The sequence below is a fragment of the Neoarius graeffei genome, chromosome 22 (genome assembly GCF_027579695.1).
Source record: "Neoarius graeffei isolate fNeoGra1 chromosome 22, fNeoGra1.pri, whole genome shotgun sequence".
Lineage (NCBI taxonomy): Eukaryota > Metazoa > Chordata > Actinopteri > Siluriformes > Ariidae > Neoarius > Neoarius graeffei.
Genome location: NC_083590.1, coordinates 43951879 through 44094608, shown reverse-complemented (window position 1 = coordinate 44094608; position 142730 = coordinate 43951879). Strand labels below are relative to the sequence as shown.

General features: G+C 43.1%; 1 protein-coding gene across 2 annotated transcripts; it reads left to right on the top strand.

Annotated features, from left to right (window-relative positions):
- The first annotated feature begins 93595 nt into the window (after nucleotides 1-93595).
- On the top strand, nucleotides 93596-142512 carry ing4 (inhibitor of growth family, member 4). Of its 2 annotated transcripts, none has more exons than XM_060904844.1 (8): nucleotides 93596-93853; nucleotides 127822-127893; nucleotides 128068-128234; nucleotides 138309-138423; nucleotides 138505-138619; nucleotides 139251-139395; nucleotides 140818-140879; nucleotides 140999-142512. In XM_060904844.1, the coding sequence occupies exons 1-8, from the start codon at nucleotides 93817-93819 to the stop codon at nucleotides 141036-141038; spliced, it is 753 nt and encodes a 250-aa protein (XP_060760827.1). In that variant the 5' UTR covers nucleotides 93596-93816; the 3' UTR covers nucleotides 141039-142512. The 2 variants fall into 2 exon arrangements, with proteins under 2 accessions (XP_060760827.1, XP_060760828.1); XM_060904845.1 differs by having other exon boundaries at nucleotides 93597-93853; nucleotides 138309-138408.
- Nucleotides 142513-142730: the final 218 nt, after the last annotated feature.

The following is a 142730-nucleotide window of genomic DNA, read 5'->3' as shown; positions in this document are numbered from 1 at the left end:
CTGAACTTCCTCAGACCCCAGGTCCACCATGCTGAGGACCCACTGCGGTTCATGTACCGGGAGAAGGTGGGAGTGGATGATGCCATCCTCTACCTTCTGCACAGGACTCACTCTCATCTGGACAAGAGGAGCGGCGCAGTGAGGATCATGTTTTTTGACTTCTCCAGCACCTTTAACACCATCCAGCCCCTTCTACTTAAAGATAAGCTGCAGGAGATGGAGATGGACACACATCTAGTCTCCTGGATCACAGACTACCTCACCGGGAGACCACAACACATCAGGCTCAGGGACGGCATTTCTGACATGGTGATCAGCAGCACAGAAGCACCACAGGGGACTGTGCCCTCTCCAGTTCTGTTCACTCTCTACACATCAGACTTCAAATACAACTCGGAGTCTTGCCACATGCAGAAGTTTTCAGACAATACTGTGATTGTGGGATGTGTTCATGATGGACAGGAGGAGGAGTACAGGAGCCTGATACAGGATTTTGTGTTGTGGTGTAAATCCAACCACCTGCAGCTGAACATTGGCAAAACAAAAGAAATGCTTGTGGACTTTAGAAGGTCCAGGCCGACTCTGCAGCTGATCTCTATCGAGGGGGTCAATGTGGAGATGGTCAGGATCTACAAATACCTGGGTGTACATCTGGACGACAAGCTGGACTGGACAGCGAACGCTGACACCCTCTACAGGAAGGGTCAGAGCAGACTCTACCTCCTGAGGAGGTTCGGGTCCTTCAGGATCTGCCAAAAACTGCTGCTGATGTTCTACCAGTCTGTGGTAGCCAGTGTCCTCTTATGTGCTGTAGTGTGTTGGGGAGGCAGCATTAAGAAGAGAGATGCTGGACGGCTCGACAGGCTGGTGAGGAAAGCTGGCTCTGTGCTGGGAACTGAGCTAGAGTCCCTTACATCAGTGGCAGAGTGAAGGGCCCTGAGCAAACTGCTCTTAATCATGGACAACGTTCACCACCCTCTGCATGGTGCCATCATCAGGAGCTCGTTCAGTGGCAGACTGTTGTCCCTGTCCTGCACCACAGACAGATTCAGGAAGTCTTTTGTCCCTTAGGCCATTAGACTGTTCAACTCCTCCCGGCTCAGCAAAAATAAGACTCTGTGACTCTGCTGTACTCAGGACTAGTTACACTGCTCTTTTCATGTGCATTGCTGATGCTTACATAGATGTACATTATATGCATAGATGGGTATATACAGATATTTGTAGATAAATTGGTATGTTGTACTTTACCTTATTATATACTTTATTATTATATACTGTTATAATGTACCTACTTACTTATACATACTGCTATATATACTAACTTAATATTTATATACTAACTTAATATTATATATTGTATACTATCACACTATTACATATACTATATATACTGATATATACTTTATCTATGCCTATCATGTAATATACTATGCTTTTTATCTACCATATACCACTAAACACACTGCACATGTATGCAACTGTCCACAAAGTATTTGCACTGCTCATTACACTCTTATTTGCACTGTGACTGGTTACTGCCAACTGCACTACCTCACTACCTCCCACACTGAAAGCTGTATATTCTATTACTTGCTCTTACTGGTAATGTTTTATTTCTTTTGGTATTTTGTATTTTAGTTTTTTATAGGTATAATGCTATTTAGTTTTTGTATTGATCTTGTGCAATGCGGAAATGTTACTGGATACCTTCCCTCTGGGATTAATAAAGTATCTATCTATCTATCTATCTATCTATCTATCTATCTATCTATCTATCTATTTGACCATAACCATTTAGACCTCAGTAGTCAGTGCAGGGCTGAAGACTACAGTGGGGAAAATAAGTATTTGATACACTGCCAATTTTGCAAGCTTTCCCACTTGCAAAGAATGGAGAGGTCTGTAATTTTTATCGTAGGTACACTTCAACTGTGAGACAGAATCTAAAAAAAAAAAATCAGAAAATCACATTGTATGATTTTTAAATAATTAATTTGCATGTTATTGCATGAAATAAGTATTTGATACAATAGAAAACATAACTTAATATTTGGTACAGAAACAATTACAGAGGTCAGATGTTTCCTGTAGTTCTTGACCAGGTTTGCCCACACTGCAGCAGGGATTTTGGCCCACTCCTCCATACAGATCTTCTCCAGATCTTTCAGGTTTCGGGGCTGTCACTGGGCAACATGGAGTTTCAGCTACCTCCAAAGATTTTCTATTGGGTTCAGGTCTGGAGACTGGCTAGGCCACTCCAGGACCTTGAAATGCTTCTTACCGAGCCACTCCTTAGTTGCCCTGGCTGTGTGTTTCGGGTCATTGTCATGCTGGAAGACCCAGCCACGACCCATCTTCAATGCTCTTACTGAGGGAAGGAGGTTATTGCCCAAAATCTCGCAATACATGGCTCCATCCAGCCTCCCCTCAATACAGTGCAGTTGTTCTGACCCCTTTGCAGAAAAGCACCCCCAAAGTATGATGTTTCCACCCCCATGCTTCATGGTTGGGATGGTGTTTTTGGGGTTGTACTCATCCTTCTTCTTCCTCCAAACACGGCGAGTGGAGTTTATACCAAAAAGCTCTATTTTGGTCTCATATGACCACATGACGTTCTCTCATGCCTCCTCTGGATCATCCAGATGGTCATTAGCAAACTTCAGACGGGCCTGGACATGTGTTGGCTTGAGCAGGGGGACCTTGCACGCGCTGCAGGATTTTAATCCATGACAGCGTAGTGTTTTACTAATGGTAATCTTTGAGACTATGGTCACAGCTCTCTTCAGGTCATCCTCCCATGTAGTTCTGGGCTGATCCCTCACCTTTCTCATGATCACTGATACCCCACAAGGCGAGATCTTGCATGGAGCCCCAGACCGAGGGAGATTGACCGTCATCTTGAGTTTCTTCCATTTTCTAATAATTGCGCCAACAGTTGTTGCCTTCTCACCCAGCTGCTTGCCTATTGTCCTGAAGCCCATCCCAGCCTTGTGCAGGTCTACAGTTTTGTCCCTGGTGTCCTTTTGACAGCTCTTTGGTCTTGCCCATGGTGGAGAGGTTGGAGTCTGATTGAGTGTAGACAGGTGTCTTTATGCAGGTAACGAGTTCAAACTGGTGCAATTAATACAGGTAATGAGTGGAGAATAGGAGGACTTCTTTAAGAAAAACTAACAGGTCTGTGAGCCAGAATTCTTGCTGGTTGGTAGGTGATCAAGTACTTATTTCATGCAATAAAATGCAAATTAATTATTTAAAAATCATACAATGTGATTTTCTGGATTTTTTTTAGATTCTGTCTCTCACAGTTGAAGTGTACCGATGATAAAAGTTACAGACCCCTCCATTCTTTGTAAGTGGGAAAACTTGCAAAATCGGCAAATACTTATTTTCCCCACTGTACATCATTTCTTCAATATACAACCCCAGTTCCAAAAAAGTTGGGACGCTGTATAAAACATAAATAAAAACAGAATGTGATAATTTGTAAATCATATAAAACATATATTTCATTGAAAATAATACAAAGACAACATACCAAACTCATCAAAATGAGAATATATTTTTCAAAAAATAATAAAAATTTCTTGGTTTCAACATTTGATATGTTGTCTTTGTATTATTTTCAGTGAAATATAGGTTTTCTATATTTTATATTTTTTTTATATATTCTCATTTTGATGAGAATATATTTTTCAAAAAACAATAACATTTATTGGTTTCGACTCTAAATTGACCGTAGGTGTGAATGTGAGTGTGAATGGTTGTCTGTGTCTATGTGTCAGCCCTGTGATGACCTGGCGACTTGTCCAGGGTGTACCCCGCCTTTCGCCCGTAGTCAGCTGGGATAGGCTCCAGCTTGCCTGCGACCCTGTAGAAGGATAAAGCGGCTAGAGATAATGAGATGAGATGAGATATATTTTTCAAAAAACAATAACATTTATTGGTTTCGACTCTAAATTGACCGTAGGTGTGAATGTGAGTGTGAATGGTTGTCTGTGTCTATGTGTCAGCCCTGTGATGACCTGGCGACTTGTCCAGGGTGTACCCCGCCTTTCGCCCGTAGTCAGCTGGGATAGGCTCCAGCTTGCCTGCGACCCTGTAGAAGGATAAAGCGGCTAGAGATAATGAGATGAGATGAGATATATTTTTCAAAAAACAATAACATTTATTGGTTTCGACTCTAAATTGACCGTAGGTGTGAATGTGAGTGTGAATGGTTGTCTGTGTCTATGTGTCAGCCCTGTGATGACCTGGCGACTTGTCCAGGGTGTACCCCGCCTTTCGCCCGTAGTCAGCTGGGATAGGCTCCAGCTTGCCTGCGACCCTGTAGAAGGATAAAGCGGCTAGAGATAATGAGATGAGATGAGATTTATTGGTTTCAACATTTGATATGTTGTATATGTTTCAACACATTTCAAAAAAGTTGGTAGAGGGGCATGTTTACTACTGTGTTGCATCACCTCTTCTTTTAACAACACTTGATAAACATTTGGGAATTGAGGAGACCAATTGCTGTAGTTTTGAAAATTCAATGTTGTCCCATTTTTGTCTGATATGCAATTTCTGTTGCCCAATAGTTTGGGGTCTTCTTTGTTTTTCCTTTGTGTCCTTTATTATGTGTTTCATAATCTGCCAAATGTTTTCAGTGGGAGACAGGTCTGGACTGCAGGCAGGCCAGTTTAGCACCCAGACTCTTTTACTTTGGAGCCATACAGTTGTAATATGTACAGAATGTGTTTTAACATTGTCTTGATGAAATAAGCAAGCCCTTCCCTGAAAAAGATGTCATCTGGATGGCAACATGTTGCTCCAAAACCTGTATTTATCATTCAACATTTATGGGACCTTCCCAGATGGGCAAGCTACCCATGCCATGTGCACTAATGCTCCATACCATCATAGATGATGGTTTTTGAACTGTGTGCTGATAATAAGCCGGATGGTCACTCTTCTCTTTAGGATGTGGTGTCCATGATTTTAAAAAAAGAATTTCAAATTTTTATTTGTCAGACCACAGGACAGTTTCCATTTCACCATATATATATATATATATATATATATATATATATATATATATATATACAGTGGTGCTTGAAAATTTGTGAACCCTTTAGAATTTTCTATATTTCTGCATAAATATGACCTAAAACATCATCAGATTTTCACACAAGTCCCAAAAGTAGATAAAGAGAACCCAGTTAAACAAATGAGACAAAAATATTATACTTGGTCATTTATTTATTGAGGAAAATGATCCAATATTATAGATCTGTGAGTGGCAAAAGTATGTGAACCTCTATGATTAGCAGTTAATTTGAAGGTGAAATTAGAGTCAGGTGTTTTCAATCAATAGGATGACAATCAGGTGTGAGTGGGCACCCTGTTTTATTTAAAGAACAGGGATCTATCAAAGTCTGATCTTCACAACACATGTTTGTGGAAGTGTATCATGGCACGAACAAAGGAGCTTTCTGAGGACCTCAGAAAAAGTGCTGTTGATGCTCATCAGGCTGGAAAAGGTTACAAAACCATCTCTAAAGAGTTTGGACTCCACCAATCCACAGTCAGACAGATTGTGTACAAATGGAGGAAATTCCAGATCATTGTTACCCTCCCCAGGAGTGGTCAACCAACAAAGATCACTCCAAGAACAAGGCGCGTAATAGTCGGCAAGGTCACAAAGGACCCCAGGGTAACTTCGAAGCAACTGAAGGCCTCTCTCACATTGGCTAATGTTCATGAGTCCACCATCAGGAAAACACTGAACAACAATGGTGTGCATGGCAGGGTTGCAAAGAGAAAGACACTGCTCTCCAAAAAGAACATTGCTACGCGTCTGCAGTTTGCCAAAGATCACATGGACAAGCCAGAAGGCTATTGGAAAAATGTTTTGTGTATGGATGAGACCAAAATAGAACTTTTTGGCTTAAATGAGAAGCATGATGTTTGGAGAAAGGAAAACACTGCATTCCAGCATAAGAACCTTATCCCATCTGTGAAACATGGTGGTGGTAGGATCATGGTTTGGGCCTGTTTTGCTGCATCTGGGCCAGGACAGCTTGCCATCATTGATGGAACAATGAATTCTGAATTATACCAGCGAATTCTAAAGGAAAATATCAGGACATCTGTCCATGAACTGAATCTCAAGAGAAGGTGGGTCATGCAGCAAGACAACGACCCTAAGCACACAACTTGGTCTACCAAAGAATGGTTAAAGAAGAATAAAGTTAATGTATTGGAATGGCCAAGTCAAAGTCCTGACCTTAATCCAATCAAGATGTTGTGGAAGGACCTGAAGTGAGCAGTTCATGTGAGGAAACCCACCAACATCCCAGAGTTGAAGCTGTTCTGTATGGAGGAATGGGCTAAAATTCCTCCAAGCCGGTGTGCAGGACTGATCAACAGTTACCGCAAACATTTAGTTGCAGTTATTGCTGCACAAGGGGGTCACACCAGATACTGAAAGCAAAGGTTCACATACTTTTGCCACTCACAGATATGTAATATTGGCTCATTTTCCTCAATAAATAAATGACCAAATATAATATTTTTGTCTCATTTGTTTAACTGGGTTCTCTTTATCTACTTTTAGGACTTGTGTGAAAATCTGATGATGTTTTAGGTCATATTTATTCAGAAATATAGAAAATTCTAAAGGGTTCACAAACTTTCAAGCACCACTGTGTATATATATATATATATATATATATATATATATATATATATATATATATATAATGACACTCATGACCCTGTCGCCAGTTCACCAGTTGTCTGTCCTTGGACCACTTTTGGTAGCACCCCACAAGATATGTCATTTTGGAGATGCTCAGACCCAGTCATGTAACCATCACAATTTGGCCCTTGGCAAAGTTGCTCAAATCCTTACGCTTGCCCAATCTTCTTGTTTCCAAAACATCAACTTCAAGAACTGACTGTTCTCTTGCTGCCAAATATATCCCACCCGTTGACAGTTTCTATTGTAATGAGATAATCAATGTTATTTACTACACCTGTCAGTGGTTTTAATGTTTTGGCTGATCAGTGTATATCCAGCTCTGGAAAAAATCAAGAGACCACTCAGTTTTTCTTAAATCAACATTTCTGTGTATGCCATTTCATTCCAGTATCTGTGTTGGAATTCCAATACAAGAACACCTCATTTTACTTAATACTGATTAGGTCCTGATTAGGTGATCATCTGAACCAAATCTTTTTTAATGAGGAAAAGTATTTTAAAAAACACTGCTGTGGTCATCACTATCCTCTTACAATAGGACCAGTTTGGATGGCAAAAACAGTGCTAGTTGTACCTTAAATTTAATTGGAATACAAAAATATCTATTCCTCATGCCAAAAGAGTTAAAAAGAAAAGTTTTGAGTGAGAAAAAGAATGGGTCAATTCTGGATTTACTGACAGAGGGATATAGTGAGCATCAGGTTGCTTTCATCCTCAAAATTTCAAAGTTGGCAGCTCATAAGAACAAGGTCAAGCAGCAGACATTGGGGACAATTTGGCAGAGGGCAAAAATGACCCTTCACTGACCAGGATGATCATTCAACAACAGTAGAATGACATCAAGTGAGCTACAAAAAGAATGGCAAATGGCAGCTTGGGTTAAGTGCATGATAAGGACGGTTTGAAACAGGCTCCTCCAGGGGAGGTGAAGTCATGCAAAGCTAGAAAAAGCCCTTCATCAATGAGAAGCAAAGAAAAAACAGTTTGAGGTTTGCTGAAGACCATAAGGATTGGACCGTAGATAACTGGAGTAAGGTCATCTTCTCTATTGAGTCCAATTTTCAGCTTTTCCTATCACCTGGTGTCTAATGGTTAGACGGAGACCTGGAGAGGCCTACAAGCTACAGTGTCTTGCACCCATTGTGAAATTTAGTGGAGGATTGGTGATTACCTGGGGGTGTTTCAGCAAGGCTGGAATGGGGCAGATTTTTGTTTGTGAAGGACACATGTCCACAGTTATCCTGGAAAAAACTTGTTTCCTTCTGCTCTGACAATGTTCCCTAATTCTGAGGATTGGGTTTTCCAAGCAGGGCAATGCTCTATTGGCGTCTGATCAGGGCGGTGTCTCGCTGCTTGTGTTGCTTGACCTTAGTGCAGCATTTGATACCATTGATCGTTCCATTCTTCTGGATAGACTAGAAAATGTTGTGGGAGTTAAGGGAATGGCCCTCTCCTGGCTCAGGTCTTATTTAACTGATCGCTATCAGCATGTTGATATAAATGGTGATGTTTCTAGACGTACTGAGGTAAAGTTTGGTGTTCCACAAGGTTCTGTCTTGGGTCCACTGCTTTTTTCTTTTTGCTTTATATATGTTACCTCTGGGTGATATTATTCGTAAACATTGTATTAGTTTCCACTGTTATGCTGATGGCATACAGTTGTATGTTTCTGTGAAACCTGATGAGAGACACCAGCTTAATAGAATTGAGGAATGTGTAAAGGACGTTAGACACTGGATGCTTATTAACTTCTTTCTGCTTAACTCTGACAAGACTGAAGTACTTGTACTAGGACCACATGCAGCTAGGAGTAAGTTTTCTGATTACACAGTAACTCTGGATGGCCTTTCTGTTTCTTCACATGCAGCAGTAAAAGACCTCGGAGTGATTATTGACCCCAGTCTTTCATTCAAAACTCACATTGATAACATTACCCGGATAGCTTTCTTTCATCTCAGAAATATTGCTAAGATAAGAAATTTAATGTTACTACATGATGTGGAAAAACTAGTTCATGCTTTCATTACCTCCAGGTTGGATTATTGTAATGCCTTACTGTCTGGATGTTCCAATAAGTGCATAAACAAGCTCCAGTTAGTTCAAAATGCAGCAGCAAGAGTCCTTACTAGAACTAGAAAATATGACCACATCACCCCTGTCTTATCCACACTGCTTTGGCTCCTAATCAAATTTCGTATTGATTATAAAGTACTACTATTGACCTTTAAAGCACTGAATGGTCTCACACCACAGTACCTGAGCGAACTTCTGCTCCTCTATGACCCGCCACGTCTACTTAGATCAAAAGGTGCAGGCTATCTGCTGGTACCTCATATAGTGAAGGCTACATCAGGGGGCAGAGCCTTTTCTTACAAAGCCCCATCATTTCTTCTCTGTGCTTCCACGGAAGGCGGTCACATTTCTCTGCCTCTCCCTCCCCTTGTCTTTCCTGCTTCTGCTTCTGCTCTCTCATCTGTCTATTGTCTATGCTTTTGAGAGACTCTCTCCGCATTGCTCTCCAAACTAAAAAAATCATGGAATTGATAAACTGGTCTCTTCACGCAATTGACACAATCTTCTCGACGAGAAGCCTGGGTTCGGGGGAACCAGCCTGTCCTGCCGGAACGTTCACAGCTGGCTATACGATGGACGCGTGGGAGAAGTGGCGGGTCGTGTGCCTGGCGGTTCTTTCTGTGGAGGACATTGAAGACATCTACCTATTCAGAGCCATGATTACAGGACTTTTGCTGATTGGATTAGGCATTGCCCTGGTTTATCAAGGAAATCAGAAAACGGTGACAGCTGTCCAAAGCCCCATAAAGCTGCGCGACATGATTGAAGCGGTGGGCAGAGCCGTCGGCACTTAGACTGTGGCTATTCAGAACTTGAACCACAACGTGGATTCCATCTTGGAGAAGCTGTTGGCTTTGCAAAGGGAAATTGGATTGATTCGGAGACCAGAATGGACAAGCAGGGTAATCGGAAAAAGAACACGTCTACTCGTCCCAAGACTAAGCAAATTCCAATCTTATCTTCGGCTCCCTCAGTCAGCAATGCCTTGGCCAAGGTCATTGCTGGGACAACAACTCCCCCTGAAGATCACTGCAGTCAGACTCTCTCTGTATTCCTCCCCCCACTTCCCACGGTCGCCATGTTTTACCTCCAGTGTGTCAAGTCGGTAAGCGCCGTCTGGCTGCAGGACTGGACTGCTTGTTTGCGCTGGGTTACCTATACTTCTGTCTCCCCCCTTACCCCCCTTCCATGATTGCCCCCTCCCTCACTCCCTTCCCCCTCAAGTCCTGAGTTTTCATGTTGTTAAGTGTACTGTGGTTTTTGTTTTTGTGCTTATGTGCTGAGGTGTTTTTTTTAATGTTCCCACACTGTGCTTCCCACAGAAGCATAGTGTGGGGATCGTTTTTTTCTCCTCCTCTCCCCTCATGTTATTCTGTATTTTTCATCCCTGTCTTCCTGTCCTGTCTACCCCTGTGTCAATTGTTTGTATGGATATGTACGGACAGGTTGACGGCTAATTTCACTGGTACTTGTGACTAGTGACAATAAAGGGTTCATTCATTCATTCATTCATTCATTCATTCAGTTATGGAACAGCCTTCCAAGTAGTGTTCAGGAATCAGACACAGTCTCAGTGTTTAAGTCTAGGCTGAAAACATATCTGTTTAGTCAAGCCTTTTGTTCACAGTGTTTATGAGGTAAAGGTGTAGATCTGGAGGGTACTCAGACATAGAGTGTTTTGGTAAACTGGGATGTATGGATGCTGTCAGTCCCCCACTCACTTGCTCACTCGAGTTTGTTGATGGTGTAGTGGCTGGCTGCTTTATGTCCCGGGGCTCCCTCATGCCTGTGTTACTTTCTGGCTCTCCCCTTTTAGTTATGCTGTCATAGTTAGTTGCCAGAGTCCCTGCTTGGACTCAGAGCAATATGTATACTGTTCCTACTTATTCAGGTGACATTGGGCATACCTAACAACCTGTGTTTTCTCTCTCTTCCCCCCCCCCAAATCTGTCCCTCTGAGTTACATGTTGGTCCTGGAATCGAGATGCTGACCTCTTCTGCTCCTGGGACCTGCCTGATCCATCCTGGTGCCCTGTGTCTGGTTGGAGTCTCATTGCATCGCTCCTGTGGAGGGCAGCCCCATGTGGACAGTTGGGGGTCGTGCCTGGAGGACGCTCTGTACTCTTGCAGTGGTGCTTTTGTGGCTGGGGACTGCAGTTGACTTGCTGACTTTAGGACTGCAGTTGACTTGCTGACTTTGGGACTATGTTTGTCATGAATGGTTTTACACTCAGGTTTCCATCGGTGGGGGGTTTATAGCATCAACGAAGCTGACTTTGTTAGGACTGTTAATGTTATAGTTATGTTGTCGGTTGTTGCCCGGATGGGGATGAGTTCCCTTTTGAGTCTGGTTCCTCTCGAGGTTTCTTCCTCATGTCATCTGAGGGAGTTTTTCCTTGCCACCATCGCCACAGGCGTGCTCATTGGGGATAGATTAGGGATAAAATTAGCCCATATTTTAAGTCGTTCAAATTCTGTAAAGCTGCTTTGCGACAATGTTTATTGTTAAAAGTGCTATACAAATAAACTTGACTTGACTTGACTCCATGCCACACAGCCAGGTCAATCAAGGTGTAGATGGAAGACCACAAGATCAAGACCCTGTCATGGCCAGCCCAATTTCCAGACCTGAACTCCATTGAAAACCCCTGGAATGTGATCAAGAGGGAGCTGGATGGTCATAAGCCATCAAAGCTGAGCTGATTGAATTTTTGCACCAGCAGTGTCATGCAAGAGCAACATGAAAGAGTGGTGGAGAGCATGCCAAGACACATGCCCTTACCTACACATCTATTCAAACAGATAATGCCTGGAGTAATTGAACCGCTTCTAAAAATAATAAATTCTTCTCTTATGATTGGCTATGTACCCAAATCCTTTAAACTAGCAGTTATCAAACCCCTGATTAAAAAACCTGATCTTGATCCCTGTCAGCTGTCCAATTATCGGCCAATATCAAACTTCCCCTTTATCTCCAAGATCCTTGAAAAAGCTGTGGCACAGCAGTTATGCTCATATTTACATAGGAATAACATCCATGAAATGTATCAGTCAGGATTTAGACCTCATCATAGCACAGAGACAGCACTGGTTAAAGTAGTAAACGACCTACTGTTGGCGTCTGATCAGGGCTGTGTCTCGCTACTTGTGTTGCTTGACCTTAGTGCTGCATTTGATACCATTGATCATTCCATTCTTCTGGATAGACTAGAAAATGTTGTGGGAGTTAAGGGACTGGCCCTCTCCTGGCTCAGGTCTTATCTAACTGATCGTTATCAGTATGTTGATATAAATGGTGATATTTCTAGACGTACCGAGGTAAAGTTTGGTGTTCCACAAGGTTCTGTCTTGGGTCCACTGCTTTTTTCTCTATATATGTTACCTCTAGGCGATATTATTCATAAACATTGTATTAGTTTCCACTGTTATTCTGATGACACACAGTTGTATGTCTCTGCAAAACCTGATGAGAGACACCAGCTTAATAGAATTGAGGAATGTGTTAAGGACATTAGACACTGGATGCTTATTAATTTCCTTCTGCTTAACTCTGACAAGACTGAAGTACTTGTGTTAGGACCACATATAGCTAGAAGTAAGTTTTCTGATTACACAGTGACTCTGGATGGCCTTTCTGTTTCTTCACGTGCAGCAGTAAAAGACCTCGGAGTGATTATTGACCCCAGTCTTTCATTTGAAACTCACATTGATAACATCACCCAGATAGCTTTCTTTCATCTCAGAAATATTGCAAAGATAAGAAATTTAATGTCATTGCATGACGCAGAAAAACTAGTCCATGCTTTCGTTACCTCCAGGTTGGATAATTGTAATGTCTGTCTGGATGTTCCAATAAGTGCATAAATAAGCTCCAGTTAGTTCAAAATGCAGCAGCAAGAGTCCTTACTAGAACTAGAAAATATGACCACATCACGCCTGTCTTATCCACACTGCATTGGCTCCCAATCAAATGTCGTATTGATTATAAAGTACTACTATTGACCTTTAAAGCACTAAATGGTCTCGCACCACAGTACCTGAGTGAACTTCTGAGTGAAGTTCCATAACTGTGGGGCTTTGTAAGAAAAGGCTCTGCCCCCTGATGTAGCCTTCACTATACAAGGTACCAGCAGATAGCCTGCACCTTTTGATCTAAGTAGGCGTGGCGGGTCATAGAGGACTATGACCCGCCACGCCTACTTAGATCAAAAGGTGCAGGCTATCTGCTGGTACCTTGTATAGTGAAGGCTACATCAGGGGGCAGAGCCTTTTCTTACAAAGCCCCACAGTTATGGAACAGCCTTCCAAGTAATGTTCGGGAATCAGACACAGTCTCAGCATTTAAGTCTAGGCTGAAAACATATCTGTTTAGTCAAGCCTTTTATTAATGGTGTTTATGAGGTAAAGGTGTAGATCTAGAGGGTCCTCAGACATAGAGTGTTTTGGTAAACTGGGATGTATGGATGCTGTCAGTCCCCACTCGCTTGCTCACTCGAGTTTGTTGACGGTGTAATGGCTGGCTGCTTTATGTCCCGAGGCTCCCTCATGCCTGTGTTACCTTCTGGCTCTCTCCTTTTAGTTATGCTGTCTTAGTTAGTTGCCGGAGTCCCTGCTTGTACTCGGTGCAATATGTATACTGCTCCTACTTATTCAGGTGACATTGGGCATACCTAACAACCTGGGTTTTCTTTCCCTCCCCCCTCCCCCACCCCAAATCTGTCCCTCTGAGTTACATGGAGTCAACAGGAAATCTTTTGGTGGAGAGGGTGGAGACCTCGACTGGCTATCGTAGCCTGCAGGGAATCGGCCGTCAGACTTCTGTCGCATGTCCCAGACCCGGTAAAATGTAACTGAATTGTCTTGGCCAGCCCTAAGGGTCCCATCTGCATCTCATCATTGCTGAGGAGTGTGCTCCCATCACCCAATCAAGCATCCAGCCAGAGCAGGTCATGATATATTTTTACCATATTAACATGCCATTGTTGTGTGTTTTGCCTGATGTCAAGACTCTTGTCTCTGCGAGCCTACCAAACATATTTAATACTTGTCATTTTTAGGGCATACCTAACATGTTTTCTTTCTCTCTCTCTTCCCCCCCAATCTGTCCCTCTGAGTTACATGTTGGTCCTGGGATTGAGATGCTGGCCTCTTCTGCCCCTCGGACCTGCTTGATCCATCATGGTGTCCTGTGTCTGGTCGGAGTTTTATCGCATCGCTCCTGTGAAGGACGGCCCCATGAGGATAGTTGAGGGTTATACCTGGAGGATGCTCTTGACTCTTACAGTAATGCTTTTATGGCTGAGGACTACAGTTGTCTTGCTAACTTTAGGACTGCAGTTATCATGAATCAGTTTTGCACTCAAGTTTCCATCAATGAAGAGTTATAACATCAACGAAACTGTCCTCATGTTAAAACTGTTAATTTTATAGTCAGGCTGTCTGTTGTTGCCCAAATGAGGATGGGTTCCCTTTTGAGTCTGGTTCCTCTCGAGGTTTCTTCCTCATGTCGTCTGAGGGAGTTTTTCCTTGCCACCGTTGCCACAGGCTTGCTCATTGGGGATAGATCAAGGATAAAATTAGCTCATGTTTTAAGTTGTTCAAATTCTGTAAAGCTGCTTTGCGACAATGTTTATTGTTAAAAGCGCTATACAAATAAACTTGACTTGACTTGACTTGACATGAAAGCTGATTAAATGTCAGTTATTCCACCAAATATTGATTTCTGAACTCAACCCAAGTTCAGACATTAGTATTGTGTTGTTTAAAATTGAATATGATATTGATTTCAATGCATTATTTCAGGTCTGAAAACATGTTATCTTTTTTGTTTTTTTGACCAGTTGTCATTTTCTGCAATTAAATGCTCTAAGTCAGTGGTTCTCGGCGAGTGGGATGTGTAGTTACAGACTGCTCAGTTGCAAATGCAAGGGGCTGGTTTACAGTTGCACCAACAAATAATGAACATCTTCGTCTTCAGTCCAGCCAATGAAAACAGAGAGTTATTATTTGAAATCTCAGCAAGGAACTTTTATAGACACACCTCAAGTACATAAGAGATCACAGACATTGGAAACACACCACTGTGCAATCGAGTTGAGCTCGTACCATTGCAGCTTTCATATAGCCTACTATTAACTTTTCAATTACCTTTTACCAACAGCCTTTTTAAAGGTTATATCCTTGCATATATACAGTGGTGCTTGAAAGTTTGTGAATCCTTTAGAATTTTCTATATTTCTGCATAAATATGACCTAAAACATCATCAGGTTTTCACACAAGTCCTAAAAGTATGTAGTGGATGTTCATTATGTCTAACTATTACAGATATTTTAAGTTCGTTTCTTAGACAAGGATTTTTTTTTAAGCTTGTTACCTTGTTAACAGTTTCGGTGAGAATCTCCCGCCTTCTTCAGAAACAGTCACCAGATGTCGAGTGGTGACGTGCCTTATCAGCTGATGTTGCGTTACGGAGGTGTGAACGTCCCACCCAATTTGACAAGTAGTTCATGCCTCCTGCTGTCAGGTCGCTCCTCCAGGACGGTGCTCCAGGTGTGCGACAGCGCGTACGCTCCCTCATCCCGGTTCATCGTCCTCTGTGCCCGCTTACGTATCTCCACTGCCTCTAAAATCCAACGCTGGAATCTATTTTCTTCAGCGCGAATGACTCTGGCCTCTTCCCAAATCACATAATGAATTGGGAAGAGGCCAGAGTCATTCGCGCTGAAGAAAATAGATTCCAGCGTTGGATTTTAGAGGCAGTGGAGATACGTAAGCGGGCGCAGAGGACGATGAACCGGGATGAGGGAGCGTACGCGCTGTCGCACACCTGGAGCGCCGTCCTGGAGGAGCGATCTGACAGCAGGAGGCGTGAACTACCTGTCAAATTGGGCGGGACGTTCACGCCTCCGTAACGCAACATCAGCTGATAAGGCACGTCACCACTCGACATCTGGTGACTGTTTCTGAAGAAGGCGGGAGATTCTCGCCGAAACTGTTAACGAGGTAACAAGCTTAAAAAAAAAATCCTTGTCTAAGAAACTAACTTAAAATATCTATATAGTCCTAAAAGTAGATAAAGAGAACCCAGTTAAACAAATGAGACAAAAATATTATACATGGTCATTTATTTATCCAGGAAAATGATCCAATATTACATACTTGTGAGTGGCAAAAGTATGTGAACCTTTGCTTTCAGTATCTGGTGTGACCCCCTTGTGCAGAAATAACTGCAACTAAATGTTTCCGGTAACTGTTGATCAGTCCTGCACACCGGCTTGGAGGAATTTTAGCCCGTTCCTCCATACAGAACAGCTTCAACTCTGGGATGTTGGTGGGTTTCCTCACATGAACTGCTCGCTTCAGGTCCTTCCACAACATTTCGATTGGATTAAGGTCAGGACTTTAACTTGGTCATTCCAAAACATGAACTTTATTCTTCTTTAACCATTCTTTGGTAGAACGACTTGTGTGCTTAGGGTCTTTGTCTTGCTGCATGACCCACCTTCTCTTGAAATTCAGTTCATGGACAGATATCCTGACATTTTCCTTTAGAATTTTCTGGTAAAATTCAGAATTCATTGTTCCATCAATGATGGCAAACCGTCCTGGCCCAGATGCAGCAAAACAGGCCCAAACCATGATACTACCACCACCATGTTTCACAGATGAGATAAGGTTCTTATGCTGGAATGCAGTGTTTTCCTTTCTCCAAACATAGCGCTTCTCATTTAAACCAAAAAGTTCTATTTTGGTCTCATCCGTCCACAAAACATTTTTCCAATAGTCTTTCTGGCTTGTCGTGATCTTTAGCAAACTGCAGACGAGCAGCAATGTTCTTTTTGGAGAGCAGTGGCTTTCTCCTTGCAACCCTGCCATGCACACCATTGTTGTTCAGTGTTCTCCTGATGGTGGACTCATGAACATTAACATTAGCCAATGTGAGAGAGGCCTTCAGTTGCTTAGAAGTTACCCTGGGGTCCTTTGTGACCTCGTTGACTATTACACGCCTTGCTCTTGGAGTGATCTTTGTTGGTCGACCACTCCTGGGGAGGGTAACAATGGTCTTGAATTTCCTCCATTTGTACACAATCTGTCTGACTGTGGATTGGTGGAGTCCAAACTCTTTAGAGATGGTTTTGTAACCTTATCCAGCCTGATGAGCATCAACAATGCTTTTTCTGAGGTCCTCAGAAATCTCCTTTGTTCGTGCCATGATACACTTCCACAAACATGTGTTGTGAAGATCAGACTTTGATAGATCCCTGTTCTTTAAATAAAACAGGGTGCCCACTCACACCTGATTGTTATCCCATTGATTGAAAACACCTGACTCTAATTTCACCTTCAAATTAACTGCTAATCCTAGGAGTTCACATACTTTTGCCACTCACAGATATGTAATATTGGATCATTTTCCTCAATAAATAAATGACCAAGTATAATATTTTTGTCTCATTTGTTTAACTGGGTTCTCTTTATCTACTTTTAGGACTTGTGTGAAAATCTGATGATGTTTTTGGTCATATTTATGCAGAAATATAGAAAATTCTAAAGGGTTCACAAACTTTCAAGCACCACTGTAGCTAGCCTTCCAGTACTGCTATTGCAGTAATAATTTAAAGTCTTTTTAAAGACTATTTCAGCCCTCTTTTCTCACTTTAAAACTCCATTTAAATCCAATTTTACATCTCTCCTTCCTACTTGTCAACTTACTTTCTCCTTTGTCTCCTTTGCCTACTTTTCAACCTACTCTTTCTTCTTTCTTTAATCTTTCTCCTACTTTTTTCTCTCTTTCCTCCACCATTTTTCTTCGATTAAAAATTGTAAGGTCCAACACCGTATCACAATTAATTATATTTTAACTTAATTACATTAAGCATGGTTTGTAGATTGCTCATTTTAGCAGCGCTAAGTCTGGTGCGTGGTGGTAAGGTGCTAGCATTCTTAGCTGAGCAAGTCCCTTTGTTACATTCACACTTACATCAAAACGATCTTTTATTGGGTTAATAAACAATATGGACAAATTTCTAATTCGTAAAAAAAGAGCTGGTCCCACTGATGCACCAGTTCCCAAAAACCCAAAACTCCGCAAATATGATGAAAGTTATTTACAATATGGCTTTTCTGCTACTGGCACACTGGAACCACGTCTGCAATGTGTCATTTGTGTGGAGGTGCTTGCCAATGACAGCATGAAACTGTGCAAATTAAAGAAACATTTGGACACCAAGCACCCTGACATGAAAAACAAACCGGTGGATTATTTCAAAAGAAAGCATGATGCCCTTCATCTACAAAAGTCCACCATCACCAAACATACCACCTTGTCTAGTCAGTATCTTGAAGCTTTGTAGTCAAGTCAAGTCAACTTTATTGTCAAATATGCTATACATGCTTGACATACAGCACAGATGAAATATCAGTCCTCTCTGACCCACGGTGCAAACAGGCAATGCAATAAATAAAAATAGAATAAAAATAGAATAATTGAAAAAAACAAACAATATAAACAGTTTAAACACTCTAGGTAGGAACTAGACATAGACTAAACACTCAGACAATATAAACACTAGATAAGAACTACACACAGACTAAACACTCAAACCGACAATATAAACAGTATAAACACTCTAGATATGAACTAGACGTAGACTAAACACTCATATATATATATATACATACACACACACACACACACACACACACACACACATAAATTGGTTCAAATAACCAAACAGTCAAGGGCACTTGAGGTATAGCAGGTAAACATGAAATAAGCAGTATAAACAAACTAGCAGCTGTTAAGATGAGGTAGTGCGGAATAGTGCAAATGAGCGAGGTAAAGTGAGATGTGCGGTCCCTGAGTTCAGTGCATTAATGAACGATGAGATGTATGTGTGTGTGTGTGTGTGTGTGTGTGATGGGGGGGAAACTGTGAGGATGACATGTCAGATGCTGAAGGGGGGTGTGCGAGCAGAATCTGTGGCAGGGGGCAGAGGGGGGAGGAGGGGCAGAACAGGGAGGGAGTTGAGCCTCCTGACTGCCTGGTGAAAGAAACTGTTCTTGAGCCTGCTGGTTTTGGCCCGGAGACTCCGCAGTACATGGTCTCCCAAAGAATAGCTAAACTTGGGAAGCCACATACTATAGCTGAGACACTGATTTTGCCTGCAGCACAGGATATTTGCAGAATAATGCTGGGGGAAAGCGCCACTGCTAAACTTAGTGACATTCCACTATCCAATGGCACTGTAGCTCACAGGATCTCTGATTTGGCCACTGATGTTAAGGAGCAATTGCTACAACTAGTTAGACGGAGTCCTTACTATGCATTGCAGTTAGATGAGTCGACTGATATTGCTGGGCAGGCTCAGGTGCTTACCTACGTAAGGTTTGTGAAAGACCAGGGGATTGAAGAGGATGTTCTGTTTTGTCTTCCTCTTCAAACCCATACAACTGGGGAAGCAATCTTTCATCTTACTGACTCATTTGTCAAAAATGCAGAGTTGGTCTGGGAGAATTGTGTTAGTATTTGTACTGATGGGGCACAATCAATGACAGGACATGAGAGTGGCCTAGTGACATGCCTTCAACAGGTAGCTCCTTTAGCAAGATGGACTCATTGCATGATCCATCGCAAGGCACTTGCAGCTAAAAAAATGCAGACACTCTTCCTGTCTGTGCTTCAGCAGGCAGTTCAGATGATAAATTACATTAAGTCACATCCATTGAACTCACGGTTATTGGGTTCCTCTGTCAGGAAATGGGTTCTGGGCATGAACAGCTGCTCTTGCACACAAAGGTTCACTGGCTTTCCAGAGGGAGAGTGTTACAGCACTTGTATGAATTGCAAGAAGAGGTGAAGTTGTTTTTGACCAAAAGCAATTTGGAACTGGCCAAGAACCTCCATGATTCCCTGTTGCTAACTTCCTTGTCGTATTTGGTCAACGTATTTGACAGACTGAATAGTTTGAATCTGTTTTTGCATGGCCGAGATTCCAATGTGTTGGTCCTTGCTGACAGAGTGGATGCTTTCATCCAATAACTTGTCCTCTGACATGACCGCATAATTGTTGGAAATTGTGACATGTTCCCCAGCCTCGCAGACTTCATCACTGAGGCATGCGGCAGTGTTTTCTCCTCTATTTTTCAATCAGCTGCAGATCACCTGTCTGGGCTTAAGCAGCAGTTAGTTTCTTATTTCAAGGAGGACTACTGGTCATTTTCATGGGTTCGGGACCCATTTGTTTGCACCGCAAATTATTTGTCACTGCAAATGCAAGAGCAGCTTATTGATCTGAAGAGTGACAGCAGGCTGAAGCACCTTTTTAGCACCTCTTACATCCTTGCCCAATGAAGAACTTAAATTTTGGAGGTGATCTGGAACTGTGTCTGGATCCAGAAATTTTTTAAAGGATATAGGGCAAAATTTAACATTTTCAGTCTCAGACTGTGTTGTCTAACATTGTAATAATACACAACAATAAAAAACAGCCCAATAATAATAATAATAATAATAATAATAGCTTATCTATCTTTTTTTTTTTGGGGGGGGGGGCATCAAAGTACACTTGCTACAGTCAGGGGGGGCCCAGATTGCAAATGTTTGAGAACCCCTGCTCTAAGTGCCAATATTTTTATGTGGAATTTGGGGGAAATGTTGTCAATCGTTTATGGAATAAAATAAAAATGTTTATGTTCCTCAAATGCATACCTATAAATACTAAAACCAGAGAAACTGCTCATTTTGCAGTGGTCTCTTAATTTTTTCCAGAACTGCCACTCAGTAGTAGGGGCTATATGCCACAATCCCATGGGTGGTGCAAGGACAAATAAGGTGCCTTACATTTGCTAAAGATAGCAGCCAGGACATGGTGAACAGGGGAGAAGTGAACCTGCAACCTGTTGTACCAGTAAAAAATAAGTTCTAATAGCCTACTCTGAATATACTATATGGCCACTATGTTCATGTTTACATCTGAGTCTTCAGATGACTTCATCTTAAGTTACAACATAAAATTTACACCTTACCCCTGCAATGTTTGCCATAACTAAAACAACTTAATGACTATGTGCTTAGTGCACAATGTTTCCGTGCACAGAGTAAAAAGAGCATTTACCCCTAAATGCAGTCTGTTTTCTTTGTATTTTGTTAAAAGGATTTCTTTATGTGAACAGTTATGGTCTATGATTACTGGACATGGACACCTTGCAGAAATACAGTTTCTGTAATGGATGGCATAAATGGCAGGGATTATAAGACTCCATATGAATCAGTTAATGCTCTTTCCTGGTTAATAAAAAAAATATCATCACATAGAGATATTGGGGAGGTATTATACACCACAAAATACTTTTAAAAAATTTACCATAAATACAAGACATTGTTGTTTGGCATATTCAAATATGGATTCATTTTGCAAGCATTAGTTATTTTTCATTGCTATGGTTCATTACTAAAATGTTATTCCATTTGTTGCACCACAATTTAAGCAGCAGAACAAAGCATGTGCATACCAGTACAAAGCACAGATACAAACAAGAGTTAAAATGAGTCACCACTTTATTGTAAAGCACAATCCTTCTGGTTCTGTTAATTTTTTCAGGGTTTAAATGTACCTAATTACCTGAAGTAAATGTATTACATGGTAAAAAATTGACCACTTCCCTGTGTCTCAAGATATCACAATCATGGATGTAATGCTTCTTGTTGATCTCAGATTGTGTTTATGATTAGCTGGTGATGGGGAAATATGTCTCTCTGGGTGACAAAATTTTGATCACTGATCACCATATATGCAGAGCCATGGCCTCACTTTCGTTTATAAATGCCTTGAGACCTCAAGAATGGCACAGGAATAGTTTTAAGCATTAACAATAAATCTAATATTGTAATTTTTATGATTAAAGTGATTTATATAGGTAGCGGTCTGAGTGAATGACTTTGACGTCCGTAACGTCACAGCAGGAAGTCTATCAGTCTCATCGCTATTTCCGCTATACTAAAACACAGAGCTGACTGCAACTCCAATCCTCCATTTTGAGCTAATTTATCGCCATGGATAATGCCAGTAGATGTGTTTTTGGCCGGTGCAGCAACACGACAGAAGGTGGATTTACGTTGCATTCATGGGCCAAGAATGTTCAAACTGCAAAGATTTGGACGTGTTTTGCGAGAAGTTCACAAGCACATTGGGCGGCTATGAAGTGGTCTCTCCTCTGCTCTGCACATTTTACTGAAGACTCATACGAGACCTCTGATCTGTTGAGCTATAAGCCTGTATTAAAAGAGGATGTAGTACCAATAATTAAAAAAAAGAAAACTACAAGAAAAGGAAAGTATTTATTTATTTTATTTATTTTTTTAAAAGGAAAGTGAGTTCAGTTGCACCAGTCCTCCGGAGTCAGCCGAGAGTTGTTGCTAAAACCTGGGACGGAACGGGACGGGACATATCACTCGGGCAGTGACCTCCCTGCAGTTGTTGTTAAAACCGGTGACATCCCGCTCTGTCCCGGGTTTTAGTAATTGCCTGAGCCCAGCAGTAATGGTGAAATACACAGTATGAAGAAAAGTGAATGAGTGGAGCAGCCGTCTTATTTCTAAACTGGATATTGCTGCGGGCGGCATGGTGGTGTAGTGGTTAGCACTGTCACCTCACAGCAAGAAGGTCCGGGTTCGAGCCCCATGGCCAGCGAGGGCCTTTCTGTGTGGAGTTTGCATGTTCTCCCTGTGTCCACGTGGGTTTCCTCTGGGTGCTCCGGTTTCCCCCACAGTCCAAAGACATGCAGGTTAGGTTAACTGGTGACTCTAAATTGACTGTAGGTTGTCTGTGTCTATGTGTCAGCCTTGTGATGACCTGGCAACTTGTCCAGGGTGTACCCCGCCTTTCGCCCGCAGTCAGCTGGGATAGGCTGTAGAACAGGATAAAGCGGCTAGAGATAATGAGATAAGATGAGATGAGATATTGCTGCCATCTGTCCCTTACATGGAAGAAGCGAATGAATGGAGAACTGAACAAACAACTGAAAGTCAGATTGTTTCAAAAACAATCAGCCTTCAAGAAGCAAGACCACAGACGGGTAAGCTCCAACTCTCATTTGGATTTTAAAAAAAACACATTGTTTACCTGCATTTAGATTAATACATGTAACTTGTATTGTGTGTTTAAGTTACCGGTATAAGATTATTTAATTTGCTTCAGAATGTGATTGTCTCAGTTCATCTGATTATTTAATTAGCCTTTTATGTTTTATCAATGAAAATGCATGCATGTACATGTATGCTGCATAAGTTATAACACCTATCCTGTTTTAATGAGAGTCAACCCACAATCACTGAAGTCAAATCAGTCTTAGTTGAGCAAGTCGGTAACGGTATTTCTTACTTTCACCATCAATTTTTATTTATATAACTTTGGTCTATAGCTGTACAAGGCCTTGGCCTTAAAACCAGTTACCGCTGTGACGTCACTCACTCAGGGCTGGCTGGCTCAGCGGGGCAGCTCAAATGCCAAATTTGCGGTCGATTTTAACTCTCAAAAATATATTTTTTTTATTCCCATTTCTGCAGCATAGAAGAGTCAAGCATGGAGATACTAGCCACTCAGAAATTTATTTAAAAATAAAGGCTCTGTGTATCTCCTTTAATGATACCTGAAGGTGTCTATGGTGAAAAAAAGTACCTTAAGTGTCTATGGTGCAATCAAATTCTGCACCACTCTATTTTTTAACTAATTACTTTCAGTGTATGGTTTAGAATTGATTTCACACACTCTGCATGGCAGGGACATGCCATGAGGGCAGCAACACAGGTTCCAGAAAGTCCACTCTCAGCTTCTGCAGAAGAATACAGGGTCATACTGTGCTATCCATGGTAGCTCTAAACAGTGTGCTCAGGGGATTTTGTGACCATTAAGACAATGATGGAGACATGATGGAGTATGTCTATATGATGGAGTATGCCTATATGCATGTTCAGTGGGTAGTGTACCTGCTAATGCAGCCAATTCCTAAGGAGCTTCAATCAAGAAGCTTAGCGAACAAAGGGAGAACACAGGACACCAACAGGAGATTTAGTTGATTGACAACAGATTGACCACAAATGGCAAATTTTGAGCTTCAGGTGAAAGGCATAAGGACTTTTTACGCATTTTCTTTCAGGGGGTAGTACAAATGCGTAACTGCAGGGTTGTATTGTTTTGTAGGGGTGACTTATGGTACAATCTGCAGAAAAGTGGTTAGCAGGACAGCAGATAGCATTGCCACCTCACAGCACCTGGATCCCTGGTTCAATATTCTCCTGGCGTTACTGGGTTTCATATGTTCACCCCTTTATCCATGTGGGTTTCCTCTGAGTTCCCCAGTTTCCTTCCACCTCCCAAAAACCTGCTGTTAGGTGAATTGACCATAGGTGTGAATGAGTGTATGAATCTGTGTGTATATCATGCCCTGCAATGGACTGGTGCCCTGGTGTATATCTGCCCAGGATAGGCTCCAGATTCACTGTGACTCTGACCAGGATAAAGTGGACACTAAAGATGAATGAATGAACAAATGTGTGAATGAACCACAGTAAAGCATAGTTTTGCATTGACTTTCACTGGCTTACTCCTCTGGTACTAAATATGAGAACAGAAAGGAATTTTGGCATTGGACTTGGGGAAGAAGAACATGACGAAGGTTGTCAGTGCGCATTGAGAGCTTAAGTTGCAGAAAGTGAGGGCATAATTTAATGTCAGGCCCATTCTCTATTGAAGTATAAACAACTGCTCTCCTGCATTGAAATTAAGTGTTTGAAAAACAAACAAAAAATTCAGTCAAACTGTGGTTAGGGCTTTTGTTCATTAAAAGTAGCCATGAGCCCAGTAAAAGTGATCAGAGAATATATTGCTTCCACTTTGGGTATAAATGGTGGGGGAGCAAAGATAACTTTCCATTGCATGAAAAAGCACTCACAATCTCCAGGAGATCCATCATACATAGGGTTTTAAAGAGGATAGCTTCCAAGGAAGTGGACTGAATAGATCTTGTGATTGAGGGTTAGGTGTGGGATTGAGCTGAAGGTTGGTGGCATGGAAAGCTTGAGGCTGAGGAGATGTGTTATAGTAGTGTGGCATGAGCTTCAATAAATTTTCCTTGCTCTGACACTGATCTTCTCAAATCCTTTACTTCTGCCTAATTCAAGTTGTAAGGCAAAGTCGGGACTGCTTATCTCAATGTGCATATGTTTTGCTAATTTCTATGCACTATGTAAGTTGGATGGAAACCAAAGTAATGTGGAAGAAAAAACTACATTACATTTCAGTATTTTAAGTATTCTGCAACAAACTTCTCATCTCTTCTGTACATTTTATACTGGTTCAATCTTATATTCCACTTTCCTCTTCCACATTGCTGAGTCCTTCCCTCCCACCTTCCTCTCCTCTGACTCATTCTTTGCAGTCTCCTTTACTCTGTCTGTCAGGCTCTCTTTCTTTCCCTCCCTCTGAACTATCTTATCTTTCTTCATATCAGCTCATCCACACGGCAGAAGCATGGTTATCAATCATAGTATTGACTAGTCACTTGAGACCATGTTAGTTACAGTGTCGACTGGATGATGAAATCAAAACTTCATTTACACAACTGTGAGTGTGAATGGTTGTCTGTGTCTATGTGTCAGCCCTGTGATGACCTGGCGACTTGTCCAGGGTGTACCCCGCCTTTCGCCCGTAGTCAGCTGGGATAGGCTCCAGCTTGCCTGTGACCCTGTAGAAAGATAAAGCGGCTAGAGATAATGAGATGAGATGAGATTTTAATGTAGAAGGTAACTGCATGTGTGCATAACAGAAATTTTCTGTAATGTGTCAGAAGGTTGGGGACACTTGTAGAGGGATCTTGATCCACTTCTAGGGTTAACCCTACAGTAGGTTTGTGCATATGGGCTTCCATTTTCAATTTAGAGCACTGATTTCAACAATTTCTATGTTGAGTTGGAAGTATGTTTGGCTCATCATTTTGTTGAAAGCGCTGTCTATGGCCAAGCCTGAACCTCATGGCAGAGACACCCAGGTTTTGAGCTGAATTTGGTTTTGGGTAAGCCATGGCCTAATGGTTAGAGAAGCAGCTTTGGGACCAAATGGTTGCTGGTTTGATTCCCTGGACCAGCAGGAATGGCTGAAATGTCCCTTGAGCAAGGCACCTAACCCCCAACTGCTCCCCAGGCTACTCTGGGTATGTTGTATGTCCGGTTTGGATAAGAGTGCCTGTAATGTAATGAAATTTCTTAGTGCTTAGCAGAATTCATGATGCCATTAGCCTGAACCACTAGCCACAAAACAGCCCCAAAGCATCAGTGACCCACCACCATAATTTACAATGTGTACCAGGTACTTTTACAGCAGAGACAGACAGTCATCCGTACTCACATTCACACCTATGAGCAATTTAGGCTACATCCACACGACAACGGCAACGAGATTTTAAAAAAAAATATCTCGTCCACATGGGCAACGGATCAGTAAAATATCAGGTACATATGGCAACGCAACGCTTGCTGAAAATGATGCAATACCCATGCCACACCTCTAGGTGCACTGTAAGACGGTCCCATCGGAGACACCAGAATAATAGAAGTAAGGACGCATGCGCATAAACTATTATGCGCGAGACTTCATATTAGCCACAGTCAGAAAAATCTGTTCGTAAAATTACGTTATAATGACCAAATACAATGAAAAGTATTTTTTCCAGTCTCACCTGTGAAAGGTAATCCCATGTGATTTCGTTTGGACGGCAAACCTGTTGGTACAGTTAAACGCAGCACATGAATGAGGCATCTTTATTCTCCACTTTGCCCCATCCAATATGGCGGCGAGGGTGACGTATGATTCTACGTGGAAGGCAGCGTCTTTAATGGTCCGGAATAAATTGAATGCTACACGTTGATGGATTAATTTGTTCTTCTACGCCCTTTTTGAGGAATGTATTGTAGGACTTAAACCAACATCTGAAGAGGTGAGATCGCTCCTTTTTTTTCCCTATTTTTGCTGGCAGGATTGACTCTGCCCTAACTCTCTCTCTCACTTTACACCATTACACAATAAATATTCACAGTGAAAATATTTTGTAAGCGCGTTTCATGAACCAAGTTATAGGATTTGTTGACAACTCGCATCGAGTTCGTTACACTTCTACCCGGCGTGAAGCACATGTGGTTGTGACGTCATCGTAAACAAATCCGTTCTACTCATCCAGATGACTTCGCAATGGCGCCGTTGCCAGATCTTTCCACTCTGGAACCCGTTCTCAAAAGATTTCGTTTTGGGGCACCCAAAACGCCGGTGCCATGTGGACGCCAGGCCGAAACGATAAACAATTTTATCAGATTCACCTGAATCTGTTGCTGTGTGGACAGGGCCTTAGAGTAGCCAGTTGACCTAATCTGCATGTCTTTGGAAGAAATCTGGAGCGCCCAGTTGTTAGTGTGAATGGTTGTTCATCTCTGTGTTAGCCCTGTGATAGACTTCCCAGTGTGTACCCTGCCTATTGCCTGAAGTCAGCTGGGATTGTCTCCAGCTTCCCTCATGACCCTGATAGATAAGTGGTATAGATGATGGATGGATCAATGGAAGATATTCCATCTTGTAATTTTAGCCACATGGATTTAAATCAATCCAATACCTTCAAATAGAGACTCTCACATAGGGCAATATGTAATAAATCAATGCAATAGCAGCCATACAAGAACTTCCCAACAAATATACTGTATATTATAGTCTTAAACAGTTTAAGATAGTAACCTGGGCAAGTACAGTATTAACATTTATAACACGTACATTTTACTGAAAATATTCTTGCTGGCCAAACTGACAAGATCGCAGCTTCTCTACAGGCTCTAATTCAAGTGTTTGTAAATGTGTTTTGCAAGACTGAACATTATAACTATGCTGAGGTTAATATGTGACAGATTTGTAATTATCTGATACCTCTAGAAAGCCATTAGTCTACAAAAGGAATTATGAACAGTTCAAGCAAAATACAGTATTAGCAACATAAATTTGGTTATAATGCAGTCCCTATGGCAAATGGAATCTCTTGTATATATTTGGAGAAGATGATTTCTTGCAACAGAGCGAACAGTGGACTATTGTATGTGAAGCACTTGACCCATATTCTACACATCAAATCTCTTCTCTTCTCCTTCTCTCACTATAAACCAGATATTAATTATAGCTCATCATGCTAAATATGAGAGCCATGCTTCTCCTTGCAAAGAGTGAACCCATTTACTGAAGTCCAGAGCTGAATGGGAAACTACACATTCACGCAGTAGCAACTAAACAGTCCATTCATGATAGCTTTCAATAAGGGGAAAAAAATCCCCCAAAACTGATGCACTTTGGCTGAAAGGGACAATAAAGGGAAAGGGAACCAGTCCAATTTTCTGTTCTACTTTGCTACTTCTTCGCAGTAGGGTGTCAAGTATACACTGTTTCTTTTTTTCTGAGACAAAAACAGCACTTTGTCTGCAAGCTCCCCCTTTAATGCTGACTCAATGACAATCAAAGGTCAAATATGGCGCCAATTGTTTCATTCCAGCTCAGGCAGTGGCCCAGGTTTGATGTAATAGGTTTGACTCTGGATGGGAGCTGTGAATGTCCCCAAAGAAAGAGCAGCACTAAATAGTAATGATTTATGCTGAGAACTGCCATCAAATCTTGTCCTCAAATTAGCTCTACTCATTGCAAGTGCTATTGGATAAAATGCAGACTAAGTGACATTTTTACACACACAGAGAGAGAGAGAGAGAGAGAGAGAGAGAGACACTCAACTGCACACAATGCAGATCTCAAAATAAACTTGGTAACATTTGGTGAGCCTTCAAATTCACACATGCACACGTTTGTCTCCTCTACTCTCCCACTTGGGATCCCTTGTATGTCTTCTGTTTCTCCTTTTATTCATCCTTATCTTTCATTGCCCATTCACCCTGATTTTCCACACCACAATACTCCAAAAGGATTATTTTTCTTCTATTCTCTTGTCTTCCTTCATGCTTCCATCACTGTCTCTATAACACCAGCCCACCCCCATCTCCATCCCCGTCCCTGATTCCGATTCATGTGTGATGGTTAACCCCTCGTCTGGAAGCTGCCTCCATCACCTTTCAGTTCATCCATTTTCTCATGGCAACCTTTCAAGAACATTAGAAATCATAGTCGATCCTTGAAGACAAACAGCTTTTAACAAGAGGGTTTCCATAGAAACACTCACACTTTCCCTGGTTGGGTGTGTGTGTGTGCGTGCGCGCATGTGTGGGTTAGCATCGTCCACTCCACCACCCAAGTCCCTTTCTTAGTCTAATAAAAATGCAATGAAAACAGCAGAAGATCTTACTGATAGTGCGGGAGCCAATACAGCCCATGTTGTCTTAGAGAGGGCTGGCAAGTGACTGAGAAAGAGGTGCCTTTTCAGCAGACATCGCTCTCTTTCTTCTCCTGGTGTCTCTGTTGTCCTCTCTCTCTCTCTCTCTCTGTCTCTGCAAGGCTGCGTGCAAGTGGGTGACTCTCTCACTCTCCCCGTCATCCATGTCTCCTCCTTCCCAGCACACCCACCCCATCTCACCCCCCTTTTCCCACACACACTCACACAGCACACATGTTCAGTGGTATGCTGTCAGATTTGAGTCAATAAAGCAGTAAAGTACATTTTTGCTGCTATATAATGTAGTAAGATTATATATTTTTGGATAATTGATTAATTCTACCTATTCCATCCTTATTACACTCTTTACTGTCTTATAGCCTACTATAAAGCTGAACTCACAGAGAATGCACTTAAAATCACTGAATATTTAGTGTGATTCTTCTTAACTAAAGCGTTCATGTAAACGATTTAAAGAAAAAGAAAATTATAACCCAATATAGTATTTAAAGCTTGGTTATTTTATGTACCTGTGAAACATGTCACCTTTGTGGACTGAGCAAAGGGCATTTGTAGTCATGGCGTAAGGGAACTTGGTTGATAATGCAGACAATTTCTGTCTGACAATGCAGTACATAATTGTCAACACCCATCCATTTAGCTTCTCCCACTTTCAATTTTTATTTTACATCACCACATTCTGCAAACTATGGACAACTGTCACTCTTCCTGTGTTATGATCTCACACAGTAGGGTAGGCTCTGTAACCTTGAACGCACCCAGTCGTGTGCACACAGCATACGGTACAGATCTCACTTCAGTATGTGCCTACACTGTTTTATTGGTCTCAAGAAAACAGAGGTCAGGGTGGGTACTGAAATGAAGGACAGAGAAAGAGAGAGAGAGAGGCAGGGGAGAAAAGAAGAATTAACAAGAAGAGAAAACACATTCTATTCTACTATGGTATAATTTTAATACGCATGCTAACATTGATTTCAGCTATGCAGTAGTAGCAAAAACTTCATTGTCTAATGGTTCCCAAATTACATATTTTTACTTATTTAAATAATTGTTAGGGTTTTGCTGGGATTCAAACCCAGTTCACTGGTATGATAATCCAGGAAACCCCCACTAGGCCACCAGGGGGATGACTGAAGTACAGAGGTGTGAGGCGAAAGTAGAGTATCAAAAACAGTTTATTTACAATATATACAATCCAAGGGAAAAACAAAAAGAATAATCCAAAAGCTCAGAAAATATACAATAATAAAAATATCCCAAGGTTCAATGTCCAAAATTCAACTCAGAAAAGAAGAGGCAAAAACTCAAACACTCAGAAGATCCAAAGGTCAAAACAAAAATCCACAAAGTCCAAAAGAAAGCAACAAAAACCAAGAAAGCTAAAACACAGGCAAGGTACATGGGACAGAGGGAACTAGCACTAACAACATAGCATAAAGACTCCGTGACTAGGGACCAAACAGAGGGAGTATAAATGCAAAAAATAAATTGAACACAGGTGACGATAATGAAGACAAATAGGCAATCAACACAAACACAAAACACAGGAACAGTGGTGGCCTCTAGAAGCCAAAAACAAACATGACAAGAAAAGGAAATAACAGCGGCCTCTAGAGGCCAAAACAGTCCCAGTCCTAACAGGACCCCCCCCCCCCCCCCCAGGAGCGTCTCCTGATGTTCCCAGGGCGATCCAGATGGGCCGAATGGAAGTCCCGACAAAGTTCTTTATCTAATATGTCCCGAGCTGGGACCCAGCAGCACTCCTCAGGGCCATAGCCCTCCCAGCCCACTAAATATTGGAGCCCACCGCGGACCCAGCGGGAGTCAAGCAGGCGATGCACAGTGAACGCAGTCTGACCCTGGAAGATGCGGGGGGGCGGGGATTCCTAGGGGCAGGGGCATACATGGACGACAATACGGGCTGCAACAGGGAAACATGGAATGTGGGGTTGATTCTTAGCATTCGTGGTAACTGGAGCTGGTAGGAGACAGGGTTCACCCTGTGCACAACTTTGAAGGGGCCAATGTAGCGAGGAGCAAGCTTGCGGTTCTCCATCCATAGTGGAAGGTCCTTGGTGGACAGCCAAACCCGCTGCCCAGGGCAGAAAACGTGGGCAGGCCTTCTATGGTGGTTGGCCTGAGTCTGGTTGGTTCTGGAGGTCCGGATGAGGGTCCTCCTGACCTTGCTCCAGGTCTTGCGACACCGTCTCACATAGTGGTTGACCGAGGGCACCCCAGCATCGTCCTCCTGGTCCGGAAACAGAGGTGGCTGGAACCCGAATCGGCACTCGAACGGCGACAGCTTGGTGGCCGATGACTGCAGGGTGTTGTGGGCATACTCTGCCCATGGCAGCCAGGTGCTCCACGATGTCGGGTTATCCATAGCCAGGCCTCGCAGGGTGGTTTCCAGGTCCTGGTTGAGCCTCTCCGTCTGGCCATTGGACTGGGGGTGGAACCCAGAGGAGAGGCTGGCAGTGGCCCCGATGAGCTTGCAAAACCCTTGCCACACTCGGGAGGAGAACTGGGGCCCCTGGTATGAGACGATGTCCTGTGGGAGACCAAAGACTCGGAAGACATGATTAAATATTAATTTAGCTGTGTCAAGGCAGAAGGGAGCTTGCACAGTGATACGAAGCGGCAGGCCTTAGAGAATCTGTCGACTATTACCAAGATGACAGTGTTACCTTGTGAGTCTGGCAGGCCTGTAATGAAGTCGACCGCCACATGGGACCAGGGACGCTGGGGAATAGGCAGAGGATGCAGGAGACCCTGAGAACGCTGTTGTGGGTTCTTGGTTCTGGTGCAGATATCACAGGACAGGATGAATGACCTCACTTCCTTCTCCATGTTAGGCCACCAGAAGCGTCTCTTCAAGAAGTCCAGGGTCCTCCGAGCTCCCGGGTGGGCGGTGAGAGGGGAAGAGTGACCCCACTGGAGAACCTTGGCCCGGGCTTGACGAGGGACGTACAGGAGGTCCAGTGGCCCCGTCCCAGGACCAGGGTCCTGGTGTTGAGCTTGTCGAATGGTCTCCTCAATACCCCAGCAGACAGGGGCCACAATCCGGGACACAGGGATAATAGGCCCAACCTCACTCTCCCTGTTGTTGGGCGAGAATAGCCTGGAGAGTGCGTCTGATTTGGTGTTCTTAGAGCCCGGGCGGTATGATAGGGTGAAATTGAACCAGCTGAAAAACAAAGCCCACCTAGCCTGTCGTGGGTTCAGCCTCTTGGCTTGTTGGAGGTACTCCAGGTTCTTGTGGTCCGTCCAAACCAGGAATGGATGTTGCGCTCCTTCCAGCCAGTGCCTCCACTCCTCAAGGGCCAGTTTCACCGCAAGCAGTTCCCAATCCCCCACATCATACCGGGACTCCGCAGGGCTCAGGCAGTAGGAGAAGTATGCGCAGGGGTGCAGCTTACCCTCCGAGCGTTGGGATAGAACTGCGCCGACACCGCTGTCCGAGGCGTCCACCTCGACGATGAATGGTTGAGAATTGTCCGGGAGGACCAGGATGGGTGCCGTGCAGAAGCGGCGCTTGAGGTCTTTAAACGCCTTTTCTGCCTGAGGAGACCAGGCATAAGATCCACCAGTCCTTTTGGTGAGATCTGACATGGGTGCTGCTACGGAACTGAAGTTCCTGACGAACTTGCGGTAAAAGTTAGCGAAACCTAAGAACCACTGTACCTCCTTGACGGACTTGGGAGTGGGCCAGTCCCGGACAGCCAGGGTCTTGGCTGGGTCCATTTGGAGTTGTCCCGTTCGTACGATAAATCCCAAGAAGGAGACCTCGGGGACATGAAACTCGCACTTCCGGGCCTTCGCAAACAGATTGTTCCGTAGCAACCTCTGGAGAACCTGGTGGACATGGTGGCAGTGTTCCTGCAAGGTCTTAGAGAATATTAAGATGTCATCAAGGTAGACGAAAACATGTTGATTGATCATGTCCCTCAAGACGTCATTGATAAGGGCCTGAAAAACAGCTGGTGCATTGGTGAGTCCGAAGGGCATCACCTGGTACTCGTAGTGCCCTGACGGGGTGTTAAAGGCAGTCTTCCACTCGTCTCCCTGTCGGATACAGATAAGGTGGTATGCGTTCCGTAAGTCCAACTTGGTGAAGACGGTGGCGCCTTGGAGCAGGTCGAAAGCTGTGGACATCAGCGGAAGGGGATAGCGGTTGCGCACAGTGATCTTGTTCAGGCCCCTGTAGTCAATACATGGTCGGAGCCCCCCATCGTTCTTGCCGACAAAGAAGAAGCCGGCACCAGCAGGTGAGGTGGAGGGTCGAATGAACCCAGAGACCAGGGAGTCCTTGAGGTATTCCTCCATGGCCTTGCATTCTGGCTGAGAGAGGGAGAACAGTCTGCCCCGAGGAGGGGTAGTCCCAGGGAGCAAGTTGATGGCACAGTTGTAGGCCCGGTGCGGAGGAAGAACAGCGGCCCTGCTTTTGCTAAATACCTCCTTCAAATCCCAGTACTCTGTGGAAACTTGAGATAGCTCGGTGAGATCAGGGGGCTCGGCAGGAGACACAGGAGAGCTAGAGAGCAGACAAGAGGCATGGCACGCAGGGCCCCATTCCACAACCTGGCTTGTTACCCAGTCTATGCGAGGGTTGTGGTGGGTAACCCAAAGAAGGCCTAGAATCACTGGGAACTCTGGTGAATGAATAAGATGCAGGGATATCTCTTCCTTGTGACCTTGAGACTGGAGAAAGACTGGAGAAGTAACTTGGGTGACTCTTCCATCACCTAACTCTTGGCCATCCAGGGCAGACACAGACAGTGGGACTTCAAGAGGCGCAGTCAGGACATTGATACTTTGGGCGAAGTGGACATCCATAAAGTTTCCAGCCGCCCCGGAGTCTAACAAGGCCTGGCAAGAGTGGACGGACTCACCCCAGGAGATGGAGACCGGGATGTAGACTCCTTGACCAGGGAGTTCAGGAGAGAGAGTAAGCCCCGTCACAACCCTCCCTCAGCTGGACGGGGCGGTCCTTTTCCCGAGAGCTTGGGACATGATGCTAGGAAGTGGCCAGGCTTGCCACAGTAGATGCAGCACTTGTCCCTCCTTCTGCGCTCCCTCTCAGATGCGGAGAGATGGGTACGGCCCACTTGCATGGGCTCCGGACAGTCACTGGAGGAGGTAGACAGGTTGAGGCAGTGAGGCCAGGGAAGCTCAGGACTCGGTGGCGCTCTCTAATCCTGTTGTCAAGACGAATAGCATGTGAGATCATAGTTTCGAGGTCACTTGGGCATCCGATAGAGCCCAGGCCGTCTTTGATGGGGTCAGATAAACCATGGTGGAAGGCTGAAACCAGGGCAGCCTCATTCCATCCACTGACTGCTGCGAGCGTCCGGAACGAGATGGCGTAGTCTGCAACGCTTCCTCCTTGCCGGATGGACATGAGCTTTCTGGCTGTGTCTGTGCTGATGTCCGCCTGATTGAAGACCCGAAGCATCTCCTCAGTAAACAGTTCGAAATCAGAGCACTCGGGTCCCTGTCTCTGCCAGATAGCTGTTGCCCATGCCTTACCAGCTAGCAAGGTTATCACAAAGGCAATCTTGCGGCGATCCGTAGTGTAGGTGGTAGGCTGGAGCCCAAAGGTGAGCTGGCACTGGGTAAGGAACTCCCGGCACTCACCGTGCTTGCCGTCATACCTCTGTGGTGCAGGAAGGCTGGGTTTGCGAGGTGAAGGTGACAGCGTGGCGGGAGGCACTGGAACGGGAGCTGGATGAGGCGATGCGGGCAGAGGAGTCAGCTGTGCCAGGGTTTTCCCAATTTGCTGAAGCAGTATCTCGTGGCGAGCAAGGGCCTCACGTTGGCTTGCAAGCGTTCGTCCATGGTCGCTCTGAAGCGTGTCCGAGCTGCCATAATTCCCTGAAAGTTGAAGCAGCCTCTGCTGAGTCAGTCATGATGGAGTCTTTCTGTTAGGGTTTTGTTGGGATTCAAACCTGGTTTGCTGGTGTGATAATCCAGCAAACCCCCACTAGGCCACCAGGGGGATGACTCAAGTGCAGAGGCATGAGGTGAAAGTAGAGTATCAAAAACAGTTTATTTACAATATATACAATCCAAGGGAAAAACAAAAAGAATAATCCAAAAGCTCAGAAGATATACAATAATAAAAATATTCCAAGGTTCAATGTCCAAAATCCAACTCAGAAAAGAAGAGGCAAAAACTCAAACGCTCAGAAGATCCAAAGGTCAAAACAAAAATCCACAAAGTCCAAAAGAAAGCAACAAAAACCAAGAAAGCTAAGACACAGGCAAGGTACATGGGACAGAGGGAACTAGCACTAACAGTATAGCATAAAGACTCCGTGACTAGGGACCAAACAGAGGGAGTACAAATACAAAAAATAAATTGAACACAGGTGACGATAATGAAGACAAACAGGCAATCAACACAAACACAAAACACAGGAACAGTGGCAGCCTCTCGAGGCCAAAACAAACATGACAAGAAAAGGAAATAACAGCGGCCTCTAGAGGCCAAAACAGTCCCAGTCCTAACAATAATAAGATCAAGACAAGACCAAAATTTTGAAGGGTTGAGATCAAGTCAAGACCAAGGCAGGGCGAGACTGAGTCAAGATCAGGACCAGCCCAACGTGTGTGTGAAGGAGGGGTGACAGCCGTTAACAGAAAGAAATTTCAATTTAGCAGTGAGTCATGTTACTGGTCACATTTGAAGCAGGAATTTTTTCAATCATAGTAACAATGTTAACAAATAAATCAGACCATGCATAGCCAATTTATTGAAATCCCTGTGGTTGTGGTTTTGAAATAAAATCCCATGTCCTTTATATCTGAGACAAGGCCAAGTAAAAAAAAAAATGCAGTTGATTCCCAAATGAGACCGAGACCTTCAAAAAGTGGTCTTGAGACTGGTCTTGGTCTCTAGAGCAATCTCAAGTACTACAATACTAGTGTATAATTAAAACAACTGTTGCTAGGCCAACACTACTGATATAATTTAGGTTTTGATATTTAGAAACTTTTCATGGAATCTGAGGCTTGAAGGAGCAGTGACGTGATTTATTCATTTCTCAAAAATGTTATTAATAAATAATAACAGCTCTGAACGTATCATTCCTTTACAGAATTTAGAAGGTGTGGCTATTAAGTGTCAGTAAAGCAGGCAACAGCTGGATGTCAAAACAGAAGAGTTTAATGAGGCAAACTGGCAGACAAATCCAAAATGTTAGGCAAAAGGCAGAGTCAAAAACAGGCAATGGTCAGGCGAGGCACAAACAGAATAATCAAAAGGCAGAGGCAAGAAAGTGCAAAATCCAAAAACTCAAAGTCAAAACCAGAATAACAGAGCAGGATTTCAAAAGCTTGTTAATGTCAGACCAACGGTAACTGAACATTTACTTCACAATGGACTGAGAAAACTGAAGTCCTTAAGTAGTGAGCTGTGAGACTGAAGTGATTGAACAGGTGAGTGCAATTAGTAATCAGGGGACTGAGTGCTGAAGTGAAAGATGGGTGCTGTGGTCAAAGGTGGCCATATTTGAAGGCTGCTGTGAATGCTGGGAAGTGGAGTCTTGAGTGCAAGCAGGTGCAAATGTTACAGAACCACCCCCAAAGAGCTCACTCTGGGAGCAGTAGTTTTTCATGGGGTGGCCCCAGGGGCAAAGGCCTGGTTTATTGGGATGCCTGGTGTGGAATTCTTGACAGAGCAGGGAGTGCAGGATGTCCTGTGTTGGGACCCAGCACTGCTTCTCAGGGCTGTAACCTTCCCACTTCACCAAGTACTCCAGTCTGCCATCTCTTCTGCGGAAGTCTAGGAGATATTTGACAGTGTAGGCAGGCTGGCTGTCAATGTCAAGGGGAGCAGGAGGTGTCAAAGAGGGGACTTTGGTGGCTAGGGGACCTGGAATGGTGGGCTTGAGGCAGGAGACATGAAACAGGGGCAAGAGTCTACCATGTCTGGGCAGGTCAAGCTTGCATGTGATGTCTTTGATACATTGGATGATTTTGAATGTGCTAATGTACTTGGCATGGAGTTTCTTGCAGGTCTGTGGGTTCTTTATGTCCTTGATGGACAGCCATACTCTGTCACTGGGGTTAAATTGAAGGGTTTCCCCTCTATGATAGTCAGCGAAAGATTTATACCTTTACGCCACTTGTTCTAAGCACTGGTGGACACTCTCCCACACATGTTCACTGCACTTGAACCAGTCAGTCATCGACTGTGTTCACACTGGGGGGTGGGGGGGTGTCATTCTATGGGAAGAGGGGAGGCTCATAGCCGAGTGCACATTGGAAGGGCACAAGTTGGGTGGCAGAGTGATGCAGGGAGTTTGGGGTATATTCAGCCCATGGCAAGAATTGCACCCAGTCTGTCTGGTGGGATGGTGAGTTCTGGATCCTGAACTGGAGCTGTGGATGAATAGATACAGGACAGAAAGTCAGCCTTGGTGTTCTTAGAGCCAGGCCTGTAGGCTATGGTGAACTGGAAATGTGTGAAGAGAGTCCAGCAGCCTTGACAAGGATTGAGTCTCTTTGCATACTTGAGGTACTTCAGATTGTTATAGTCGATGAAAATGATAAGAGGATAGGCTGCCCCTTTCAGCCAGTGTCACCACTCCTCCAGTGTCCGCATAAGAGCCAAAAGCTCTGGGTTACTAAGGTCAGTTTTGTTCTGGGGGGGGTGTCTTGGAAAAGAAATCTACAGGGTGCAACTTGGGCTTGTCGCTGAAACACTGAGATAGCACGGCTCCAACACTGGACACAGATGCATCAACCTCAATGATAAAAAGCTTAGTGGGATCAGGGTGCTTAAGGACGGGAACAGATGTGAAGGCTATCTTGAGTTGAGCAAAGACTCTTTTGGCCTCTGGGTTCCAGTGGAGGCACTTGGAACCCTTTTTGAGCAGGGCAGTGAGTGGGGTGGTGATGGAACTGAATCCTCTGATGAATTTGGTAATGGAGGCATCAAGTCCATCCAGACATTGCTGCTGTTCTCCAAGGAAACAATCCTGTGCAGATAGGGTAGCATGCCTGCTGTCTTTGACTACATCCATGATGCTGGCAAAGTAATCTGTCAGAAAGGCAGGTGACAGACGGATGTCAAAGCAGAAAAGAGTTTAATCAGAAAAACTAGCAAATGAATCCAAAACATTAAGCAAAAGGCAGAGTCAAAAAACAGGCAATGGTCAGGCAAGGCACAAACAGTATATCAAAAGCAGAGGCAAAAGAGAACAATCCAAAACTCAAACAAAGTCAAAATCAGAATAGCACAGGCTATCAAAGCCTTCATAAAGTCAGACCAACAGTAACTGACCATGTAGTTCACAATGAACTGAGAAAACTGAAGTCCTTAAATAGTGAGCTGTGAGACAGTGAAGTAATTGTAAACAGGTGAGTGCAATTAGTAATTAGGGAACTGCAGGATGTGCAGGATGGGTGCTGTAGTTCATGTTGGCCATATTTGAAGGCTGCTAATTCAGCCACTGAGGTACACAAGCCAGTGCATTCTTAGTGCCAGTCCCAAGCCTGGATAAATGGGGAGGGTTGCATCAGGAAGGGCATCTGATGTAAAACTCATGCCAAATCAACGATCTGGATGAAGAGGACTTTCATACCAGATGAATGTCTGGGTTAACAAGGGCCACCACTGGAACTGTACCAGTGGCAACTATGCTACTGGTGGGAAAAGGAAGAGAAAGGTGAGGTGGAAGGCAAATTCAAGGTGGAAGGTGAATTCTGAAGGAACATGAGTAGAAAAGGCAGGAGAGAGGAATTGAAAGCTGGAACTTTAAATGTTGGCACTATGACTGGTAAAGGAAGAGAACTAGCTGATATGATGGAGAGTAGAAAGATTGATAACCTGTGTGTATAAGAAACAAAGTGGGAGGTAAGTAAGGCCAGGATGCTTTTCTATCATGGTGTGGATGGGAGGAGAAATGGTGTAGGGGTAATCCTGATTGAAGAGTATGTTAAGAGTGTGTTGGAGTTAAAGAGAGTGACAGGATTGATGAGTATGAAGCTGGAAATCGAAGGGGTGATGTCATTGTCAGCGCATATGCCCCTCAAGTGGGGTGCAAGATGGAGGAGAAATAAGAATTCTGGAATGAGTTGGATGAAGTGGTTGAAAATATACCAAAAAAGGAAAGAGTGGTGATTGGAGCAGACTTAAATGAGCATGTTGGAGGAGGGAATGGGGTGATGAGGAGGTGATGGGTAAGTATGGAGTGAAGCAGAGAAATGTGGAAGGGCAGATGGTGGTGGATTTTGCAAAGAGGATGGAAATGGCTGTGGTGAATATATACTTTAAGAAGAAAAAGAGCAGAGAGTAACATATAAGAGTGGAGAAAGGTGTTCTCAGATGGACTATATTTTATGTTGGAGATGCAATCTGAAGGAAATTGGAGACTGCAAAGTGATAGCAGGGGAAAGTGTAGATAGAAGTGCAGCATTAGATAGTGTTTGGGAGGATGAACTTAGAGGTAAAAAAGAGAAATAAAGAAAAAACTAAACCAAAAATAAGATAGTGGAAGTTGAAGGAGGAATATTGTCAGAGTTTAGTGAGACAGACATTGGGTGAAGAGGTATTAGATGATTGGACAACTATGGCAGAAGTGGTGAGGGAGACAGCTAGAAAGGTGCTGGGAGTGACATCAGGACAAAGAATGGAAGACAAGGAGACTTGGTGGTGGAATGAGGAAGTCCAGGAGAGTATAAGGAGGAAGAAGTTGGCAAAGCAAAACTGGGATAAAAAGAGAGATCAAGAGAGCAGACAAGAATACAAGGAGATGTGAAAAAAAGCAAAAAAGAGCAGTGGCAAAGGAAAAGGTCTATGATGAACTATATCAAAGGTTAGACACTAAAGATGGGGAAAAGGACCCGTACCGATTAACAAGACAAAATCAAGCTGGGAAGGATGTGCAGCAGGTTAGGCTAATAAAGGATGCAGATGGAAATGTTCTGACAAGTGGAGTATGTGTTGAGAAGGTGGATGGAGTACTTTGTGAAGCTGATGAATGAAGAAAATGAAAGAGAGAGAAGGTTGGCCGAGGTGGAGGTAGTGAATCAGGAAGTTAGCTGACTTTCTGTCAGCAGGTTAGTAAGGAAGAAGTAAAGAGAGCTATGAAGAGAATGAAAAGTGGTAAGGCAGTTGGCCCAGATAATATACCAGTGGAGGCATGGAGATGCTTAGGAGAGATGGCAATTGACGAGATTGTTTAACAAGATCTTGGAAAGTGAGAGGATGCCTGAGGAGTGAAGAAGAAGTATACTGATACCAATATTCAAGAACAAGGGCAATGTTCAAAAGATTTATTCAGACTTAAATGATCCATGATTTAGCTCATACAAAAGATTAGTTCAAAATGAATGACTTGTTCATGAACCAGACATCACTAATCTGCATCCCATCAGAACTTCACAAGAAGAAAGTATGGCAAAAGGGGAAGGTCAGTTCACTCTTTTTCCCGACAAAATAATAAAATATCTGATTAGAATATGACATTAAATGTGAAATGTGAACAAGAAGCTTGTGCTTTGACCTCAGATTAATAATGAATATCTAATCTACAAAATTGACATGAAATGTTCACCACACATAGGTTTATTTGCAGTGGGCTGCCAATTCTCCAGTCTGATCACCACAATCCGTTTACTGCACCTTTCTGGAAATCTGCTGGAAATCTATGAAATGTTAAACCATGTTTATCACCTCTCCGATTGGTACATCCAACTGCACAGCATGTCTAAGGCTTTATCTGAAATCTGCTCAAAAAATAAAGATGTTGCTTTTGGAAAGACCGTGAGTTTGTTTGATCGGCAATATAGTGGTGTAAACAAAAATCACATGACCTGTGATGTCAGCTCAAAAACTGGAACATACTTTGTAGAAACTTTTAAAGTGAGCTGACTAATTTTTTAAACTTGCTTGTGGAGTACTCCGGATAAGGAAATTTGGTTTGTCTTGGCTGGCTAATACGATCTATCCATTTTTGCCATTTGTCTATACAACACAAGGTTCCTCATCATGGATGTTTTTTATAAAACTTTAGCTACATGTGTATAAATGAAAGATGCTAAATATTTTAACTGATGAGTAGTCAGTATAATATATAACTTGCAGCATGATTTTACCCAAAAATAAAACATACCTGACACAAAATGGCGATCTATCTTTCAGTGCAGGATTCCAGTTGTTTCTGCAAATTGCAGCCATCCATTTGATTCTCTTTTCTGTAGCTTCCTGCGGTTGATAGAAATATATGTTTGGCATGCTTGAACTGGTACAGGATGGTCTGATTGCTACTTATTGTTGAAACTGGTGCAGGCTGCTCTGATTGCTACTTGTTTTGGTTAGTTAAATCATTGAGATTTATCTTCCCTCGCACATTCTGCTCTCTGCTTAATGAAGGTTATGTTGATCAGTAATGTCTTTCTTCTTTTCATAAGATTATGATGATGTGATGTACAGGTGTACAGGTGATGTACAGGTGATGTAATTGTACATAATATCTCTCTTCATTCATACAGTAGTGTAGTCTAAACCAGTGATGTAATGCTTCATTGCCCATTTACGTTATACATAGATAACTTAGCTTCATCAATTAAATCATCACCATTCAATCCCATCGCTACAATACACTCTTGAATGTGAATATATACTCATGTTTGTCCTACAATAAACTGAGAAACATCTCTGAGCAGCTGTGTCTGTGTCAGTGACTTTTTACTCCTGGATCGATCCATGAGGCAGAATCTCTTCGGTGGCAGAGGGCTACGTTCCTAGATCATAGTCAATTCAACCTCCTTCAGTACAGACAGATCAAAACTGAACAGTGGTGACAAAAAGACAGCTTCGATTTCCTTTTGAATATCTTTGTACAATCACACAGCAGCTTTTTCCCCATTTTAGATGTGTTTTTGCCGTATTAGAGTTGAACACTAATGCTACCAATAGTCTTTTTGCCACTCAGTGGGCAAAACCGTTGTGACTTATGTACAAAGTGATGTCATGTCTGGAATGTTGGAACACTCCCACAATGAACCCCGACAAGCCAACCCCCCAGGTAGTTAATGTAGTGATTAATGATATATTCATTACTATGTAGACATCTTTTGTGGCCTGGACAGTTGTTTTGAGGAATTTTATTTTTTAATCTACCATCATGGAGAAGTTCCATCATTATTAGATTAGATTAGATGAAATTAGATTCAACTTTATTGTCATTGGGCACAGGTACAAAGCCAATGAAATGCAGTTAGCATCTGACCCCGACAAGCCAACACCCCAACAGTATTACAGGTATTTACAGATAAGGGCCAGAAGTAAGTACTGGAAGTAAATAAGTAAGTACACAGATGGACAGTGACAATCTGCAGATATGTTTGTAATATTTAAATGCATATTTACAGAAGGGGAAGTGGACAGGATTACAGAGTATGGAAGGTTGTATGTGCAGTTAGCAATAATTAAGCCATATGTACAGATGTTTACATGCACAATAAAGTGGCAGTGTATGCAGCAGCAGTATAAACATGTACAGTTGTTTATATGTACAGTAATATTGCATAAGTTGCATAGTTTGTGCAACAATTTAAATGGTCCATTTTGTGCAAGTGATTAATAGTGCGAATGGCATGTTAAAGTACTGAACAGTGCAGGATGAGTGCAGTGATGTTAGCAGAATGGTGGTGTGGAGTTCGGCATGGTCACCGCCTCAGGGAAGAAGCTCCTCCTGAGTCTGTTGGTGCAGGAGCGGAGGCTTCAGTAACATCTGCCAGGTGGGAGGAGAAAGAAAAGTGCATGGATAGGATGAGTGGCATCCTTGATGATGTTACTCGCCCTGCACAAGCATCGCTAAGCATCACTTGTGATAAAGAATTATCCACTGCATCACACTTTCCATCCACTTTTCTCTTTCAGTGCTTGATCAACATTATGTGAAGTTTCCTCTCATGCAACAGGCAGTGCCACACCTTACCAAGCACTGCTGCCTCACAGGGCAAGTTCATGATTTGGCAAGTTATGACACTCCATTGGACCATGGGGCTTTTTTTTTATGAAATAGGTATTTAAAATACCTATATCAAATACAAAATAGGATTTTGTTATTTGTATTTGATAAGATTGACGAAAATGGCTTTTTATTTTAGATCAAAATACTTTAGTGTTTCGTATTAATATCTCAGCACAAAATGGTAACAGAAGTCTTTGGTCTAAGTTGCAAAATTGGCTTTAAATCCTAAAAATATTACCACAATAAAATACTTTGTCTTGTGTATATCAATATTTTCTCTTTTATGCATATTGTATTGATCTTATTCCATGTTGATCATTTGTTTAAGCGTGTGTGTGTGTGTGTGTGTGTGTTGTATTATGTCTATTACATCAGCAATTTACCTCACCAAACACCCTGTAATGTGCATACACTACCGTTCAAAAGTTTGGGGTCACCCAGACAATTTTGTGTTTTCCATGAAAAGTCACACTTTTATTTACCACCATAAGTTGTAAAATGAATAGAAAATATAGTCAAGACATTTTTCTGGCCATTTTGAGCATTTAATCGACCCCACAAATGTGATGCTCCAGAAACTCAATCTGCTCAAAGGAAGGTCAGTTTTATAGCTTCTCTAAAGAGCTAAACTGTTTTCAGCTGTGCTAACAAGGTACAAGGGTTTTCTAATCATCCATTAGCCTTCTGAGGCAATGAGCAAACACGTTGTACCATTAGAACACTGGAGTGATAGTTGCTGGAAATGGGCCTCTATACACCTATGGAGATATTGCACCAAAAACCAGACATTTAGTAGAATTTAGCTAGAATAGTCATTTACCACATTAGCAATGTATAGAGTGTATTTCTGATTAGTTTAAAGTGATCTTCATTGAAAAGAACTGCTTTTCTTTCAAAAATAAGGAAATTTCAAAGTGACCCCAAACTTTTGAATGGTAGTGTATGTCTCAACAAACTATTTAAATGATCAATAAACTTAACTTGAAATAATGAAAATATCTGGAAATTCCATGATTTTTACATATTTTCCCCTATAAATATGTAGCATGTCTCAAACTGTTCGGCATAAAGTATTTATAGTAATGAAGATCCCTCCAAATTCTCCAAAGAGACATTCTTCAAGATCAATTCTATGCTAATTGGAAAAGTGCAGCTTTCTCGTTTTTATCTCCCATGTCTGTAATATGAGTAATACCGACAGACCACAAGGTGGCAGAAAAACATCAAGATTCACCAAGGAACAAACTAGAAAAGCCAAACTTGACATTAAAATTTCCATTTCTGTTGTCATATTCCCATGATTTTCAATAAATTCTGAATATCAATCCATTTCTTCATTTGTACGTAAAAACTAAGTTACTAGTAATATATCTTCTTCCACCCCTTGGTTAACTTATAAACTTTTTTTAATATTTAATATCTTCCAAATGAATCTTTGGGTTAAATTAAATTAATCAAATGAGGCTTTACATCTGAATACTTTATAGATTTCTTTTTTCTCATTCCATTCGGTGTTTTAAAAGAAAGATGCATTTCTATACATATTTCGTGAATCACTGGAGTTTTCTTTGTCAATTTGCATATTTGTATAAACTTCTTATTATCGCTATCATTTCCACACTAATAAAATGTAATATCCTTTTTCCTTAGCCAGATTCTCACTGAAAGAAATTATTAAAAAATTAATATCCAGTCTGAAGATTTTGACATACTGTATATAGTCATATAAAAGGTCAGAAACAGATTCAAAGCTGAATTTATAAAATGTACAGTTTGTTGTTATATTTATATTTTTGAAGATTGTTGTGGTTTGTATTTATTTCTGTGCAAAGGGTTTTATTGTGTTCTTATAAGTCTGTAATGCTTTGTCTGTAATTAAAAGTCAAAAATTGGTGTTACTCAAAATAATGATATTCCTTAGACATGTGCTGGGATACAAAGCAACAAACAGTAAAAGTTAAAAAAAAAAGCAAACAAAAAAAACAGTAAAAGAGGGTCCTCAGGCAAAGAGTGTTTTGATAAACTGGGATGTGTGGATGCTGTCGCCCCCTCTCACATTCACTTGGGTTTGTTGACGGTGTTGTGGCTGGCTGCTTTATGTCCCAGGGCGCCCACATGTCTGTGTTACCTTCTGGCTCTCCCTTTTAGTTATGCTCTCATAGTTCGTCTTTCTGGAGCCCCCACTTGTACTCAGTGCAAAATGTACACTGTTCTTAACCATTAGGTGACACCAGGCATACCTAACAACTTGTGTTTCTTTCTTTCTCTCTCTCTCTCTCTCTCTCTCTCAGGTTACACATCAATCCTGCAATACCAGTGACGTTGGCCTCTCCTGCTCTTCAGACCTACCTGATCCATCCTGATGCCCTACTTCTAGCTGGAGTCTCATCACATTGCTCCTGTAGAGGATAACCCCATATGGACAGTCGAAAGATACACTTAGAAGATGGCTCTGGACACTTACAGTTTTGCTATGATGGTTTAGGGCTACTATCATCATGATAACTTTAGGACTGCAGTTGTCATGAACAGTTTTGCACTCAAGTCTCCATCAATAAACTGTTAATAACTTTAACAAAATAGACTTCATGTTAAAACTATAATGAATTTCCTAGTTATACAATTGTAGTTTGTGACTATATAGGACACCGTTATAGAGCAAGCAAGTTATTTATAATCATGCAATGTGTTATCACCCAAAGGAGGATGTTTTTGACCCTTTTGAGTCTGGTTCCTCTTAAGGTTTATTCCTCATGCCATCTGAGGGAGTTTTTCCTCACTGCCCTTGCCTCAGGCTTGCTCATTAGGGATAAATATATTTATTAGGGATAAAATTAGTCCATATGTTTAAAGTCTATTTTTCTGTAAAGGTGCTTTGCGACAATTTCTGTTGTTAAAGGCGCAATGCAAATAAACTGACGACTTAAATGATAAAGCAGTGGCACTGGTCGCCTTTGAAATAGGGGAAGCTCCATTTTAGGTCTACGTAATAAAAAATTTCAATTATTTGTGATTTGTCATGAGTCAATTATTTGTCAATTTGTTATTATTTATATGTGAATTCTGCTATGTTCTCCTCTGACTCTGCCAAGTAAACTTAAGAGTAGACATGAACTTAAGCATTCCTTGCTTTTATCATGCCTTTTGTATGCACTGTCAAAATTGGCCAAATCTCCAAAACCCAATTTTGACCAAATAATCCATCCCTGGGATGGTCTCATTAAGAGACAAGGCCAACAGTACAGTCTCTTCGTCAAAGCACTCCCAGTTAACCAGTTTACTTTGTCATACAAAGACAGCTAAAATGAGTGATTGTGTCTTCCTGACTTTTGAATTAAATTGGTCTTGGACATTGAGCTACCCTGTTGTTTAATTTTGAGCCTCTCCTCATAAGAAAGAGCATCAAATGTCTTCACCAAAATCAGGTTGACAACATTAGCAATGTTTCTCATTTCACACAGCTAACAGCTAACTGGCTAGATTTCCCCTCCATTGACTGGCTTAAAATAAACACCTTTACTGAAAAGAAACAAAAGCAAGTAACAAACTCACAAACCCTATATGTACAATTTTTTATTTACAGTATATACAAATGGAAATAGGAACTGTATATTGGTAGGAGAGGAATGAGAATAAGCAGCAGCTACTCTCACAACTTCCCTTGCCAACATACCGCATGGACTGAGCTCGAATCCCTCCGATGTAACATATAATTTTAAAACGCTGTCAGTCATATGACATTCAAAAGAGATTTGAGAGTTCCTCCAATCATCATACAGAAGCTCAACGTCTAGTCCCGCCTTACTGTCAGCAACTCTCCCTATGGAGAAGTGAAGCTGGGCGTCCAGAAATTATGTTTTAAAAGCACATTGTCCAATAAATATCTAGCTTTGCTGCAAAAAAAATCATCTCGGCTTGTCTCGTCTTCTTCCGCTTTATCCGGGACTGGGTCGCGGAGGCAGCAGTCTAAGCATGGAAGCCCAAACTTCCCTTTCCCCAGACACCTCGGCCAGCTCCTCGGGAAGAACACCGAGGCATTCCCAGGCCAGCTGAGAGACATAGTCCCTCCAGTGTGTCCTGGGTCTTCCCCGGGGCCTCCTCCCAGGGGGACATGCCTGGAACACCTCCCCAGGGAGGCGTCCAGGAGGCATCCGAAAGAGATGCCTGAGCCACCTCAGCTGATTCCTCTCAATGTGGAGGAGCAGCGGCTCTACTCTGAGCTCCTCCTGAGTTACTGTGCTTCTCACCCTATCTCTAAGGGAGCGCCCAGCCACCCTGCGAAGGAAACTCATTTTGGCCGCTTGTATCCGCAATCTTGTTCTTTCGGTCATGACCCAAAGCTCATGACCATAGGTGAGAGTTGGAAAGTAGATCGACCGGTAAATTGAGAGCTTCGCCTTTTGGCTTAGCTCCTTCTTCACCACGACGGACCGGTAAAGCGACCGCATCACTGCGGAGGCTGCACCGATCCGCCTGTCGATCTCATGCTCCATCCTTCCCTCACTCGTGAACAAGATCCTGAGATACTTAAACTCCTCCACTTGAGGCAGGACTTCTCCACCAACCTGGAGAGGGCAAGCCACCCTTTTCCGGTCGAGAACCATGGCCTCGGACTTGGAGGTGCTGATTCTCATCCCAGCCACTTCACACTCGACTGCAAACCGCCCCAGTGCATGCTGAAGGTCCTGGTTTGAAGAAGCCAACAGGACAACATCATCCGCAAAAAGCAGAGATGAAATCCTGCGGTTCCCAAACAGGATTCCTTCCAGCCCCTGGCTGCGCCTAGAAATTCTGTCCATAAAAATTATGAACAGAACTGGTGACAAAGGGCAGCCCTGCCGGAGTCCAACATGCACTGGGAACAGGTCTGACTTACTGCCGGCAACGCGAACCAGACTCCTGCTCCGTTCGTACAGGGACCGGACAGCCCTTAGCAAAGAGCCCCGAACCCCATGCTCCAGAAGCACCCCCCACAGAATACCACGAGGGACACGGTCAAATGCCTTCTCCAGATCCACAAAGCACATGTGGACTGGTTGGGCAAACTCCCATGAACCCTTGAGCACCCTATGAAGGGTATAGAGCTGGTCCAGTGTTCCGCGACCAGGACGAAAACTGCATTGTTCCTCCTGGATCCGAGGTTCAACTATTGGTCGAATTCTCCTCTCCAGTACCCTGGAGTAAACCTTCCCTGGGAGGCTGAGAAGTGTGATTCCCCTGTAATTGGAGCACACTCTCCGGTCCCCTTTCTTAAAAAGAGGGACCACCACCCCAGTCTGCCACTCCAAAGGCACTGTCCCCGACCGCCACACGATGTTGCAGAGGCATGTCAACCAAGACAGCCCCACAACATCCAGAGACTTGAGATACTCAGGGCAGATCTCATCCACCCCCAGTGCCTTGCCACCGAGGAGCTTGTAAACCACCTCAGTGACTTCAGCTTGGGTAATGGACTAGTCCACCTCTGAGTCATCAGCCTCAGTCTCCTCAATGGAAGACATGATGGTGGGATTGAGGAGATCCTCAAAGTATTCCTTCCACCGCCCGACAATGTCCCCAGTCGAGGTCAACAGCTCCCCACCCGCACTGTAAACAGTGTTGGCAGAGTACTGCTTACCCCTCCTGAGGAGCCGGACGGTTTGCCAGAATTTCTTCGAGGCCAACTGATAGTCCTTCTCCATGGCCTCCCCGAACTCCTCCCAGTTCCGAGTTTTTGCCTCCGCAACTGCCCGAGCTGCAGCATGCCTGGCCTGCCGATACCCGTCAGCTGCCTCAGGAGTCCCGGAGGTCAACATGGCCCGATAGGACTCCTTCTTCAGCTTGACGGCATCCCTTACTTCTGGTGTCCACCACCGGGTTCGGGGATTGCCGCCATGACAGGCACCGGAGACCTTGCGGCCACAGCTCTGAACAGCTGCGTCCACAATGGAGGTAAAGAACATGGTCCACTCAGACTCAATGTCCCCCGCCTCCCTCATAAGCTGGGAAAAGCTCTCCTGGAGGTGGGAGTTAAAGACCTCCCCAACAGAGTGCTCGGCCAGACGTTCCCAGCAGACCCTAACCATATGTTTGGGCCTGCCAGGTCTGTCCAGCTTCCTCCTCCACCAGCCGGATCCAACTCACCACCAGGTGGTGATCAGTTGACAGCTCAGCCCCTCTCTTCACCCGAGTGTCCAAGACATAGGGCCGGAGCTCAAATGAAACGACAACAAAGTCTATCATCGACCTCCGACCTAAGGTGTCCTGGTGCCACGTGCACTTATGGACACTCCTATGCTCGAACATGGTGTTTGTTATGGACAAACCATGACTAGCACAGAAGTCCAATAACAAAACACCACTCAGGTTCAGATCGGGGAGGCCGTTCCTCCCAACCACACCCCTCCAGGTGTCACTGTCATTGCCCACATGAGCATTGAAGTCCCCCAGTAGCACAATGGAGTCCCCAGTCTGAGCACCCCTCAGTACCTCTCCCAGGGACTCCAAGAAGGCCGGATACTCTATACTGCTATTCTGCCCATAGGCACAAACAACAGCAAGAGCCCTCTCCCCAATCCAAAGGCGCAGAGAGGTGACCCTCTCGTTCACTGGGGTAAACTCCAACACATGGCGGCTGAGCTGGGGAGCTATAAGCAAGCCCACACCAGCCCGCCGCCGCTCACCATGGGCGACTCCAGAGAAGTGGAGAGTCCAGCCCCTCTCAAGGAGCTGGGTTCCAGAGCCCAAGCTGTGCGTGGAGGTGAGCCCGACTATCTCTAGCCGGTACCTCTCAACCTCCCGCACAAGCTCAGGCTCTTTCCCCCCCAGCGAAGTGACATTCCATGTCCAAACAGCTAGCCACTGTGTCCGGGGATCAGGTCGTCGAGGCCCCTGCCTTTGACTGCCACCCAATCCACACTGCACCAGTCCCCTACTGCTACCTCTGTGGGTGGTGAACCCACAGGAGGTCGGGCCCACGTCACCTCTTCGGGCTAAGCCCGGCCAGGCCCCATGGGCAAAGGCCCGGCCACCAAGCACTCGCATACGAGCCCCAACCCCAGGCCTGGCTCCAGGGTGGGGCCCCGGCTGCGCCATACCGGGCGACGTCATGGTCCTCGATGGTTTCTCCATAAGAGTTTTGGTGAACTGCTCTTGGTCTGGCCTGTCACCTAGGACCTGTCTGCCTTGGGAAACCCTGACAGGGGCATAATGCCCCCGACAACATAGCTCCTAGGATCATTCAAGCACACAAACCCCTCCACCACAATAAGGTGGCAGTTCTAGGAGGGGTGCAAAAAATAAATAAATAAATAAAATTAAATTATATATACATTGCTGCTTGAAAGTTTGTGAACCCTTTACAATTTTCTATATTTCTGCATAAATATGACCTAAAACATCATCAGATTTTCACACAAGTCCTAAAAGTAGATAAAGAGAACCTAGTTAAAGAAATGAGACCAAAATATTATACTTGGTCATTTATTTATTGAGGAAAATGATCCAGTATTACATATCTGTTAGTGGCAAAAGTATGTGAACCTTTGCTTTCAGTATCTGGTGTGACCCCCATGTGCAGCAATATCTGCAAATAAATGCTTCCAGTCACTGTTGATCAGTCCTGCACACCGGCTTGGAGGAATTTTAGCCTATTCCTCCATACAGAACAGCTTCAACTTTGGGATGTTGGTGGGTTTCCTCACATGAACTGCTCACTTCAGGTCCTTCCACAACATTTCGATTGGATTAAGGTCAGGACTTTGACTTGGCCATTCCAAAACATTAACTTTATTCTTCTTTAACCATTCTTTGGTAGAATGACTTGTGTGCTTAGGGTCATTGTCTTGCTGCATGACCCACCTTCTCTTGAGATTCAGTTCATGGACAGATGTCCTGACATTTTCCTTTAGAATTCGCTGGTATCATTCAGAATTCATTGTTCCATCAATTATGGCAAGCCATCCTGGCCCAGATGCAGCAAAACAGGCCCAAACCATGATGATACCACCACCATGTTTCACAGATGGGATAAGGTTCTTATGCTGGAATGCAGTGTTTTCCTTTCTCCAAACATAACACTTCTCATTTAAACCAAAAAGTTGTATTTTGGTCTCATCCGTCCACAAAACATTTTTCCAATAGCCTTCTGGCTTGTCCACATGATCTTTAGCAAACTGCAGATGAGCAGCAATGTTCTTTTTGGAGAGTAGTGGCTTTCTCCTTGCAACCCTGCCATGCACAACATTGTTGTTCAGTGTTCTCCTGATGATGGACTCATGAACATTAACATTAGCCAATGTGAGAGAGGTCTTCAGTTGCTTCGAAGTTGCCCTGGGGTCCTTTGTGACCTCACCGACTATTACACGCCTTGCTCTTGGAGTGATCTTTGTTGGTCAACCACTCCTGGGGAGGGTAACAATGGTATTGAATTTCCTCCATTTGTACACAATCTGTCTGACTGTGGATTGGTGGAGTCCAAACTCTTTAGAGATGGTTTTGTAACCTTTGCCAGCCTGATGAGCATCAACAACGCTTTTTCTGAGGTCCTCAGAAATCTCCTTTGTTCATACCATGATACACTTCCACAAAAGTGTTGTGAAGATCAGACTTTGATAGATCCCTATTCTTTAAATAAAACATGGCGCCCACTCACACCTGATTGTCATCCCATTGATTGAAAACACCTGATTCTAATTTCACCTTCAAATTAACTGCTAATCCTCGAGGTTCACATACTTTTGTGTCAGGGACCAAACGCGCTCAAACCACAGTTTATTAATAACAGAGGAAAAGGGAGTTGGGAGAATGTGTGTGGGTGAAGTCTAGTGGCAGGAGAACTGAGAGGCAGGGATGGCTGGTGGTGACATCGGAGGTCTCCCATCCAAGTACTGACCAGACCCAACCCTGCTTAGCAGCTGAGATCTGACAGGATCAGGCATAGTCAGAGAGGTGTGGCTGTAAGCTGATAGTACTTGGGTTTCAGGCAGTCTCCCAGAAAGCAGTACCACAGCAGGCAGGATTTAGAGAGCAGGACCAGGCAGATGGAGAGGCAGGTGAGCAGCAGGGCTAAGCGAGCTGGAGATCAGGCGAAGGTACAGGAGAGGCAGGCAAGAGGCAGAGTCGACAAAACGGAAGGCAGATCGGTTACCGGGGCTGGAGAGCAGACAGAGTCAGACGGAACAGGATAATTTCAGGACTCAGAGAAGTTGGAACACAGAGCAGGTTATCAGGCTGAGAGTTGAAGATGATCTGACACAGAAGCTTGGGAGGACTGCAGCTTAAATACACACAGGGGGAAGCAGGTGATCGGCAACAGCCAATGACAGTCACTGAAAGATAATAAGAGGAAGTGAGTGCGGGCATGGCTGGTAATGCTGAGTGGAGATGTTACCTGAAGAGAGAAGCCCACAGGTAGGATCATGACACTTTTGCCACTCACAGATATGTAATATTGGATCATTTTGCTCAATAAATAAATGACCAAGTATAATATTTTTGTCTCATTTGTTTAACTGGGTTCTCTTTATCTACTTTTAGTACTTGAGTGAAAATTTGATGATGTTTTAGGTCATATTTATGCAGAAATATAGAAAATTCTAAAGGGTTCACAAACTTTCAAGCACCACTATATATATATATATATATATATATATATATATATATATATATATATATATATATATATATATATAAATCTCCTTCTCACCCCCAGCAGGGGGGTGGTATCCATGTCATCCTCAAGCTCGGGTCCTCTACCAGAGGCCTGGGAGTTTGAGGGTTCTGCGCAGTATCTTTGATGTTCCTAGTACTGCGCTCTTCTGGACTGAGGCTTCAGATGTTGTTCCTGGGATTTGCTGGAGCCACTCTCCCAGTTTGGGGGTTACTGCCCCAAGTGCCCCCACTACCATGGGGACCACGCAACCCTTGACCTTCCACATCCGTTCCAGCTGCTCTTTCAACCCTTGATACTTCTCAAGTTTCTCATGTTCCTTCTTCCTGATGTTGGCGTCAGCTGGGATTGCCACATCTATTACCACCACCCTCTTCTGCTCTTTGTCCACCACCACTATGTCCGGTTGGTTAGCCAGGATCTGTTTGTCAGTCTGGAAGCTGAAGTCCCACAGAACCTTGGCCCTGTTGTTCTCAGCCACCTTCTGTGGTATGGCCCATTGGGACTTGGGTACTTCTATTCCATACTGGTTGCAGATGTTCCTGTATACTATCCCAGCCACTTGGTTGTGCCTCTCCATGTACGCTGATCCAGCTAGCATCTTACACCCTGCTACTATGTGCTGGACTGTTTCAGGGGTTTCTTTGCACAGTCTGCATCTTGGGTCTGATCTACTCTGGTAGATCCTGGCCTCTATGGCTCTTGTGCTTATGGCCTGTTCTTGTGCTGCCATGATTAGTGCCTCTGTGCTGTCTGTCAGTCCTGCATTATCCAGCCACTGGTAGGATTTCTTGATATCAGCCACTTCCTCTATCTGACGGTGGTACATGCCATGTAGGGGTTTGTCCCTCCAGGTTGTCTGTTCCTCCTCCTTCTCTGCGCTTTCATCAGGGTTCTGCTGCCTGAGACATTCACTCAGCACACAAGAGATGCTGACCTGAGAAGGAAGATTGTGACCCAACTGGAAACCTGGAGCCCCTGACGAATACCGAAGCTGAGTTGCCAAGTACCTTCAGAAGATCTACTAGTAGATGTGAATGCTGCTCTGAAGACAATCTCCACAAGAACCATCACTGAGACCAACAAGCTGATACACAGTACAGCAACAGTAATCATGGAGATGCTTGGACACAAGGTGGGCTCGGGACATAACAAACAGTATCCACCATGGAAGAGACAATTAGAGGCCAAGATAAAGGCAGCACGGAGAGAAGTTAGCCAGCTAGCTGAACTACAGAAAGGGAACATGGTGAATAAAGGGGCACCCAGGAAGTACAACTCACTCTCTATACCAGAGGCACTCAAAACTGCCAAACAGCGACTAACAGTTCTGGCCACCTGGTTGAAGAGATACACCAAGGAGGGAGAGGCCAGGAGAATAAACAAGCTGTTCTCCACTGAACCAGCCAAGGTGTACTCTCAGTGGCAGGGGAACAACAACCGGTCAGACCCACCAAGAGCTGAGGTGGAAAAATACTGGAAAGACATATGGGAAAGAAAGGCATCACACAACACCGATGCCCAAAGGTTAGTGAACCTAAGAGCTGACCACAGCAACCTCCCAGAACAAGAACCAGTAACCATCTCAATGGCAGACATCCAAGAAAGAGTGTCAAAGATGAAGAGCTGGACAGCACCAGGCCCCGATATGATCCATACGTACTGGCTGAAGAAGCTAACTGCACTCCATGAACGCCTAGCAGCACAGATGAACCAGCTGCTGAGGGATGAGACCCACCCAGAATGGCTAACCCAAGGCAGGACAGTCCTAATCATGAAGGACCCCCAGAAGGGACCCATCCCATCCAACTACCAGCCAATTACCTGTCTCTGCACAACATGGAAGGCCCTGTCAGGCATCATTGCGGCAAAAACGAGTAAGCATGTGGCTCAATACATGAGCGAGGCACAGAAAGGGATTGGCAGTAACACCAGAGGAGCCAAGCACCAGCTACTGGTCGATAGAACAGTCGCCTGAGACTGTAAGAAGAGACAGACCAACCTGTGCACTGCCTGGATTGACTACAAGAAAGCCTATGACTCAATGCCACACACATGGATACTGGAATGTCTGGAACTGTATATGATCAACAGGAACCTACGGACCTTCATCCAGAACTCAATGGAAATGTGGAAGACAACCCTAGAGGCCAACTCAAAACCCATTGCCCAAGTCAACATCAAGTGCGGCATATACCAAGGAGATGCGCTATCACCACTGCTGTTCTGCATAGGCCTGAACCCCCTCAGTCAGATCATCACGAAGAGCGGCTACGGGTACCGATTCCATAGTGGGGCAACAATCAGCCACCTGCTCTACATGGATGACATCAAGCTGTATGCCAGGAACGAGTGAGAAATAGACTCGCTGATCCACACCACCTGGATCTACAGTGATGACATAGGGATGTCAATCGGATTGGACAAGTGTGGCCGGATGGTCTCAAAGAGGGGCAAGATGATCCGGACTGAGGGGATTGACCTACCAGAGGGCAACATAGGTGATATCCAAGACAGCTACAAGTACCTTGGCATCCCACAGGCTAATGGAAACCATGAAGAGACCACAAGGAAGTCAACCACAGCCAAATACCTCCAGAGAGTAAGGCAGGTCCTGAAAAGTCAGCTGAATGGTAAGAACAAGGTCCAAGCCATCAACATGTACGCACTACCAGTCATCAGATACCCTGCTGGTATCATAAACTGGCCAAAGGAGGAGATAGAAGCCACAGATATCAAGACTACAAAGCTCCTCACCATGCATGGAGGGTTCCACCCCAAGTCCAGCTTGTTTGTATATATATATATATATATATATATATATATATATATATATATATATAGTCTATTTCTCGCTCGTTCCTGGCATACAGCTTGATGTCATCCATGTAGAGCAGGTGGCTGATTGTTGCCCCACTACGGAATCGGTACCCGTAGCCGCTCTTCGTGATGATCTGACTGAGGGGGTTCAGGCCTATGCAGAACAGCAGTGGTGATAGCACATCTCCTTGGTATATGCCGCACTTGATGTTGACTTGGGCAATGGGTTTTGAGTTGGCCTCTAGGGTTGTCTTCCACATTTCCATTGAGTTCTGTATGAAGGTCCTTAGGTTCCTGTTGATCTTATACAGTTCCAGACATTCCAGTATCCATGTGTGTGGCATTGAGTCGTAGGCTTTCTTGTAGTCAATCCAGGCAGTGCACAGGTTGGTCTGTCTCTTCTTACAGTCTCGGGCGACTGTTCTATCGGCCAGTAGCTGGTGCTTGGCTCCTCTGGTGTTAATGCCAATTCCTTTCTGTGCCTCGCTCATGTATTGAGCCACATGCTTACTCATTTTTGCCGCAATGATGCCTGACAGGGCCTTCCATGTTGTGCAGAGACAGGTAATTGGCCGGTAGTTGGATGGGATGGGTCCCTTCTGGGGGTCCTTCATGATTAGGACTGTCCTGCCTTGGGTTAGCGATGACATAGGGATGTCATTCGGATTGGACAAGTGTGGCCGGATGGTCTCAAAGAGAGGCAAGATGATCCGGACTGAAGGGATTGACCTACCAGAGGGCAACATAGGTGATATCCAAGACAGCTACAAGTACCTTGGCATCCCACAGGCTAATGGAAACCATGAAGAGGCCACAAGGAAGTCAACCACAGCTAAATACCTCCAGAGAGTAAGGCAGGTCCTGAAAAGTCAGCTGAATGGTAAAAACAAGGTCCGAGCCATCAACATGTACGCACTACCAGTCATCAGATACCCCGCTGGTATCATAAACTGGCCAAAGGAGGAGATAGAAGCCACAGATATCAAGACTAGAAAGCTCCTCACCATGCATGGAGGGTTCCACCCCAAGTCCAGCACCCTGAGACTATACACTAAGCGGAAAGAGGGAGGCCGAGGGCTAGTGAGCGTCAAGACCACGGTCCAGGATGAAACATCGAAAATCCGAGAATACATCAGAAAGATGGCCCCAAAGGATGAACTGCTAAGTGAATGTCTCAGGCAGCAGAACCCTGATGAGAGTGCAGAGGAGGAGGAGGAACAGACAACCTGGAGAGACAAACCCCTACATGGCATGTACCACCGTCAGATAGAGGAAGTGGCTGATATCAAGAAATCCTACCAGTGGCTGGATAATGCAGGACTGACAGACAGCACAGAGGCACTAATCATGGCAGCACAAGAACAGGCCATAAGCACAAGAGCCATAGAGGCCAGGATCTACCAGAGTAGATCAGACCCAAGATGCAGACTGTGCAAAGAAGCCCCTGAAACAGTCCAGCACATAGTAGCGGGGTGTAAGATGCTAGCTGGATCAGCATACATGGAGAGGCACAACCAAGTGGCTGGGATAGTATACAGGAACATCTGCAACCAGTATGGAATAGAAATACCCAAGTCCCAATGGGCCATACCACAGAAGGTGGCTGAGAACAACAGGGCCAAGATTCTGTGGGACTTCAGCTTCCAGACTGACAAACAGATCCTGGCTAACCAACCGGACATAGTGGTGGTGGACAAAGAGCAGAAGAGGGTGGTGGTGATAGATGTGGCGATCCCAGCTGACGCCAACATCAGGAAGAAGGAACATGAGAAACTTGAGAAGAATCAAGGGTTGAAAGAGCAGCTGGAACGGATGTGGAAGGTCAAGGGTTGCGTGGTCCCCGTGGTAGTGGGGGCACTTGGGGCAGTAACCCCCAAACTGGGAGAGTGGCTCCAGCAAATCCCAGGAACAACATCTGAAGCCTCAGTCCAGAAGAGCGCAGTCCTAGGAACATCGAAGATACTGCGCAGAACCCTCAAACTCCCAGGCCTCTGGTAGAGGACCCGAGCTTGAGGATGACATGGATACCACCCCCCCCGCCGGGGGTGAGAAGGAGATTTTTTTTTTTTTATATATATATATATATACACAACACAAAGCATATCCCATAGTGGCATTAAACTGAAGAGACAATGGGTTTTCAATGGGTCATGCTTCCACAGGCTTCTATGGGGAAAAATGACGTTATCAGATTATGACCACCAGCAAGAAATAACTGCTGAACTAACTAACCGTAAAGCTGAGTACTTTCTTGCACGAAATATCAATGTGGAATAAAAGAGTTAAGTAGTGTATATACATATTTAACAGACGAACTTTTTCATGACATTTTACAGGAAGCTGGGCTTACCTTGTAGTCTGAGAGCAGTCGCCTCTGACAACAGGGCAGATCAATGTCCAAGATCGGTTTAATTCAAAAGTCAGGGAAACACAATCACTCATTTTAGCTGTCTTTGTATGACAAAGCAAACTGGTTAACTGGGAGTGCTTTGATGAAGAGAATGTACTGTTGGATTTGTCTTTTAATGAGACCATCCCAGGGATGTATTATTTAGTCAAAACTGGGTTTTGGAGATTTGGCCAACTTTGACAGGGCATATAAAAGGCATGAGAAAAGCAAGGAACACTTCAGTTCATGTGCATGCTTAAAGGGATCCTCCAACAGATTTATTCTCAAACTTGCTTTAAGTAAAAGTAGTCACAGATTTCAAAAATCAAACTTTCATTTTCGGAGACCAAATTCTACGTGTGGAACCATGTGACAAAAACAGCATGACGTATGCACCTGCTGCCATGTTGGATGATATACAAGTCCAGAATGCAAGGACATGTTCATAAGTAGTATATTTTATTAACATATTTTGATATTCTAATTATTCTTGTTTTTATATTATTAACCGAACAAACCTTTACATTTCAAACAATAAAGATATTTGATAAAATAGAGTACAAACACAGTCTAAAAGCATGCAATAAAAACATCACTAAGTAAGTGGTACTATTCTATGCTAAAACTATTTTCTTTTCATAGACAAAGTAAAATCACTCTAATCAAAAAGAACAAAAGATGAAAATAAATTACACAAGGCACAGCATACTTTGGCAATCTTATCAAGTGAAATCAGCTTCCAATATTTTTTCTTAAGTTCCACCATGTAGCAGTTCTCACACAAAGGCGGAGCACAGAAGATGGCAGGACAGAGTTCAGGTTGGTAAAGCGGGTTTTTATTGTCACACTTTTCAGTGAACATACAAACACAGACACACACACAACCAGCATCTGGTTCGGAGAAGAGCTCCCTCTGCTCTCACTCTCCCTCCTTAAGTAGGGCGCGGTCACTGGGGAAGACACACAAACAGGTTAATTGACATCAGGTGTAGTGATTCTGCCACTTACCTTCCCTGACTCCGCCCTCCTGTCACAGACTGGCGCTTGACCACGCCCCCACTGCCACATACCCCCACCGCCCGACTCAGGCCGGGCAGCCGTCCGGCCTGCAGCTGACTCCCCCCCTTGACGGGAGAGAAAGTCCGCCACAACCATCTACGCCCCCGGCCTGTGGATCACCTTGAAGTTGAAGGGTTGGAGTGCCAGATACCAACGGGTGATCCGCACGTTGGCATCCTTCATGCGGTGGAGCCACTGGAGGGGCACGTGGTCCGAACAGAGGGTGAAAGGGCATCCCAGTAGGTAGTAGCGGAGGGCGAGGACCGCCCACTTGATCGTGAGGCACTCCTTTTCGATCGTGCTGTAGCGCCCCTCGCTTACTGACAGCTTTCTGCTGATGTATAGCACTGGACGGTCCTCCCCCTCCACCTCCTGGGACAACACGGCTCCCAGCCCTCTGTCCGACGCATCCGTCTGTAACATAAAAGGGAGAGAAAAGTCAGGGGAGTGTAACAGTGGCCCCCCGCACAGTGCAGCCTTTACCTCAGAGAAAGCCCGCTGGCATTGCTCCATCCACTGGACCGGATCTGGTGCCCCCTTTTTAGTGAGATCAGTCAGTGGGCTGGTGACGTCCGAATAATTAGGTATAAACCTACGATAGTAGCCAGCCAGCCCCAGGAACTGTCTCACCCCCTTTTTGGTCTTGGGCCTTGGGCAGGCCGCAATTGCTGCTGTCTTGTTAATTTGGGGACGCATCTGCCCATTGCCCAAGTGGAAGCCCAGATACTGTACTTCCACCCACCCAATCACACACTTTTTTGGGTTGGCTGTGAGACTCGCTCGCCTCAGCGACCTAAGGACGGCCCTCAGATGTTCGAGGTGCCTCGGCCAGTCATTACTATAGACAATAATGTCGTTGAGGTAGGCGGCCAGATAGGTGGCGTGGGGGCGGAGGACCCTGTCCATCAGCCGCTGAAACGTAGCGGGTGCCCCAAACAGCCCAAAAGGAAGTGTGACAAATTGGTGTAAGCCGAACGGTGTGGAAAAGGCCGTTTTTTCTCGGGATAGTGGAGTCAAGGGGATCTGCCAATAACCCTTTTTAAATCCAGTGTCGAATAAAAGCGAGCCGTGCCTAGTCGATCGAGCAACTCATCAATACGAGGTATTGGGTACGTGTTGAATTTAGACACCGCGTTGACTTTTCTATAGACCACACAGAACCGGACTGACCCGTCGGCCTTGGGTACCAAGACCACCGGGCTGCTCCAGTCACTGTAGGACTCCTCGACGATGCCCATTTCGAGAATGGCCTCGAGTTCTTCCCTAACCACCTTTTTCTTGTGTTCGGGTAGCCTGTAAGGGCGGCTACGCACTACCACCCCCGGGGGCATCTCAATGTGGTGCTCTATGAGGTTGGTGCGGCCAGGCAAGGGCGAGAATACGTCCAAAAACTCGGTCTGCAACTGGGCAACCTCCGCGAGTTGGGTTGGGGAGAGGTGGTCTCCACAGGGGACCGGAGAGGTATGCGATGCCAATGCGCCCTTTTGAACCTCCGGCCCCAGCTCCGCCTTCTCCGGAACCACCGACACCAATGCTACGGGGACCTCCTCATTCCAGAGTTTGAGTAGATTGAGGTAGTAAATCTGTAGCGCCCCACCCCTGTCTGTTTGCCTCACCTCATAGTCAACATCCCCGACTCGCCGTGTGACCTCAAAGGGTCCTTGCCACTTGGCGATCAATTTGGAGCTCGATGTGGGCAACAGTACGAGTACTTTATCTCCCAGTGCGAACTCCCTAAGGCGCGTACCCCTGTCGTACAGGCAGGTTTGCCGTTCTTGGGCCTGCTGCAAATTCTCCTGGGTTAGGTGTGTGTGTGTGGAGTTTTGCGCGCAGGTCAATAATGTATTGAATTTCATTTTTACTTGGTGAAGGTCCCTCCTCCCAATTTTCTCACAGCACATCTAAAATGCTGCACGGCTTACGCCCATATAATAATTCAAAGGGGGAGAACCCCGTGGAGGCTTGGGGGACCTCTCGCACTGCAAATAACAAGAGTTCGAACCATTTATCCCAGTTACATGCATCCTCACTTACGAATTTTTTAATTATATTCTTGAGGGTGCGATTGAACCGTTCAACTAAACCGTCCGTTTGTGGGTGATACACACTGGTGCGGATCGGCTTAATACCTAATAACCCATACAGTTCATTCAGTGTTCGTGCCATAAATGAGGTGCCTTGATCAGTCAGAATCTCTTTCGGGATTCCAACTCGGGAGATGACGCGGAAGAGTGCCTCCGCAATACTGTGTGCTGAGATATTGCGGAGAGGCAGTGCTTCCAGGTATCGTGTTGCATAGTCCACCAGAACTAATATAAAGCGGTACCCTCGTGTTGACCGATCTAATGGCCCGATGAGATCCATCCCAATTCTTTCGAACGGGGTCTCGATTAATGGTAGAGGGCGCAAAGGCGCTTTTGGAATGGCCGCTGGATTTACTAACTGGCATTCGCGGCACGCCGTACACCACCTACGGACATTGCCGCGAATCCCCAGCCAATAGAATTGGGCCATTATTTGGGCTAGTGTCTTATCCTGCCCTTAGTGTCCAGCCATGGGATTAAAGTGAGCCGCCTGGAATACCAATTCCCGACGGCTTTTTGGAATCAAAAGCTGTGTGATTTGTTCTTTCGTCTGAGTGTCCTGTGTCACTCGGTATAATCTATCTTTCATAATAGAGAAGTAGGGGAAGGACAGGGTGGCGTTCAGCGGGAGCATTTGACCATCGATTACTCTCACTTGGTCAAACGCATGCCTCAGAGTCTCGTCTCGCGACTGCTCTAATGGGAAATCTGCCAGGGAGGAGAGAGGGAGGAGGAGCCTGTGGCTCCTCACTCTGACGCGGAGATGACGTAGACGGCTCTGTGACAGCTGCTCCTGCCAAGGCGACACCGGGACCTCCCCCTGCTGAATTATGGCAGGACCCACTCCTCACTAAATGACTCATCAACTCCCCGAATCCCGGCCAATCAGTCCCCAAAATTATCAAGTGGGTGAGGCGGGGATTAACTGCCGCCTTTACTATAAATTTTTCCCCTCGGAAAAAAATGTGGACCGACACCAGAGGGTAGCTGTGAACATCCCCGTGCACACACAACACCTTCACCCCCTGTGCTCCCCCCAATGCCTTGTCTTGCACCAGGCTTTGGTGAATTGAGGTCTGATTACAACCAGAATCCACCAATGGCTGATATGTATCTCCTTGAATACTCACCGGTATGCGATACGCTCCGGCCCGATCGAGGGCGGCTCCTGGCGCATCGGGGATCCGAACCACCACGCCCACCTCCATTACCATGCACTGCTGTTGGAGGTGGCCTGGCTCCCCGCAGAGCCAGCAAACCGGCCCGGGCTTCCTCTCCGCACCAGTGTTCTGGGGCTCACTCACCTGAGGGGGGGAGAGACAGACACAGAAGGGAGAAACGGGAGGGCACCGCGGGTGCAGCGGGCTGGCTGGGGTGGCGACGGCTCCCGCCTCCGTAGTGGGGGAATGGGGCAAGGACGAGACACAGGAGGAGAGGGAGAGAGAGAGAAAGAGAGAGAGAAGAGGAGAGAAGAGGCTGTCTGCTGTCCTGCCGCCGGGACAGCCGTCAAATGGTCCTCCGCCAGCTCGATTGCCTGATCCAGCGATGCCGGGCGGTGGCACTGGACCCACTCCGCGGTTCCTGCTGGCAAGCGTGCGATGAATTGTTCCAGTACCACCTGGTCGATGATCCCCTCGGTGTTGCGGTTGTCGGCCCTCAACCACCGCCAGCAGGCGTCCGGGAGTTGCTGGCCAAACGCGGACGGACGGCCGACTTCCTCCAAGCGCAAAGCGCGGAAGCACTGACGCTGCTGCTCAGGGGTGTGCCCCACACACTGGAGGACGGCCCGGCGAAGGTCTGCGTAGGCCAGCCGGCGGTTGGCGGGGAGCTGTAGCGCGGCCAGCTGCGCCTCTCCCGTTAGCAGGGGGAGGAGGCGCGCCATGCGCTGTTCCATCGGCCACCCCGAGGTCTCTGTGACTTGCTCAAAGAGTGTGAGGAATGCCTCAGGGTCATCCTGCGGACCCATCTTTGTTAGGGTGAGGGGGGACGGGCCCACGGTGGGAGCATTGGTAGACCCCGCCGACGCGAGGAGGTGCCGGAACGCCTGATGATCTTCTTGCTGGGCCAACACCAGGGCCTCAAACCGCTGTTCCTGCTCCTTCTGGAGGGTGACTAGCACCTGGTGCTGGCTTTGCTGGGCCATGGCGAGGGCGTGGACCAGGTCGGCGAACGGGGAGGACTCCATGGGGCTGTTCTGTTTCTGCGCTCCACTTCCCGGGTTTCAGCACCACTGTAGCGGTTCTCACACAAAGGCAGAGCACAGAAGATGGCAGGACAGAGTTCAGGTTGGTAAAGCGGGTTTTTATTGTCACACTTTTCAGTGAACATACAAACACAGACACACACACAACCGGCGTCTGGTTCGGGGAAGAGCTCCCTCTGCTCTCGCTCTCCCTCCTTAAGTAGGGCGTGGTCACTGGGGAAGACACACAAACACAGGTTAATTGACATCAGGTGTAGTGATTCTGCCACTTACCTTCCCTGACTCCGCCCTCCTGTCACAGACCGGTGCTTGACCACGGCCCCACTGCCACACACCAATTCACAAGACATATCTCTATTGCCCTGCTCCATTTGAGATATTTGTAACCCAGTGAGTTCCGTCTGGCAACAATTTTCAGTGTGCGTCTCTGCTGGGAGGGTTTCAGGTACAATTTCATTTGACTCTGGTACATCTGTAAAACAAAAAGTGCATAAGTAAACCAAAGTTACTGGGTTACTGGAACGGCATCGCTAATATCTCACCTGGCAAAGTTGACCCACACTGTTCTCCTTGTGTGTCCAAACTTGCTAAGGTTTGCACTGCTTCTAATCTGGCTTTCTTGGCACATCTTTCATTTATCCTGTTGCTTCTTGATACTGCAAGATGAGTTTTTGTCTTGATCTTATTGTGTCCTAATCAGGGGTGAAAGTAACTTTTATTTCTTGCCGGTATTATTATTTTGAGTCATAGTGCGTGCGCACAGCACGCGCTGAAAAATACAGCTAATTATTTAGGGGTCATCCATAATTTTCATCATTATCACGAGCTTACAAACTGTACACGGGGGGAGGGGGTTAATGACCAGGCGTACACTATTTAAAAATGAAAAAATGATGATCCGTCAATGTACGAATCGGCAGCCGCCATGTTAAAAATTTCGTGCCACATTGGTGTTGCCAGCTAGCTCTACACGCTTTCTTTCTTCAATACAACAACAATGGCTGACACAGATTTTGACCACATTTACAAATTTGTGAATAGTAGAAATACCGCTATTCACAAGACTCCTTCAAATGAGTACGAGCAGTTTTTAAACATTTATTGTTTCCTGCATTCATCTGAGAAGCAGCAGGAGGCAGTTAGGGCAGGACAGGCTGCTTGGAAAAATAAAAAACGAATGTTTCAAAGCCAAAAGACAACAGCTCCCCTTAAAAAGACAGTTCCTAATTTTCAAAAAGCAGACCCTCCAGGATTTCGCGATGTTGCGATTTGCAACTTCAACGCAAATTCAACCAATCCCCGCGAATTCAGGGCGGTGTTGCAATTATATCCAATCACCGCAACTTTCCCGCAAATTTGACCAATCGTTGGCGTCGTCTTGAGGTGATGTCGACAAACTACCTTCCGCCTTAATTCCAGTGTTGCCAGATTGGGCAGTTTCCCGCTCAATTGGGTGGTTTCAAGTGCATTTTGGCGGGTTTTGAACATATTTTGGGCTGGAAAACGTCAGCAGTATCTGGCAACACTGCTTACTTCCGTGTATACATTCAAGAGAAGCAGCATGTGCGAGTCAGTGTTTATATAGGCTTAAATTCTGTTACTGAAAGTGTGTTATGTTTACAGTGAAGGACTGTGTGCACTTTACATTATTTTTTTACTTAATACAAGAAATTAATGGATGCCAACATTTTTGCCAAAATGGTATTTTATTTTCCATTGTTTAGGCAGCTTCAGCATCATACTGTGAGATTCTGTTCAAATTTTTTTTTCTTCTATGAAGCCTGAGCCATTTATTTTATTAGTTTATAATTATTGTTTAATTTAGTCTTCAGGAGAGACTGCCTGCACACAGTACTAGTATTAATAGTTTTTTTTCTTACATGAAAGCTGAGGCATTTATATTATATTTTAAGGTAACTTCATGTTGTCCTGTGAGGTTCTATGCACTTTAACTTTTGAACCAACAGGTGCATTTTGATAAGTAAAGCCTATTTTTCTGCATTTTTGTAGTCCTGGTAATCTTTTATATTGGTAAAGTTGTTTATAGGACCATTTCTCAGTGTCTTTGTTTTTTTAATCAGTAGTTTTTCAGTAATAACTTAATATTTAACATATCACTCAATTTTAATCACAAAAAGAGAAAATCGCAACAATTTCTCGCAACTTTCACTTCCTCCCGCAATGTAATCGCAACAAAAACCTAAAAAACACCACAACTTTCATCGCAATTTTTTGGAACACCCCCCCCCCCCCCCCCCCCGCAACATCAGACATTTTAGCCCACAACAATCACAAAAAAGGCCCACGAAATCCTGGGGGGGGACTGAAAAATGAATCGCCTGCTTTCTATGAAAACTTCTGGACCCGTCTTGTGTCTTCTTTTCTTCTCTTGTGAATCTTTGTATTGTCCTGTCATCCGATTTTAATAAAAAGTAATACAAGACATAGTTTTATTTTGAATTCCTATTCCACGTAGATCCATCATCATTTTTTTGTCCGCTAATGTACACTTTTGGGGGGGAGGGGGGTTGCTCAAAAGTCTACTCTTTGTAGACTCATGATAATTATGAAAATTATGGATGACCTCTTACTATTGTCTACTTATCAAGCATTCACTAGGACTTCTTATCACTCAGTAGTACTAGTATAGTACTTTTTATCACACTATCACTCTTTTGTCCACCTGTATCAGTTTTTGATTATAAATAAATTGCAAACACATCATTTCAACAGGGCAGCACGGTGGTGTAGTGGTTAGTGCTGTCGCCTCACAGCAAGAAGGTCCGGGTTTGAGCCCCATGGCCGGCGAGGGCCTTTCTGTGTGGAGTTTGCATGTTGTCCGCGTGGGTTTTCTCCAGGTACTCCGGTTTCCCCCACAGTCCAAAGACATGCAGGTTAGGTTAACTGGTAACTCTAAATTGACCGTAGGTGTGAATGGTTGTCTATGTGTCAGCTCTGTGATGACCTGGCAACTTGTCCAGGGTGTACCCCGCCTTTTGCCCGTCGTCAGCTGGGCTAGGCTCCAGCTTGCCTGCGACGCTGTAGGACAGGATAAAGCGGCTACAGATAATGAGATGAGATCATTTCAACAACACAATCGTTTTAATAACATTTTTTTAGCTTAACAGTTGAAAACTAACTTTTCATTTTGAACATTGGACACAGAACAGTGTAACAGAACAGAAAAGTTTTTAGGTAAAACACTTAAAATAAATTCCAAAGAGGCTTGAAGTAGCTGTCCTCATCTGTTTGACAGCGAGCCATGCCTTTTGTTGAGTGAGCAGCTCTCCTTCCTTTGCCCAGCCAAGTCTTTACATAAGGAAGGGGATCCCACTGCTTGCATGGTGGTCCCACTGTGTTGATGAAGAAGAGGTTTGCTGCATTTATTGTTGTCAGTTTGTTTCTATACTTTGTTATAATGCTGTTCATTGTGCTGAACCCCCTCTCACAGTCTGCATTACTTGCTGACAGTGTGTCCACAGCGATGAACAATTTCCTCAACCTGTTGGGTACACCTGTTCCTCCACTTGCCTTGAATTCAATGAACCCAAGGTGTGCCTCCTTTTCGTCCAGGTGAAAAGCATTACACAGATCCCTTACCTCTTCTTCACCATGCCGAAGATTGTCAAGGTCCCATTTGTTGGGATTAAGAACCTCCATTTTACCGATGAGGCTATTGTAGGCCTCTTTTCTAGTGGCTTTGACACTGGCCTGTGCCCTGTTTGCTGTGGTGGTGAAGAGTCTGTAGGTGCATTTGGGTAATTGAGTGATCAATCTCATTAAATCTGAAGGTTAATAATTAAAATTGAAATCAGCTTCATTTGAATCATACCATTGAATCATTTTCATTGAATCAGTCTCATATTATCATTAAATCACTCATGGAATCAGTCTCATTAATCAATACCATTAATTTTGGTGCTTAATAATAAATTACCAAACAGCTAAATTATGGTATATTCCAAATTATTATGATCACTTACCATATTACATAACTTATATGCACCTTTTTGAATTCTTTGGGAGACTGGGCAACTTCAGAAATATTGGAACACAAATAAATACACACAGTTTCAATAATAATGGAATTTATTATAACAAAGATAAAAATGGATAATAGCAGATGGAATCATTATATACAAATATGATATGGTGTGGGTGTGGGTGTGAGTGTGTTGTGGTGAAAACAAAAGATTAGCTTTATGTGCCAATTAAGATGTGCTTGTGTGTGTCAGGCCTGGTGAGGCCTAGCTTGGTTACTAGCTAAGGCAAAGGAATGTTATCTAAGTAAAACAAAGAATTAGCACATGTTGCTAATGTGTGCTTGTGTGTGTGGCCTGTGTGTGTGGCCTGTGTGTGTGAAAGGCCCTATGGCCTGAGCAGAAGGCTAGCGTGGGATGCTAGCTAGGTATGTTCGTGTGTGTCCATGTGGTGTAGGGATCACCACATGGGATTTGAGGAGAACAAAGGAATTAGCCTTGTGTGGCTAAGCTAAGACAAAGGAATGCTAGCTAAGGTGTGTTTGTGTGTGGGGAGAGAGGCCTTGTGTGTGGCCTACAAAAAGGATTAGCTCTGGTAGCTAACTCCACGTGTGTTTGTGGGGGAGGAGTTAACCACGTGGTAAGGCCTATGGCCTAACAAAAGAAATAAGCTAGCATGGGATGCTAACTGAGGTGTATTTGTGAGGCCAGGTGAGGCCTGTGACCACGTGTTTGTGTGTGTGTGTCAGGCCTGGTGACCACGTGTTCGTGTAGGCCTAGATTAACCTCGTGTGGCTAAGCTAAGACAAAGGGATGCTAGCTAAGGTGTGTTTGTGAGTGGGGGAGGACCGCCACGTGTTTCTAAGACAATACACTTAGCTTTGGATGCTAATGGGACAAAAGAAATTAGCCGTAGGCTAATTCCACTAGCTTATAACAGTACTGAATCCACTGAAACCTTGATAAGGTCAAAATGTGTGATAAGGAAATTAAGTATGTTAGTAAGGAATAAAGACAAGCATGCACAGCCTATCTATTAAAATAATTGAGAGATTAAAACAAAATATAACAAATAGACATTCAACACGCTGCGTGTCAAACAGTGTAAACAATTAAACCGTTCGAGTTTAAATTCACACTAGTTCGATAAAAGCTAATTCCTAAGACTAGTCTTTATGCCCAAAATTTGCCAGTCTTACTTAGTATCTTGCCTCTAGCAAGATTATGAAGAGATGTTCCAAGACTTTGGAGTTTCACCGTTGTGGAGGTCTCCGTGAATCGATTCCATGGAGCAGAGGATCCCTTGGTTCAACGCGTGGTTGCTCGTGATGGGAAGAGAGTCTCTGATCAGAATAATGTGCACAGCTGTTTAATTAGGAGGAATTCCGTCGCTCCTAATTTTTAATTGAACTGTTGGGCTGCAGTCTGTACGTACTGATAATGAATAAACCGGTTGTAACTAAAGCTGAGTTTAAAATCGTGCTATCTTAGAGTCTACAGTGGCCAAAGGTAAACAAAGAAAAGCACGAAACTCTGATTCTTGCAAGAAAGAAAAGAAAAGACGTCTTTTTGGGTTTGCTCGTGGAGCAAGCGATTCCTCCCTGTGTCCGTGTTGAAATCATGGCGCCAAAAGAGGAGGAGCTAGGAGTTTCCAGGTGGTTTATGCCTTCCTGGAGGATGTGACATAGATGATACTGCCCATGCGTGACGTAGGTCAACGCGGAAGTTGGCTGATGGGAAATGTAGTTTCTTAAAGAGACGGACTGAATGTACCTACAAGTCTGTCTTTCATACTCTCTGCTACTGCTTTGATGAACTTAGCAGAGTCAATGATGGGGGACTTGCCAACACCTAACTTTTCTCCCTTAAATTCCATAACTTTTTCTGCCTTGCTTGCTTCAACAACATGTTGGCCTGGGTGTGTACTTAGGCTCTCGATACGTTTCACATACAATGACATGATGTCATGGGCCTTTTGGAGTGTGGTCTTCCTGTCCTGAAGAATTTCTGACAAGTTCTTCAGTTCAATAAGAACATCTAACATCAGTGCAAGACTTGTCAGGAAATTAACAGAGCACAATTTTGTCAGCAGCCCCTTGAATTTGGCTCTCTCTCTGCCATCCCTGGCTCTCTCTCTGCCATCCTCTGATGCCTTCCAGAAATGTTGTGCCAAGGCTGGATAAGACTGCCAAACAGCTGTGACTGCCCTACATGAAGAAGCTAACCAGCAGACACTGAACTCTCTCCCAATCCTTTTGAGGGTGATGTGTAGGTTGTGAGCACATTCACTCAGCTGTCGCATATTTTTTGGTGACTGGCTATATAAAGAATACAGGGTGTCAAGGAAGGTCTGGAAGTCTTTTGTTCCCTCTGTTGAGTCCAGTGCCTGGTCTACAGCAAGCTCCAGTCTGTGATTAAAGCAGTGCCACAGCATGATGCCTGGGAAGTCATCCTGGAGCAGCTTCCCCACACCTGACTTCACACCTAACATTACATTGGCCCCATCACTGCAAAACCCAATGAAGACTTCCTGCAGCAACTCAGTAGTGAAGCCATTCTTGAACAGGCAGGTCATTAGCTTGTCTTTGATATGGGCAGCAGACAGACTATCCAGCTCAATCAGGTCCAAAGGAAAGGCAACAGGGTCAATGTCTCCATCAACACTGGTCTTCAGAAACACAATTAGACATACTTTTGAACATGAATGCCACTAGTGAGGAGGCTGCATATGAGACCGCTGCAAGAGTATTTAGGACAGCTTATTATGTGGCCAAAGAAAACAAACCTTTCACAGACTTCGAGAACCTAATTGACCTGCAGCAAGCCAACTCTACTGATCTAGGGCGTATTTTGCACAGTAAGACTGTCTGTGTTGATATAATTGATCATGTGTCTTCACAAATGAAAACTGCAATTCTGAAAAAGATAATAGAAAATAGATGCAAGATCACAATATTAGCAGATCTGCTAATATTGTGATCTTGCATCTATTTTCTATTATCTTTTTCAGAAGTGCAGTTTTCATTTGTGAAGACACATGATCAATTATATCAACACAGACAGTTTTACTGTGCAAAATACGCCCTAGATCAGTAGAGCTGGCTTGCTGCAGGTCAATTAGGCTCTCGAAGTCTGTGAAAGGTTTGCTTTCTTTGGCCACATAATAAGCTGTCCTAAATACTCTTGCAGCGGTCTCATATGCAGCCTCCTCACTAGTGCCATTCATGTTCAAAAGTATGTCTTTTTTTGTAGTTTGTAGAATTTTAATCGCTTCATTATGTGCTGCAGACTGTCTATGTTCACAAATTTTTTTTTTGCAGTGATGAAAGTTGGACCTCCCTTGATGTACCATATGGGGCTATCTTTCCTTCAGCCCACTGGCTAGCAATATTAACACCCCGAGATGCCATGACACCGAGATCTTTCACTTCTTGGCATGGGGTACAGCCAAGCATTCCAGTTTTAGCATACAACCATTCATTTTTTTCCATGAACTGCTTGTATTGTTCTTTTTTCCATATTGAGGGGTAAGAGGTAGGCCTAGCATCATCACTATCACCTGCTGTACTTGTTTCTGAAGATCCTTCAGCTGTCATTTCTTGCTGACTTTGTGACTCCTCACTCTGGCTTTGAACTTGCTCTGAATCATCTTCCATGGGTATTGTTCTGCTAACTTTACCTGGTACATTTTCTGTTGCATCATTGCTGTGGTCTTTTCTCTTAAAGATATCAGTAATTTTTCTCTGCATTATTATTTTCCAGTTGTCCTCTCTTCCTTATTTTATCAAATATATCGTTGTGGTTTTCTGTTGGTGTTTTTTGGATTCTTTGTATTTTCCCACGGGTGTGTTGGAACGTTTGAGAAAGTGTGCGCGTTCTACAGTAAGTGTATGTGTTCTCAGTGCGCGTGCCATGCATTGGTAGCCTAGTTACTCTGCTCGCTCCAACCAGACAGTAATCTAGAATCTTTGCCCCAACTTCCACTCGATTTACGAATTCTGATCAAAGTAATTTTTAAATAGCCTATCATGAAACATTAACATGTTTCTTTATATGCCTTTTTATTTGGGAGACTTTGCAACTAACGTCTGTCTACTAAAACACTTTGATTACCAACTGCGCACATTATAGCACAAGATCTGGTTAAGCCGTACGCACGCTGTAGCTCGCTCGTTGTTTGTCCAGCGAAACACTGCACACATAATGGAATATTGAAACATCAACATATGTTTCTGTATATGTTGTTTTTATTTGGGAGACTTTGCAACAAACGTCTGTCTACTAAAACACTTTGGATACCAGCTGCACACATTGGCGCAAGATGGTTAAGCAGTGGGCTACGTGCACTATCTCACACGTTGTCTGTCGAGTGAAACACGGAAGGAATTCACTTCAGACATAATTCAGAGACAGGTCAGAACGAGTTATATGCAATGTATATTGAGGAAACCGTGTTGCTTTTGGTGTTAGCAGGTGTGTTGTTATGCTGAAAGTGCATTTTTTTTCAGAGACAGTATATTTTTCTTTCTGGTACGGCCAAATCTTTTAGTGGTACACCGGACCAGCCAGGACCGGCTTACTTTCACCCCTGGTCCTAATTTGAGTGTTGGTGCCTAATCTGGATTTGTTTTATTGCATAGGTTTGCCAGTGCTCATGCAAGGTGAGAAGCAGAGTGTCCGCGCTAAAGCTCAAAAGTTCAATTTAATCAGCAGAAAACATAGCTTTAATTAGCAATGAACTCTTACCAGATATAAAGTGGTCACCACACACATGGGTGCAATTAGCTTTTTCCTCAGTTAAATCCTTAAGATGCATGTTTTTTTTTTAACTACAGCGCACAGCATTCTCTGGACAGTTTATCATCTGCTTTGTTGGCATTTTTAATTATTTTGGGAATTCTGAAGAACGATTTCTCTTTGCCACAAGTAGCATTATTACTGCAATTATATCCCACACACAAAGTAGGCATTGTCTTTCTTCAAAGGCAATAAAATCACAAGAAAATCATGAAGCATTGCAGCAGCTCACATGTGAAACATTGGTTCTTGGTTGTTGTTATCATCCAACATGGTGGACTTATGGTTTGGAAAATAAGCATGACATCGCTTGCACACAGAATAGTGTTAGAGAAAAATGCATTTTCTAGATAGGCTTCCTGCGGTAGTGATGTGTTCAGTGACATCAGTTAGTGGTCGCTTGGAGCAACTCAGCTGTTTATATTCTCTGTTTACATCGTGGTTTTGCTAGTCTTACAAGTATTTTTTACTGAATGTGTCAGTTTTTTAAATAAGTATGCCTCATTGTGTAGCATATAAATGCCACAATGATGCTAAAAAGAAAAATGAGAAGACATCTTTTCACTGTTTACCTGGCAAGAATCACCTGATTATTTGCAAGAAATGGATTCATTTCTTCATCAGAAGGCCTCAAAACAATTTGTCTGCAGTGTCTTACTTGTGCTTTGAACATTTTGAATCATCCTGTTTTGATGAATCAACAGAATTAAAAGCAAGATTAATGGGGACTTCTAGAATTAAAAGAAAGCTAAAAGAGGATGCCGTGCCAACAATATTTGCCCATCGTTCAATTCCAAAAGTCTGCTGATGCAGTGTTGAGCAGCAACAGAGACAACAACACCAGGACATTAGTTTCGACTTTGTTCTACCATGATTCTTTGTAGTATATTATCAGTGTCTTACCTGGTGAATTGTAATCAGTATTCCGATGCATTGTAGGTTTATCAGTGCATATTGGAGGAAAATACCAAAGAAAACACCAACGTTAAAGAGCAATCACTGATGGATCAAGAGATGAAGAATTCAATTGAGCTTCAGGTATGGTCTACTATACTCTAGATAAGAGAATTACTCAGAATATTTTGCATGAAATGCGTTCATTTGAAATTGCCGAAGTTTTATTTAATGGTAGTTTCATTGTCATTTAGGTGCTAGGAAGGTGAATTGACTGGAAAGAGGGATATTGCTGTGCAAACGGATGAACCAGTCAGTATTGAAATCCAGACAGAGACAGTTGTCTTTGAAGAGAATATGGTCCAGTGTTCTTTGTTGGGAGATGAAGCTCATTAGATGATTCGTCATGGCCAGTGTTGAAAGTGGGAAGAAGGCACAAGGACAAGGAATCAGGCACTGCATGGCACCACAAGAAAGAGAAAACCATAACGATATAATTGCAAGCACAATAAAATATTCAAGATTCTAGATATGAAATAATAAATTTTTTGGATTTGTTTTTCATTTCCCTTAGAGGGCAGTATGGTGGTGTGGTGGTTAGCACTGTCGCCTCACAGCACGAAGGTTCTGGGTTTGAACCCAGCGGTCGACAGGGCCTTTCTGTATGGAGTTTGCATGTTCTTCCCATGTCTGCATGGGTTTCCTCCAGGTGCTCCAGTTTCCCCCAAAGACATGCAGGTTAGGCTAATTGGTGACTCTAAATTGACCGTAAATGTGAATGGTTGTTTGTCTCTATGTATCAGCCCTGTGATGACCTAGCGACTTGTCCAGGGTGTACCCCGCCTCTTGCCCATAGTCAGCTGGGATAGGCTCCAGCTTGCCTGCAACCCTGCACAGAATAAGCAGTTACAGATAATGGATGGATGGATTTCCTTTAGAGGTGGCAAGATATTGGGATTCTTCTGTATGTCAGGGAGTGGTAGGAGATGGATGCAAGTGCAGAAGAATATTTATTAACAATTGTGAAAACATACACAGGGAAACAATCCAAAATTGGCAGGCAAACTCGTAAACGTGAAACTAGCAAGTGGTCAGGCGAGGCACAAACAGAATATCACAGGCAGTGAGAAAAACAGGAACTAGGAACAGGCACAGGAATCAGAAAACCAGGAAATCAAACACAGAAACTAAGGCTCAGTAATGCATGCTGACATGGCGTAATACTTCGCACTGAATGTCAAGTCAAGTTTATTTGTATAGCGCTTTTAACAATAAACATTGTCGCAAAGCAGCTTTACAGAATTTGAACGACTTAAAACATGAGCTAATTTTATCCCTACTCTATCCCCAATGAGCAAGCCTGTGGTGACAGTGGCAAGGAAAAACTCCCTCAGACGACATGAGGAAGAAACCTCGAGAGGAACCAGACTCAAAAGGGAACCTATCCTCATTTGGGCAACAACAGACAACATGACTATAACATTAACAGTTTTAACATGAAGTCAGTTTCGTTGATGTTATAACTCTTCATTGATGGAAACTTGAGTGCAAAACTGTTCATGACAACTGCAATCCTAAAGTTAGCAAGTCAGCTGTAGTCCTCAGCCATAAAAGCATTACTGTAAGAGTCCAGAGCATCCTCCAAGTGTGACTTTCAACTGTCCATATGGGGCCATCCTCCACAGGAGCGATGCGATGAGACTCCAACCAGACACAGGGCACCAGGATGGATCAGGCAGGTCCGAGGAGCAGAAGAGGTCAGCATCTCGATCTCAGGATTGACATGTAACTCAGAGAAAACACAGGTTGTTAGGTATGCCCAATGTCACCTGAATAAGTAGGAACAGTATACATATCGCATTGAGTACAAGCAGGGACTCCGGCAACTAACTATGACAGCATAACTAAAAGGAGAGAGCCAGAAGGTAGCACAAGCATGAGGGAGCCCCAGGATATAAAGCAGCCAGCCACTACACCATCAACAAACTCGAGTGAGCAAGCAAGTGGGGGACTGACAGCATCCATACATCCCAGTTTACCAAAACACTCTGTCTGAGGACCCTCCAGATCTACACCTTTACTGTACCTCATAAACACCATTGTGTTTTCTTATGTGCATTTTCTTAAACTGTATATAAGCATGCTGATGCCTCTTGATCATGTGTAGATGAGCCTCATTAACAGCGTGTGTGCGAGAGTCCACTTGGCACGTGCAGTCCGTAGAGTGCCTGAGAGTCCTTCAGGTGCACACACCAAAGCACACAGGACTGACAGAACACCCCCCCCCAAAAAAAAAAATGGCTCAACATCCATCTTTCCTGGCCCTGGGGCCTGACATTGGCTGCCATGCAGTCGGTGCGCAGCTTTGAGCTCTGAACTGGACTCGGGATCTGGACTGGACTCGAGCTTAAGCTCTGGACTTGACTCAGACTCTGGACTGGACATGAGCTTGAGCTCTGGACTTGACTTAGACTCTGGAATGGACACAAGCGCAAGCTCTGGACTTGACTTGACTTGGACTATGGGCTGGAAGTGGGCTCGAGCTCTGGACTTGATCTTGGACTGGAAGCGTGCTCAAGCTCTGGACTGGACTTGGGCTCTGGACTGGATGCAAGCTTGAGCTCTGGACTAGACTTGGGCTCTGGACTGGACATGAACTCAAGCTCTGGACTTGACTCAGACTCTGGACTGGACATGAACTTGAGCTCTGGACTTGACTCAGACTCTGGACCGGACATGAGCTCAAGCTCTGGATTTGACTTGGACTGTGGGTTGGAAGTGGGCTTGAGCTCTGGACTTGACCTTGGACTGGAAGTGTGCTTGATCTCTGGACTGGACTCGGGCTCTGGACTGGATGTGAGCTCGAGCTCTGGACTAGATTTAGGCTCTGGGTTGGAACTGGGCTCGAGCTCTGGACTTGAACTTGGATTGGAAGGGTGCTTGAGCTCTGGACTGGACTTGGGCTCTGGACTGGATGTGAGCTCAAGCTCTGGACTAGATGCGAGCTCAGACTCTGGACTTGACTTGGACTCTGGGCTGGAGGTGGGCTTGAGTTCTAGACTTGACCTTGGACTGGAAGCATGCTCGAGCTCTGGACTGGACTTGGACTCTGGACTGGGCTCAGGCATGGGCTCGAGTTCTGTCTGCACATCGGTTCAGTCCTGGTCAGGACCCAACGGTGGGATGATGATGTTTTCATAGCTGGGCAGCGGCGGGACAACAACGTCATCATAGCCGGGCAGTGGCAGGATGACGATGTCTTCATACCCGGGCAGTGGCAGGATGATGACATCTTCATAGCCAGCTGAGGCAGAGGTTGCGCCGTCATCCTCTGACACTGGTTCTTGTGCTGGAGTTGGCACTGGCTCTGGCACTGGAGCTGACACTGGCACTGGCTCTGGAGCTAGCTGTGACACTAACTCTGGAGCTGGCTCTGACTCTGGCGCTGGCTGTGATGCTGACACAGGCACTGGCTCCGACTCAGGCACTGGCTGTGGCACTGGAGCTGACTCTGGAGCTGGAGCTGACTCCGATGCTGGCTCTGGCTCTGGAGCTGACACAGGCAGTGTCTCTGGCACTGGAGCTGACTCTGGCACTGGCTCCGACATTGGCACTGGCTCTGGAACTGGCACTGACAGTGATGCTGGCGCTGGCTCTGACTCTGGTGCTGGCACTGGTTCTGGAGCAGACACTGGCTCTGGCACTGAAGCTGGCTCTTGCATTGGCTCAGGCTTTGGTTTGGGTGCTGGCTCTGGTTATGGCTCTGGTGATGGCTCGGGTGCTGGCAGTGACTCTGGCTGGTGCTCTGGTTCAGATGCTGGCTCTGACACAGGCTCCGGCTCTTGCACTGGTTCCAGCTCTGGCTCTGGATGTAGCAGAAGGGTTCCAGTACACCATGCCGCACCATATCTGGAATTTTGTACCTCAGCCTCCGGCCTTATTTTTCTGGCAGCATACTGGCGTATGCACTCCAACACCCTATGATGGAGAGTATCACCCTTGTGGATTCAGCATACAGTACGGTGGCTTTTATGTGAACCTAGAAGAACCCAAGCCTCCAGAACCCATCTGGGTAAGATGCATGATTTCCTGGCTGACTGGACGAGCCAAAGCGCACAGGACTGACACTGTAAACTAATTGTTGTACAACAAAGGAAACTATAGTACAGTATTTTTTTTTGTTATTTTTTCTACATTGTGTATGTAGTAGTTTTTATAAACCACTAATAAAATCAAATGTTCTTGTGCAGTAAGAATTTTTTTTTTTGCAGGACGTAAAAATTCTAAATAAACATTGCTTTTTTTCCCCACTTGCCCTTCCTTCTGGCAGTATTTTGGTATTTTTTTCACTCAAGCTCGGGTCCTCAACCAGAGGCCTGGAAGTTTGTGGGTCCTGCCCAGTATGTTAGTTGTTCCAAGGACTGCGCTTTTCCTGACAGAGATCTCGGATGTTGTTCCTGGGATCTGTTGGAGCCACTCTCCCAGTTTGGGGTATACTGTTCTGAGGGTTCCTATCACCACGGGGACCACTGTTGTCTTCATCTTCCACATCTTTCTTCTTTCAGCTTTTGATACTTCTTGAGCTTCTCAAGTTCCTTTTCCCTGATGTTATTGTCACTTGGTATTGCCACATCTATCACTACAGCCTTGTTCTCCTCTTTGTCCACCACCACCATATCCAATTGGTTAGCCATTACCAGTTTGTGCATCTGTATCTGGAAGTCCCACAGGATCTTAGCTTGGTTATTCTCAACCACCTTCTGAAGTGTGTCCCACTGTTATGTGTTACGCTTCCTGTGTCTTATGTGTGCATGTTTCTCCTTCTTTGTGTGTGTCTCTCTCTCTCCTCAGGTGTAGCAGCTTGTGTTGGCTCCTCCTCCTTTCACCTGTTTTCACTTGAGGAAGGCCTATATAAACCTGTGCTTCCACCTGTTAGAGAGGGTTTTGGGGTTTTTGCACACTCGTCTTGCCATTTCGCGTCTGTCTGCTTGGTTGAGGGTTGGCTCCTGGGACTGCCACCCTCCTTGTTGGACTTTGCATTCCGTTTTTTCTATCTCCTTTTGTTAAGCACTTTTGTAAGTAAATTTCACCCTTTTTACGTTGTCTTGTGTTTTGGGTTTATGTCACCACCCCTTTTTTTTTGATTGTTCATGCCTCCCTAGAGCATGTAACACCCACTTTGATCTTGGGACTTCCAGTCCATATTCGGCACAGATGTTTTTGTACACTATGCCAGTCACTTGGTTATGGCACTAGTACTAGTATGGTACATTCTTCCTGCTAGCATCTTACACCCTGCTCTTATGTGCTGGATTATCTCAGGGCATCTTTGCACAGTCTGCACCTGGGGTCCTGCCTCATGTGGTGGACTCCGGCCTCTATCAAGCTTGTGCTTAGGGCCTGGTCCTGTGCAGTCTTCCACTCCAGCTTTATCCAGCCACTGGTAGGATTTTTCAATATTAGCCACTTCTTCTATCTGCTGGTGGTACATCCTGTGCAGTGGTTTGTCTTTCCATGATGGTTCCTCTTGCACTTCCTTCTCGGGTTTCTGCTGCCTGAGGTATTCACTAAGCACTTCATCATTCGAGGCCATCTCCCTAATGTATTTGCGGATCTTTGTTGTTTCATCTTCTGATGCTCACTAGTCCTCGGCCTCCTTCATTCCTCTTAGCATACAGCCTCAGGATGCTGGACTTGGGGTGAAACCCTCCCTGCATTGTCAGGAGTTTTCTTGTCCTGATGTCGGTGGTCTCTATCTCTTCCTTTGGCCAGCTTATTATGCCAGCAGGGTATCTGATGATTGGCAGGGTGTAGGTGTTGATGGCCTGGACCTTGTTCTTCCCATTCAGCTGACTTCTCAGAACTTACCTTGCCCTCCATAGGTATTTGGCTCTTGCTGCTTTCCTAGCGGCCTCTTCATAGTTACCATTTGCCTGTGGAATTCCAAGGTACTTGTAGCTGTCTTCCGTGTCTCCTATTATGCCATCTGGTAGCACCATCCACTCAGTTCTGACTGCTTTCCCTCTCCTTGTTACCATCCAGGCATATTTATCTTGTCCAAATGACATTCCAATGTCATTGCTGTAAATCTCAGTGGTGTGGATCAATGTCAATGTCTCACTCAGACCTGGCATACAGCTTGATGTCATCCATGTAGAGGAGGTGGCTGATTGTTGTTCCATTTCACAGTCTGTATCTATAACTGCTCTTAGTGATGATCTGGCTGAGGGGGTTCAGTCCTATGCAGAACAGCAGTGGGGACAGTGCATCTCCTTGTATATGCTGCACTTGATGGTGACCTGTGTTATTGGCTTGAAGTTGGCCTCTAGGGTTGTTTTCCACAGCCTCATTGAGTTCTTGATGAAGGTTCTGAGGGTCCTGTTTATGTTGTACAGTTTTAAACATTCCCGGATTCATGTGTGGGGCATCGAGTCATAGGATTTCTTGTAGTCAATCCAGGTGGTGCACAGATTGGTATGGCTGGTGACATGTCTTATGACAAATTACGAATAATTGAAAATATTTATTATGTAGACCTGAAACTGTTTCAAAGACCACCAGGACCACTTATATAATCTCATCTCATCTCATTATCTCTAGCCACTTTATCCTTCTACAGCACCTCACAGCAAGAAGGTCCGGGTTCGAGCCCCGTGGCCGGCGAGGGCCTTTCTGTATGGAGTTTGCATGTTCTCCCCGTGTCCGTGTGGGTTTCCTCCGGGTGCTCCGGTTTCCCCCACAGTCCAAAGACATGCAGGTTAGGTTAACTGGTGACTCTAAATTGACCATAGGTGTGAATGTGAGTGTGAATGGTTGTCTGTGTCTATGTGTCAGCCCTGCGATGACCTGGCGACTTGTCCAGGGTGTACCCCGCCTTTCGCCCATAGTCAGCTGGGATAGGCTCCAGCTTGCCTGCGACCCTGTAGAACAGGATAAAGCAGCTAGAGATAATGAGATTTTATATATATGATGCACCTGTGGTGCAACATGGATACATCATCGGTGATGTTTCTTGAGGTCATCAGGTGTTTCAAGTCTTAACATCAGACACCCTCACCCACACGACCCAGCCAGGGGTGATCAGGCCCTGACTTGTGTCCAGGTAGCATACTCTGCCACATGTCACCCCTTTTCAGCCAGAGCCATCTGGAAGACTTCTCTGCTGGTTCCAAGATGTTTTTGATGGCCCTTCTTCTTTGCAGCCCACAGATTCCCAGGAGACTCAGGAACCAATTTAGGGATTGGCCTGCAAACCCTCTACATCCCACCTCCACAGGCTCACAGTGGGCCTTCCACCCTTGTCTCCAGCAGTCAGCCACTAGATCGACATATTTGGCTCTCTTTATCTCTTGAGCCTCCTCCAGCCTATCTTCCCAGGGCATGGTCAACTCAATCAAGACCACTTGTCTGGATTCCCCAGACATCAGGACCACATCATGTCTGAGTGTGGTGGATGTGATGATGTCCAGGAATCTAAGTTGCCTCCCCAGGTCGACCAGGAACTGCCAGTCCCTTGCTGATGTGAGTAACCCACCCCGGGAAAGATCCATGATTTTTCCCCTGCTCGGACAAAGGTAATGGCGACCTCCACTGGGTGTTGGTGCTTGCTGTGGATTATGCCAGCACAGATGGTATCTGCTAATCCACAGAGAACTTGGTCATGATGCCACCGGTACCTTCCTTCTCCCAAACTTTTCAGACAGCTGCTGAGAATATACTCCAGCGTTCCACTCCGCTGGCAGAGTTGGCAAGCGGGTGACTCTATCAGGCCCCACCTGTGCAGGTTGGTGGGGCTCGGCAGGACGTCATACACAGACTGGACCAAGAATTTGAAGCGGGATGCTTCTGCCTTCCAGAACTTCGCCCAGGTGATCTCATCTCATTTCTTCTCATTATCTCTAGCTGCTTTATCCTGTTCTACAGGGTCGCAGGCAAGCTGGAGCCTATTCCAGCTGACTACGGGCGAAAGGCGGGGTACACCCTGGACAAGTTGCCAGGTCATCACAGGGCTGACACATAGACACAGACAACCATTCACACTCACATTCACACCTATGGCCAATTTAGAGTCACCAGTTAACCTAACCTGCATGTCTTTGGACTGTGGGGGAAACCGGAGCACTCGGAGGAAACCCACACAGACACAGGGAGAACATGCAAACTCTGCACAGAAAGGCCCTCGTCGGCCACAGGGCTCGAACCCGGACCTTCTTGCTGTGAGGCGACAGCACGAACCACTAAACCACTGTGCCGCCCAGGTGATCTTACCATATATATATGGGGTGCCTCACAGCAAGAAGGTCCTGGGTTCGAGCCGGCAAGGGCCTTTCTGTGTGGAGTTTGCATGCTCTCCCCATGTCCACGTGGGTTTCCCCACAGTCTAAGGGCATGCAGGTTAGGCTAATTGGTCACTCTAAATTGACCGTAGGTGTGAATGGTTGTCTGTGTCTATGTGTCAACCCTGCGATGACCTGGCGACTCGTCCAGAGTGTACCCCGCCTCTCGCCCATAGTCAGCTAGGATATGCTCTAGCTTGCCTGCGACCCTGTAGAACAGGATAAAGCGGCTAGAGATAATGAGATGACACACATATATCTCATCTCATCTCATTATCTCTAGCCGCTTTATCCTTCTACAGGGTCGCAGGCAAGCTGGAGCCTATCCCAGCTGACTACGGGCGAAAGGCGGGGTACACCCTGGACAAGTCGCCAGGTCATCACAGGGCTGACACATAGACAACCATTCACACTCACATTCACACCTACGGTCAATTTAGGCCCAATCCCAATTCTAATTTCTACCCCTACCCCTTCCCCTCCCCCTTCCCCTTGGCCCTTCCCCTTGAAACTGAGCTACAAGGGATAGGGCTTGAAATTCAACCCCTACGTATTGGGATAGCCCTTCAACGATCGCATACATCATCGCGTACCTCCGTCAGCGTTTACGTTAGCAAAACGCGACCAAATGCGTCATTGGCTGCGACCAGCCGCTACAGTCAGAGCCAGAGGCAGAACCAGAAATCTCTGCTGGCAGGGTGTGATTTGTTAACTAACACCACTGAATGGGATATCTTTGGCGCTTCGTGCACCACATCCGACAGAATGAGGTGTCAGAACACTCATGTAAACAATAAAAGCGAGAATAACAGAACAAAACGTACGCAGTCAAGCAACCGAAAACAATACTCACTCCCAAAGCTTTTTAGCAGCAGCTTGGATTTCAGAAATCGCTGCTCATTCTCAGCTCGAAAGCGAATCAAGCGGTGTGTTTCCTCTGGATAACAACTTAAAACACGTAAATAATGGAGAAAATACATTTATGACAATCTTTTGCCGCAGGAACCGCCATCTTTCTGAAATCCGTATGAAATCTCGCTGAAATCCGCATGGCATTGTGGGAAATCACTCAAACCCCTTCGTTCGGAGTCAGCTCCAGGAAAATCTCCGTTTGGAGGGGTACAGAAGCCCTACCCCTTCCCCTACCCCTCCACGTTAACTGGGATTGGGATACCCCTACCCCTTCACGTGAACGCGCAAAATGGAGGGGAAGGGCCAAGGGGTTGGTCCAAGGGGTGAAATGGGATTCGGCCTTAGAGTCACCAGTTAACCTAACCTGCATGTCTTTGGGGGAAACCGGAGCACCCGGAGGAAACCCATGCGGACACGGGGAGAACATGCAAACTCCGCACAGAAAGGCCCTCGCCAGCCCCGGGGCTCGAACCCAGGACCTTCTTGCTGTGAAGCGACAGCGCTAACCACTACACCACCGTGCCACCACACATATATATATATATATATATATATATACACACACAGTTAGGTCCATAAATATTTGGACAGAGACAACATTTTTCTAATTTTGGTTCTGTACATTACCACAATGAATTTTGAACAAAACAATTCAGATGCAGTTGAAGTTCAGACTTTCAGCTTTAATTCAGTGGGTTGAACAAAATGATTGCATAAAAATGTGAGGAACTAAAGCATTTTTTAAACACAATCCCCTCATTTCAGGGGCTCAAAAGTAATTTGACAAATTAAATAATTGTAAATAAAATGTTCATTTCTAATACTTGGTTGAAAACCCTTTGTTGGCAATGACTGCCTGAAGTCTTGAACTCATGGACATCACCAGACGCTGTGTTTCCTCCTTTTTAATGCTCTGCCAGGCCTTTACTGTAGTGGTTTTCAGTTGCTGTTTGTTTGTGGGCCTTTCTGTCTGAAGTTTAGTCTTTAACAAGTGAAATGCATGCTCAATTGGGTTGAGATCAGGTGACTGACTTGGCCATTCAAGAATATTCCACTTCTTTGCTTTAATAAACTCCTGGGTTGCTTTGGCTTTATGTTTTGGTTCATTGTCCATCTGTATTATGAAACACCAACCAGTCAGTTTGGCTGCATTTGGCTGGATTTGAGCACACAGTATGTCTCTGAATACCTCAGAATTCATCCAGTTGCTTCTGTCCTGTGTCACATCATCAATAAACACTAGTGACCCAGTGCCACTGGCAGCCATGCATGCCCAAGCCATCACACTGCCTCCGCCGTGTTTTACAGATGATGTGGTATGCTTTGGATCATGAGCTGGACCATGCCTTCGCCATACTTTTTTCTTTCCATCATTTTGGTAGAGGTTGAGCTTGGTTTCATCTGTCCAAAGAATGTTCTTCCAGAACTGTGCTGGCTTTTTTAGATGTTTTTTAGCAAAGTCCAATCTAGCCTTTTTATTCTTGAGGCTTATGAGTGGCTTGCACCGTGCAGTGAACCTTCTGTATTTACTTTCATGCAGTCTTCTCTTTATGGTAGATTTGGATATTGATATGCCTACCTCCTGGAGAGTGTTGTTCACTTGGTTGGCTGTTGTGAAAGGGTTTCTCTTCACCATGGAAATTATTCTGCGATCATCCACCACTGTTGTCTTCTGTGGGCATCCAGGTCTTTTTGCATTGATGAGTTCACCAGTGCTTTCTTTCTTTCTCAGGATGTATCAAACTGTAGATTTTGCCACTCCTAATATTGTAGCAATTTCTCGGATGGGTTTTTTCTGTTTTCGCAGCTTAAGGATGGCTTGTTTCACCTGCATGGAGAGCTCCTTTGACCGCATGTTTTCTTCACAGCAAAATCTTCCAAATGCAAGCACCACACCTCAAATCAATTCCAGGCCATTTATCTGCTTAATTGAGAATGACATAACGAAGGAATTGCCCGCACCTGCCCATAAAATAGCCTTTGAGTCAATTGTCCAATTACTTTTGGTCCCTTTAAAAACAGGGTGGCACATGTTAAGGAGCTGAAACTCCGAAACCCTTCATCCAATTTTAATGTAGATACCCTCAAATGAAAGCTGAAAGTCTGGACTTTATGTCCATGTCCATTATATAACTTGAATATGTTTCAGTAAACAGGTAAAAAAAGAAAATTTGTGTCAGTGTCCAAATATATATGGACCTAACTGTGTGTGTGTGTGTGTGTGTGTGTGTATATATATATATATATATATATATATATATATATACACAGTACCAGTCAAAAGTTTGGAAACACCTTCAAATTCGATGTTTTTATTTTTTTATTTATTTTCCTACATTGTAAATTAATACTGAAGTCATCCAGACTATGCAGCAGCACGTAAGGAATAATTTAGTAAACTTTAAAATTTTAATCAAACCAAAATATGTTTTAGATTTTAGATTCTCCAAAGTAGGCACCTTTTGCTTTGATTACAGCTTTGCACACTCTCTTGACATTCTCTCAATCAGCTTCATGAGGTAATCATTCGAAATGGTTTTCAAACAGTCTTGAAGGAGTTCCCAGCGGTGCTGAGCACTCGTTGGCTGCTTTGCCTTCACTCTGCGGTCCAACTCATCCCAAACCATCTCAATTGGGTTTAAATCAGGTGATTGTGGAGGCCACGTCATCTGACGAAGCACTCCATCACCCTCTTTCTTGGTCAAATAGCCCTTACATAGTCTAAAGGTGTGTTTTGGGTCATTGTCCTGTTGAAAGACAAATGATGGGCCCACTAAGCGCAAACCAGATGAGATGGCATGTCGCTGCAGAATGCTGTGGTAGCCATGCTGGTTAAGTGTGCCTTCGATTTTGAATAAATCGCCAACAGTGTCACCAACAAAGCACCCCCATACCATCATACTTCCTCCTCCATACTTCACGGTGGGAACCACACATGTAGGAACCATCCGCTCACCTTTTCTGCGTCTTACAAAGACATGGCGATTGGAACCAAAAATCTCAAATTTGGACTCATCAGACCAAAGGACAGATTTCCACTGGTCTAATGTCCATTCCTTGTGTTCCTTGGCCCAAGCTATTCTCTTCCTCTTGTTGTTCTTCCTTAGAAGTGGCTTCTTTGCAGCAATTCGACCATAAAGTCCAGATTCACACAGTCTTCTCTGAACAGTTGATGTTGAGATGTATGTGCTACTTGAACTCTGTGACGCATTTAGGTGGGCGCAAGTTAACAGCATCTGGGGTGCTGTTAACTTGCGGTTTCTGAGGCTGGTAACTCTGATGAACTTATCCTGTGCAACAGAGGTAACCCTAGGTCTTCCTTTCCTGGGGTGGTCCTGATGAGAGCCAGTTTCATCATAACGTTTGATGGTCTTTGTGACTGCACCTGGGGATACTTTCAAAGTTCTTGAAATTTTTTGGACTGACTGGCCTTCATTTCTTAAAGTAATGATGGACTGTCGTTTTACTTTACTTAGTTGAGTAGTTCTTAGCATAATATGGATTAGAGCAGGACTCAAATAGGGCCATTCACTGTATACCAACTCTACCTCTTCACAACACAACTGATGGTCTCAAACACATTAAGAGGTCAAGAAATTCAAGAAATTAACTCTTGACAAGGCACAGCTGTAAACTGAAAGCCATTCCAGGTTACTACCTCGTAAAGTTGACTGAGAAAATGCCAAGATGTGCAAAGCTGTCATCTAAGCAAAAGGTGCCTGCTTTGAAGAATCTAAAATATAAAACATATTCTGGTTTGATTAACACTTTTTTGTTTACCAAATAATTCTATATATATTTCTTCATAATGTCAATGACTTTAGTATTAATCTACAATTCAGAAAATTTTTAAATCATGAAAAACCACTGAATTAGAGGGCGTTTCCAAACTTTTGACTGGTACTATATATATATATATATATATATATATATATACACACACACACACACAGAGGCCACTTTATTAGGAACACCTACATGCCTGCTGTTTTATGCAGCTGTTTTATGATTATGTCTAATCAGCCAATCCCTTGACAGCAGTGCACTGCATAAAATCATGCAGATACAAATAAAGAGCTTCAGTTTATGTTCATCTCCAACATCAGAATGGGAAAAAGTGTGACCTTCACTGTGGCATGGGTGTTGGTGCCAGATGGACTGGTTTGAGTATTTCAGAAACTGCTGATCTCCTGGGGTTTTCACACACAACAGTCTCTGGAGTTTATACAGAATGGTGTGAAAAACAAAAACCATTCAGTATGCGACAGTTCTGTGGGTGGAAATGCTTTGTCGATAAGAGAGGTCAGAGGAAAATGGTCACATTGGCTCGAGTTGCCAGGAGGGATATTGTCACTCATATAATCACTCTTTACAACTGTGGTGAGCAGAAAAGCATCTCAGCAGAAAACTACATTGGGTTCTACTTCTGCCAGCCAAGAACAGGACACTGAGAATCAAGAGCAAATTCCAATTAAACTTTTTTTAAAAAGTGTAAAAAGTGTAGGACAGGATACAGGATAAAGCGGCTAGAGATAATGAGATGAGATTATATATATATATATATATATATATATATATATATATATAAAATCTCATTATCTCTAGCCGCTTTATCCTGTTCTACAGGGTCGCAGGCAAGCTGGAGCCTATCCCAGCTGACTATGGGCGAGAGGCAGGGTACACCCTGAATAAGTCGCCAGGTCATCGCAGGGCTGACACATAGAGACAAACAGCCATTCATACCTACGGTCAATTTAAAGCGACCCCAATTAGCCTAACCTCCATGTCTTTGGACTGTGGGGGAAACCGGGGCACCCAGAGGAAACCCACACAGACACAGGGAGAACATGAAAACTCCACACAGAAAGGCCCCCATTGGCCACTGGGTTTGACCCAGAAACTTCTTGCTGTGAGGCAACAGCACTAACCACTACACCACCATCAAAATGTATACTGTTCCTACTTATTCAGGTGACATTGGGCATACCTAACAACCTGTGTTCCCCCCCGAAAAAGAAAAAAAATCTGTCCCTCTGAGTTACATGTCAATCCTGAGATCGAGATGCTGACCTCTTCTGCTTCTCGGACCTGCCTGATCCATCCTGATGCCCTATGTCTGGTTGGAGACTCATCACATCGCTCCTGTGGAGGACTGCCCCATATGGACAGTTGAAAGTCATACTTGGAAGACGCTCTGGACACTTACAGTAATGCTTTTATGGCTGAGGACTACAGTTGACTTGCTAACTTTAGGACTGCAGTTGTCATGAACAGTTTTGCACTCAAGTTTCCATCAATGAAGCGTTATAACATCAACAAAACTGACTTCATGTTAAAACTGTTAATGTTATCATCATGTTGTCTGTTGTTGCCCAAATGAGGATGGGTTCCCTTTTGAGTCTGATTCCTCTCGAGGTTTCTTCCTCGTGTCATCTGAGGGAGTTTTTCCTTGACACCGTCGCCACAGGCTTGCTCATTGGGGATAGATTAGGGATAAAATTAGCTCATGTCTTAAGTCATTGAAATTCTGTAAAGCTGCTTTGGGACAATGTCTATTGTTAAAAGTTCTATACAAACAAACTTGACTTGACTTGACTTGACCACCATGCTGCCCATATCTCATCTCATCTCATTATCTCTAGCCAGGTCATTCCATGCCAAATCAACAAGAGGTTATGCTCGACCATCTCAGATTTCAATGAAATTTGGAGGGCTCAGAGATACTATTAAAAGAAGTTAATCCTCAAAACTTGAGCTTCCTATCACCAATAGTTTCAGAGATACAGGCATTTGAATTTTTCGATTTTTTTTGTTTTTTGCTCAAAACATACATATTTCAAAGTGCAATATAATCTTTATTATGCAAGATAGAAACCTAAAATTTTGCACAGAGAGACTCAATGTCTTGTACTACAAGCTTCAACTTAGAATTTCAATGGTCATTGTATATTAGATGGTGATTTTAACAAGGAAATTAAAAAGACAAATTTGCATTTTTTGCATTTTTAACTCATTCTGGAAGCTTGCCTGTGGCAGTAATGCTTAAACTAAGAATGTTATTCAAATCTACACAGAAATATCTACCAATTTCAGTTTTACCAAGTCTCCACTATTCCTAGTTTGTCTGTAATAGGGTTTTGAAATTCGCAGATTTCTAAAACATGCCATTTTCAGTAGCAAGAAATCCAATGTGGGATAGCAGTTAGGAACTTGTAAATTTTTTCAGTAATCCCCAAGACCCATATTTTATATTTCCAAATTTTTGTTCTGTGTCTCTCAAGTATTTTTAAACTACAGGGGTTTAAAAAATCCATTTTCACCAAATTCAAATTTTTTTTATATATTTTCATAGAACTGATATTTGAGGGTTAATAAATGCTTCAATAAGGCTCAAGTAGGTTAGGAGACATGTTTCTTCCTCAATTTTAAATAAAATTTCAATTAATGCTCAGTATTAATTATTTGTAAATTGATTTTAATCTAAGACTGTGTAACATTAGCAATTTGCTCCAAACTATACTGAGACAGTGTATTTAACTTACAATTTCTGTTGTATGTTAGTTTATGGCAGTCAGAATCTTTCTTTAGTCCAATTCCTATAGAACAGGGAGGAAGTTCAGCCATTTCTAGATGTCTAAGAACAAACTCATTTATACTGATCTCAAATTGAAAGCAACTACAATTAAATTCCCTAGTCAACTATTCAAAATATCCAATCCTTGCAAAGAAACACATTCAGTTAATAACATTGGTAAATTTTCTCAGTGCTCTGTATTACAATGTATTTAATATAATCCAAGCAATATAATGTTATCTGAACAAGTATGTAGTTTACAGACTCTAAAACTATAAGATATGAGCCATCTGTTCTGGTATCAAAGATCACCTATTGTGCTGTGTTGATATTGATAAGGCTGGCTGTTGACTGGTACACAATAGCTGGTCATTGATTGCTAATGTTACACAGTCTTAGATTAAAATCAATTTACAAATAATTAATACTGAGCATTAATTGAAATTTTATTTAAAATTGAGGAAGAAACATGTCTCCTAACCTACTTGAGCCTTATTGAAGCATTTATTAACCCTCAAATATCAGTAATATGAAAATATATCAAAAATTCGAATTTGGTGAAAATGGATTTTTTAAACCCCTGTAGTTTAAAAATACTTGAGAGACACAGAACAAAAATTTGGAAATATAAAATATGGGTCGGGGCGGCACGGTGGTGTAGTGGTTAGCGCTGTCGCCTCACAGCAAGAAGCTCCGGGTTCGAGCCCCGTGGCCGGCGAGGGCCTTTCTGTGCGGAGTTTGCATGTTCTCCCCGTGTCCGCGTGGGTTTCCTCCGGGTGCTCCGGTTTCCCCCACAGTCCAAAGACATGCAGGTTAGGTTAACTGGTGACTCTAAATTGGCCGTAGGTGTGAATGTGAGTGTGAATGGTTGTCTGTGTCTATGTGTCAGCCCTGTGATGACCTGGCGACTTGTCCAGGGTGTACCCCGCCTTTCGCCCGTAGTCAGCTGGGATAGGCTCCAGCTTGCCTGCAACCCTGTAGAACAGGATAAAGCGGCTACAGATAATGAGATGAGATGAGAAAATATGGGTCTTGGGGATTACTGAAAAAAATTTACAAGTTCCTAACTGCTATCCCACATTGGATTTCTTGCTACTGAAAATGGCATGTTTTAGAAATCTGCGAATTTCAAAACCCTATTACAGACAAACTAGGAACAGTGGAGACTTGGTAAAACTGAAATTGGTAGATATTTCTGTGTAGATTTGAATAACATTCTTAGTTTAAGCATTACTGCCACAGGCAATCTTCCAGAATGAGTTAAAAATGCAAATTTGTCTTTTTAATTTCCTTGTTAAAATCACCATCTAATATACAATGACCATTGAAATTCTAAGCTGAATCTTGTAGTACAAGACATTGAGTCTCTCTGTGCAAAATTTTAGATTTCTATCTTGCATAATAAAGATTATTTTTCACTTTGAAATATGTATGTTTTGAGCAAAATGCAAAAAAATCGAAAGATTAAAATGCCTGTATCTCTGAAACCATTGCAGATGGGAAGCTCAAATTTTGGGGATTAACTTCTTTTAATAGTATCTCTGAGCCCTCCAAATTTCATTGAAATCTGAGATGGTCGAGCAAAAATTTGTCAGATTTTTTTTTGTTGATTTGGCATGGAATGACCCAGCCGCTTTATCCTGTTCTACAGGGTCGCAGGCAAGCTGGAGCCTATCCTAGCTGACTACGGGCGAAAGGCAGGGTACACCCTGGACAGTCGCCAGGTCATCACAGGGCTGAGCCCATATATATACATTGGTGCTTGAAAGTTTGTGAACCCTTTAGAATTTTCTATATTTCTGCATAAATATGACCTAAAACATCATCGGATTTTCACACAAGTCCTAAAGGTAGATAAAGAGAACCCAGTTAAACAAATGAGACAAAAATATTATACTTCGTCATTTATTTGTTGAAGAAAATGATCCAATATTACATATCTGTGAGTGGCAAAAGTATGTGAACCTCTAGGATGAGCAGTTAATTTGAAGGTGAAATTACAGTCAGGTGTTTTCAATCAATGGGATGACAATCAGGTGTGAGTGGGACCCTGTTTTATTTAAAGAACAAGGATCTATCAAAGTCTGATCTTCACAACACATGTTTGTGGAAGTGTATCATGGCACGAACAAAGGAGATTTCTGAGGACCTCAGAAAAAGTGTTACTGATGCTCATCAGGCTGGAAAACGTTACAAAACCATCTCTCAAGAGTTTGAACTCCACCAATCCACAGACAGACAGACTGTGTACAAATGGAGGAAACTCAAGACCATTGTTACCCTCCCCAGGAGTGGGCGACCAACAAAGATCACTCCAAGAGCAAGGCATGTAATAGTCGGCGAGGTCACAAAGGACCCCAGGGTAACTTCTAAGCAACTGAAGGCCTCTCTCACATTGGCTAATGTTAATGTTCATGAGTCCACCATCAGGAAAACACTGAACAACAATGGTGTGCATGGCAGGGCTGCAAGGAGAAAGCCACTGCTCTCCAGAAAGAACATTGCTGCTTGTCTACAGTCTGCTAAAGATCATGTGGACAAGCCAGAAGGCTATTGGACAAATGTTTTGTGGACGGATGAGACCAAAATCGACCTTTTTGGTTTAAATGAGAAGCATTATGTTTGGAGAAAGGAAAACACTCCATTCCAGCATAAGAACCTTATCCCATCTGTGAAACATGGTGGTGGTAGTATCATGGTTTGAGCCTGTTTTGCTGCATCTGGGCCAGGATGGCTTGCCATCATTGATGGAACAATGAATTCTGAATTATACCAGCAAATTCTAAAGGAAAATGTCAGGACATCTGTCCATGAACTGAATCTCAGGAGAAGGTGGGTCATGCAGCAAGACAACGGCCCTAAGCACACAAGTCATTCTACCAAAGAATGGTTAAAGAAGAATAAAGTTAATGTTTTGGGATGGCCAAGTCAAAGTCCTGACCTTAATCCAATCGAAATGTTGTGGAAGGACCTGAAGTGAGTAGTTCATGTGAGGAAACCCACCAACATCCCAGAGTTGAAGCTGTTCTGTACGGAGGAATGGGCTAAAATTCCTCCAAGCCGGTGTACAGGACTGATCAACAGTTACCGGAAACGTTTAGTTGCAGTTATCGCTGCACAAGGGGGTCACACCAGATACTGAAAGCAAAGGTTCACATACTTTTGCCACTCACAGATATGTAATATTGGATCATTTTCTTCAATAAATAAATGACCAAGTATAATATTTTTGTCTCATTTGTTTAACTGGGTTCTCTTTCTCTACTTTTAGGACTTGTGTGAAAATCCGATGATGTTTTAGGTCATATTTATGCAGAAACATAGAAAATTCTAAAGGGTTCACAAACTTTCAAGCACCACTGTATATATCATCTCATTATCTCTAGCCGCTTTATCCTTTTCTACAGGGTCGCAGGCAAGCTGGAGCCTATCCCAGCTGACTACGAGTGAAAGGCGGGGTACACCCTGGACAAGTCGCCAGGTCATCATAGAGCTGAGGCCATAATATATATATATATATATATATATATATATATATAGGTAGCATGGTGGTGAAGTCAAGTTTGTTGTCAAAATAAAGCTCAATGTAGAAATTGATAATAAAAAAAGAATGCTTTTAATAATTTCCTAAAGCATCAGTGTGTGCATATATATATATATATATATATATATATATATATATATATATATAGTGGTGTAGTGGTTAGCGCTGTCGCCTCACAGCAAGTGAGGCCCTGTTGAACAGGATAAAAGCGGCTATTGAGGTATTTCACTCACGTGACCAAGTCATGTGATGCTGCCATTTTGGACGGCACGGCTCGAATCAGTTTGAATGCGAGGAAGGCGACAAACATAAAAGAAAAAGGAGCGAGATGCAGAAAACACCTTCACTATCCAGCGACGTAGGGCATTTACAGGACGAGCAGAGGGAGAGGTATTTGCAAAAATTGAGGTTAGCAGGCTTAGAGAACGACGTTTACCTGCTTCCACCAGGACTGTTCACTGACAGCTAAGATTTGTTCACATTTTCATTTACTTTCGGTCTTCAGGATAAACAAAATGTTATTAAATGTCATTGAAATAACTTCTTAGTCTGTTGAGACATGGCCCGTTATAAGTTTTTCCTTTACTGTATTTACTAGTTTACTGAGCGCGCTCCGGGGCGGGCTAGCTAGCTAGCGCTCCGGGGCTGGCTGGCTCAGTAAACTAGTAAATACAGTAAAGGAAAAACTTGAGACTGAAAGGTTTTAACAGTCATCCAAATGACTGAACGTAAACGTTGCTACAGCAACATACTAGGTACTATGATGTTGACATTAGCTAGCTTGCCGTCCAAAATGGCGGACACCGGGGCGTCACGTGACCCTGTGACGTCAGGTGAAATACCTCAATAGATAATGAGATGAGATGATATATATACTCACGCACTGTTTGATGCTTTAGGAAATTATTCAAAGCATTCTTTTTCATATTTTGTAAAATATTATATATATATATATACTGTTTGATGCTTTAGGAAATTATTCAAAGCATTCTTTTTTTCTATTATCAATTTCTGTATTGAGCTTTATTTTGGCTCAAGATGACTCTTATCATTGTGCACAAGAAAAAGAACCTTTTATGGCCTCTTCGGGCTTCCGTAACACTTCCATTAGCCAATCGTTGTTTGTTTGATCGATTTTTCTATTCTCTACATTTCTGCCCTTTCCAGGTCGTCTAGCAGCGTTCATTTATTTTTAAACTAATCAAGTTTATCGCAGGTACCTTTGAAGAACCGTTACTCGTTTGTTATTACTATTAGTAAGTTTGGTATACGTCGTTTTTTTTTAATTTCGGGTTAGTTAAACGATATACGAAGCACGGAGCTCGGAACAACTTTTGTTTGTTTTCCAAGATGGCGGCTGGAATGTATCTGGAGCACTATTTGGACAGTAAGCCTATTGTCTTCGTTTGAATGCAAAGTGTTTTAAATTAACGCGAATAGTTTAATACAATTCACACAGTGTGGTATTATAGGTTTAGGAGGTGAGACTAAACCTCAAACAGCCCTGTTCACTCTTCCACATCAGGGAAGTGTGTTCGCTTGACTGGGAGGTAACGCTATTCATCATGTTAGCGAGCAGGCTGGTTAGCATAGCTGAGGAGAGTGTTCTGTCTGTGTGCCTTTTTGTTGTTATTAAATATTTAATGTGGTTTGTACCATAAGAGATTAGTTTTGTTTTCCAAATGCTCAGGTTAAAGTAACGAAGTAAACTAAATAGCTTACGGTGTAATAAGTGATATCAGTCGCAGTTTCCCCTACGTTCTGGAAAATGTTCTCCACTTTTTTCCTTGAGAAATAAAGTCGAATATTCTTCCTTTTATATAAAAGCGGATTTAATACAGGTTTATACCAACCAAACTGGCCCAATTCAACTCTTTGTACAGATACAGGTCTCTCCATTTACATATAAAATGTAGGCTGCACTCCAGCCTGTAGTGAGAGAGACTTTGATTTTGGGCAGCCTGTGCACCATCAAGCTCAGATAAACCTCTTTAGTTTGATCTTTCTTCAGGTTATGTTTGCATGGAATTTTTCAAAAGCGGTATTTGGACTCTCTTAAGCCTTTACTTCAACACAAAACTTGATTCACAGTTGAACAGAGTCGAGGAGAATCTGGAAACAACCAACAGTGAAGGAATCGGATTTTCCCGTCGATTTACGAACCGAACACAGAATGACATCGCGTTTTACATCATACGTTAGCAGCTAAAAGAGCAGGGGCTCAGGCAAGCTTTCCTGGGGCTTGTATTGTTTTTTTAAGGGAGATTGGCATCGATAGATTGGGGAGGTTCTATCTATCTTTTTACAAGATATTATCACCCACACCCATTCAAACGTTATCACATTTTTTTATTAGTAATTTTTGCACTGCTCTTTTTAAATTTGTCGTTCGCTTCAGTTTGTTTCCTTATTAAGTTAAACATTCCTAACGCCGCAGGAAACTGAGGCAAGTGTCAATGCCACTCGTAAAATTAATCATCACTATAATAAAAATATATCATGTCTCATTGATGCATCTCTGCTTTAGGACCACAGAGACACCACTGCTAAGCTCAATTATTATGGGTTGTTTTACAATCAGGGTACAAAGTTTGTGTCACAGGGGTCCAAAATTCAAATTGATTCAAACTGGTTCTTGTACCAGTTTTTAAGTGAAGGACAAGTTAAAGAACAGATTTCATGTGGTTTTTTTGACGTGTGTATGGTAGTTTTGTGTAATCTGCTATAAGATAAAGAAGATTAAGTGTCGCTTTAAGCAGGGCTGGAAGAAACAAATGAAGTGATTCTCGGAGAGGACTTTTTTTTGACAATTCAGAATCCACTACTTCCATAGTGCTTTTAAATATAAGGCTGTAAGCTTTGTGTTAGTCGTCTCTAATATTTATGTCCCAATATCTTGACCACATTTTAGGATGAAAATAATCATTTTAGATATGTTATTTTATATTGAAAAATTAGCTGTCTCTGAGAGGACATTTTTTTGACACAATTACATACTAATTTGATCAAAATAGTCTGAAAACTTACTGGCATTCAACATTAAAACTTAACTATGTTTCCAATGATATGGAACCAAATATTTGTTTTATGGTATAAAGAATGATTTAAGTGCATCCCTTTTGGAGCTACCTGTGGTCAAAAAAGCACTTTTTCTAAATGACACGAGTAATTTTGCTAAATATGACACATATTGCCATAGAATCACCAAATTGTTTTTTGCATGGTAAATAGCGCTATCACAGGGCTACAATAAACAACCAAGTTTATTTAGTCAAGCCTTTTGATATTGAAGATAAGTGTTAAATGTGATTTTTAGCTTGCGTACCCTGATTGTAAAACAGCCCTTATTACAGCATTCAAAATCCCAGATGACACCCAGTCAGTTGTTTTGTATTAATGTCTTACTCTTTTTGAGGGTGTAAATACCCGGGGCTATGGTCCGAGTGATGAAGCCTAATGACACCACCGCGTTAGCCACGGGGACTCAACACGCTGTCCGAAACATCGAGCCCTTCAGTCGCTTGCTGGCTGACAGCATTTTCACTTTGGCAGTTTTTTTTTTTTACCGACCCCTGTATTACTGACACTGTCTGATGTGCTTGGGGACGGTGGGGGCTCTGAGTGAGCCTCCCCTGTGGCTGTTTCCACCCTTAAATCATCTTCAGTGCTTGAAGTCCACCTAAAAAACTTTGTCAGCATAGACTGTGCCACTTTTCGGTCCACGCAGAGGTAATCGCACCACCACACCAGGCCAGTTAAGACGCACTGCGATTGGTCAAAGACTTGGTGCTCATTTGGTCATTGTGTAGCCGGTTTTTATTGGTCACAAGTATGTGCTTGTTGTTTACACTCCGGCTTCCCACCGTCTCTTTACTAGGCAATGCTTGAAAAACCTCATGTCTGATGCCCCTTTTCCACCAAATCAGTTCCAGGGCTGGTTCGGGGCCAGTGCTTAGTTTGGAACTGAGTTTTCTGTTTCCACTGACAAAGAACTGGCTCTGGGGCCAGAAAAACCGGTTCCAGGCTAGCACCAGCTCTTTGCTGGGCCAGAGGAAAGAACCGCTTACGTCAGCGGGGGGGCAGAGTTGTTAAGACCAACAATAATTGCAAGACCGCGAAAGGTCGCCGTTTTTAAATAAGCGACGAGATATCATGGATGCAGTAAAGCAGCAGTCATCCATTATTATTGTTGTTGCTGCTTCTTCTTCTCCTCAGTGTTGTTGTTGCTTTGATGTTCGCGCCAAGGTTTATGCAAACACAGCGACGTAACTGGCGTATACAGTGACGTAATGACGTGGCTCCCCTTAGCACCCCGAACTATGGAAAAGCAAACTGGTTCTCAGCTGGCTCGCAAGTTGAACGAGTTGTGCACCAGCACTGGCCCCGAACCAGCCCTGGAACTGATTTGGTGGAAAAGGGGTACGATTGTCCCAGATGACTAAAGTCTGTGCAAGGACGAGTAAAACTTTAATGTTAATTGTCCAATTGGACGACAAAAGTTAGTGCTGGCAGCCTAAGCAACACAGGTGCTAAGAGAGCAGGGAACCAGCTTGTCTCGTAGCTTGTTTTGTTTCACGGGAAATGCATTAAAAAGTTTTATTCAGCAACACAATATATACAAGTACAAAAGTATTTTGAGGAAATCATTCAAACTTCCTTGTTTTTGGTTATAATTCATCGAAGTATGCATGTGTTCGAATGTACTGGAAAAGCTCGGCTCAGAGGGGTCCATGTAATGACGTCATTATACCAATTGGCTAAGGGCGACGAGGGTCAAGGACATCGTGTGCCAGCAGCACGGTTGAAGCTTGGAACTTGGAAAGTCAAACTTGGAACTTTTATATCATGATTTGGAGTTAATAATTAATGATATCACTGAATAATGTTACTCACCTCTAACCAGTATATATATTATGATTTTTTTTTTTTTTTTATTTGTTTTTGATGGTTTCATATATTTTTAGGGCTGTGCTCACAGCTCGCGATACTCGATCATGCACGATTTTCGGGGGTACGATACGATATCGTTTACTCACTTGAAAATCGAAAATCCCATATATGACACATTTCATGCATATCTCCCGGTTCTGTAGCAGGTTGTCATCAATTTTCACTTGATTTAAAGCATATATCATGCCAGAAGTCGACGGAAATTCATGCTTGCAACCTGTTCCAACCAAAAACTTTATTTACAAATGGCGCTTCCAGTTACTCAGGGCATGCGCACTAGAAATTAGGCGCTCTGCTACAGACGCTGCAAGCCGCTAATTACGTCCCCCATGTCTCCATGGCCTCGTCTCGAGACTCATTGATTGAATAATTTTGGTGCCAAACGTATTCGCGCCCTCTGCTTACAATACATTAAAGACATCGTTTAACTCGATATATCGTGATATCGTGAGCAACTGATGGCAAACGAGCACAGCCCTATATATTTTATAATTATTATATAATTTTTATTTTCTAAATATGTGTCAACATGCTGCTGTTGTGGCACGGGAGTCTGTGACTGGTGGACAGCTGACAAAGGGTGTCTCCCATTGGTTGTAAATCGTGACATAAAAATCGTAAACACATACGGAACCTGCTGATTGGCTGTTCACATACTGAAGCCAAGCGGAGATGTCCGGCGTCTGTTGCTGTTGTCTGAAGAAAACTACAGCTAAAAAAGTTCTACTACTGGATTACTTGAACAATCTTAGTCAGAAAGAAGAGAGGGATAGATATACAGTGAGTTTATTAGTGGTTCTGATCCATGCAAAATACCTTGAAATGACTTGAGTGACGGTGCAGATTTGTGGCCTAGCATTAGCTGCATGTTGGAATATACTAGGGTTGGGAAGATTCACCGATTTGCATCGGGGAATCGATGCGAACCATACGATGCGGTTGCATCGGTTGGCAAACGTCTGAATCGGTTAAAAATTCAAATGGGATCGAGATGCATCGCGACTAAAATATCTGCATCGATACGAACCGAATAATATCTATTATTTAACTTTTTAAAAACTGGCCTGTTTCTGGGTTGAGTTATCTATGCAGCCGTCATTGGCTGATTCAGCCCAACTCTCGTCTCGCACGAAGAGGCGGGCCAAGCAAACAGCAGAAGAACAGTGGTCAGATTTTGAGTCAGAGGCGGCCAGCGAAACATGGAAGAATCTGAAGTAATACATTCACCGGTTGGCTTTAAATCAATAGTTTGGAAAAGTTTCGGCTTTTACAAGCGAGGTGGAGAGCTGGACAAATCTACTGCGATATGCAAACTGTGCCGTGCGGCGATTAAATACACAGGGAGCACCACCAACTTAACTACTCGCCTGAAGCGGCGACACGACTTGAATGTATCATCGACTTCAGCTAGCAGTAGTGCTACTAATGCACCTGGTGAGCAAAGTAGTGGTAGGCCCACAGTTTTTTCAACCCCCACTGTCTAGTAATTCTGCTCAATCGAAAGCCATAACAGAAGCCATATCCTTCTTTATATGCAAAGACATGCTACCTTACAGCATAACCGGGAGCGAGGCTTTCAAATACCTCCTTGAAGTCGTGGAGCCAAGATATAGCATACCTGACAGGAAGATTTTCACTGACAGGATAATTCCTGCTCTGTACGACAAAGTAAGGTTAATTTTTTGTTAATTTACTAGTTATTATATTGGATGGGATCCACTATCCTAAAATCTCATGGCTTTTCTTTTTATTATTAGTATAAATCTAATTCTTTTTTAAACCTCTTTCAAAAACTTAACGCAGCCTGAGCTGCTTAGGTTAACATAAAAATGTGTCAGAAAGTTAATTGTTCATTATTCAGGTCTGAATTTTGAAATTGTGTAATTCCTGTTTTTTAAAATAAAAGGCACAGCCAGTGGTGATGCTTTAAGTGCCAGTACTTGAGAAATACTATGTATTCCATGGTATAATTTTCTTCTGCATCGCATCGTATCGAATCTCACTGCATCGCATTGTGTTAAAATGAAATCGTACAGTATCGCACTGTATCGCAGTAGGTTGGAAAATCATATCGCATCTTACCATTAGTAATTTCATGAATCGTTAATGTATCGAATCGTTGGCAGTGCATCGAGATGCATATCGTATCGTGTTGATGATGAAGATTCCCATCCCTAGAATATACCTTCTTTTCCCTGAAAAGTCCCGACATGGAAGAATAGTTTTAAAAAAGTACAGAAGCAAGAAAACTTTTTGTGGAAAGACTTTTTCCCCGACATCAGCTTTTGGGAACAGAATGTTATGAAAGCCAAAGCATTTACTCTCAGAGGGTTCTAACTTGAACTGTGGGCTAGATCTTATTCCCACTCATCCATATCTCATCAACCCCAAGGACATTTAGTTACACAGCTATCTGCACTCTATCATTTATACAGTGATGCTTATATTATTGTTAAAACAATATCTGAAGTGTTATTTCTAAAATAATGAAATTTATTGCTCTAGACTTTCAAACAATATTGTAAGATTTGATTTTAATTTTATCTAATAGTGGATGGTACAATAATTACAAACACTAACAGAATCAGCACTTTCCTATTATAGCTGTAGTTATAGTAACTATAATCTCCCTTGTAAGAATTTCAATAAAAGGTTAATGTTCAGTTCCCTTTTCATTTATTCTCGATTCAAAGGCACAGTTGAGTCACACAGGTTGATGAGTGTGTAACGGACAATAACCATTTTATCCAAAATAGTTTTTTCCTTCCTTAGTTGATTTATTTCCATTTCACATGCTTGCAGCTGTTGTAAAGTTCAGTGTTTGTGTAGAACTCTCTCTAACTGTAGGTTCATTTCTACACTCTAGTTCCATGGTGATATTTTGCACAGGACTGTGTTCCTTTGATAGCAGAAACAAAGCTCCAGCATTATTATTATACTCTTTCAAAACTCTACAGCTTAATATACCCTAAATTATTAATTCCTCTGCTACTAGAACTTTTCTTTCTGAATGTGTTGGCATATATTGGTGATATGGTTTTGTGCATTTTATGATAATTATGCTGCTTCACCTATATAAAAATAAAATCAAGTGCCTTCTGTCCTCTCCAAAATAAAATAAAGCTCTGGGCAAGTGGAATTGTTTTCGGGCAAGTATGTTTTGGGTGCTGCTTGCCCATTGGTTAAGTAAGGCTGGAAGTTTTTTTTTTTTTTGAGGACTGCTAGGGTTGGATTTTGGCAAACAGAGGGATTTCTATCAAAGGTGACTTACGATAAAGATGCATTACGTTTTTCACTGTGACGACCGTTAGTAATTTTCTCTGTCACTGACGGATTATGCTCGTCAATGACGAGTGTGATGAGCGCCAGCGGGAACCCTGCATGTTGACTGACAAGTTAGAGTAATATTACAGGATTTTACACAAATATGACTGCGAAGTTTTATTCATTGTGACATCGGAGATGAACAATAACATGAGAAGAATAACAAAGTTTTGGTTTTGTTGAAATACTGTGTTTGTATTTTCAGACCATGTACATTATTTGCTCAGTGTTTGAATGTGGAGTGTGTGTGTATAAAATGTATATTAGTCGATGTGATAGACACATTACACTACCCAGTATATATTGTGTAATCTATTACAGCTAGCTGAGAGGTTTGCAAAGTTGCAAGCTTTCAAGGCTTATTTGATTGCAGAAGACTGACCAAACACTTTGGCGTGAGATGAGTTTATTTATTTGCATGCTAGCCTGAGATGGGACTGAGGTAAGATGACTTATCATCCGGAAAAACTACCAATCTCCGTGAGACAGGGAGAACACCAGGGAGGTTACAACCTATGCCACAATCTTTCATAAAGTAACATTAGTAGGGATGTAACTCTGCCGTTGGACTGTCATTGTTTTCCTGTTCACCATGAGACAAATCACTACTTATGTCTAAATTAACTTTACAAAACGTGGATGTCCCTGACACAAAGTGATGCAAACTTGAGTGGCGAACTAGCTAACAAAGCTAAACAGCAACCAACATGAGCACATATCAGTATCGATTAGGGCTGTAACGATACACCCAACTCATGATTCGATTCGTATCGCGATTTTTGACCCACGATTCGATATGCCCATGATTTTTTTTTTAAATGTTTTTTTAAAGTAGTAAATTTGACTTATTAACATTTACTTACTTACATTAACTATTTAATAACAAATAATTCAGACCACTGCAGAGAATGAGTAATATGTATGCAAAAATGAACAAATGTATATCCAAAGATTGTTTTATTTCTCAAAATAATACTGTTGAGCTGGAAGCTCTGTTTTTTTCGGTTCTGAAAAAGTCATTTTTCCAAATCGTGTAAATCCGTTAAGATTTTTTTTTTGGGGGGGTGGCTCTCTCACTGTCTCACTCTCATAGGGCCAATGATTTTCTGTGATCGCGGAAAAACAGATGGAAATTACGGAATTTTTATGGTGAAACATTGCTCGCGTGTCAAAATGTAACTGCCGCAGAAGGCTTCTGCCCAAGCAGACATGCCTTCAGTGTTGCCAGATATTGCTAACGTTTTCCACCCCAAAATATGTTCAAACCAGCCAAAAAGCACCTAAACCTGCCCAATCTGGCAACACTGCATGCCTTTCCGGTCAAGTGATTGTGATTGGCTTGTGGCACACCTAGCCAGCCAATGAGCTGCTTGTTTACAGATTCGCTCCCCGCGTCGCAAACAGAATGGCGACCGCTTCAAAGAAATGAATGCTCTGCCAGTGGCGAGTGTGGACGTTGCGTGACTCGCAGAAGATTGTCGCAGGTCGGCGAAAAAACGACTTACTAATAGATATAAAAAATAAAAGTAATTTAAGTAAGTTTAAAATGTAATTTAAATAAAAAGTAAAGTATTCATAAATTGAAGTGTGGAAGCACCTCTGTTTTTGGGCTGAGGAGGAGTTTGAAAGGGTGTACCGCGATTCTGCCTTCTTGTATCGCGATATGGATCGTGGCTGTGCGTATCGCGATTTCGATACGCATATCGTTACAGCCCTAGTATCGATGTTTGGGTGTTATCTAACAGGTTTTTGAACATCACCTTCTGTTATTTAGGTCACTTCCTTGTTTGTCCTCTCTTTTGTGGCTTCCTCTGATGCTGCATTCTTTGGTCTCTTCACCTCAACTGCCATGATGTCTGTATTGAGAATACAGATTTTTAGCTTGTTTTTATGAGTAATGTTGCTGCCCTCTTTTGGAAGCTGGCTGCTGTGTTATAATGCGTTATGCCCCCACCAGAGTTACGTAGTGCTAACTGGGCATGGACTCCGAAAGGAAGATGAGCCATTCTCCCTACAAGTCAGTGTACCATCAAAATGATTTCGAAGCTGATATTTTACGTTAAAGCCCCCCCAAAAAAGTTGTTGCTTTAAATGTGTTTGTACAGTCAATCGAATAACAGTGCTTTCCCAGTTTAGATCCGTTTTGCTGCATTAAAGCGGTTACCTCCTCCTAGAGTGAAGTTGAGTGTGTTCCTGCAATTGTATGTTACTGTGCACTCTGCTGTCTACAGCAGTGCAGTTATCATGGGTTTCCCCAAAGCGTTTTAGCGTATCGGGCCCGATGCGCTTGCTCTGCCTGCCGATACGCTTAGTTGCTTTAGTTAAAATCCGATACGCTTAGATTTATACCGATACGTTAAAATTTCCTACCGACAAGTAACTAGATACATAGGAGAGCAAATAACAGATCCATTTACATACTGATTGATATTTGTGTTATGACTATGAGAGGGTTGCCCAACATTGGGCCAAGCAAAAGCCAAGGAGAATTAATCTGCTTTAAAGGAGTAGAAAACTTAATTCATTAGTTTGGGTTTGCAGAAAGATTATGTACTTATAAACACTCTCACGAAGTGAAGTTCTCCAAATGTGTCAAATATAGCATAATTTCAAATAATAATCATATAAGCATTTTTGGCAGTGCGATGTCACTGGGATCCATTTAACAAAAGGCGCCTCCGGATTATTCTTTTGTTAAAGGCTCACAGTGACATCACACTGCCAAATATGCTTATCATTATTATTATTCGAAATTATGCTACATTTGACACTTAACAAATTCTCTTCATGAATGTTTTTATAAATACATAATCTTTCTGCAAACTTAAATGTATAAATTAAGTTTTATTTTCCTTTAAGTATGTTTTAATCTTAATCTAGTCCATTTAATAAAGTGCCAAAATTTAAACTTTATAATATGCAGTTGCCTTACTTTTCTTTTCAGTGCATCTTAGTTATACATATATTATGGTAATTGCATCAGAAACATTCTAAATCATTACAGTGACTTATTTTAAGGTGGCAGGTCTTGGGTTTAGATCCCTTTGTGATCAACAGGAGGCATGGATTAAAGTTTTCCGTCACTACGACGGATTTCCGTCAACTGGGAGCGCTAAAGGTCAATAATGAGTGATGCAGATCCGAGGGGAAAAAAAAGGGGTGGGGGGGTAGGCCCATAGGTCTGACACCGATGTGATTTAGAACTTTACCAAGCTGCTGTGATTGCCTGTTGTTGAACCCTTTCTTGTGCTATGTTTGAGTATGTAAAGGAATAAGTTGTTGCGCTAGATAGGCCTAAATAAATAAATACAGCCTACGATACTGTCTAGTCCCGGGGAGGCTCGGCGTAGGCCACTGATGAAACTATTTGCCTGTCCTACTACTAGGCATGTCTACTACTAATACTAGGCCTTTTGTAGTAGTAGTAGTAATAATGATATTTGCCTATTGAAAGGTGATCAGGTGAAAAAAGTTGAAGAGCTATGAGCAAGAGCTATGCTATTAAGCCTTTTGTAGGCTTCGGCAGACAACGTCCTGGAAAGGCTGTTTTTTTCTTTGGTTTGTTTAGCCTACTATTTAATCTTTAAATATTATGGTTTCAGCAGTTCACTTAAACATTGGAGGCTGCAGAGTCGGGCTGCAAGATTTCCCAACACTTGTTTAAGATGCCAAACTTCATAGTAAGGAGAAAATAATTCCACAGTATTTAGTGCCTCGTCAGTCTCAAAAATTAATAGTGAAGGACCAACGCGAATTAAGTCCCAAAAAAACATCTCGTAGGCCTATATTTTACATTTTCAAAAAAGTCCGGAATTGGAAGTCGGTCAGTGGAGTGTAATGAAGTGTCTCATTCACTAAGCACAAAAGGTCGGAAAACAGTGGAGAAAACAGCGATTGCTTAAATAGGCTACTAATGTTTTACATTAGTAATTTAATGTACAGTATGTGACAAATTCATTGATTAAATAGATAAAGAAGCCAATACTCCGAAGCTCAAAATTCAGGAAAGTGGCTCCGGTGTCGCAAGTGCACGAGAACAGTTATTTGAAAGTTAACCTAATGAATTTGTGCGTGCGAGTGCGATTTCATGAAGAACCGGGACAATTGGCATTCGGTGAAAGATTCACACCTATGACTCATTATATTCGCGCGCGCCCTCTCGCCCACTGCAGCTTCGTTTTCCCGATTTACACGCGTGTCTGAAGATGGAGTTTTCAGAAATCTCCACTCTGCCCAGAGTTTGTGAAAGTAGCTGTTTTCAGTGACTAAAACCTCCATATAGGTGTGAATGAGAGGTGCAACCGAATAAATAAATATGCGTCTTTTTTATCCGGCTACATGTAGGCTATCACTGCGCAAAGCCTATAATGTTGAAATGGTAGTAATATTTGTTAAAATAATAGTAGGCTAATTTCCACAATAATTGGTAAAATGGCACAAGGGATGTGATGGGGGGATGGCCATTTTATAAGGGGGATGATTTGAGATTTTTATTTCCGAAGGGGGATGCCTCCCCCTACATCCCCCCCCCCCCCCAACTCGAGTACTGCGTATAAGGTCACCTGACATAGGCCCTTCGATTTCCATCACTAGAGTGCGTCAAATTACTTTCGGTTTTGCCAGCATGACGCGCTTCTTTTAAATGAAGGCACAGATGTGTCAGACATCAACAAAACGGTAAAGAATAAGTGGAGATGGGCTTGGCTAAATGAAATGGGCGATAATGGCAAGCCATTTAGTTCATGGTGCAAAAAGATGAAAATGGCAGGTGTGTGCTTTTGTGTAGTTTGCCATAAAAAAAAAAAAGTCTATGGAAGCAATGGCAAAAAACTAGATGCCTTTGGCTTCACTGCGAAGAAGCAGAAAAGGTGAACTTTACTTTTCTTGTTTCCTGGTTTTATGTCAACAGATTTTCTTATTTTTCTTTCTGTTCCACTCTTTTGAAAGCATGGTTCAAGTTCGACTGCACTTGCACTTTTCTCTTAACCACTGTTGTGCATTACTAAAATATTGTTGAAATAAATTTGCATTTTGCGCTGAAAACTTGATGTTTCATCATTTATAGCCAGTAATGACAATGGTAAAGTCTTGCCTTAGCTTTAGTCATTGTTAAAATTATGTAAATGTACTATAAGTAGGGGCCTAGGGGATAATGGACAACACGGCGTTTAAAATTTGACACATTGCTGACGTGGTAGGGGCCAACGACATGGAGCTTTTTTTTTTTTCAGTCAGATTTTTTTTTGCTTTAATCCATGAGGAGGTCATGATCGATTCTCTTCACTGGATTGCATAAGATGGAGCAAACCACTGTTCATATTTTCATGCACATTTTTGTTACGACACTACTTGATCATAGATAATTAAGTGCAAGGTATCCCCATAGATTTTCAAATCTATCATATACCTAAGTAATCTATAACAAAACAGTTTAACTTACATGTTGAACTTTAAGGTGAAATTTCAAATGTGTATACATTAATACTATTTAGGTCAGAAATCACTGGAACACTTAAAATCTATCCTATAATCATGGCTCTAAAACCTCTCAGAGACCCTGAAAATGCACCTGAGAGCATCTATTTTCAAAACATTTTCCGGGGGAGCATGCACCCGGACCCCCCTAGTTTTGCTTTGCGCCGTTGGCACTCAGTTGTCTGTGTTTTTATTATGCCAGAATTTAGGGCTTTAAATTTTTTTCTGGGGAAAACACTGAGTTATAGCTAGGAAAAATGAAGATTACACAGCCTGATAATCATGGTTTGTTGATTTTGAATAGTCAAATTCTGTACTGTGGTTTATTGTTACATGTCTACAAGAAAGTGCCATTTTGTTCAGATTGTGGTGAAAATTTAACTCTTCAGACAGTGGTCTGAACATTTCTTCACCTTTAAATGTATCATAAAATGTAGTATAGGCCAGGGGTTCTCAACCTTTTCTACTTTAAGGCCTATCTATTCATACTCGTTACAAGTCGAGGCCCATTAAAAAAGATTTCCAGTTATTTTGGTTCATTTATTCTACTAGAATATAATCTATTGTAAAATGTATGCGTGGGATACATCATTCCCTGTTACAGATGGGAGCCCAGGAATTAAATAAATGCAATAAAAATAAACTGTTTTTAATTGTGGGTATTGTATTTAAAACTGCAGGTTTGTCCACTTTTCAAAAATAACAGGTGGTGGTGGTGAGGGTTTGGGAGTTGCTTAGGCCCCCAATGGAGCAGAGCCCTGGTGGGGGTGGGGGGCCCAGGGGGACAAGGTCCCCCTGAAGCTGACAGACTTTGGGCTTTTTTGACAGTGAAACTGGCCAATAAATGGACAGGAAATGCTAAATAATTGTTAAAATAAAATAATTTTACAAAAAATTAACACATTCTTACTGTATCATCTTTGTCAATGTGCGACTCATTTGACATTTCAGTTGAGACTGATGCGCCTGTTGCACATCCCTGAATATTTTTTTTTACCCTGTGTGAGGGGGAAAAAATTAACTTCCATGCATAAACAAAATACCCAGTCACAATAAATGCATCCTTTTATTATTATTTTTTACAATACACAATGTTAATTGGGTGAAACCACTCCAATCCATGCACGAGCTGGTGCGCGTGCCCGAGACTGGCACTACAAAGCCACCCCGGCCTCCGTAGTTCAGCTCCTTTGACACAGGAACCCGGAAGTCCTGCAGTAAACAACCACAGTGAAGCAACGGGCAAATGCAGCTCTCGCCTACACAATTACAGATGCATAAAATAAGACCTGAACTTAACGTGTGTGTGTGTGCTGTTACAGCGGAGCTCCCAGTGGAGCACCATACCTAAGAAAAAATGGTAAACCCATCGAGTCGAATATTTTTATTTATTTATTTTTTGTGGTTTGTCCGTGTACCACCAGTCATACACACCGCCTAGTGGCCAGTGTTAGTAATTACCAGTCATGCACACCGCCTAGTGGCCAGTGTTAGTAATTACCAGTCATGCACACCGCCTAGTGGCCAGTGTTAGTAATTACCAGTCATGCACACCGCCTAGTGGCCAGTGTTAGTAATTACCAGTCATGCACACCGCCTAGTGGCCAGTGCTAGCCAGTAAAGAAATAAAACAAGAGACTGGCTATGATATAAGAAAATTCTACAACCCAGAAACAGATGGGAGCTCTGCTTTTAGGCAGTGCCTAAATCTATATACAGGTAGTCGTCGACTTATGACTGTGTTTGGTTACGACTGACCGGTCGTAAACCGATCTGGTCATAAGTTGGCCTATGTTAAATGAACGTAAGTATATTGTGATGTGTAATGATATTGTCATCATCTTAAAGTCTTATTTTATCAACATTTTATTTCATTACCTTGGCTCATTATTTGGTTTAAGTCAAACACTGCATACTACACTGCGTACAGTGCAATTCGTTTAATATGTGCAAAACAAAAAATACGAAATACAGATGTGAAAAATAGAAAACATTTTAGTTTGAAACATACCAAAATACAAATGTAAAACATAGCAAAATACAAATGTAAAACATAGCAAAATACAAAACTTAGTGACCGCTGGCATCACTGGTGCTTGGCTGTGGGTCGTCTACGTCATCAGCTGTTGCAGCGCTCAGGCTGGTGGGAGCATTTGCTCATTTCATAAACCAGGAGCTGGGGCGGAAACTGTATGACGTAGTGCGAGAGAGACTGCGCATGTGCCTGGAGCTGGGGCGGAAACTGTTGTCCGCGGCAAGAGCCGCTGCCAGGAGCTGGGGCGGAAACTGTCATATGCTCAGCTGGGAAACACTTGCCAGTCATAACTAGACGGTCGTAAAGTCGATCGGTCGTAAGTCACATAGGTTGTAAGTTGATGACTACCTGTATTAGCGGAGCACCATACCTAAGAAAAAATGGTAAACCCATCAAGTCGATTTTTTTTTTTTTGTGGTTTGTACGTGTACCACCACTCATACACACCGCCTAGTGGCCAGTGTTAATTACCAGTCATACACGCCGCCTAGTGGCCAGTGTTAATTACCAGTCATACACGCCGCCTAGTGGCCAGTGTTAATTACCAGTCATACACGCCGCCTAGTGGCCAGTGTTAATTACCAGTCATACACGCCGCCTAGTGGCCAGTGTTAATTACCAGTCATACACGCCGCCTAGTGGCCAGTGTTAATTACCAGTCATACACGCCGCCTAGTGGCCAGTGTTAATTACCAGTCATACACGCCGCCTAGTGGCCAGTGTTAATTACCAGTCATACACGCCGCCTAGTGGCCAGTGTTAATTACCAGTCATACACGCCGCCTAGTGGCCAGTGTTAATTACCAGTCATACACGCCGCCTAGTGGCCAGTGTTAATTACCAGTCATACACGCCGCCTAGTGGCCAGTGTTAATTACCAGTCATACACGCCGCCTAGTGGCCAGTGTTAATTACCAGTCATACACGCCGCCTAGTGGCCAGTGTTAATTACCAGTCATACACGCCGCCTAGTGGCCAGTGTTAATTACCAGTCATACACGCCGCCTAGTGGCCAGTGTTAATTACCAGTCATACACGCCGCCTAGTGGCCAGTGTTAATTACCAGTCATACACGCCGCCTAGTGGCCAGTGTTAGTAATTACCAGTCATACACGCCGCCTAGTGGCCAGTGTTAGTAATTACCAGTCATACACGCCGCCTAGTGGCCAGTGCTAGCCAGTAAAGAAATAAAACAAGAGACTGGCTATGATATAAGAAAATTCTACAACCCAGAAACAGATGGGCGATCTGCTTTTAGGCAGTGCCTAAATATATATATTATGATTACTGTAACTGTGTATGGTCAGAAAAGACGATAGATAAGCGTAACCGTTGCACAATAATGCTACAAGCGTGTGCACCTGAAGTTATTTAGCTGCAGCTTGTAGTTTCCAATGTTACTATGTGTCAGTATAGTGTAATGTGGTGCAGTGTAGTGTAACGCAGGGATAGACCTCAGAGCTCTGTGTATCTGTATGCAGCCGGCCGGATGTTTTTCTATTGCAATCGTGTGGCCACTTCAGTTAACCCCGTACGCATTCGTTTAATGGTCGTCTGTGTGTTAAATAGTTACAAAATTATAATAAAGCGAATACTTTACGATTTATTTGGTGTATACTGATGAAGTTACTTTTTTTTTCTTTTTTTTTTTTGGCCAAGGGAAGGGTGGCGGGCCAGAATTATAACGTGGTGGTGCGCCACTTTAAAAGTGCCCGTGGAGAACACTGAACTGTATGGACGTGCCAGAAGCTAACACAAAACCATGCATGCAGGGCATTCTCAGTCAAAAGGGATTAATGATCCAAAAGTGGAGTCTGATCCATTAACACAAGAACTTATTGTCATGTTTGTGTACAGCAAACAAGCAAGTTATTAAAAACAAGAAATACACTCAAAAGAAGTGGCTGTAGAAACCACTCAGTGGGATAGATCCTTACTTGCTAACAAAGAAGGATTTTTTTCCTGTGAGTTAGAAAGTTATCCGTCTCAACTACCTCCTGCTGCAGACTTCATTTTACATGGATAAACAGATGAAAACTTGGAAAAGCACGGAGGTTTACAATTTTCGGGGTTACTGCCTCGTATAGAGGTTGTAGCCACTATATCATCGTGTTGTAAGAATGAGTGTAACAATCAGGCACTGTGCATGCGCATCACTAGAACGGTGAATCGTGATTTTGCGACATGAACAGTTGATCTTGCAGTATCATTGTGTTGTAAGAATGTGATGAAGGCCTTTTTTTTTTTTTTGAAATGCTGACTGACTACCTTGCGCCAATCAGCTTTTTTTTTTTCTCCCAGTTAATCAGCATGTGCGTGAGCGAGTGTGCAAATGAGCAGTTCTGCACACATTCAGAGCAATAAACACACCTGACTGATAAAATGATTTAATCCTTTACGCAGTTATACTGTTCAGTAACAGAAGGAGGTTTTGTCGGAGTATAATAATGTTCTGTTTTCGGTGCTGTTCTGTGGTTATTTATTGCAAGGAGGATTAATAGGGCTATAAAATAGCAGGATCAGGACCTTTCAGGAAGCTGGACACTATGAGGTGTTTCAAAGATCACAAGATCTGTTTATTTCACAAAATGTGCATCTCTGTTTAATGTTACGATGAACAAATGTGTCAGTTTTGTTGTAGCTACTTCAAAGTAAAAGCTAAAAGTATACTTGGTCAAACTTCTGCTATTCGCTTTAATTTTTATTTTAGAGCCTTTACACTATACTTGTGAAACAAAATGTGCTCATTAGTATTAAATGATGCTTCTAAGACGATTCATGAACAAGTGCTTTCTTACTATTTTTTTGAAAAATAATTCACAGCACTGTATTTTGAATAAAATTGGTAACCAAAATACTACAAGCCCTTGGTAATGCTTGCAAGAGATGAGACTAGTATAATTGATAACACGTATGCTATATTTACTGTATGAACATGGTATCAGAAAACAATTTTATTTATAAGCAGCAGCCAGAGGCACCCATAGGGAACCTCCTTTTTTTTTTTTTTTCTTTCTTTTTTTATTTTGTGGCAGGGTGAAGATCTGGGGTTCAGGACACTACAAGCAGCAATGGCAGGCCGTTTTTTTTTTTTTTTTTTTAAAGTAGTTGCCATAGTGTTTTGTAATGTATCAAATTAGTGTGGAGCTGAATCGAAAACTTGTTTACATTTTGTAAATATGTTTCAAGAACCAGTTATAAACATTTGAAAATCCAGTGTTTTTATAAAATTTCTATTTCTGTCTGTTGCCCCAGTCACAAACCAGCAGTCATTTTCCATTGGTTTAATTTTCCATTCATGGGGGGGGGGGGGGGAACCCTCAGTCAGAAATTAAGAGCAAAAATAAAGAGATTTAGAATTTTGAGTCAGAATTACAGATAAGGAAATCTCTTCTATAAAAGATATAACAGGAAACGTCAACAGCTAAGATTAAGTGAATAGAAAATACTAGGTGCGATCAGCGATATGGCAAGACACTGATGGTTAGGTCTCCATTGCCGTAATGATCCATAAGGCCATTATTAAAAAATGTTCTGTTTCCGGTCCACTGGCCGGGTGAGTGCCGTTTGTGCGGTTGAAATTTTTTTTTTTTAACGCCAGTTTTTCGACTTTTTTTTTTTAAAGATATTTTTTGGGCTTTTTTCACCTTTATTGGATAGGACAGTGTAGAGACAGGAAATGAGCAGGAGAGAGAGAGAGACAGGGAGGGATTGGGAAATGACCTCGGGTCGGAATCGAACCCGGGTCCCCGGATTTATGGTGTGGCGCCTTATCCACCTGAACCACGACACTCCCAGGTTTTTCGAAATTTTTTTTGCGGGTTCGTAAATCTAAAATCGAACTTGACATTTCCGCATTCCCAGGGCTTTCCACTAAGGCTACGTTTACATTATGTCGAATCAGCAGATCATCAGATTAACGTTCTTAAAACGATTCGCGTTTACACTAAAACCGTTAGCCGTGCACACAGCAACACCAATACGCGGATACGCTCGGCTCCGCAGGCATCCTGCGCTCCAAATCACTCCGCCCTGAACAGCGAGTGCCCTCTGGAGGGTGTGCAGTCCGGCCCTGCGCAGCTCACAGAGCGCGCGAGTGAAGTGAACAAGCCACGATTCGGGACTGAGCCGCTGTGTGTGAGATCCCAGCGCATATCACTTATTACTTGCAAGTGGAAGGATGGCAAGCCTAAAGACAATCATAACTACACAATGGGCAGTATTTGCATCAGTATTTGCAGTATTTTCATACTTTTATACTCTTTAATGAAAGGTGATACAAGGCGGAAGTCTGCGCCGTTTTTCAGCAGTCGCGTCACATGACCAACGCCAGCGAATCAGGAAGGTGGATGTCACAGTGACGTTGTCCAATGAGACGCCAGCTAGAGCTCAGCACAGCGTATTCGCGTATTCTCAATGTTTACACAGCACCGGAGCTGATACGATCTAGATTGAATACGTGGACGCTGGCGGATTCCCGTTTCCCCGCTTTTTCAGGGGGGTTAATGTAAACGGACAGTGCATCCGCGAAGAAAACGAGACAGATACGGTCTAGTGTAAACGTAGCCTAAGGCTCATACTAGCCAGCCATGACAAATAAGTAGCCGGGGGGGGGGGGGGGGAGTAAACACAAAATAAACTCCTGTGCACATAGTTCCCAGGATTAAATGTATTTTCCACAGACCATTTATTTATTCACTTTACTCAAATGCAAAGTAAAATGGCAGTAAATCTTCTTTCTTTTCTTGCGTATTGCATCATGAGGCGTTCCTGGCTTGTAAATCTCTTATTTTCGGTGCATGACACATTCACGCAGCTGAGCATGCTATGAATTAACAACGACAACGGGGGGCTACACAAACACTCAGCGAACATTTCTCCATTTGTGTATGAAAATACACTCCAATGACTCAGTTTGGTTTCATTTACAACCAACGGTGTCTTTTGATGCCAGCACGTAATTGAACGAGAGAAGACTGGTTTACCGGAGACAAAATAAGCGTTATCTCTGCTTCTGTTCCCTCCCTGACACACTACTGCCTCCGCCAAGTGCGCGCGCGCGCACACCGCATGTCGGGGCTGCGGTTGAGTTACTGTTCCTTGATCAACGAAGTCGGCGGGGAATTTCTGGTTATTATCGGTACAAACAGCGCGAATCACAACTTAAATGAGTGCAGTTCAGTTTGACATTATTGTCAGTCCGTTAGATAAATATTTAATTTTATTAAAATCGAAAATTAATATTTAGAGCCTGTGGGCTACAAAAATAAGTCATTAAAGTAGCCGGCTGGACTTAATTGTGTGGCCGGCGCTTGTGGAAAGCCCTGCATTCCACGCAGAATATAGAACTGAATCAGCTCTGCGCATGCGCCGTGCAGCACAAAAAAATGGCAGCCACCATGAAGGAAGGAGATCTGGAGTTTTCAAACATTTGCTTAAGTGTGAAATTGCAAAATGGTATTCTAGCGAACAACGAAATAGTAAAGATTCAGAAAAACAAATCATTCAGTGATCATTTTAATAGTGTAATTTTATCCGAACTAGGCCTAACGGTCGATTTAGAACTACAAAAAGTCTGTGTCGGACATTTTAAGTACCTTTGTAAAAGTTTTGCAAATGTTGCAGTCAGCATTTAAAATGCTAACTTAAAGTTTTTGTACAAGTTTCAGTTGATTAAACTGTCATATTTTATTAAATGTGTCTGCTTTTGTAATAAAAAAATACTGAAAGAAAAAGCAAACACAGCCTTGCGATTTCTTATCCATCCATATAAAAAAAAATCCCTCCCTCATGACTGAATTTTTTTTTTGCTCACCCGGTGGACAGGAAACGCCATCATACTTAATATTGTACCACAGGGTACAATATCCTGGCACTTGTGAGAACTTTTCGTGAGAATGCAGTGCGCTCTTCGTCCATATCTTGGTAATAGATCACCCTCTGCCTAACCAGCAAAGGTGCTGGATTTCCATCTTCTCTGCTTTCACCAGTATCCCCCCTGTGGCTCAACACCTGAATGCACTCTGAACTAAAGTCTTCAGATTGGCTGCTAATTTTTTTCACGGAATGTGGCTTTCCTGCACTGCTGAATACGTAGAGTGACTTGTCTGGAGACTGCTGCTGGAGCACTTGGTGGCAGAATTTAAGTTGCACCGATTTAAAAAAAAAAAAAAAAATTTTGTCTGCATTTTTTTTTATATGTGTATATTATACACACATTTGTACACATTCTAAACATGACTGTCTAATATGTATTTGTACATTGTATATGTATTTCAAATGTGGTTTTCTATAACGAGTGATAAGCTGGAAAACATGAAACATGCCTTCAAAGCTGCCATCTTCTCTTTCTTTGTGGGTAAGTCCTCCAAAGCCCTGTCCACATGTTCCTAAGACTGCCATAGACCATAATGGATGATGTCATGAGCTAGTTCTTCCTTAGTCTTCAGCACTGCAGCCTTCTGTTTTTTTTTTGTTTTTTTTTTGTTTTTTTTTTGTTCTGCCTCCCACTTAAAGCAGATATGCAGAACCTTTATTTTTAAATACATTTCTGAGTGGATAGGATCTCCATCCTTGACTCTTTTATGCTGCATAAATGGGAGTAAAAAATATATATGTTTGAGAGTTAAAATCAACCGCAAAGTTGTCATTCAAGCTGGCCCGCTGAGCCAGCCAGCCCTGAGTGCGTGACGTCACAGTGCTAACCGGTTTTAAGGCCAAGGCCTTTGACAGCTGTAGACCAAAGTCATATAAATAAAAATTGATGGTGAAAGTAAGAAATACCATTACTGACTTGCTCAACTAAGACTGATTTTGACTTAATTGATTGTGAGTTGACTCTCATTAAAACAGGGTAGATGTTATAACTTATGCAACGTACGTGCATGCATTTTCACTGATAAAACATAAAAGGCTAATTAAATAATCAGATGAACTGACAATCACATTCTGAAGCAAATTAAATAATCTTATACTGGTAACTTAAACACACAATATGAGTTACGTGTATTAATCTAAATGCAGGTAAACGACGTGTTTTTGTTTTGTATCCAAATGAGAGTCGGAGCTTACCCGTCTGTGTTCCCGCTTCTTGAAGGCTGATCTTGTGGCCAATTGTTTTGAAACAATCTGACTTTCAGTTGTTCGTTCAGTTCTCTGTTCATTCGCTTCCACGTAAGGGCGAGATGGCAGCAATATCCAGCAGAGAAATCAGACAGCTGCTCCACTCATTTTCCATTTTCTCCATACGGAGTACTCCGCCATTACTGCTCGGCTCAGGCAATTACTAAAACCTGGGACGGGATGTCACTGGTTTTAGTAACGACCGCGGGGAGGTCAAATCAAATCAAGTTTATTTGTATAGCGCTTTTAACAATAAACATTGTCGCAAAGCAGCTTTACAGAATTTGAACGACTTAAAACGTGAGCTAATTTTATCCCTAATCTATCCCCAATGAGCAAGCCTGTGGCGACGGTGGCAAGGAAAAACTCCCTCAGACGACATGAGGAAGAAACCTCGAGAGGAACCAGACTCAAAAGGGAGCCCATCCTCATTTGGGCAACAACAGACAGCCTGACTATAATAATAAGTTTTAACAGGTATAACCCTCAACTGTCCTCATGGGGCTGTCCTTCACAGGAGCGGTGCGATAAAACTCCGACCAGACACAGGGCACCAGGATGGATCAAGCAGGTCCGAGGGGCAGAAGAGGCCAGCATCTCAATCCCAGGATCAACATGTAACTCAGAGGGACAGATTGGGGGGGGGGAGAGAGAAAGAAAACACGTTGTTAGGTATGCCCTAAAAATGACAAGTATTAAATCTGTGTGGTAGGCTCGCAGAGACGAGAGTCTTTACATCAGGCATAACACACAACAATGGCATGTTAATATGGTAAAATATATCATGACCTGCTCTGGCTGGATGCTTGATTGGGTGATGGGAGCACACTCCTCAGCAATGATGAGATGCAGATGGGACCCTTAGGCCTGGCCAAGACAATTCAGTTACATTTCACCGGGTCTGGGACATGCGACAGAATGTCTGACGGCCGATTCCCTGCAGGCTACGATAGCCAGTCGAGGTCTCCACCCTCTCCACCAAAAGATTTCCTGTTGACTCCGTGTAACAGGTCACTGCCCGAACGATATGTTCCGTCTCGGGTTTTAGCAACAACCCTCAGCTCACACTCTGGGAGAACTGGTGCAACTGAACTTATTTTCCCTTTTAAAAAATAAATACTTTCTTGTAGTTTTATTTAATTGTACTGCATCCTCTTTTAATACAGGCTTAAGGCCAATGCTGCTCAACAGATCAGAGGTTTCATATGAGTCCTCAGTAAAATGTGCAGAGGAGAGACCACTTCATAGGTGCCCAGCGTGCCTGTGAACTTCTTGCAAAACGCATCCAGATCTTTGCAGTTTGAACATTCTTGGGCCATGAATGCAACGTAAATCCATCTTCTGTCATGTTGCTGCACCAGCCAGCAGCACATCTACGTGGCATCGTGATAAATTAACTCAAAATGGAGGCTCAAGGTTGCAGTCAGCTCTGTGTTTTAATATAGCGGAAATGGCGATGAGACAGAGAGACTTCCTGCTGTGACGTTGCGGACGTCAAGGTCATTCACTCAGACCGCTACCTATATGAATCTCTTTAATCGTAAAAATTACTATATAAGATTTATTGTTAATGCTTAAAACTATTTCTGTGCCATTCTTGAGGTCTCAAGGCATTTATAAACAAAAGTGAGATCATGGTTCTGCGTATCTGCTTTAAGTTCTTTGCTGCTTCCTCCTCTTCTGGCTTACCATCTTGCGACGTTGAGCATACTGATCTTTCAGTGTGGATGACATCTTCATGGCTGCTTTGATCAATGTACAATTCTCCTCCTCTGACTTTGCTGCCAGCCAATCTGCTGTCTTTTTCAAAGCAAACATGATGTAAGACTCACTCCCGAGGGTGCCAATGTGAGGTTTGTACCACAGTAGGTTGTCCATGTTAGCAAAGACACTTTCTGAAAATTTGTGCTTACCAACACTCAGGCGTGCAAACGGCGTGCTTTTCGGCGCATTCCGCTTTTTCCCCAGCATTTTGGGTGACTTGTGTAATTCGTGCAGATCCGAAGAGTTTTTTTTTTTGGGGGGGGGCTGCTCTCCGGTAATCCACTCTGGTAGTAATGATAGACCCGAGTACTGTGCAGACCATACAACGTTTGGTTCCCCCTGGTGGATATATGGAACCATTGACAGCAGAGATAGTAAGATTGACAGTGTAGCTGCTGGCTGCTATTACAATATTCAACAGCGTTCCGTTACAAACTGCTAGCTGCTACACTGTCAGTGGATGGAACCGATGGCTGGGCAATCTGGTTGCTAAGGAACGTGACTCCCGGGCTTTTCCTCAGATAGGTGTGTTCATTTATCAACTTGCTGAATTTCATCTACTAGTGTGTGTTTCTTTGGAGCCTCGGTGACTGGGAGTAAACGATCAGCGTTGAAGTGGAAGTCATTTACTCGTCTACAATCAAAACGTAAGTGTTAAAATAATTGTATATTAGTGCTGTCAAGCGATTAAAATATTTAATCGCGATTAATGTCGCGACTGTCATAGTTAACTCGCGATTAATCGCAATTTAATCGCACATTTTTGTTACATAAAAAACCATTGTAATTCTCTTATCAGCATAAAGTGAATGGGCTTGCTTTGCACCAATGTTTTTTTTTGTTTGTGTTTTTTTTTTTTTTTTTTTATTGCAAAGCATAACACGTCTTGACACAGCCACTGCAAAGTGAAACCTAAGCCGAGCACCGGCGCGGGGCTAGCAAGAGAACCATGAGTGAAATGAACTACTGTTTGAGTTAGTCTACAACTAAAGAGAGATGGGTTACACAGTGACGGTAGGCTTGACATGCTTGATTATAATATAAAGTACACTATTATATTAAGTTTAAGTTGTTCGTTGATAAGTATTGCATTGAATCTGATCTTTACTGTTTCAGCTCACTTAACACATTTTGTACTTTTACACTTTCTGTCTGTTGATGCGTCGCGCTGTCCAATCAGAGGCGGCCAAATTTGCATATTACAGGAAGGATTTCTGGGATAGCATTGAGTTTACAGTTCAGAGGGATCTGGCTTCTTTAGATGCTGTCTTCTTAAAACTGAATAAATATTTAAAAAGAGCCAAATTAGCCAGTCTTTTGAACGGCTCTTTTCAAAGAACGGCTCACAAAGATGCGGATCCCATCAAAGAGCCATAAATCCCACCTCTACTAGCACGCCCTGCCTGCGCTGATTCTTGGGGGGGCAGAGGACTCTGGCTGTGCGGGGCGTGGCATTACAGTCTAGCTGCTATCGGTTTTCTAACCAAAGTCTCTGTTCCAAGTTCCTGGCAGTTTCAAAAGCTTATGAAAAACCTACATCATGCCACAGAGCGTTAATCTCGCGATAAAAAAATTATCGCTGTTAAAATTAACGCGTTAATAACGCGACATTTTTGACAGCACTTTTTTATATATATATATATATATATATATATATATATATATATATATATATATATATATAAATAAAACTTTGTCTCGTACCCTAGCCTCCTTCATCTAACCATATTAGCCATGACCTATCCTTGGGGTAAAAAAACACCTGAAAAACGTAATGTTATTTGAGGAGTTGCATGATGACTGTATATGTTCTCAACGTAGTGTCTACATGAGTTAATGACTATTGTTTTTTGTTCCTAGATAATATTCAAGTGCCATAATACCGTTCTATACGTGCAAGAATTGGTCTTATTAAAGCTTGTGGCTGTCTGGCTTAGTTAAAATGCTAACCGTTAGCACCCGACTAACTGCTATTTTAGAACATCGAGTGATCAAATGGTAATGTGTAACTCATGTGTGTGTTATGAGTTCGTGGTGCATACATCCAAGGCACTACACAAACTTCAGGAAGTGGCAAAGAAAAGGAAGAAAAAGGAGTAAAGATGGACTGACTTTGGGGTGGGGAACTGAAGATGGATTGGGAACTGAATTAATAAATAATAGTAATTAATAAATGTTCTGTTTTGTTGAAACTGTTGTCTGACTGATGTTTTGTGTGTGTGTGTGTGTGTGTGTGGTGGGGGGGGGGTCCGCGTCGCCGCGCTACCTCACTCTTTTTTGACCATGGTTGTTTGCATCCCTGAACACTCGCAAACTGCTTCCTTACATCAGAATCATTCATCACTCAGGGTATGCTGCCCACTTGGAAGATGTTCCTGGCATTGCTTGCCGATCACCATGGCTAATGCTGGAAAGATAATGCGGAGTCTGCTGGCAACCATTTCATCATACTCTGCACAAGCTTCAACCGGTGATCTCAGGCAGCAACCTTTTTTCACCAGGTCAGGGACTGGAGAAAAATCACCCAACATGAAATCACTTACATGCTCAGGGGCACAGAGTAGGAAGTTGTAAAGCTGTGTGTAGTGCTGGTTCATGTCCAGAATATGTACTTTGCTATCTTCCAGGAGTCTCCACAGAGGACCAGTCACCAGCTTGCTTAAGAGACCCAGTGCTTTAAGACCATCAATGAAAGACGGTACTGAGAGGTCTGCCAAAACAGCACAGAGCAACTGGTTCTTCTCAGGGCACTGCTGCAGGAATTCTGCAGAAATGCATCTTCTCATGGAGGAAGAACTCTGCCTCATAGCAGACGGAGTTAAAACAATTTCCTCTGAAGGGCTTCAAAGGCATGGTTTTAATGTTGTGCTCTTTGAGGAAGTCCAGACAGAAATCATTTAACTCAAAACACTTCCCTGACTGGTCGTCTCCACCACTGCTGTGCAAAGTAGATGGAGGGTGCCTGGTTCCAGCTTTGCTGATGCAGTCAGAGCTCACAGAAGGGGAGTTGTCAGCTTTATCACACACTGCAGTTGTTGCAATGGATGTCTCAGCATACTGGATCAAGAAGTGAAGACCACAGAAAAACATGGAGCTTGGTAGTGGCTGTCTTGGCATTTTCACTCAAGTCATCATAGCCCTCGAGAGCAGTGGCTAAAACTTCCCCACGATACAACTCAAGGAGCTCTACAAATTTGATTCTGTGGCTGCTCAATCAGACATCGTAGAATGAATCCTCATCAAAATTTATTTGCCAGCCTGGTTAGATGCTACACAATCATCTAGGTCACCAAGGATTTTTTAAAATGTTGATGGGCTATCTGCAGAAGATTTGGAGGGGATGTCTCGTAAGCCAAGAACCCAGAAATGACTATCTGCATCAGAAAGGTGATACATGGGTTATTGCTGGCCAAATTTGGTGGTTTCATCACTGTATAGGGTTGTATCGCTCCAATTAGGTAGTTCTTCTGCCAGCTGCATCTGAGCTAGTGTTAGCCGCTCTACAGTCTACCCACTGACAGGCAATCTTTCACATTTCAAACCAGCAAACTCTAGAACAGCATTGATGGTGGGTGAAACATTTGTAGTGAAGACAATGAAGTTTGTACACAAGCTCTCTGAAAGCTGGCATAAAGGATGAAATCTGAGCTGTAGGTTTCCAATATCTTTGATGCAGCAGATAACTCTTCACACATTTCAGTTCTTTCAGTTGAAGGTTTTCTTGGTAGACTGTCTTCTATCTATCTAATTTCTCTATAACATGATCAGTGTGATTCAAGGGCTGACTCTTCCTCTCTTAACTCTTCATCTATGTCATCAGACTTGGCCTGGAAGTTCTCTCACTGTTAAGGCTGGCACAATTCACTGATGCATCAATATGGCATGATTTCTGCGGCCACGATTCGCATATTGTATCATCCACAAGTATTGAGAGACCTTACCCTAACTGGTCATTTCGTTCACTTTTGTTTTAAAATGATTTTCCTTGAAGAAACTCACAATTTTTACTTCTGTTCAGCTCCGAAGTGTCTTGCAGTGGGGGCCGCCATTTTGGATCTCGCAAAATCACGCTTGCTTAAACAGGGATCTGTTGGAAGTGGACGTGAATATGCGAGATTTCATTTCTAAGCCGGCGCCATCTATCATTTCTGCTTTACGTTTTTAAGGTAGTGTGGTGATAACTTGCTCATGGCTAATCAATCAGTAGTTATTTGAGACATTTCACAAATCCTATCATATTTGTTAAAGTGAAGGATGAGAAAGTGCCCCTAGCAAATGCTGCAATTGGGTACCCATCTCCAGTTTGGAGATATTTTGGGTTTCTCAAACAAAATGCGGTCATCCTGCTGTTCTTAAAGAACACGTAATTTGTGTCTGTCAAACCAGCTAATAAAGGAAATTAGCATTTTTAACCATACTTTTCTTGTTTGTCTTTTGAATTACATTTTACTAAAATGTCAGATAATGTACAATGTATCACGATACGTATCATATGTATCGTTTCGTGACCCTACCGCACAATGCCACCTTTAGTGTGTGTTTTAGTGCACACGTGGGTTAAATGCAGAGGAGGAATGGGGAGGGGGGACTAAAGGTTGTTTCTTCTTAATTTACCCACGAATGTATTTATTCTGGGGCGGCACGGTGGTGTAGTGGTTAGCGCTGTCGCCTCACAGCAAGAAGGTCCGGGTTCGAGCCCCGTGGCCGGTGAGGTCCTTTCTGTGCGGAGTTTGCATGTTCTCCCCGTGTCCGTGTGGGTTTCCTCCGGGTGCTCCGGTTTCCCCCACAGTCCAAAGACATGCAGGTTAGGTTAACTGGTGGCTCTAAATTGACCATAGCTGTGAGTGTGAATGGTTGTCTGTGTCTATGTGTCAGCCCTGTGATGACCTGGCGACTTGTCCAGGGTGTACCCCGCCTTTCGCCCGTAGTCAGCTGGGATAGGCTCCAGCTTGCCTGCGACCCTGTAGAACAGGATAAAGCAGCTAGAGATAATGAGATGGGATGAGGTTCTGCGTATCTGATTTAACTTGACTTTTTCATGTATGAATAAAGATAATAAATTGGGTGGTTTAACCTATACCAGTGTTTCTCAATCCTCCTCCTAGTGCCCCCTGTCGTCGTCCTATCTATCCTTGCTCCAAAAACACCTGACTTTAAATTGGTGTGATTTAACATGCTCTTGATTAAGTCAGGTGTGCTCAGCTAATCAGAAATGCCACTAATGAGTTTAGTTGGGTAAATAGTCTGGAAGTTTAACTGAATGTTGGATGCCCCTCCTGTTAGTCATTTTATCAGCCTCCTACTCTGCGGGCAACCTTAAGCTGTTTTTACACAGGCACTTGTGCCGGAGCAGTTTGCACCCGGCGCAACTGCCCATCTAAACACTATTTGATCCAGACCAATTTGACACCAGTGGGTGCAACCTGCTCCACTTTAGGAGGTGGTGCAACTTGTTCCGGAACATCTTGTTCTGGGTGCACCTTGTGCCCGCTTACTGTCTAAACACAATTGGTGGCAAGTAGGAGAGCTTACACATGCACAGTGGCATTCATCTAGACAAGACTGTTTTATGGAAAATTCAGTGGTCAGTTTTTCTCTAGCACCTTTCCTTGTCAAACTTCTCTGCCTTTTAAACAGTGGAGTCAAGCAATTCCTAAGCCAATCGCAGTGATGCTGGACTAAAGTAGTTCTTACCCTCATCCAGTTGTAGGGAGATGCAGATCAGTGTTTTCCCCAGAAAAAAAATTAAAGGAACAGTCCACCGTACTTCCATAATGAAATATGCTCTTATCTGAATTGAGACGAGCTGCTCCGTACCTATCCGAGCTTTGCGCGACCTCCCAGTCAGTCAGACGCAGTCAGACGCGCTGTCACTCCTGTTAGCAATGTAGCTAGGCTCAGCATGGCCAATGGTATTTTTTGGGGCTGTAGTTAGATGCGACCAAACTCTTCCGCGTTTTTCCTGTTTACATAGGTTTATATGACCAGTGACATGAAACAAGTTCAGTTACACAAATTGAAACGTAGCGATTTTCTATGCTATGGAAAGTCAGCACTATAATGACAGGCGTACTAACACCTTCTGCGCGCTTCGGCAGCGCATTGATATCTGAGCTCAGATATCAATGCGCTGCCGAAGCGCGCAGAAGGTGTTAGTACGCCTGTCATTATAGTGCTGACTTTCCATAGCATAGAAAATCGCTACGTTTCAATTTGTGTAACTGAACTTGTTTCATGTCACTGGTCATATAAACCTATGTAAACAGGAAAAACGCGGAAGAGTTTGGTCGCATCTAACTACAGCCCCAAAAAATACCATGGGCCATACTGAGCCTAGCTACATTGCTAACAGGAGTGACAGCGCGTCTGACTGACTGGGAGGTCGCGCAAAGCTTGGAGAGGTACAGAGCAGCTCGTCTCAATTCAGATAAGAGCATATTTTATTATGGAAGTACGGTGGACTGTTCCTTTAAAGCCCTAAATTCTAGCATGATAATACACAGACAATTGAGCGCCAAAGGCGCAAAGCGAAACTAGGGGGTCCGGGGGCATTCCCCCCCCCCGGGAAAAGTAGATGCTCTCGGGTGCATTTTCAGGGTCTCTGAGAGGTTTTAGATCCATGATTATAGGATAGATTTTACCAGTGTTTCAATGATTTCTGACCTAAATAGTGTTAATATATACACTTATGAAATTTCACCTTAAAGTTCAACATGCAAGTTAAACTGTTTTTTGTTATAGATTACTTAGGTATATGATAAATTGAAAATCTATGGGTATCCCTTAATTACCTATGATCAAGTAGTGTTGTAACAAAAATGTGCATGAAAATATGAACAGTGGTTTGCGCCATCTTATGCAATCCAGTGAAGAGAATTGATCATCATGACCTCCTGTTGATCACAAAGGGATCTGAACCTCAGAACTGCCACCTTAAAATAAGTTGCTGTATTACTATAACGATTTAGAATGTTTCTGATGCAATTACCGTAATATATGTATAACTAAGATATATACTGAGAAGAAAAGTAAGGCAACTGCATATTAAAGTTTAAATTTTGGCACTTTATTAAATGGACTAGATTAAGATTAAAACATATATATTTAAAGGAAACAAAAACTTAATTCATTTAAGTTTGCAGGAAGATTATATACTTATAAACACATTCTTGAAGAGAATTTAAGTGTCAAATGTAGCATAATTTCGAATAATAATGATAAGCATATTTGGCAGTGTGATGTCACTGTGAGCCTTTAACAAAAGAATAATCCGGAGCCGCCTTTTGTTAAATGGATCCCAGTGACATCGCACTGCCAAAAATGCTTATGATTATTATTTGAAATTATGCTATATTTGACGCATTTGGACAACTTCACTTCATGAGCGTGTTTATAAGTACATAATCTTTCTGCAAACCCAAACTAATGAATTAAGTTTTCTACTCCTTTAAAGCAGATTAATTCTCCTTGGCTTTTGCTTGGCCCAATGTTGGGCAACCCTCTCATAGTCCATCTCGCTGTCATCCATGCTGATGTGGATCAAATTGTCCAGCGAGTCTTCTCCTAGCTTATTAAAATCAGTCGGCTTTGTCTGTCTGGTGGGGGACATCGGCAGCCAATGAGATCGCTTAGAATGAATCAGAAAATTCTGGGATGTCTGACGTTCATCTCCTCTCATCATCTCTAGCCGCTTTATCCTGTTCTACAGGGTCGCAGGCAAGCTGGAGCCTATCCCAGCTGACTACGGGCGAAAGGCGGGGTACACCCTGGACAAGTCGTCAGGTCATCACAGGGCTGACACATAGACACAGACAACCATTCACACCTACGGTCAATTTAGAGTCACCAGTTAACCTAACCTGCATGTCTTTGGACTGTGGGGGAAACCGGAGCACCCGGAGGAAACCCACGTGGACACGGGGAGAACATGCAAACTTCACACAGAAAGGCCCTCGCCGGCCACAGGGCTCGAACCTGGACCTTCTTGCTGTGAGGCGACAGCGCTAACCACTACACCACCGTGCCACCATGTCTGACGTTTTCTTTCGATGTTTTTATTGGACGGTTTGAACACATGATCTTGACATAGCCAACAGATTACAGTTTGTTTACATCATACCATGCGGACATATTACTTTGACAGAATCAACACAAACATTGGAAAAAAAGACCGCTTGTTTAACACATATCAATCAATATGTAAATGGATCTGTTATTTGCTCTCCTATGTATCTAGTTACTTGTGGGTAGGAAATTTAACGTATCGGTATAAATCTAAGCGTATCGGATTTTAACTAAAGCGACTAAGCGTATCGGGCCCGATACGCTAAAATGCTTTTGGGGAAAACCATGCAGATCGTTGTTTGCTTTTTTCAATTTAAAATTCATCCAAAAGAGCTGATTCGCTCCCTGAACAACACATCACTTGGAGTGAATCAGTTTTCCGGGAGTGGAAGTTTGATCTACTGCCAAATCTCTGAGCATTTAACAAATGAGCAGTGAGGGGACAGTAAAGCAAGTTCAAAACAAGCTTCAGATCACTGATTTGCGCATTTTGTTTACCAATGATAGAGGGTGAGCATGTAAACACAAAGGAAAGTGAGTGCAACTTGTTCCCACTAACTCTGTAAAAAGCACATTAGATCCTGGGAGTGGCACTTTGGAACCATGGGCAGGAATCATTCAAATGTCAGACCCTCTTCAACTTTCTTAAAATGAAATAATCTTGAAAAGGGTAGAATGGAGAATTTGAATACAGTGGTGCAGTGATCATCACTGTCCCCTCAAGGCAAGAAGGTTCTGGGTTCAAACCTCGCTGCTGACTAGGGGCTTTGTGTGGAGTTTGCATGTTCTCTTCATGCCTGTCTGGGTTTCCTCTAAGCGTTCCAGTTTCCTTCCACAATCCAGAGACATGCAGATTAGGTTAACTGGCTACTCTAAGGCTACGTTTACATTAGACCGTATCTGTTTCGTTTTCTTCGCGGATGCACTGTCCGTTTACATTAAACCGCCGGGAAACGGGAATCCGCCAGCGTCCACGTATTCAATCCAGATCGTGTCAGCTCCGGTGCTGTGTAAACATTCAGAATACGCGGATACGCTGTGCTGAGCTCTAGCTGGCGTCTCATTGGACAACGTCACTGTGACATCCACCTTCCTGATTCGCTGGCGTTGGTCATGTGACGCGACTGCTGAAAAACGGCGCGGACTTCCGCCTTGTATCACCTTTCATTAAAGAGTATAAAAGTATGAAAATACTGATGCAAATATTGCCCATTGTGTAGTTATGATTGTCTTTAGGCTTGCCATCCTTCCACTTGCAAGTAGTAAGTGATGTGCGCTGGGATCACACACACAGCGGCTCAGTCCCGAATCGTGGCTTGTGCACTTCACTCGCGCGCTGTGTGAGCTGCGCAGGGCCGGCGTGCGCACCCTCCAGAGGGCACTCGCTGTTCAGGGCGGAGTGATTTGGAGCGCAGGATGCCTGCGGAGCCGAGCGTATCCGTGTATTGGCGTTGCTATGTGCACGCAAATCGTGTATTGGTGTTGCTGTGTGCACGCTAATCATTTTAAAAACGTTAATCTGATGATCCGCTGATACGGTCTAATGTAAACATGGGCTAAATCGCCCAGAAGTGCAAGTGTGATGGTTTTGTCTCTGTGTTCACCCTGTGACAGATTGGTGACCTGCCCAGGATGTACCCTGCCCCTCACCTGAAGTCTGCTGGGATTGGCTCCAGCTTCCCCCATGACCCTGATGGATAAGTCAAGCCAATTTTTGTGGAATAAGTGGTATTAAAAAAAAAAAATGGATGGATGAAATAAGAAGCCAACTTCATTCTCGTTCTGATATAACAATGACAAGAATAATCCATACACTGTTTCAGCATTCTGAACATTAGTTATATTGAATACATTTCCCTATATTTGTTGTAAATGTAACATTTAAAAGATTAAATGTAAATGGCGGTGCGTGTAGACGCAGCGACCCGGTGCTCCCCTTTAGTTAGCAGCTACACATTGAGAAGGACTTGTCCACGAACCTTTACTGTTTTTACTATTTATCTCTAGCCGCTTTATCCTTCTACAGGGTCGCAGGCAAGCTGGAGCCTATCCCAGCTGACTATGGGCGAAAGGCGGGGTACACCCTGGACAAGTCGCCAGGTCATCACAGGGCTGACACATAGACACAGACAACCATTCACACTCACATTCACACCTACGGTCAATTTAGAGTCACCAGTTAACCTAACCTGCATGTCTTTGGACTGTGGGGGAAACCGGAGCACCCGGAGGAAACCCACGCGGACTCGGGGAGAACATGCAAACTCCGCACAGAAAGGCCCTCGCCGGCCCCGGGGCTCGAACCCAGGACCTTCTTGCTGTGAGGCAACAGCGCTAACCACTACACCACCGTGCCGCCCTTTACTATTTATGTGTTTAATATATTTTCTTGTGGCCTGTGACATGTAGCTGCTATAAGAGAAATGCTGCCAAACGGAATTTTGTTGTATTCTTGTACAATGACAATAAAGCTGCTTCTTCTAATTTCATGTACGCAGTCATGAAAGCTTTTACTGTCAATAAATTTTTATTTGCAAGAAAAGGTCAAGCATACATAACGCAGTTACGTTATCTCATAAGCAAGCTTGATTTGTCTTTTGACTTGTCTTTTCTGTCTTTAGGTATAGAGAACCTTCCCTTTGAGCTTCAAAGGAATTTTCAGCTCATGCGAGACTTGGACCAGCGGACGGAAGGTATAGTGTGGCAGTAACTGACTGAGAATGAACCCATCTTTGTTACACAACGCGTATTTTTATTTCCAGGATTATATGTATTATTTGTTGTTGCTGATGTGGGGGGATTCTTCTTCTTCTTCTTCTTCTTATTATTATTATTATTATTATTTTAATTTTATTTATTTTTTAAAGATCTGAAGGGGCAGATTGATTCCCTAGCTCGTGACTACACAGCAAATGCCCGGACCCTGTCCTCAGAGCAGAAACTCTCTCTCCTGAGGCAGATCCAGCAGTCCTATGGGAAGTGCAAAGAGTTTGGAGATGACAAGGTCCAGCTGGCTATGCAGACATACGAGATGGTTGGTTGGTTTGATTTACTTACCTACCTACTTACCACATTTCATATAGTGCTCTTTTTCATACGTCGAGCACGTTCACAACCGCTTAACAATGAAATGTATGTAGAAAAACGGAATTAAACAATTTTTATCATAATAGAATATATAAAACTTAGAACAATTTTATTCATCACATGCTTGTGAAATTCCTCTCTGCATTTAACCCATCTGAAGCAGTGAGCACACTGGGCTCGAACCCAGAACCTTCTTGCTGTGAGGCAACCATGCTAACCACTTACACCACTGTGCCGCCCTGAATATAATTAGGATAGAATAAAATTAATTATCCTTAGAATATAATTAACAGAATTAAACAAAAAAACAAAATGCCAATTTTCATTATATGTATAAAACATGGTATATAATTAACATTACAATCTGATTAGGGATGGCGAAAACTAAAAAAAATCTTGACCGACCACCGAGCCTCATTAGCCGGTTAAAGTCGGTTAACCTACGAGTTTAACAGGGATGCAAACGGCGCTCCTTTTGGCGGATGCCGCCTTTTTCACGGCTGAATCGTGCAGATCCGATTTTATTTTATTTATTTATTTTTTTTGGGGGGGCGTTGGAGTGTCTGAATAATTTCAACGGCATTTGCTTATTTTAGTAATTTTAATACAGAATTTACTCTGATGAAATTATTTAGGCACTCCAACGTCCCCCCTTAAAAAAAAATCGGATCTGCACGATTCAGCCGTGAAAAAGTCGGCATCTGCGCCTTTAGTTTATGTGGAGAGATATGATCTGCAATAACATGCATTGTTGGCTACAGACCGAAACATACTTTCAGAATGCACTGGCCAAGGCAGGACTAAACTTGATGTGCCTTCTAATAATAATAAAAAAAAAAAAACAGAATAGTAATTTGTAAGCTAAAAAGCCTGTGTCTACACTTTTCTCTCGCCGAGTGGCAGCTGTTTTCAACTGGGGCGGGAGGGCGGGACATGACTGAATGGGTGTTTCTGATTTGTCAGCTGTCTTCAACTGGGGTGGGAGGGTGGGACATGACCGAATGGGTGTTTCTGATTTGTCAGCTGTCTTCAACTGGGGCGGGAGGGCGGGACATGACTGAATGGGTGTTTCTGATTTGTCAGCTGTCGTCCTTACACGGCATGGCATGCCCCAAGCGTTTACAACACAGAATTCCAGGTTCTCCGCTCCAAAATCGGCAGCTTCAAAACGATTGATTTTTTTTTTTTTTTTTTTTTTAACCGACAACCAAAAAAAAATTAACCGGTTGACGTTGATTCAGTCAACCACTGGTCAAACGGTCATCGGTTAACATCCCTAAATCTGACTACATTATATTCAGAGACTAATTACATAAACAAGTGAGTTTTAAGAGTGCTTAAAAATGTCAGCTGATCCTGAATCTCTTATATGGTATGGAAGATTGTTCCAAAGACTAGAAGCACTCCAACTGAAGTATCGGTGGCCAAATGTAGCCTGTCCAGTCCTGACACATGGCCTGACTATCGAGAGAATGTTCTCCGATCTGAGTGATCTACTGGGCTCGTATACAGTAAGCATGTCATGGATATACAGTTAGGTCCATATATATTTGGACACTGACACAAATTTTGTTTTTTTACCTGTTTACTGAAATATATTCAAGTTATAGTTATGTAATGGACATAAAGTCCAGACTTTCAGCTTTCATTTGAGGGTATCCACATTAAAATTGGATGAAGGGTTTAGGAGTTTCAGCTCCTTAACCTGTGCCACCCTGTTTTTAAAGGGACCAAAAGTAATTGGACAATTGACTCAAAGGCTATTTCATGGGCAGGTGTGGGCAATTCCTTCGTTATGTCATTCTCAATTAAGCAGATAAAAGGCCTGGAGTTGATTTGAGGTGTGGTGCTTGCATTTGGAAGATTTTGCTGTGAAGAAAACATGCGGTCAAAGGAGCTCTCCATGCAGGTGAAACAAGCCATCCTTAAGCTGCGGAAACAGAAAAAAACCCATCCGAGAAATTGCTACAATATTAGGAGTAGCAAAATCTACAGTTTGGTACGTCCTGAGAAAGAAAGAAAGCACTGGTGAACTCATCAATGCAAAAAGACCTGGACGCCCACAGAAGACAACAGTAGTGGATGATCGCAGAATAATTTCCATGGTGAAGAGAAACCCCTTCACAACAGCCAACCAAGTGAACAACACACTCCAGGAGGTAGGCGTATCAATATCCAAATCTACCATAAAGAGAAGACTGCATGAAAGTAAATACAGAGGGTTCACTGCACGGTGCAAGCCACTCATAAGCCTCAAGAATAAAAAGGCTAGATTGGACTTTGCTAAAAAACGTCTAAAAAAGCCAGCACAGTTCTGGAAGAACATTCTTTGGACAGATGAAACCCAGATTAACCTTTACCAGAATGATGGAAAGAAAAAAGTATGGCGAAGGCATGGTCCAGCTCATGATCCAAAGTATACCACATCATCTGTAAAACACGGCGGAGGCAGTGTGATGGCTTGGGCATGCATGGCTGCCAGTGGCACTGGGTCACTAGTGTTTATTGATGATGTGACACAGGACAGAAGCAGCCGGATGAATTCTGAGGTATTCAGAGACATACTGTGTGCTCAAATGCAGCCAAACTGATTGGTCGGCGTTTCATAATACAGATGGACAGTGACCCAAAACATAACGCCAAAGCAAAGAGGTGGAATATTCTTGAATGGCCAAGTCAGTCACCTGATCTCAACCCAATTGAGCATGCATTTCACTTGTTAAAGACTAAACTTCAGACAGAAAGGCCCACAAACAAACAGCAACTGAAAACTGCTGCAGTAGAGGCCTGGCAGAGCATTAAAAAGGAGGAAACACAGCGTCTGGTGATGTACATGAGTTCAAGACTTCAGGCAGTCATTGCCAACAAAGGGTTTTCAACCAAGTATTAGAAATGAACATTTTATTTACAATTATTAATTTGTCCAATTACTTTTGAGCCCCTGAAATGAAGGGATTGTGTTTAAAAAATGCTTTAGTTCCTCACATTTGTATGCAATCATTTTGTTCAACCCACTGAATTAAAGCTGAAAGTCTGAACTTCAACTGCATCTGAATTGTTTTGTTCAAAATTCATTGTGGTAATGTACAGACCCAAAATTAGAAAAATGTTGTCTCTGTCCAAATATTTATGGACCTAACTGTATGTGGGTGATTTGCCATGTGGAGCCTTATACGTATGTACCAACACTTTAAAGTCAAGGTGGCTCTGGATTGATAACCAATGTAAATCCTTGAGAACAAGAGTAATATGACTATACTTGGAAGGTCTTGTGATGACCCCTGGCTGCTGCATTTTGAACTTTATGCATCTTCTGAATCAGGGTACTGGGAAGCCTGTGCAAGAGTACATTGCAATAATCTAACCTGGACATAAGTCCATTCACTATAGATTATGTTGCATCATTGGTGAGATCATCGGATATGTTCAGTGTTCCTGCGCTGACCGACATATTTGTGTGTTTGTGTGTTGTTCCACTGACATGGCAGAATCCTATGTAACACCGAGATTCCTCACCAGCAATGTTGGCATGATGATAAATCACCAAGGTTTACGGAGAATCCGTCAATGCCGTTCAAGTTATGTTTAGAACTGAAAAAATAACCTCTGTCTTATCACTATTCAGCTTCAGCATGTTTTGCGTCATCCAAGACTGGATATCTGTCAAGCACCTCTCAATCCTATTAAGGGCCTCTTGCTGGGAAATACCATCAGCTGGTTTAAACGATAGATACAGCTATGTATCATCAGCGTAGAAATGATGACCCAGGTTATGTTTACAGATAATATCAGCAAGTGGTTCAGTGTACATTACACAGTTTTTGGGACCATTTCCTGAACCTTGCGGTACACTATACTCAAGCAACACCTTTTTGGACAGAGTTCCATCAATCAAAAGTTTGATATCGCTCAGTCAAATATGAAGAAACCCAAGAGAGTGCTGAATCCTGAATGCCGAAGTGATGTTCAAAGTGTTGGACTAGTGTCCTGTGATCTATTGTGTCGAACGCTGCAGAAAGATCGAGCAGTACCAATGCTGTAACATGATCACTATCTAGAGCTAGAAGAATATCATTCTGCGCTGTGAGCAATGCCATTTCAGTAGAATACAGTTTTTTGTAAGCTAATTGAGAGGCTTTGTGGAGATCATTCTCAGACAAGTGAGCGTCTGTGCAAGAGTCAACTACCTTCTCCAAGACCTTAGACACGAAGGGAAGGTTTGATACAGGTCTATAGTTTTTAAGGATTTCAATGTCCAAGCCAGGTTTCTTCAGAAATGTTTTAATTCTTGCTACCTTAAAGCCCTTCGGTACATAGCCAATGTCCAGCGCTTTATTGACGATGGTTATGATCAAAGAAAGTTCATCTAGACAAGCCTTCACCAAACATGTTGGGATGGGATCTAACTCGCATGATTTGTGAGCAAATTTCATAATGATAGCTTGGACTTCATCCTGAGTAGCTGGTGTAAATTGTGACAAGCGTGGTCCTACACACATTCCTGTTCCAGAATGGTATCACCAGTAGCAGCTGCAGAAGACAGTCCCTGTCTAATGTCCAAATGTCCACTATCTTTTGAGTAAAGAAGTTGCTAAACGTGTCTCTTAGCTGCTTGCTTGGTATGCTCTGAAGTAAAGCCATGTTGGAGCCCTTATCTCCAAGATGTTTGGCAGTCCTGAACACACTTCTCGTGTTATGGCCACAATCTGCTATCATCTCAGAATAATATGCTATCCTGGCACATCGCATTAGTTTATTCACATGTGCACACTGGTCTCGATATATCTGATGGTCAACTGCTAGTCTTGTCTGGCACCACCGGTGTTCCATCTTACGGTAAAGATGCTTTGTTTTGGGTGGCTCTTAAGTATACCACAAAGAACTCGGCGTTATAGTCCTGTTACACAAAGGAGCATGTTTATCAATCAGTGACTGAAAACCATCCTCGTATGCAGCAACCAGTTCATCTGGTTTGTTTGTTTGCTGTAGATGCAAAAGGAGGCAACTGGACTTGCTTGAAATTCTTGAAGACGTTTCACCTCTCATCCGAAAGGCTTCTTCAGTTCTGTCTGACTAGTGGGGAGTTCCAGGTATTTATCCTGTAGTGGACCAAAAGCAACCCTAAGGGAGAGTCGTTGAGGTCACATGGGTCGTTGACAATCTGTCATCCTGTAGGTGTTGGGGTTCCTGGAGGCGGGCTGTGAACTGTGTTAGCAGCCTAAAGGGTTGTTAGGGTCATCTATGAGTCATTCAGTGCATTTACATGCACATCCAAATCGAGCTACTGTCGGTAATCGAGCTAAGGGTCCCAGCAGGGGTGCCAGAGAAATCCAATCCTACATGCACACAAGGAAATCGAGCTATTGTGTGAGGTACATTGTGCACCCGAGCCACAGGTGGCGCTACATGCCCCATCGTGTTGGTACACTTCCGGTTGTCGTCATGAAGAGGAGGAGTGATTTCCACTTTACATTCACACCACATGTCATTGCCACCTGTTGGCTACAAACTGTCCTGCGCAGACCACTGTTTTGTAAGACAACTTATTTTGCAAAATTGTATATTTTTCTAAAGTCCATTTTTTGCTTACAATTTAACTTATGTCTTAATAAACACACAAAAAGTTCAATTGTTTTTTGTTTTTTTGTCTCCTTGTTCCTCCTGACCTCTTCTGCTGCTCGCTACTACTACTGTTGTCATGCCGACCGAGGCTGTTGTGTTTCCCACTTGTGGTCTCGTCACTTCCGGAATGGAAGTAAGTAGCTCGACTACGTAGCTCGATAGGGTTACATGCACTAAGTAGCTCGGCTACAATCGCATAATCTAGGTCGTATAGCTCGATTACGAGAAATCCAGTTCGTTTCGATTTCAGTCGAGCTAAGGTGTATCCATGGCATTTAGAACTGCGATTTCAGTCGAGCTACGGCAGAAATTCGATTTTCTCTATGTGCATGTAAACGCACTGAGTGGCTCTCTCTGCCATCATGTGAGTCATTGAAGTCAGCGGAGTCTCCATGTGGATGTGTATTCAGTTTCCTGGGAAGTGTACCAAGGACTGCATTGTATGTGGCTGATAAGTGGTGTCTCAGGCCCTGTCCACACAGCAACGGATTCAGGTGAATCTGATAAAATTGTTTATCGTTTCGGCCTGGCGTCCACACGGCACCGGCGTTTTGGGTGCCCCAAAACGATATTTTTTGAGAACGGGTTCCAGAGTGGAAAAATCTGGCAACGGCGCCGTTGCGAAGTCGTCTGGATGAGTAGAACGGATTTGTTTACGATGACGTCACAACCACATGACTAGAACAAGCAGCACTCTTGCTGTTTTGTATGAACCACTGCATTGCATTCACTTTTGTATACAGCTTTTCTTTTAAATAAACAACTGAACCATTTCTTGAATTTCTTTTTTTTATTGGATAAGACTGCTTTTCAAAATGTTCACACACAATATAAAAAGTTATATAAATTATATAAAAATGCTTTTCAAAATGTTCACACACAATAAGAAAATTAAGTTATATAAAACTATGCACACTAATAAAACTAATTTGTACACACAGAAGGCACGATTTCCTCGCGTAGTCGCAGCCATCTTCTTGTTGTGTGTTTGTTCCTGACAGTGCTTCACACCGGGTAGAAGAAGGGGTTTATGCGCATGCGTCTACTTCTATTGTTCTGGTGTCTCCGATGGGACCGTCTTACAGCGCCCCTAGAGGTGTGGTATGTGTATTGCATCGTTTTCAGCAAGCGTTGCGTTGCCATATGTACCTGATAGTTTACTGATCCATTGTCCATGTGGATGCGATATTTATTATTATTTTTTTAAATAAAATCTCGTTGCCGTTGTCGTGTGGATGTAGCCTCAGACCACCTCCTCTGTTCAGTGATGGTCATTCCAGGCTAACGAAGATGGCTTCTTTTACTCCTCTTTCAAACCACCATTCTTCTCTGGCTAGAATGTGTACATTGCAGTCCTGAAACAAGTGTCCTTTGTTATTGAGATGAAGATAGACTGCAGAGTCCTGGCCTGAGGCACTGGCTCAACACAGGAGAGCCAGTGCAATGTGTGTTCGTTTCCACAATGTACAGGTCTGTGCATTCCTCGCTGCATGGAATTGTGTATGCTACGTTGTCCTGTTTGTGTCCAGGCATTCTGTCCTTAGGGTGGACAGATTTCTGCCTCAGTGTTACTGGGTCTGAAGTGTCCTGGGATGTTGTGTTTTGTATAAGATCCTCCTGACTTTCTCAGATAGTCCAGAAATGTAGGGAATGACAATGTTCTTGTTTGTTGTGGTTTTCTTCCCTGTCTGTTGTGTTTTCTTTTTTTGGTCTTGACAAAAATCTAGTTGGGATACCTGCACTTCTGAAGTGCTTCCTTGATGTGTTTTTGCTCTTTCTCTTTTCCCTCTATCATTGTAGGAATATTCTGAGCCCTGTGAAGTAAGGCCCTAATGACCCCCAATTTGTGTTCCAGTGGGTGGTGAGAGTCAAACAGTTGGCACTGGTTTGTGTGTGTATGGGTTTCCGGTAGACCTTGATGCTTTTGGACTGCTGCATGCACATCAAACAAGACTGAAGCCTTAGCATTGAGTTCTACCGGAAACCCAAATGGCAAAATGGCAGACTGAATCAATAACGATAAATGGGTAAAGGGGTCAAGCGAGGCACAAACGGACTAAACTGGGCAGAGCAAGATCAGAAATCAAAACACAAACAAGAGCCAGTAACCAGGAAGACAATACAGTAAAAACGGCTCCGTAATGGTGATGGATAACGCAGTCCTTTGCACAGTGTAGGTGTGCACAGCGTTCTAATCAAAACGCAAACAAAAGCCAGTAACCAGGAAGACAATACAGTAAAAACAGCTCCGTAATGGTGATGGATAATGCAGTCCTTTGCACAGTGTAGGTGTGCGCAGTGTCCTTTTATGCATGCACTGATTGTGCTTAATCCAGGCAGGTGCTTGTTAGAGGTGCGCACTGTTCAGAGTGCGCATGAGTGAAAGCACTTTGCATGCACCAATGTGCGCGGGTGTGACAACCACTTTTCCTTTCATTGAGCTAGTAAATCTCATCTCATCTCATTATCTGTAGCCGCTTTATCCTTGTTCTACAGGGTCGCAGGCAAGCTGGAGCCTATCCCAGCTGACTACGGGCGAAAGGCGGGGTACACCCTGGACAAGTCGCCAGGTCATCACAGGGCTGACACAGACACACACAACCATTCACACTCACATTCACACCTACGGTCAATTTAGAGTCACCAGTTAACCTAACCTGCATGTCTTTGGACTGTGGGGGAAACCGGAGCACCCGGGGGAAACCCACACGGACACGGGGAGAACATGCAAACTCCACACAGAAAGGCCCTCGCCGGCCATGGGGCTCGAACCCGGACCTTCTTGCTGTGAGGCGACAGTGCTAACCACTACACCACCGTGCCGCCTGAGCTAGTAAATACATAGTTAAAAAAAAAAGATTGTTGTCAGGAGAAGTTAATACGAGGTCAGGACAAGTGAAAAATCTTGCTGCTTATCCGACTGGACAAGTGGATTAAAAAGTTAATGTTGAGCCCTGAACTGTTGCATCTATATCCTGATCTTTATAACAGCACTTCAGTTTTGTTGGCAGTTCGTTAGTTAATTTGTGTATTGTGAGAATTTCTTGCTTGCTTATTCATTCATTCATTCATTCATTCATTCATTCCTATTGCTCAGCCCCCTAATGGGGGTTAAGTCATTAATATTTCTTGAAACACTCTAGGCAAAATGAAATGTCAAATGTCATATTGTGGAAAATATTAATACTGCTTTTTTTTTTTAAAGATTATTTATATTGTAACTTTTTATCCCCCACTGGCCAAAAGGCCTGAAGGGGGATTATATTGTAACAATGTTTGTCCGTCCTGGGAAGGGTGCTCACCTTCTGAAATCAACTCCTCTCACAATTTTTGGAGGAATTTCATGAAACTTGGCAGGATTCTTTGTTATATGTCCGTAGTATGCATATTGTAATTTCATTCAATTCGGTCACAATTTACCAGTTACAGCCCTTGATTTAACAAAATTATAATTGTCAAACTTGTACTTTGGCAATTTCATCAAGGTGTGTTTGCTTTCTGAAATCAACTTCCCTCACAATTTTTATCCCTCGCTGGCCGAAAGGCTCGAAGAAGGATTATGTCTCTGTCCGTCCGTCCGTCCGTCCCAGGAAGGGTACTCACCTTCTGAAATCAACAACTCTCAATTTTTGGAGGAATTTCACAAAACTTGACAGGATTCTTTATCACCTTCGGACATGTGTACAGTTGTGCACATGAAGTTTCATCGCATTTTTCCTTGTGTCCGAAGGGGATATATGTCAGTAAAGCGCATATTGCAATTTCATTCAATTCCGTCGCATTTTACCAGAGTTTTGGCAAAGTTGCCAGCGGGGGATATTGTGCCCTCAGAGCACTCTCGTCTGTGTATGCAAAAGGCAGATCATGTGCTGTACAGAATGTGCAAAAAAGTATGAGTACATTTTTAATACAAAAATGTACTAAAAATGCTCATATTAAATTATGTATAACATAAATATTTCAGTTTATCAGTAACCCCGGGATTTATTTCACCTTTTTCCATGTTAACCTCTCTTGAGAGAACTGACTGTTACAGTTTACTAAAATCCACTTGAATGGCATCACATAATCGTTTACTCTGCAGGTATTGCAGAAATATTGTTCATTCATTGTTGGAGTGTAGTGACATTTCATTCCAGCCAAAGTTTTTTTTAAATTGCAACCAAAATAGAGGCATGTCAAGAGAATTATTGTAATTTTAGGCAATTGCTGATTTGCTTTTTTTTTTTTTTCCTAAAATGATAAATGAAGTCAATACAGTTAACATTATGACCTGTATACTGTGTTCTCTTGTATTTCTATTATACAGTTAAATACTGAATCTGTTTTAAAGCCTTGTCAATGTGTCGTTCTGTTTGTCCCCCCCCCCCCCCCCCCCCCCCCCAAAAAAAAAAAAAAGGTAGATAAACACATCCGGAGGCTGGACACGGACTTGGCCCGTTTTGAGGCGGACCTCAAAGAAAAACAGATCGAAAGCACAGACTACGATTCTACCTCCAGTAAGGGAAACAAGAGTAAGCGCTAATCATTATGCATGTCGGTCCGATCTGTGAAAGTGTTAATATATTTATTATTATTTTAATGTTCATTCAAAGGTGATCTTCGAGGGCCTAAGGAGAAAAAGGTATCTCGCACCAGGTCAAAGGTCAAGAACTCCGATGATGACTGCAGTCCTAAGAGTGGCCAGAAGAAAATCAAGCTAATGCAAACGTAAGATGACAACACAAGGCAATGAGCCTTTGTTTCTTACCTTGGATCTCCTCCCCAGCCCCCTATCACATTTGTATAGAGGGCTACCTCATGACGTCACCGCGCCACGAGATTTTGTTAGGCGCCATATTGGAAGACCAAGTACATGCACTCACAATATAAAACAAAGTACGAGCGAGAGTAAAGTGACACGATGGATGATAATTCGGGTTATGTGAGTACATTACCAGCTGCAGAAAGGGCACGGTATGTGGAGAAACTGGCTGTGATTGATGGGTTTGACCCATATGATACCTCAAAGTGTCCACAGATCATACACAGACTTATCCATTATATCCACAGTTTTTTGCCAAGTCTCACACAGGTTTCTTTCAAGTCTACTGTTGGGCCAATAAATCATAAACAAACATCTGAGCTGTTTTATTTAAGTCGTTTGCCACTCCACTTTATTCTCGTGGGTTCACATATCGCTGCCTTTTATTTCCCCCAATCACGAGTTTGTTGGTCTTCCAAAATGGCACAGGGTCTGTTTACTTCCGGTTTCGGGTGACGTCAGTGAAATCCCTCTATACAAGAAATAATTGTTGATCAAATGTAAAAATTGTTTCAAATTTTTTTTCCCCTCATGCAGAACTGAGTTCTCCTCTCCAGCTGTGAATTTCAGCAGTGTTCACCCCTCAGATGTCCTGGACATGCCGGTGGACCCGAATGAGCCAACGTACTGTCTGTGCCACCAGGTCTCCTATGGAGAGATGATTGGCTGTGACAACACTGATGTGAGTTAGTCTTACATGGTGTTTTAATTAAAAAGCAAAATATGAAGATCATTTTTTTCTTTGTGTCTTTGTGCTCGTATTAGAGTTATATAAACTTTGATTTTCCAGTTTAATTGCTCAGTTGGAATCTTCATGGGTATTAAAGCTGTCTTCCAATGGTCAGAGGTAAAACCACTCTTACTAATATCAGTAGCCGTGTTTCCATTAACCTGCTTAATGCACTCTTTTTGAAATTGAGAACTTGGAATAATGGAAACCGGTGAATGCTCGGATGAGGTGGTTTTTCAGACGATTCAACATGGCAATATTTTCAAAAATTGAAGTGGAAACTTTTTTTTGTATTTAAGCTACCGTACACTTACCAGGTCTTGGAGATCCGTCATAATGTTTAATTGGAACGACCATTACGAGAGGACAAAACCCGGCTTTAATTGCATAACGTCACTCAGTGGAAACGCAGAACATTTTGCATTTGTTTAGTCTTTTGTAAATTGCTTTTATTTTGTACAGAACTGCAGTGGAAACCCACCTATTGTCTGCTGCAAATACTTAGAAGACTGTGTTTTGCATAAAATACAGTATTTTACTTTTGATAGATAAAACTATCTACCCCAGTTTCTAGTTCATGTTAGTCACTATATACCCGAGTGCTTTATTTGTTGGTTTATTTCTTCTTTTACAAAAGTATTGGTCATGTGAAGATTGACAAATTTTGTCTGTGACAGGAACCATATTGTGCAGTATACTGGCAGACAGCATTATGGATTTATCATTTAATCATAAAATGGGAGGGGGTGAATTAAAATGATGTACGTAACTTGGATACGAAATGAGACAAACGCCCGATAAGTCTTCGCAATGATACTTTGATTCCACAGGGTATAAGCATACAAAATAATCAAGGACTATATAAACAAGAACAGGTGAACACAATAGGGTAACAAACCAACCAGAGGACGGGGCAAAGATAGGATTAGACTTGGTGAAACATGAACAAAAGCAGATGTTGGATAAAGAAAGGGGGAAATCGTGACCATCTACTAGTAACTTTATTTTTTATTGGTTAAAAAAAATTTTGTCTGGGATATAAACAAGCATTCTGGGGAGGTTTTGTGTTATTTATTCGTTCTTCAAATTCTATTCATTCTTCAAAACTATATGAACAAGGATTTCTCAATTTGGGCTCTCAAACCCCCCCCCCCGACCCTCAAAAAAAAATCACATGACTCACTTAAAACTACAATAGTCACATTTATCTTTCTTTTTGCTGAAAAGGTCTATAAAACCCCACGTATCTATTTCAGATACGGGACTTTTTATTGACTTAACCTCAAATCATAAAGGGGGAAAAACTGGGTGTAGTTCATGCATAGTTGAGGGTTCAGGGATACGATGTGTGACGTGTGTGTTTTGTCTCTACAGTGCTCCATTGAATGGTTTCACTTTGCATGTGTGGGCCTGACCACCAAGCCCAGGGGAAAATGGTGAGTAGTCATGTGATCTGAAACTGTACCTCTGAGCATTTATAGTAGGAGAAATTTATTATTATTATTATTATTATTATTATTACTACATTTTAAAATACTCTTTCTTACATTTATAGGTACTGTCCAAGATGTTCACAGGAGCGTAAGAAAAAGTGAACATCCTTTGGGGGGTGGGGGGAGAGAGAGATGGAATATGGCAGAGAATGAGGTAGAAAGAAAAGGAAATGAGGTGCAAAGCACCTCCCCAAACACTCTATAGACACTAATATAGATTCATGCTCTGCTTAATCTGGTGCTTGTCCTCCTCCCTTCTATCCTCACTTTCTTCTCTCTCTAAAACAGAAAGTAGGGAGGATGGATGGATGAAGGAGCTGTAGTTATAACTGTAGCTTAATTTATGGTTCCAGTAATGATCGTTACTTTTTTCTTTTTGTTACTTTTGCTTTTTATATGTATGTAATGTATGTATGTTTACTTTGTTTTTGAATGGTGGTTGGTTGGTTGCTTATTTTTCCTTAAATATTCTTTTCTTTGTATTGTTACATAAACACAGCAGTAGATAAATCAGGGAGCATGACACTCAGTGCTTAAGTATGGTGTCTACTAGAGGCGTCCTTACTTGCTGTTCTTTACCAAACGGTTTCAAGTCAAACACTGGCACAAGGTGATCCTATACAAACATTCTTCTTAGAGACTGTTTTGTTTTTTGTTTTTAAAACTCTGACATTCTCGTTTCATTTTTTCCATTCCTTGGAGATTGTTTTTCTCAGTATTGGATATGCCCTCTTTAGCTACCTTTCCCCCACATTGGTTACCTTGGAAAGTATTTGGAAACATGCTGAGCTTCACAGTAAGTTCGATACTTGCACATAAACCAGTGACTTTCACATTTCAGGTTTATTCCACAACTAGCTGCTGTGAAGGACGTTTCCTCTGGTGCTCATAAAAGTTCACTGTTCAGTGAACTGAACTTTCCAGTATCAAATAGATAGCATTAATGCAAAACAGTGATGAAGTAAGTGCTGGGTAGAAAAGAGTGGCTTTACATCGTGATGTTGCGTTCATAACAATGTAACAGTGCTTTATATAGGTTCCTGTGTGTTGCTGTATTACAATCCAAGCTGCGAACAAACAGTTGTATTTGACCTCTAATATCGACTTTTTTATATTCTGTTTGACTGGATTTTGGTGCTCTTGCGGATATTAAGTAGTAGGTGATTGCTTTAAGGGCATGAACGTAATTGTTACACTCATGTTACTCATCTCTCCATCACATGGCTCGTGCCAGAGGTTAAGGTGCTGTTGTCTGTAGATCACAACCTCTATTTAAAACTTGGCTTCAACGTTTAATATGTCATTTGCTAACACTTTATTTGAACGGTACCTACATAGGGTCTTTAACACATCCATAAGCTATGCATAAATATTTTTATAAAGCAGTGCTGGATGGAGAGCTTATGAAAGGTTCGTTAAAACTCGTGAGCTTGGAGATTTTGTGGAACTCCTATTTTTGTGTCTTTACATATGACAGAAGAGAGTAACATTTTCCTTATTATTCCTCTTATTCCTCAATTATGATGCGTAGACTCAATACGGGTGTTACTGGTGTGGTGTCATCGCCGCCCCCCCCCCCCCCCCCCCCCAAAAAAAAAACCTGCAGATTAATTTGTTTTTACTAGTATTAGACATTTTGAAAAAGATGTTCTTTTTCTAATGTGTTCAAGATGTTTTACAGTGGTCTGCAGAGTTCTAGTTGGAGGGTGTTAAAATAATTTTTTCCTGATCAAGTTGTATTGGAACAGTTCTTTATAAATAGTTTTCAATGCAAATGAAATACTCCAGTTGAAG

Excerpts from the sequence above, each read along its gene's own strand:
- ing4 (XM_060904844.1), top strand. The coding sequence starts at position 93,817 with ATGGCGGCTGGAATGTATCTGGAGCACTATTTGGACA. Across the intron at positions 138,620-139,250 it reads AAAATCAAGCTAATGCAAAC|AACTGAGTTCTCCTCTCCAG; the intron begins GTAAGATGACAA and ends CCCCTCATGCAG. Across the intron at positions 140,880-140,998 it reads ACCAAGCCCAGGGGAAAATG|GTACTGTCCAAGATGTTCAC; the intron begins GTGAGTAGTCAT and ends TTACATTTATAG.